General features: G+C 39.6%; 1 protein-coding gene, 1 long non-coding RNA gene, 1 other non-coding gene and 1 pseudogene across 6 annotated transcripts; 3 read left to right on the top strand and 1 right to left on the bottom strand.

The window, feature by feature from the left end:
• Positions 1-10,815: 10,815 nt before the first annotated feature.
• On the top strand, positions 10,816-11,320 carry LOC118897951 (annotated as a pseudogene).
• A 14,219-nt stretch (positions 11,321-25,539) lies between these two features.
• Positions 25,540-64,180, top strand: LOC118898191. Of its 3 annotated transcripts, XR_005020634.1 has the most exons (5): positions 25,540-26,078; positions 29,993-30,104; positions 30,191-30,306; positions 63,012-63,090; positions 64,104-64,180. It is a non-coding gene; the product is annotated as an uncharacterized LOC118898191 (long non-coding RNA). The 3 variants fall into 3 exon arrangements; XR_005020633.1 differs by lacking the exons at positions 63,012-63,090; positions 64,104-64,180 and adding an exon at positions 57,528-57,608; XR_005020635.1 differs by lacking the exons at positions 63,012-63,090; positions 64,104-64,180 and adding an exon at positions 36,284-36,406.
• A 4,298-nt stretch (positions 64,181-68,478) lies between these two features.
• Positions 68,479-130,180, top strand: SP3 (Sp3 transcription factor). 2 transcript variants are annotated; one of them, XM_036856955.1, is made up of 7 exons: positions 68,479-68,613; positions 69,237-69,367; positions 69,863-69,985; positions 78,317-79,676; positions 120,215-120,407; positions 125,789-125,985; positions 128,413-130,180. In XM_036856955.1, exons 1-7 carry the CDS (start codon positions 68,607-68,609, stop codon positions 128,727-128,729), a joined length of 2,328 nt encoding a protein of 775 aa, XP_036712850.1. In that variant the 5' UTR covers positions 68,479-68,606; the 3' UTR covers positions 128,730-130,180. The 2 variants fall into 2 exon arrangements, with proteins under 2 accessions (XP_036712850.1, XP_036712851.1); XM_036856956.1 differs by having other exon boundaries at positions 68,496-68,613; positions 69,248-69,367.
• Positions 119,298-119,404, bottom strand: LOC118898632. The gene has a single exon (XR_005020775.1). It is a non-coding gene; the product is annotated as a U6 spliceosomal RNA (small nuclear RNA).
• Positions 130,181-144,179: the final 13,999 nt, after the last annotated feature.

The raw sequence follows: 144,179 nt of genomic DNA, 5'->3' as shown, positions 1-144,179 counted from the left end.
TTGGGGAACTCTCCTCCTGCAAGTGTTTTTTAAACTAATATAATACAGCTGAGCTCTGCTGGTTCTGTTTTCTGAACCAAACATCTAGGCCCCCTGTGGTCAGTGATAATAAAAGATCTTCGGAAACGCATCCTTTAGGGGCACCCCATCATCCTAGACCAGGGCCCACACGGCTCACAAGGCCCCACCACCCATTTCCTGACCTGGCCCTGCCCACTCTGCCCAACTCTCTTGACCCTTTGCCCCTGAGAGCCCTCTGTGCAGGTCACTCTCCTTCCCCATCATCCATGCAGGCCACCAAGCTCACCGTTCCAGAGTGCACCGCCTCTGTGAAGTCTTCTGGGGCGGCCCCTCACCACCCCCTACATACCCACGTGCTCCTGTCACAGCCAGCACTGACCTTTTAGTATTTATGTGCCCCCATCCGCATTTGATCATGAGTTCCCTAACGTAACTGGAGTCATATTTGTATCCCTTGCTCATTACAGGGCATGGCGATAAATGGTTACGGAAGGCATGAATGAATGAATGAATGATTTGACAGGTTGGGAGGTGTGACTAGGAAGTATTATTTATTGAGTACTCCTGCAGGGTAGGCATGATCTCTCTTTTTACAAATAAGAAAACTGAGGGTCAGAAATGTTTAGTAACTTGCCCCAAGTTACACAGCCAGGAAGGGACAGAGCAAGGATTAGAGCAAGTCTGTCTGACTCCTCAATCCACATTTTCACCCACATGATGGAGTGAGGATTCACTCACAGAACCCCCAACGCATACACGGGGCACCACCAAGAGACCTTTGTAGTGCTTATTGGTTCCTTGGAATCTTCATAACAGCCTAGCAAATACCAAGGGTCTTCTTCATGGAGATTTGCACTGAGTTCCTTGTAACCACTCCTCTCCCCCAGCCTGTCTCCCACCCCCATAACCTTTTATTTGGAAAACTTTAAACCTGGAGAAAAGTTGAAAGAGTAGGACAATGAACATGAGTATACCCTTCATACTAGCAAATATATATATATACACTCATATATGTATTTACACATTAGGGGTTTAGGGTTTTTTGTGTGTTTTGCTTTTTTTGCTAAACTATTTGAAAATAATTTGCAGACTCCTAAAGATTTTGGCATGCTTCTGTTAAGGAGAAAGATTCTCTTCCATAGTCACAACACCATTATCACACCCAATCAATTAACATATACTTAACGGTTAATATATAGTCTATACTCAAATTCTCTAATTGGTTCAGGAATGTCCTTTTATAGCTATTTTTGTTTTTTGATCCAGGATCTAATTGAGTTATCTTTTCTCTTTGCTCTTCTGTAACCTAAAACAGTTTGACTTTTTTTTTCTTTTTCATGATACTGACATTTTGGAGTTCAGAAAATTTTCTTGTAGAGTGTCCCACATTCTGGATCTCTCTGTTTTTCCCTTGTATTTTTTCCCCAAGAGTAGTACATAGGTGTCATTGTGTATCTCCTGCTGTATTGTATCAAGAGGCATAGAATGTCAGTTTGTCCCATTATTGGTGATATTATTATGTTTGATTACTTGTTGTGATGGGCAGCCTCTAAGATGGTTCCCAATGGTTCCTACCTCTTGGTATTCACATCCTGTGTGTCCCCCTCACCTTGACTGTGATCTGGATTTAGTGGCTCACTTCTAAAGATGAGACTATGGCAGGAGATATAGAATGTCCCTTCTGAAATTAGGTTATAGAAAGACTGTGGTTTTCATTTTGGGAGCTCTCTCTGTTTGCATCACTTGCTCTGGGGGAAGTTAGCTGCCGTGTGTGTGTGTGTGTGTGTGTGTGTGTGTGTGTGTGTGTTTTGAGGTGGCCATATGGAGAGGCCCACAGGAGTGATCTTGGAAGTGAATCTTCAGAGACCTGCCACCTGAGTGTTATAATCGACTATCATAATTTCTTTCTGATAGCCAAACTGTCCCAAATTAGTAGAAGTTCCTTCAAGCTGAGGTCTGTATCCTTTTGACGGTTTCCATCAGTCTTTGAGCACTTTCTTACTTTCTGGCTCACTTTTTATTTTCCCTGCCCCAGACCTGGAATCAGCCATCTCTCCAAGGTTTCTTTTAGTGGAGAATGGCATTCAGAAACCGGGCTCTGGTCCCTAGGTTTGCTCATTGTTACTAGGATATCATTGCTTATAGACCTTTTAGTGGACAGAGGTAGGAAATACATTTTTTCTAAAATAAATGTCCACCAATTCAAATCCAACTCTGCAGGGTTCTTCCTCACCTTCCCATTCCAAATTTGTGTCTCTTTTCCTCCACAGTGAGGACCCTGATTCAACAGCAGTGTATTTAATCATTTGCTCTGTCCTACAACATACTCAAAATAGTTTCAGAATTACTATCCCAATACCATTTCTAACAAGAAGACTTCTAAGAAAAATTCAAGACTTTGCAGTTCTATTTGTTCTTAGAATGTCTCCCACTAAAGGTATACAGAGGACAGTAGTCACAAATCATTGAAATTGATGCTGTGTATGGGTGGGGTTCCATACTGATCTGATAGGCAGTTAGGTTTCTTTGTTTCTATTTGCATTTAGTTTCAGGATTTGCTTCTTCAAATCTTTTAAAATTTTATATTTTTTATAAAAGTTTATAAAACTTTTACATGGTTCAAAAGTCAAAACTCACTATAAGTATACTCAGAAGTCTTCCTTCCATTTTTATTCCTTCCACTCCATTCCTATCCATCCACTGTAAGCAACCATTTTTATTAGTTTCTGATTTATTCTTCCTGTGTTTCTTTTTCTTATACAAAAAGTAACCTACTAAATCCACGCTCTAGCACCTTGATATTTTTACTTAATATATCTTAGAAGTCACCACATGTTAATTCATCGAAATATTTCTTTTTCAGCTTTATATTACTCCACTGGGTGAATTCATCATAGTTTATTCAGTTAGTATTTACCTAACGGATAAGCATTTAAGTTGTTTCTAGTATTTTGTTATTATAAATAATGTCTCCGTGAATTTATAAATATATTGTTTTATATTTGGGGAAGTGTATTTTCAGGGTGAATTTCTGGAATTAGGATTGCTGGGTCAAAGGGTGAACGCATATGTAGTCTTCTAGATATTCCAGATTACCTCCATAGGGGCTGTACCATTTTGCAGTCCCACCAACCATTATGAGAATCCCCTTTTTCTTACAGCCTCAACAACAGAGTGTATTACCAAACTTTTGAATTTTTGACAATTTGATAAAAACTAGTATCTTATTGTAGTTCAGATATGCATCTGTATCATTACGAGTGAAACTGAACATCTTTTCATATTTTAAGGTCCATTTACATATTTTGTATGTGTGTAAACTGTCTATCCACATTTTTGCCCAATTTTCTATCAAGTCTTAGCCTTTATTTCCCAATATTTTTTTTTCTTTCCTCCTTAATATCTCTTTAATTGTATATAATGACTGAAATATCCTGAGTCATTTTGCAAATTTTTTTCCCAATATTTAAATGTTCCTTATATTCCTAATATTACAGACTAGCCTGTATCTATGATAAATGTTACAAAGCTTTTCTCTCAGTTTGCTTTTTTTTTTTTTTTGCCATGCAACAGGGTTTTTTAAAATGTTGAATTTATTAATATTTTCTTTTTTGTATCTGGATATTTTACTTTTCATTAGAAAACGTTTATTTGGGAGTTGGGCTGGGCTTGGACTGGGTTTCCGTGCATGTCAGTGTTGTGTCTCCCTTTTGTGAGTCACCATGGTGAGACCTCTTTCCCCTTTTGCTGAGAAGATGGGGTCTGTGAGCCTAGACAGTCTGATTAGTTTTTCATCTGTTTCTCTCTCAGGAGTTCCACATCCCTCCTTTACCCAAGGAACCTGGGTTGGGGATAGTCGCTTAGTTGTCATTGGGAGGGGTGGATGCTACGTGGGAGAGAAAGCTGCCTCACATTTTCTCTCTCAACTGGAGGAGCAGGTACCCATAGCTGCCCTTGGATTGCATGGGGTCTGAGTCAGAGAAAGACTTTTCCCACACCCAGGGTATAAATAAGTCCACCGTATTTTCTTCTAATACTTGTGTGGTTTCATCTTTTACATTTAGATTTCTGGTCCATTTGGCGTTTATCCTGGTGGATGGTAAGAGGTATGTGTACAGTTTTCTGATAGACAAGGTGCCCCTGGAGAGCTGCGGGAGGGGTGGCGGTGGTGGTGTGGGGAATAAGCGGCCATCCTTATGGTCTCGGCCACTAGGTGGCGCTCCTCTAGACTCATTTCTGCGGGACTGCAGGAGGAAAGGCTGTAAGTCTTCAGAAGAAACAAGAAATGACTGGTTAGGTTTCATTGGCCAAGAGGAAGCCTCTAGTGGGAAGTTCCCCTCCACCCACACAACCGTGACTTCTATAGGCAGCTCCGTGCTTCTTTCCTCATGTTAGAAATGATCATTTCCTCCCAAGTCTCTGTTTCCCAGCAGGAAGGCTATGTGGGCCAAGAGTGTGTGTGCATAAAGATTGCCTTCTCGGTATCTTCAGGCCCTGGGGTGAGGCAGTGGGCAGAGAGGTCAAGATGGCCCTTGCCCTGACCTGTACTCCTCTGGGAGCCTGGGCCTGGGAGTGACAAGACCTTGGTTCCTGCCCAAAGCCACTGCCAACTGGCACTATTATCACAAGCATGCTGCTTAGCCTCCTTTTCCTCAGTGTCCTCATCTGTAAAGTGGGACAACAATGCCTTCCCTACCTGTGTGCCAAGGATGTCAGTGGGATAAAATGATATAAGTGGAAATGGGTGTGCAAAGTAAAAAGCACTGTACAAATGCATTTTTACTATCATCATGGTTATATCTTATCATATATGGATTTATCCCTCTGGAAGATATTATGGTCAAAAGAATTTGTAGTGATAGGCTACTTTGCTATATAAGGTGATTTTTCCACGTATCCTCTCATGGAAGTGACACCGCCTTAATGAGAAAATGGACAAGGTTAGCTTAAAAAGAACTGCTGAAGTAGAAACCCTAGAAGAGGTCCACGATGAGCTTTCCTAAGGGTCCCTAAACCCCCTGAAATTGTGTACAGAATTACATACCTGTGTATTTTTCACAGCTTGTATCAGATTGATAAAGGAGTTCTTAGTTCAAAAATGATTAAGAACCACCTGAAAAATAGGAGCCACACTGGCCCCAGGGCCCTCTCCCCATTTGGCTCTGGAAGGGCTGAACTGGTTCTAGCTCCTTCCTCAGCCCCAGATTGGATCTTATAGCTACTGGTCTCACTTCCTAGTGGAGCTAGTCTGAGAGAAGGAGAAAAGAGATGTGGGAAGGGTCTAGAAGATGTCTGAAGTGTCTAGAAAGCAAAGATGAAACCCTAAGGCAGTGTGGGTCCAGGGACAGCTCAGCAAATACATCAGAAAACAATTTTGTCTTGCAAAACTTGTCGTGCCACAACGGTCTTCCCTCTGTTCCTGAAATGAGCCAAGGTCATGCCCATCTTGGGGCCTTTTGCAGAGGCATTTTTGATTATCTAGAATGTTCTTGCCCTGGGTCTTCTCCTGACTGGCTGCTTCATATCATCCAGGTCTCAGCTGGAATATCACTTCCTCAGAAAAGTCCTACCCAATCACACAATTCCCCCAGCCCAAATTATCTTCCAAGAGCAACCATCACCATGTGGAGTCATCTTTTTTATTTGCTTGCTTGTTTGTGGTCTGCACTGCCGGCCCTCCACCCAGCAGAGTGAAAATGTGATTTGGGCAGAAACATGTAATTCCCAGAGTCTGCAACAGTATCTGACATAGGGAAGCGCTCAACACACACTTGATACGTGAGTGGATAAGTGTATATGTGCTGTATAAAAGAACTGTGTTCTCATTAGAAAGGGCTGCATCAGCATCTTTGGCTCTTCCTCTTTCCTTGGTGCCAATGTCAAAGTCATCAGGTCCTGCCTGTGTGTTCTACTTCTGAGAAATGCCTCACAGCTGTCTCTCTGTCCCCTCCTACTCCCCAACCCCCCATAGCCACTGCTTGCTTACCCTGTCTCTCTCTCCCTGCGGCCAGACTTTCCTGAAACACAGGTGTCCCTGTCCCAGCTCTGCATCCTCCTTCCTTACTACTATTCACCCCCCAACTCCTGCGATGGCCAACCTCCTCATGTATCCTCCTTGACATTTTGGGGGCTGTACTGAAGTGTCTTTCCCCCAGTAACTCCAGGCCCTGCTTTTCCAGCCAACAGATCTTGCCTTTCTCATTAATGGAGCCCAAGCATGGTGGTGTAGGCAGCACCTTGGTAATCCCTGGAGAAGACATAAGTGTCTGCCTCTGAGGTGCACAGGGCTTCTGAAGGTAGCAGGATGGGTGGGTGTGTAAGAAGGGGCGGGAGCTGGGGCAATAGCCAGAGAGAGATTTCTGAGGATGTCTCAGAAGCAGACAGAAAAGGGCCCCCCACAGGGCAGGCCTAGGGCCCCTAGACAGCTCTTGGGGAGCCTGTGGGCAGAGATGCTGGAGCTGGCCTTCCACAAATCAAGCCCTTGGAAGGCCTGGAATGGAGCTGCACCCAGGTGACGAGATGGCCTTGTCCCTGCCTGTTTTGCAGCTATGGAGAGCCATCCAAGGGTGGGCAGGCGGTTGTGTAATACTTAAGAGGGGAGAAAGCAAACCCAGTGAGACAGGAGATCTTGGCTTTGGTGACGGAACAAACACTGACCACAGTTGATGATGTGGCCCTTCTCTCCATCTACAGCTATTGCTTGCCCCTCAGAAGAGCCCACACCGGAACTGAGGTGGGAAAACTTTACATAAGGTGACAATGTTTAGAGACCTTTCTTATGAAAGACACTCTATTTCCTGTGAGTTACTGCCATGAAGAATATTTATTTTTAATATCAAGTGTCTAAATTCATCTACCCTCTAGAGATCATTTCATCTTGTACTGTGTGCTATCTCAGCAGAAAAAATGCTATCCCCAAATGTGTCAGTTCTATTTTTAAAAAGGTTCAGTGACCTATTTCTGTTATTCTCACAGACACCGAAAGAACAGCAGAGCCTATTTAGGCTCAGCTCTGTCACCGAAAAGTTACCCCTGCCAGGTGTTGCCTACAGAGGCACCATCTTGCTTTGCAGTAAAGAAGCATAAATAAATAAGAGGAGTATTGTCAGAGTGAGATCATGGGAGCATAAACACACACACATACACACACTTCATTTTTGAACAATGTAATGATGACTACAGTCCAACCTTAGCCAAACTCACATTAGGAGATTGCTTAAGAGTCAACCATTTCCTGGACAAAGAACTTGAAAAGACAATTTACAAAAGAGGAACTACAGTTCATCAACTACAGTTCATCAAAGAACTTGAAAAGACAAGTTACAAAAGAGGAACTACAGTTCATCAACTAACACATGGAAAAATGTGTTAACTCCTCTAGTCATCAAGGAAATGAAAATTCTTAATAATGCCACTTTCCAACACTAACCTACAGTGTGAGTAGTCAGGATAGCAATTACCCTTGTGTGGGGTAGAGGAGGGTGAACAGGGCACAGCAGGGGCTTCTGGGCTTCTGGTAACGTTCAGTTTCGTGATCAGGGTGCTGGTTACTTAGGGGGTGTTCACTCTGTGAACATTCACTCATGATTTGTATACTTCTCTGAATGTATGATAAACCACATTATAAAGTTTACATAAGAAATAAGCTCACGCGCTTCCCTGGTGGCGCAGTGGTTGAGAATCTGCCTGCCAATGCAGGGGACACGGGTTCGAGCCCTGGTCTGGGAAGATCCCACATGCCGCGGAGCAGCTGGGCACGTGAGCCACAATTACTGAGCTTGCGCATCTGGAGCCTGTGCTCCGCAGCAAGAGAGGCCGCGATAGTGAGAGGCCCGCGCACCGCGATGAAGAGTGGCCCCCGCTTGCCGCAACTAGAGAAAGCCCTCGCACAGAAACAAAGACCCAACACAGCCATAAATAAATAAATAAATAAATAAAAATTAAAAAAAAAATAGAAATGACAAAATTTAATTATAAAAAAAAAAGAAATAAGCTCACTTTCTACCTATTAAGTTAGCAGAAGAAAAGAAATTAGTGATAATAGCCATGCAGTTGAAGCCATCAGGTAGCTGGAATTTTCATGTATTGCTAGAGGCAGTGTACATTAATACAGTCCTCTCTGGGGAACAGTTCAGCAATATGGATTTGAACTCTTAGAAATATTCATATTTGTTAACTCAATAATTCCACTTCTGAGATCTATCTTGAGAAACAATCCTAAGTGTCAAAAAAGGTTTAAATTGCAATGCCACTGAAAATAACAAAAAAACATGTATAATAGCAAAACATTGAAAGCAATTTAAATGTTTGACTATAGGGCAATGGTTAAGAAAACTTTGATAAATCCCATGATAACATTTTATGGACTCCTTACAGTAAACTGAAGTGAGTAATGACAGAAGGAGACACAGTACAGTAAGTAGGAAAAGCAGGATATGAAATAGTAGGCACAATTACCACTACATTAAAAAAAAAAAAAAAAAAGGAACAACTCTTTGCAGAGAAGATCACCAGAAGATAAAAAAGTGAGCAATACTTGTGTTTGGCTAACAGGTCCAGGTGGTATAAAATTTCTTTAATATACTTTCCCATGTTATCCAAATTTTATTTAATGAGGCTATATTACTTTGGTAAAGGAGGGAATGCTTTAAAAATGAGCCTTGTGCCTTCCACTCAGTTTCAGAAGGTGCTGCCCTCTGTTTCCCCCGGGTCCCCTACACCCCTGCCAGTCTGTGTTTAGGTGCCTAATGTCACCATTCTGGATGGAATGGAACCAGCACTGAAAACTGTCACCTCTGGGGAGAGCATAAAGCCAACTGTCCTTTCTGTCCTGGCTGATGTGGGCTTGTCTTTGATGACCCATGTATTCCCTAAGTTTATCACCAGGGCTACAAATGTGCCAAGGTCTTACTAAAACCCTTGAAGTCTGGAGGAGCGGGGGTGGGGAAAGCATGGACTCAAAAAGATAAGAAGAAAAGTGCAAAATTAAAATTTACAGATTTTTATTGCACTGGCTACTCTCCCTGAGAGTAGGGACCACTTTGGAAAGACCTTTCTTAACCTTGTGAATGCTCCAGAGCATTGAGGATTAAATGTAAATTATGTCAGCTCCTTTCATCGTTACCTTTGATTTCATAAAAATGTCATTAAATTTGAGATCAATTTGTAGGTTAAATTTCTCTCATATCCAAGAGTTTCTGACTATTCATGACCTTTGAGAGAAATTCGTAGGTAATAAATGTTAAATTCTTTTTTTGGTAGCTATATAATTTTTAAAAGCAAAATGATAAGAGATCTCTCAGAAACAGCAATATACTTGTTTCCTGTGGGATAGACATGATTTAAATGCCTGTTCTAGGACTTCTCTGGCGGTCCAGTGCTTAGGACTCTGCACTTCCACTGCAGGGGGCGTGGGTTTGATCCCTGGTTGGGGAACTAAGATCTGGCATGCCATGGGGCACGACCAAAAATAATAATAATAATAAATGCCTGTTCCGAAGTAGGACAGAGTCTCCTCAGGCGAGAGTGACTATGGCCTGGAGGTATCCTTATTTCTTCCCTCAAGTAATAAGCAATAGATTAAGAGGCCTTCCCTCACACCCTTGCCCTGCTCCTAGATGAAAATTTATTCAAGTCTGTTCCTGCTGAACATGCCCTCTTAAGAGACGTCAGCCCTGACCCCAGAGACTAGATAGGCCCCCTCCTGCCCTTTCTCCTAAGTCCTGTGCTTCCTTCTGTCAAACCTCTTTCTTCTTTGCATTGTAATTATCTGCCCCTGACCTGGGAGATCCCTGAGAGTAGGGACCACTTTGTAAACATCTTTCTTAACCTTGTGAATGCTCCAGAGCGTTGAGGATTAAATGAATGAATGACAGGATGGGAGAGAGGGAGTGGAAAAGACAGGGATTGGAGAAGGTGTGGGGTTGGTGGTGTGGAGTTGGAGGCGAGGGCAGTCTGAAACAGGTTTGGATTGAGCAGACTGAGAGACAGGTGCTTGGTCCACAGGAATACTCCAGTCTGGAGGGCAGGCGAGGGGCTGGGATAGAGAAATCAGGTGGTGGCCACCAACATATATGGGGAGGGAGGGAATGGAAGCCACTGCTATGGTTGCAAAGAGGCCACGTAGGAAGTTTGGGCAGAGAGAGCCTGGGAAACCTCAGCACTCATGGGGTGGGCAGGAACGTGATAAAGAGAGCAGGGGCTGTGAAGTCTGAGTGGCTCCAGCAGAAAGAGGAAGAAAGCTGTTAACAGGAGGCATGAAGCCCAGGCGGGAGGCCAGTTACAGCGCTGAGCACTCGTGTGGGTTGACTGTGTGCCAGGCCCCAGCCCTGTGCTTTGTGTGGATTATCTCAAGTGAGCTGCAGGACAATGCTAGGATAAACCCCTTTTTATAGATGTGTGAACTGAGGCACAGACAGGCTGAGTTGCCCAAAGACGCAGAGGAAGGAAGTGAAGACTCAGGGACTCGGCTCCAGACTCCATCACAACGCCGGATTACCTCCAAGTGCAAGTGGGGCTGGAAGAGTGTCCCTAGGAGATGGTATTAGAAAGGCTCAGAGCAGTGTCCGTGATGAGGGCCCCGGCCAAACTGCAGGGGAACTGGTGAGTCAGCGATGGATCAAGGAGACAGCAAGTGACTGTATAATGAAGGGTTGCTTGCAATTTCACGAATGTATTTGTTATCAAGAAGCAATTGCCAGTTAATACGTTTATAATTTTAATGTCTTTTAAAAATTATCTTAGCTGGTTTTGGGTGGTGTGTAGGGTTTGAGAGCTGCTTCTGCTGCCAAAAACATGGAGACGTTGTCCTGAGTCCCATGCTTAGTACTCCGATGTCCCAACTTGAGCTAAAGAAGCCGCCCTGGGTGCCTGGCCACGGCGGCCTACGCTCTGGTATTTTACGTCTCATCACCAGAGGATTAATTGATGACATCACTGTGGAACCTCCCAGTGTTGGCTCTGTGACTGATGAACATGGGCCTCGGAGGCCTGCAGCTTCCTTGGCCTACAGAGCAAATGGACAATATACTATGAAGGACCACAGCCAGCTTCCTGTTTACAATGGGAGGTTTAGGTTTCATAATCCTGGGCCGATCCAATGCAGCAAACATTCCAAAACTCAATAGATTTCTTGTTCTATTCGTTGGATTTGTGTCCTATTGAGTTTTTCATGGCTAGAGTATTCACGAGAATGAAACTGCCGGGCTATCTGAATGTTAGCCTGCCTTTTGAGAAGAAATCAGTGGATAATGGATTTGCTCCTGTTAATAAGGTTTTAAAGGCTGTATCAATCCTCTAACATGAAATGTGGGAAAGAATGAGAAGCAGCAGAAAAAGAAGCATCTGTGAAAAGATAGGAAGCGTTAAAGCTTGGACTAGAATGCTTTCCGCGTATGGAAGAGATAAGCTTATCACAGTATTCTTGTCCTGCTGACCTATGGTGACGTACTGACGATGTTAACTGGCATGTTCTTCTTAGTTTTTTGTTTCTTAAAGAAAATATGCTCCATTTCTACAACCATGCTACTATATACAATGATCTTTCTTACGACGCCCTTAACGTTTTTTGGAGGTGCCATTTCTGATTTTCAGAAATGAAGGTAAAATCAGGAAGCAAGATCCCGTATGCTGAGAACCCTGGGTGGCTGATCAACTTTACCTGTAGTGCTCTGCCTTTAAACAGTGTGTGATAGTCCATGACTTCAGACGTGTATCTAAGACTGTTTCCTCAACAGTAAGAAAGGAACAGAAATAATTTTTTTCGAATTAAAAAAAAAATTACCTTTGAACATGTCAATGAAAACTGAAGCACCTCTCCATCGCTTTGCTGTCTCCTTCCTTAATGCAGAATTGGCCACAACAAACACTGCGGGCCTTTCTGTTCAATATTTGACATTATGGATTTTCCTACATTTCCTTTGTCTACAGACACTCTTCCAGAGCCATATGGCCTGCAGAACCACCTAGAAAGTGAAGAGGAAGCAGGGGCCCTCCATCCCTCCTGGAGACTGGGTGGCCCTCCCTGGGGGCCTTCGCCCTAGATGTGCCCATTGCCTAGAACCCTCCCTTGTGGTGTCTCCCTAGCTAACTTCTCTCCTCCCTCGAGTCTTCCACCATCGCAGTGAGACCTACTGTGACCATCCTGTAATACTGCAGCTGGCCCCCTGCCCCCGAACTGCAGGGGCTCCTATCTCCCTTTCCCTGCTCTATTTTGTTGTTTTCTTCCATAGCAACTGTCAGCCACTAAGCAAGTAATACTACTTATGCATTATCTTTAGTGTTTGCTGCACATGTCCCCCCTGACTACTATAGGGCAAGCTGCTTGAAGGCAGGCATCTTTATTTTGTTCTCTGACTTATTCCAGGTGCCTAGAGCAATTGTGGGCATCTAGCAGGCCCTCCATTCATATTTTTGGAATAAAAACAACGGAGTTCTCCCAGGTGGCTGTGACTCCTTCATAAAACAGGAAGGGCTTTTGCCAAGCCTTGGAAGATGGGCAGGCTTTCCACAGGAGAAACAGGGAAGACGACCAGGTAGGGGAGCAACATGAGCAAAAATGCTGGACCATAGGAGCAAGGAAATCATTTGGGAAGCAGTGAGTAGACCGATTTGGTGGTACCCAGGGTGTGTGACATCAAATACCAGGATAAGAGGTGTGGATTTTCTTTCATAGACAATGGGAGGGAAGCGAAGGACTATGGAACGGGTTCTGAGCAGGGAAGGTACTTGATGCCAGTAATATTTTAGGAAGATGAATCTGGAGGTGGAGTGCCTTTGGGTGGGAGTGGCCCCTTCCGGGAGATTTTCCTAGATCCCCGCCCCCTGTCTCCCCGACCTCATGAGCACTCTCCATCAGTCTGAGGATTTTCTGTGCCTCCATTTTCTTTGTGTTCTCACTGCTCCATACTAAGCAGAATCAGACTCTGAAGGTGTGTTGCACAATCTTAGATTTGGAGGGAGGCAGCTTTAGCTCTGCCTACTCTCCTTTTTCTAGGTGAAACTGGGGGAGCCATTACCCATGGCATCTGGTTAGAAATGGCATGCAGCACTTGGAATCCTTCCTCCTGCTTCTCCATCTTCAAATTCATGCCATGGTCCCCAAGAGGGATGAGTGAAGGCTTTGAGATTTCCCTAAGCAACACTGAAATTCCAAAGGAGGAAAGGCACGGAAGACCTTTGCCCGGTACATCAAGAACGTGGACAAATTTAGAGCTGGAGCCTTGTGTTACAATTGCAAGTCAAACTCCAAGAGGGGTAACCAGCCTATTAGTGCAGGCACCTGGAAACTGACTTTTCTGCCATCTCTCCAAACACACACACACACATGCATGCACGCACACACATGTGTGCACGCTCTCACATACACACATTTACTGGGCCATAGAAAGATCAAGGCCAACTGCAAAGCACCCATTCCCCAAGACTCCTCATTTATATTGGGAACTAGCTATAAAGCTCCTCCTGGCCCCCAACCTTCCCTTGCAATGATAAAGAGCATGTCACATCACACTAAATGTGACACTTAATCAAAACCCATCTTCTTTAACAAATCCTTAACCTCCAGCACAGGAGAGTCACCAAGGCCAAGGGACGAGACAGGGAGCCGACTCAGGTGGCACACGCTTTGATCAAGATGATACAGATTTCCTTTTATTTCACTTTCATCAGAGTTGTAAAATTCCAGATCTGTCCCCTTTTTGATTTGACAACAGCACATTTCAGTAGAGGTTGACACCAAAAAAAGACCAGGACTTGTTCTCTCTTCAACTGGGAGTAGGCGATAATTTCTCTGAATCCTCTTCAGTAATGATCACCAGAGCTTCTGATCTTCCCATAAGCAAGTTTTGCAGGGAATGTGGTTAAACTGAAGCACAAACCTGGCTGGCATCTGGTTCCTTTCTTAAGTGGTATCTAAATACCCTTAATCTATCGGCCCTGGAAAAGACCTCCCCTTCTCTGCTTCCTTCCCTTGGTCTTTTTTTCTGAGACTTAAATCCTCGAGTGAATTCTTTCGCCAGATTTCTGGGGCAGGAAATTTACTTCCCTGCCACAGAGTATGTTAGAAACTTCTGGGGCTCCAGCAACTGTTCATTTCTATAGCATGGCCCATGGCTTTTCTCATGACCTATGTGGGATTTTGCTTTTAAATTATTTAATCACTAGCTAGTTCCCAATAGAACATATTTCTATCTGTTCAATAGACAGTTATTGAATCCTAATTATGGATGATGTAGGTGTTATGAAACAGAAAGATTTACTTCTGCTTCTGAGAAACTTTCCATCTTGAATTATGATGACATAATAGTAATAGTAATGGTAGCATGTGACAGGTGGCTACAAGAATTCCAAAGCACAGATCGTTCATGCATCCAGTAAGTATTAAGCATCTACCATGTGGCAGACCCTGTTCTAGACACTGGGATACTGCTCTGTACAAAATGGACAACATTCCTGCCTGCAAGGTGCTTACATTCTAGTTGGGGCTGGGCTGAAAATGGGGGAACATTTTCAACTTTTGTATATTTGGCTTTGAATGGCTTACAACTTTATCCACTGACCTTCCCAATCACCTTTTGTAGACTGAATTTGGACTTTCATGTACCCACCAACAAGTGAAGTGTCTGAGCTATTGCGTGATGTCACACCAGCCCCGTTTCTGTAGTGTCAGTACCTTTATTATTCACTAAAAATGAGCAGAAATTTGAAAAATGAAAGTGTGTAAGTTCTCATGAACTTATTATAATTGAGACAAAGATGGAAACCACTAGAAAGGAAAAAAGGAAACTGAGAGAACCTATTTAAAATGTTGTAGGAATATCACATAGTGAGTCTCACAAAGTAGAATTAGGATTTTTCAAATGTATTTTTTGTTTCTGTGAGAGTAGTCTTCTTTATAACATGTGTTGGCAACAGCTTGGGCAGGTTCTCGGCAACAGCACTCTCTAGGCACCACCTCTACACGGGCAGGCCTTTTTCCACTCAGGAGGGCTGGGTCTGGGGCGGGGACCAAGAAAGGACCAGGCGTGACCCGGCACCAGGAAAATGCACTTACCTTTTACTCAGGACTTAAAGGAAAATAGAATATCCAGCATATTTCAGAGCAGGAGGAAAAAGATGGTTTTCTAGAAAGGACTGCATTTCAGCCAGAAAGAGGAGATCAGAAACTAGCAAAGAATCATCTCCTTCCCAAGACCAGGTTAAGGCTAAAGATTGTAGACTAACATGGAATGGGAAGGTAGAATCTGGGAAGGCGGCAAGGGCCAGAGCTAGGAAGAGAATAAGTATCACGCCTGCTTTGACTCTTCTAAGTAGAGGCCTCACCCCCCTTGCCCCTGGAGGAGAGGAGACGGGCAGAAGATAATTCCTGAATACAAGTCTGTGAGGGAGTCAACGCAGGATGACAGTCAGGACACTGATGGGACAGTGTGGAATGTTGGGAGTGAGGGCAGCAAGAGCCATCTGAAGCTGGAACAACCAGAACTTTACTTTGTGGTTCCAGTGGCATGTGATCTGTGTCCTACTTTCCCTCCTGCAGGCCCCAAACTGCTCATGCAGCAATGCAGCACACATGGAAGGAAACCACAGCCCTAAAAGCCAGCAGGAGCTGGAGCGAAGGAGGCTGCATTTGTCCTGGGAGACAAGCTCCCTCCACTTCTGATCAGGCAGACGAGCTGGGAGGTATGCTACAACCCCTGGTCAAAGTTTATAAGGGTCATCTTCCACTGGCCCCTCTCTGTCATCTCCCCATTATACCTGAGACCTGACTCATGTTGACCATCAGATTAAGAAACTTAGTGCAGAATTCAGCCACCATCAAGGTTGGTAAACAGATGTTTGGTTCTGTGAGTTGTTGCAATAAAATAGTCTCTATTTTAAACTTTTTATTATAAGAAAATTTTCAACATTCATAAAAGTACAAAGAATCTCAAGTTGTACACCTTAAACTTATACAATGTAATATTTCAATTACATCTCAATTCTAAAAATTAATTTAGAAAAATACAATTTAAAAAAACTCCTCTTCCACCATATGGTAGACTGCTATGCAACCATTAAAAACTTAAAAATCATTTTACTAAAAAAAAAAAAAAAAAGAAAAGAAAAGACTCCCATATACCTATCATCTAAATTTAAACATTAACACCTTGCTATATGCTATAGACTGAATGTTTCTGTTCCATCCCAAGTCATGTGTTGAAACCTAATCCCCACTGTGATGATATTAGGAGGTGGGGCCTTTGGGAGGTGATTAGGTCATGAGGGTGGAGCCCTCATGAATGGGATTAGTGCCCTTATAAAAGAGAACCCAGAGAGCTCCCTCACCTCTTCCACAATGTGAGGTTAAGTGAGAGGACAGTCATTTATAAACCAGGAAGAGGGCTCTCATCAGACACCAAATCTGCCAGCACCTTGATCTTAGACTTTCAGCCTCCAGAACTATGAGATAAAAACATTTATATGAGATATAAATGTTTATAATCCACCCCATCTATGGTATTTGCTATAGCAGTACAAACGGACTAAAACGCCAATTTGCTTCATCAGTTTTTTCTTTCCTTAAGTATTTTAAAATAAATCCCAGACATTGTATTTCACCCCTGAACATGCAGTATATGCTTTTGAAGAGATGAGGACATTTTCTTATAGAATAACCATAGCACCATTATCACACATATCAAAATTAACAATAAATTCTTAAATATTTTCTAATACCCAGTCCAAATTCAAGATCAGGCACATTCAAGGTGGTATGGCTGTAGATGTACCCAAACCAAATGCAAATCTTCCTGATTATCCCCAAATGTCTTCTTATAATTGGTTCGTTTGAATCGGGATCCAAACCAGGTGCACACTTGCATTTGGTTGTTACGTCTCTTCTGTTGCTTTAATCTAGAGGATCATTCTGCGGCACTAACCAGTGGGTTGTTCTTACCACCCATCCCTCTGTCCTAGGCTTCTGTGACTCTTTCCAAGTATACTCTGAGGCCCCTCTGGAGCAGTTCAGGTGACCAGACCAGAGTGACCACGATTTGAAGGTATCAGCCCTGTCATGGAACCAGAATCGCAGATTTTCAAAATTCCAGGTATGAGACCATGAGATTTGGGGAAATGTATGATGCAGTTTCTGTCCCTGGCTCCAGACAAGATACAGCTTCCACTTAGAGGAGGAAGAGGAGGAAGCTGGAGGAGAGAGAGAGAAGAGGGACCCCAGGATAGAAGCAGAACTGAGGGGGGAGCGCTCCACACACTGAGGGTCCAGGCAGAGGGGCTCGCTCTGCGGCTTGTGCCGAGCGGCTAGGCAGCCGCCCTCCTCGGGGTCCTCTGGTGAGCACTGCCCCTGACTCTCCTTTTGTGTGTTCAGTGGAAGGGACGCCCATCGCTGCCGGGAGAACTTTGCAGTCAAAGGCCCACAACACAGGGAAGCTCCTTCACGGGGTTCGGGGCCCTGGCTACCTAGAGGGTTAGTGGTGCTTGGAAGGAAGCCCCCCACCCACCCCAAAAGTGGCCAGCACCGAGTTGAGGTCATCCATGCAGCTGGGCCGGGTCACACAGGCCCTCTCCTACATCTTCGTACTGCTGCCTTGTCACTGGCATACTCTAGTGCTCCCTCTGAGAGTTCAGCCTTATGCTAGGCTGATTTCCCCTAGATGTGAAACTTTGATCCAAAGAATAGCATTTCTTACACGAGAGCAGGAAGTGCCTGGAGCCTGAGCTTTGTCCTCTAGTGTGGTATTTCAGCGTTAAGTGTGCCTCTGGACCTCTTGGACCAGAGCTAGACATGCTGGTGAACAGAGTGGAGAAGTGTGAGCCAACACCCAGATGACAGCTGTGCCCCGGGCCTAGGCCATTCCAGAGCACTGGCCTGCCTTTCTGCTTGTGCCTGCGTGGAAATGTTCCTGCCGAGCGTATTTGGGGGACATTCATATCTTCTTTGATGACCCACTTAGCGCTCTTTGGGCTCTTGTCTCCCCTTTATTGGCTTTGGTGACCACAGCGCTGGGAACACTCTGCTCTCAGACAGGCTCCCCAGGGGACCCCAGACATTCTGACTGTACCAGGACGGTGGGAACTTTGGGGGGATGCTGCTCTGCCGGCCCCCACATGTAGCACAGAGATCCTGGCAGCTGGAATCTGGTCTGCATCTGATCCATTTTATCTGCGAAGTATTCAGAAAATTTCTCCCCCAAAGAACATGCTGACTCTCTGAAGGAGGGAGTGCAGGGTGGGTCGCTTGTTTGAAGACATTCTCGGTTTTGATGAGGCTTGTGCAGAGACCCAAGATAAGCCTCAGAACGTGAGCCAAGCGGGTGGGGAAAAGGCTCTCTAGTGACACTCAGCATCTTCCCCTGCCTTCCATTTTACATGTTTACCAATTGTGAAAGCAAATCCAGCTGTTGGGAGGAATTGCTTCCAGATGACATTATGGGAAAGGAAAACACACTTTATAAAATAGCTGCAGAATAAAAAGCAGAACATGTACGCTCTGTGGGCCAGGATTTCATATGGACTATTTCCTGATATTGTGCAATAAGCCAGCTCCTGGGTAATAATCAGAACAGTGCAAATGTTCCCTGTACGAGAGTAAGGAGACCAGAATTGGGATCAAACTTGGCAGAACTCGGGGAAAATCACTTGACCTTGCTGGGCCACCATATTTGTCTCCTTTTGGAGAACTGCTTCCCACCTTCACCGGGGATCTTGTGAAAACCTCAGAAAATATTTTCTGTATGCTGAATAATGTAAGAGAAACTATGGTAAAGCAAGGACATTTTGCTTTTGAAAACGGGATGGGTTTCTCAGCCCCCCAGCACAGAAATTTGCTGTGTTGGCTTTCTCAAAGATTTTAGAAGCTCTCTAATGAGCTGGAATTAAAGTGTCCCTTTACTAATTTGGTTTTACAGGTCACTGGATAAAACCTACTTAGAGTGGTTTGGAAGAGGATTAGGACATTTGCATCTCTTCCAAGTTGACTTTCCAGGCAGGGTCAGTCAGCAGCTGGAGACTCCCTTGGCTAGGGGCCAGAGCTCTTTTGTAAGCTGCAAGTTTGCAAGGGCTTGTTGAGCACACTATAACTCTATTATCCAAGGAAAAGAAAGTTTGCAAGGAAATAAAAATGTAAATGTATAAAAGCAAGACCTACGTTCCCAAGTTTGCCAGCCTAGAGAGAACGCCAGAAAGCCCAGCGCTGCAGTTACCCAGGGCAAAGGAAACAGCCAAGGCCCTTGAGTTACTCTTGTTCAACCCCTATTGGGGCAGAGTGGACCTCAGTAGTTAGAGAATTGCCTTGAGCTCAGGAAGTATCCTTAGACCAGCACTGTAGCCACTAGCCATGTGTGGCTGTTAGAATTAAATAAAATTTAAAATTGTTTTTCAGTCACACCAGCCGCATTTCAAGGGCTCCGTAGCCACATGCAGCTTAGTAATTACAGTAAGGATAAAATGAACACTCACTCATTCACTCAACAAATATTTTCGTCACAGCAGTGAAGGAAGCATACAAAATCTCTGCCCTCGTGGAGTTTCTGTTCTAAAGGGCAGGATAAACAATAGACAATAAACATATCAGTTGTGGTCTCAGCAGGAAACAGATGATGCATTCAATTGTGTAACTGAGAAGAGTTCTATAAAGGGAGGATTTACCAAGATGTGGGCTGACTTCAAGGAAACCAGCAAGGAATGGTGCAGGACCCCAGAATTACCCACTGTGGGGAAGCACACCCACACCTAGGCTGGACGGGCCGAGAGGAGAGGCGATCACCAGAACCCAGTGAGAGCTGTGGGGAGGGGCTGTGACCCGGCCCGGAGAGGCCACAGGCGGGGAGTCCCCTGGGGCACAGAGCAGGGCGGAAAAGGGTGGAGAGGGAATCTGAAGGGGCAAACGGAGTATCTAGTAAAGGCAACAGGTGCAAGAGGAAGAGGAGCAGGTAAGAGGGATGAATTATGGGTCAGGGCAGCCACGTAAAACAGATCGCCTGAAGCACAGGGTGTCCTTCATTTACTCTCCCACCAGCCCTCCTTCTCCTGTTTTCTTATGACTAATCGTGTCCCCTCCTCCACGTCCATCTATCGTCTCTGTGGTTTTTCTAACACTTGTCCCATCCTCTCTGTGATGGGACACCACACGTCACACCTGTGGCACCGTCACAAGTCCTTGGAGCCAAACCAGGGCAGCTCTGCTGACCCTTAGGTGAATCTTCATGCTCTGTTTACCTTAGGAGCACAGGCAGGGCGATTTTTAAGTTTTCATTTTAAATAGGCTCTATTTTTTTAGAATAGTTTAAATTTTCCAGAAAAATTGAGAAAATAGCACAGAGAGTTCCCATATTATCCTCACCTCCCCCCAACAACTACCCCTATTATTACTCTCTTCTGTTAGCATGGCACGTTTGTTACAATTAATGAACCAATAATGATATATTATTAATTAAAGTCCATACTGTATTCTGATTTTCTTAGTTTTTGCCATCAACCCAAGCTGTCTCCATGCCCACTCTGTACTCCCTAATCTGGCTACCTGTTTCCACACATCTTCCTCCAAGCTTTCAAAAGCTAATAGAGAAAATCCTGAAACTGGGTGAGTTGTTCCAGTCTGAGGAGAGAACATCTGGAAGCACTAACAGTCACAAAGCAACCTACAGGTGCAAGGGATTATCGACAGCCTCGACCCACTCCTCAACCTCTGGGCACTCCCCTCCCTGAAGCCATCACATAGGGATCGCTTCAGCCCTTCATCCAACTTCCCCTACTGTTAATACCTTACATATCATGATACACTTATCAAAACTGAGAAACTAGCATTGACAGGGGACTATTAACTAGACTTTGTTCAGATTTCATCAGTTTTCCTGCTAATATCCGACTTTTTCTGTTCTAGAATCCAATCCAAGATACCACGTAGGATTTACTTGTCCTGTCTCCTTAGTTTTCTCCAATCTCTGACAGCTTCTCAGGCTTCCCTTGTCTTTCACAACCTTGACACTTGAAGAGCACTGGTCAGCAGTTTTGTAGAATGTCTTTCAGTTTGGGCTTGGGTTTGATGTTTTCTCATGACTAGACTGGGGTTATGAATATTTGGGAAGAAGACCCCAAAGGGGAAGTGCCTTTCTCATGACATCGTATCAGGGGGCTCATGATATGAGCATGACATATTACAGACGATATGAACCTTGGTCACTTGGTTAAGGTGGTATCTGCCAGATTTTGCCACAATAAAGTTACTAATTTTCTTTTCCGTAACCTTGTTACCAGTATGTCACTAAATCCAGCCCACACTCAAGAGGAAAGAAATTAAGCTCCTTCTCTGGAGGAAGGAGTATCAAACCTTTGTGGGTATATGTTAAACACACCACAGTAATTAATTAATATCTTTGGGTGGATGCGTTGAGGCTCTACAAAGATCCTGTTTCTCCTTAAAGTTTCACCCACTACTTTTCACATTCCTCAGTGGATCCTGCCTACAGCAATTACTACTATGGGGCTTTAAAGGTAATTTCTGATTTCCCTCATTCCTTCCACATTTATAATTTGGAATCCTTCTGTAAGGACGGTTCATCTCTTCTACTCATTTATTAATGAATTCAATCATTTATTTATACCACTATGGACTCATGGATCTTTATTTTCTCTTTGAGTTATAATCTAATACTATTATTATTAATTTAGTTGCTCAAATTGTTCCACTTTTGGACATCAGGAGCTCTTTCAGATTTGCTCCTGCGTCCTTTCGGCATGCCCTCATCCTTTTTTGTGTTTTGCTTTGTTTTAAGTGGTACTTTACTTTCTGTGCCCCACGGTCTCTTTGTATTTTCAGCCCCAGCTACTCCAGCCATAGAATCTGCCATTTTTCCAGAGGGTGTTCCAGGGCATTTTAAATTTCCCTGCTGATATGCTAGTGGCTTTCTTTAGGGCCTGCTGCTTTGCCAGGATCAGAATCCTTTCCTTACAGGCAACTCTCACAATGGTAAAGAGTCTGACAGAATCATTGTCCCTGCCCTGGCACATAGTTGGGCACACAACTATGTAATCCTTGGTGCTCTCTTCCATAAAATGGGGCATAATCGCACTTCCTTATGGGGTTCGTGTGAGAATTAAACGAGAGAATGCATGTGAAGCTGTTCACTTGCCCGTCGTAAGTATTCAATAAATATTTTTTTATGATAATGAAGATGCTGCTGCTTCTGGTAGGGGCCATCGGTTTTAAGGGCATGGACTCATGGCAGATGCCCAGCTATGTAACCTTAATAAAACTCTCTGCGCCTCAGTTTCTCATCTGTAAAATGGGGATAACAATAACCATCTCATAGAGTTTTTGTTGGATTCAATGAGTTAATACACACAAAGCACTCAGAACTGGGCCTAGCCTATAGTAAGTACTTGTTAACTGTTAGCTATTATTGTTTCTGTAATTATTATTATTATAGAGTAAATCACTGGTTCCTTTGGTGTTATCTTACCCATAGTTGGTAGGCCAAGAAAACTATGTACAAACTATGAAATGTAAAGGTAATAGGTGGTTAACATCATGCAGTTATAATCCTTAGAAGGAGTATAGCTGAATTCGAATTCATAACTCTTTCAATCACAGTCATGTGCTGCTGACATTTTCTCCTCTGAGGTGTTCACAAATGGCTGAGACGGAATTACTCAATTCACACTCATCTCGCGATGAGGCATTTGGCCCACATGGCCAGCGGCTTTGGGGAAACTCATTGTGAATCCATCAGAGCTGAACATTAAAAAATGATAACTATGATCAGCCAACGCTGAGGGACCCATTTTGTGGAAAAAAGAAATGGAACAACACAGTTAGTGACACAATAATTAGGACATACGGGAGACTGCTGACAATTTGGAGGTATTTTCTTGGAGAAAATATCAAATGACTTTTTTTTTGGGGGGGGAAGGTCTTTATTGATAAATAGGTTGCAGTGAAATAGAGTGATAGTTTTTAGGGGACATTAGTAGATAATTAATTTGGCAATTTATTGCTGCAGAGTGACAGTTGTGGCCCTCTCCTCTGAGCACATGAAGTCAAATATCCAAAGGTAATGCCTGCTCTGTCTGTGCGATACAGTGTCATGAAACTCCTGCCCTCTTGCTGAAAACCCCAGTGAGTTTTCTTGTCAAGAACTGTTAGGATTTTCTCACTATTAGTGTTAAAGTGCAGCTGAAGCTCCACTCAAGGAAGAGTGTGGAGGTGTGATGCTGTGAGGGAAGGCCCACTGGCTCAGGCTGGACACACAGGATTCCCTCCCCTTTCTCTCCCCCGTCTCAGTCCCCCACTCCCACGCCCAGGCTCCCTCATACCTTCGGGGCACTCCTTGATGCCAGGTGAGTTATTCACTGGATGAACGTTCCCTCAACTACAGCCATTTGTGAACAACCCTCATGATTTTGCTTTATCCACAAACCATATGGATTATCATTTATTTAATATTTTTCTTTTAGTAAAACATAATGCCCAAGTTAGCCTCATCCTGACCAACAATATCTACGGAGCCACAAGTCTCTCATGACAGTGAGGTCAGTGACCTCAGCCAATGGCTAGGTGGGGTCTCCCCTCTCAATGAGGAAAAATCCACCGTGGCCTGGCTGGGAACAGGAGCGGAATGGACAAGGGCCTAGAGGAGAAAGAGGGCTCTCTTCATGGAGGTAGTTTTCTCTAAATAAGAAGACACTGGCAGCAAACCCTTCTAACATGAAGGGTCACATGTCCGCTCACCATTGACAAACATTAGGGTTCCTGAGGTCCAAGAGGGTGAAAGGCGAGGTGACTGAGAAGAGTGAGGGTGAAGGTTGTTGAATGCGTCAGGGGTCTGCAGGGTGGAGGCAGACACGTCGGGCCTATAAAGCCATCTCAGGGGCACTGTGGTAGGGGCTCACTATACGAGGTGGTGGCCCCTAGAGTCTGTTCCCGTGATTCTGCACTGCGCTGCTCTCTGCTTTGGTTATTGCCCACTGTCAGGAAGATGGGGGACTTTCTGGTTAAAGGCTTAAGGCTGGCAAAGATGCCAAGCTGCAGACACTTGGATCCCATCAACATTAGCACAACTATTAGTAATAGTGTTTTTTTGTTTTTTTTTTCTGGAGCATAATATACCAAAGGCTCTGAGGAATTCTGTAGTAAAACAACAAAGAAACAACAGGGTTTATTTGGCTTAACTGAATGTTTCCTAATCCTCAACTATATTTTCACTATCTTGACACCCAGTCTTTGATTCATAACATTCCCTCTTCTCAGATGGTAAGCTTTTAAAAAAATGATGGTGAAATACAAGTATCCCAGTTCAAGACAATTTTGTAAGAATTTTGTGACAGTCCCACAGGTCCCTGGAGTCTCCTCCAGGGTATTGCTAAAACAGTGTTGGGAAATATGGCTTTCACTGTGGTCTTGCTGGAAGTTGGGGTTAAGCTATCCTGTTTTCTTTTCTCCTTAGATTAGGCCATAAATCTCAGAATATATAATAGCTTACATTTGTATGGAATTTTATAGTTTACATTATCACACGCATTACCTCAGTTTCTCCTCGCAACAACCCTGAGGGTAGGGATTATTCCATTTTATAGATGAAGAAATGGTCTCAAAAAGCTTCAGTGACTCATTCAAGGCCTAAAACTAGCCTGAGGCAATGCCAGGGCTTAAGTCAATCTTTTTACTTCAGATCTGGCGAACTTCCTGTATTTCTAATTTTTTTTTTTTTTTCCCCTTGAGCACATCACTTTGTTTTTTGGTCGAATCAGACTGTTGGCTCTAAATTCCTAGGATTTGGGGTTGTAATTCCCTCCCCCAATCTGAAATACTGTTTTCTAGTGAAGCCTTGAGGATCACCAGGGGAAGGCACTGACGATGGTTCTTGCACCTTGAGGGCCTGGAGGGCACCTGCAGGGACGTCAAGGGGCTCAAATCCCCTTGACGAGGCCCAGGACAGAGGCGAGCTGGGCCTGACCTGGGCCTTTTGCTCCTTCACCTAAAATCTTTCCCACTCTCCACCACGCCTCAGGGCCGAGAGCGTCCAAACATTTTCTCTAAGGAGTTGCAATGTTGCCTCTTACTTCCCTGACCCTAAGGGAGGAGCCATTCGTGTGAAAACTTGATTTACCGAAAAGAGCCTCCTCGAAACCCCTTTGCTCGCCTTTAACCCATTTGGCGGGTGTCACTGGCTCAGTGTTTGCCGATTCCGGGTCCAGAAGCGCCGAGACACAGGCGGCCAGTGCGGCCAGGGCCTCAAGTGTCACGGCTTCCAGCTCCCTGGGGAGGGAAGTCGTCTTCACCTCCGCCGGGTGCCCCCTTCCCTGCGGGGCGCGGGGGAGGGAAGAAGGAAGGAGGGAAGAGAAGGAGGGGGAGGGGACGTGGCAAAGAGAGAGGGAGGGGAGGGTAAGAAGGGAGAGGGAGGGAGTAAGAGTGGGAAGAGAGTGGGGGCTGGGAAAGAGGGAGAGCCGGAAGGGGAGGGGAGAGGTGGAGGCGGAGCGGAGGTGGGGGGAGGGAACGCGAGCCACGGGGGGGCGGGGCTCGGGGCGGGGGTTCCTGGCCGCGCCCTCCCGCCTGCGCCCCCGGAATTCTGGCCGGGCCCGCGGAAGTCGTACGAGGAGGCTGGTGATCGCTTGCGTACGTCGAGGGGAGCGCCAACTCCTATTTCCCGCACGTCCCCGGGCGGCCTGGGGGACAGCTGGGGCGTCGCGGCCCGGGGAAGGGAGCGGAAGTCAGCGTTGAAGCCGCGGAAGGAGGGGCGGCTGGCGGAGGCCCCGCAGCCCTTGAGGCCGGTTTAGCTGCACTAGTGCCCGAACGCGGGTGTGAGGCTGGAGTGTGGCCGCGCCGTGCTTTCTGTAGAAGGCACTGGCCAAGAGCGCACCTAGCTTCTGGTGCTCAAGTCTGAATGGCGGGAGCCTGATGGCCCGGGGTTCAGTGTGACTCCTCCGATTCCCCAACCAACCTCTGCAAGGGGCTCCCATATCTGAGAGTGAGGTCTGCATTTCTGTGGTCCTCAAGTGGGAAACTGGCAGAAGAAGTGCGGGGGAAACTTCCAGGTTAAGGTGTGTGAATGCGAGCATGTACCGAGGTATGTGAGCCGGAGTGTGCATCCATGAAGAAGAATGTCTTTGTTCCAGGAACCCCTCTCCCCAAACTTATACCGAGTGGTGGGGTGAAAGCGAGGCATTGTGTCCGAAATCAAAAAGCCAGGAGGTCCCCTGGGAAGCCCTGTCTTCCAGTAGGACCGAAGTGCTAAGCATCTTTGAAGAATGGTCCAGACACCTTGCCTTCCTTCCTGTCCTGCCCGTGGTGATCTCCTGGGAAGCCTATCATTGAATAGTCATGTTTATTGCATTTGTTTTCCTTTCTTGCCTATTACTCTCTCTTCCCAACCCCAGGTAACAAGCTCATACTTTCGTTTCTGCTAACACTTGATTGGATGTCTCCCCTTATTCTTTGACTCACCTGGGCTTTTGGACACCTCATAGAAGGCAGTGCTGAGTCCAGCTCTGGAGAAAGACTTTGATTGAATCTCAGCTCCACCTACCAACTAGCTCTATGCTTTGAGGCAAATTACTTAATCTCCCTACACTGCAGTTTCCACCACTGTGAAATGGAGATAATAATAATACTCACCTTACAAGGTTGACTGGAGGATACAATGAAAGGATTCATGTAGAGTTTATCTAGTCTTATCTGTCAGAGCCATGAGCCCCCTTTCTCCTAAGCTACCCTGGGTATCCCCTCTTATGCACCCCATTATTTTGCCACCTAATCCATTAAGCAGGCGGTTGCTTGACATGTTTTCTTTGTGTACATATAGGTGGATTGTTTCCTCAACCTGCTTTTTAAGTTCTTTAAACATACTGTCGTTTCTATGTATACTCTGACACCAGTTTGATACATTTCACATAGCTTGTGTTCAATAAATGTGGATTGAATAATTAATAAAATTTATCTGATACCTAGAGAGAGATTTTTCTAGAAAATTTGAAGTTATGAAAAAGGAAAACTCTTCATGGGGCAGGGTGAATAGAAAAAACTTAATAGATAAAGTTATCTTGTTAGGACCATAAAAAGGTATCATTATAGTAATTTCAATTATATAAAGAAAACTGTAAAAAAGACAATTGGAAGTGAACATGACAAAGTATAGAGTTGATGCTCTGCTGGAGTAGAATTATGAGTGGTTTTTTTTCTCCTGCTTTATACTTTTTAGTCCTTTCCATACTTTTCAGAGTATGTATTACTGTGTTACTTAGGAAAAGTACTTTATATGATTTAGGTTATACAAATGATCATATTTTGGATACTTAGAGATGGAAGGAAAAAAATCCTGAGAATAAAGCAATAGTTTTCTTCTTTTTCAGACCAGTGAATCTTTTCTGATTTGTGCTAGAAAATCAACTTATTAGTTTGAAGTATAAAGACATCTCCTTTTCAGTGACCAGAATACTTGTCTTGCCTATTTAGGCACTTCCTTTGAAGGATCAAGATCCAAGGCAGGGAATGAAAATCATAGAAGGGTTCATATTAAATCCAGAGTCAAGGCAAAATGGTCTTAATGGTTATTTCAACCAAGCTGTAGCAGCTAGTGAATTTTTACCTTTCCAGTGATTTTCTTTTTTGGCTTAGAGATGCACCAGTGCCGTTCTGCTTGTATTACTGTAACACTTTTTTTTTTTTTTTGATTAAAAATGCTTTATTGCTAAAAAATGCTAACCATCATCTGAGCCTTCAGTGAGTCATAGTCTTTTGCAGTAGTAACATCAAAAATCACTGATCACAGATCACCATGACAAATATAATAAAAATGGAAAACTTTGAAATATTGCGAGAACTACCAAAATGTGACCCAGAGACATGAAGTGAGTGAGCAAATGTTGTTGGAAAACACTTTTTTTTTAAATTTCAAACTTGCGATTTACTTCAAACAGAATTACCTTCTGCTTTTATTGAAAATGAGGACAACAGCTTGATTTATTTGCACAGTTATTCTTTCATTCCACAAAAATTTACTAAGCACCTACCAAATGCCACACCCTGTGCTGATGCTGGGAATACCAATCAAGACCTTGTCCTTATCTTCCAGGAGGTTAGGGTCTCATTGATGGACATGCATATATAAATAATGATGTTATAGGGAATTATCACAGGAGCTTTGATACATCCATGAGTAGGCAAACTTACAGCAGCCAGTGGGACACGAAGGAGTAGCCAGTTGTAGTGGGGCAAGAGCACAGTGAGAAGGAGGAGACAGGAAAAGTTTCATAGAAAACTAGTTATCTGGGCTGATTACAAATCCTTAGCTTATAAGTGGGTAGTCCTTCCTGATGTGAAACTATTATTTTTTCCATACTTTGCCCTAATTATGTTATCTTATTATATTCTCTGATACATTAAGGGTATGCTTTGTGATTCCTTACTTGATAGGGGCAGTGAGTTTATAATTGTCAAGTCCTATTCCACCATATTCCAAGGACTGGCCAAAATTTAAAAATATATAAGTCCTTTTATTAGATATGATTGAGGCTTAGAAAACACCTTAAACCTTAAACTTTTTATTTTTACTTAAAGTGTATACATTCATTCCCCAGTCTTGAGGTGTTGGGCTCACTGTGGGTCCTCTGATTAAACTTACTCATAGTTTTTTCTTGCGTTAGTCCCACTTTTTAAAAAAAAATTTTATTTATTTATTTTTGGCTGCATTGGGTCCTTGCTGCTGTGCGTGGGCTTTCTCTAGTTGCGGTGAGTGGGGGCTAATCTTCATTGCGGTGCGCGGGCTTTTCGTTGCAGTGGCTTCTCTTGTTGCGGAACATGGGCTCTAGGCGCACGGGCTTCAGTAGTTGTGGCTTACAGGCTCTGGAGCACAGGCTGAGTAGTTGTGGCTCATGGACTCTAGAGCGCAGGCTCAGTAGTTGTGGCTCACGGGCTCTAGAGTGCAGGCTCAGTAATTGTGGCCATGGGCTTAGTTGCTCTGCAGCATGTGGGATCTTCCGCGGCCAGGGCTTGAACCCATGTCCCCTGAATTGGCAGGCAGATTCTTAACCACTGCGCCACCAGGGAAGCACTAGTCCCACTGTTGATTCATTGCGTTTAGGATTTCCAGCCTCTCTTTTTCTGTAGTGGAGAGAGAACATAAAGACACTTGTAAAACAATTATAAGTGGGGAGTTTTTTAGGCTTTACAATTTTTTTCTTCATCTTTTACCGTTTTCTAGCTCACACTAATTTGACATCAATTTTTATTATTTATTTTTTAGTGACCTGCCTTTATAGAGTCTTTTCAGAAATCATTCAACTTCATTTTTATATCATTTTTCATGTCATTTATTTATTTGTTTTGAGTTTTTTTCTTTTGCACTCATTTCATTATTTTATGTAATAGACATCAACACATTTTAGAATAAATAACTGATTCTAAGGGTGCAATTCAACTGTTCTGTAATGTTTCATTTAAAAAATGTTAGTCATGACCCAGTGAATTTATTTCAACCCAGTAAATTGATATGAAGACCTACAGTTTGAAAAATACTGTTTTAAAGAGTAGTCACCTAGCATTCAGTGCACCTGGCATCAGTGGGGGTTAGAGAGGGATAGAGAGTGAAGGTTAATCCAGTTAGTTAGTTAAGCAGTGTTTCGTTAAGAGGGCTTCTACTATATTAAAATTTTGTTGGATTAAATTTCTGGGTCAACCACCAGGGTTTGGAAATCTCCTTGCACTCAAGTTTTGGATGTGTGGCTTGAGTTTTAAAGAAACCTGGCCTGTATCTAAAACTCTCAAGCTTAGAGTTAGTGCTAATGGCCCACAGAGTTCATGTTATATAGTTAACCAACCATAACTGAGCCATTTAAAGGCCATTTTTATTATATCCTTTTCTACGGATAGAACAAGGAAGTTAATTGATAAAATGTCTAAGCTAATATAAGAAAACAGTTTTCCTAGTTTGTGACAATATCTGGGCTTCTAAGAACCTCCATTTAAGTCCTGTATTCTTTCCAGGGACACAGCTCTTGAAAGATATTTGATGGTACCAGAAAAGGATATGGCAAGGAAGAATATTTAAGTTGAAGTCAAGACCTTCCTTCTTGGTGGAGCTTCCCAGATAAAAAAGGTATTGGGGGCTATCCTGCCAGAGAGCATAGTAAAGGCAGGTGGGTATTTTCCTGGGTTGATAAATGTATTTACCCTGATCTGCAGGACTAGCTCTCAGAAGTGTACCCCTTTTCAAAATGCCTGTTGTTCACGGAAGATGTGGCCAGGGAAGGATGGACCATCTTTGGCAAAATATCTGGGAATACCTGCCTGCAACTCAGGTACCTCTATCCCCTTTTAAATGAGGGCACACAGTGTGATGTTCTTCGTTTTTGAGGGTGTTAGGCCTGGAACCTTAGGTTTGGTGTGGAGATTGCTTGGAAATAGGGCTTGTAAGGGATATGCACTAGGCGTATCTCCTGGCTTCAAGAGCTGTTTTTCTAAACGCTGAGATGGAGCTCCCTCTTGTAGATATAGAGAGAACACAATAATATCAGAGAGAGAAGCCAACCAGTTCTGCAAACAGGCCTAATGAGATAATCACAGTTGTGTAGTCCCCAAAACTCACATTGTCAGTGCAACTAGAGTGATGAGGTTCTCAGGGACTGATTCATGCTAGCCAGACTCACGGAAGTCTCTTGAACAGAATGCCAGTTCACAATGGGGAAATTCATCACCAGTGATCAGGAGACTCCTGTTTGTTCTCCAGGACCCTCACTGCTAAATCCTGTGTACCTGGGGAACCATGCTAGTAACCAGAAAGTTGTTTGGTGATCTCAGAATCACATGAGAGAAGTGGATGGTCTTATGGGTTGAATTGTGTCCCCTCCAAATCCATATGTTGAAGTTCTAGCTCCTTGTACCTTGGAATGTGATCTTATTTGGAAATAGAGTCATTCATTGCAGATGTAATTGATTAAGATTAAGAGTAGGGTGGCCCATAATCCACTATAACTGGCATTCTTATAAATAGGGATGACAGAAAACTTAAGTTGTTATCAACGTAAAATATACTGTTATAGATGTAAGATGTTATATGTAAGCCTCATGGTAACCACAAAGCAAAAACCTATAGTAAATACAGAAAAGAGAAAGAGAACGGAATATAAGCACACCACTAAAGCAAGTCATCAAACAACAAAGGAAGAGAGCAAGAGAAGAAAGGAACAGACAGGGACTACAAAAACAGCCAGAAAACAATGAACAAAATGGCAATAAGCACATACCTATCAGTAATTACTTTAAATATCTATATAACTGGACTATATTCTCCAATCAAAAGACATAGAGTGGCTGAATGGATAAAAAAAAAAGACTGACCTATATGCTGTCTACAAAAGACTCACTTTAGATGTAAGGACACACAGACTGAAAGTGAAGGGATGGAATAGTCCGTGCAAATGGAAACCAAAAGAAAGCTGGAGTCGCTATACTTATATCAGACAAAATAGACTTTAAAACAAAGACTAAAAGACAAAGAAGGGCATTACATAATGATAAAGGAGTAAATCCAACAAGAATTTATAACACTTGTAAATATTTATACACCAGCATAGGAGAACCTAAATATATATAGCAAATGCTAACAAATCTAAAAGGAGAAATAGATAGCAATACAATAATAGTAGGAGACTTTAATAACCCACTTAAATCAATGGATAGATCATCCAGACAAAAAATCAATAAGGCAACATTGGTCTTAAATGACATGTTAGACCAAATGGACTTAACAGATATTTACAGAACATTCCATCCAAAAGCAACAGAATATATTCTTCTCATGTGCATGTACATTCTTCTCTATCTATTTTTCAAGATAGATAATATGTTAGGTCACAGAATAAGTCAATAAATTTAAGAGGATTGAAATCATATCAAGCATCTTTTCTGACCACAATGGTATAAAACTAGAAATTGATTTTATGAAGAAAACTGGATAATTCACAAATATGTGGAGATTAAGCAACATGCTACTGAACAACAAATGGATCAAAGAAGAAATCTAAAGAAAAATTTTAAAATCCCTGAGACAGATGAAAATTAGGAGTGTAACATATCAAAATTTATAGGATGCAGCAAAAATAGTTCTAAGAGGGAAGTTCATAGCAATAAATGCCTACCTCAAGAAACAATAAAAGTCTCAAATAAACAACCTAATTTTACACCTCAAGGAACTAGAATAAAAAGAACAAATGAAGCCCAAAGCTAGTAGTAGGAAGAAAAGAAGATTAGAGTGAAAATAAATAGAGACTAAAAAAAAAAAAAAAAAAAAAAAGGAAAAGAAAAAAGTAGAAAAGATCAATGAAACTAAGACCTGGTTCTTTGAAAAGATAAACAATGTTGACAAACCTTTAGCTAGACTCACCAAGAAAAAAAGAGAGAGGACTCAAATAAATAAAATCATAAATGAAAGAGGAGATGTTAAACTGGTGCCACAGAAATGCAAAGGATCATAAGAGACTACTATGAACAATTATACACTAACAAATTGGACAGCCTAAAAGAAATGGGTAAATTCCCAGAAACATACAACCTACTAAGACTGAACCTTGATGAAATAAAAAGTCTGAACAGACCAATTACTGGTAAGGAGTAATCAGAATTCTCCCAACAAACAAAAGTCCAAGACCAGACAGCTTCATTGGTGAATTCTACCAAGCATTCAAAGAATTAATACCAATCCTTCTCAAATTCTTTCAAAAATAGAAGAGGAGGAACTCTTCCAAGCTCATTTTACGAGGCCAGCATTACCCTGATACCAAAACCAGGATTAAGGGTGCCACAAGAAAGGAAAATTACCGGCCAATATACTTGATGAACATAGATGCAAAAATCCTCAACAAAATATTAGCAAACTGAATTCAATAATACATTAAAAGGATCATACGCCATGATAAAGGGGGATTTATTCCAGGGATCCACAAATCAGTCAATGTGATACACCACATTAACACAATGAAGGATAGAAATCATATGATCATCCCATTGAAGGAAAGCATTTGACAAATTTCAACATCCGTTTATGATAAAAACTCTCAACAAAGTGGGTATAGAGGGAATGTACCTCAACGTAGTAAAGGCCATATATGACAGGCCCACAGCTAACATCATACTTAATGGTGAAAAGCTGAAAGCTTCTCCTCTAAGATCAGGAACAAGACAAGTGTGTCCACTCTTGCCACTTTTTAGTCAACATAGTACTGGAAGTCCTAGCCAAACAATTAGGCAAACAAAACAAAACCCAAATTGGAAAGGAAGAAATAAAAATGTCACTATTTGCAGATGACCTGATATTACATCTTCCTTCTTCTGTTTATGTGTTCTTTTTTCTGATAGGGCAGTGCCATGTATCATATCTCAGTTTTCTTTGCCATACTCCAGTTATGTCTTCCAGTACACCTGGGTTGCTCCTGCCAGGCATTTACACGTGCTATCCAGACTATTCTGTTTTAGTTAATGGGAGAATCAGCTGCAGGCTGCTGATTAAAAGAGACAAGTGAACACACCAATAAAAAGCAGATTTGTGACCCCTGCCTCTCGAAATTTTGATTTGTAAGTTTATGGTGGGACCCAAGGATAATCATGTTAAATAAGCATCATAGGTGCTGTTAACCTCACTGATTATCTGTTGATTTGTGCTAGATTCTTTCTTAGAGCATAATCTAAATTCCAGGTTCTGGAGACACCCAGCTTGGTCCAACCTTGGTAGGTTGTACTCTTAGCCTTAAGGACTTAGGCATTCCCCACCTAAGAGTTCAGAAGAACAGTGGGTATCCAAGCCAGTCCAATTTGTTCATTCATTAATTCAACAAATTTTTGAGCATCTGCTATGAACTAAATACTGTTCTAGGGTCTGTAGGTACATCAATAATACAAATAGACACAAATCCCTTACATTCAAGCTGGGAGTTAACAGTCAACAAATCAATAAATACACTAGGTGAGCAGTGCTATAGACAAATACAAGCAGTGTAGAAGGATTGTGAATGCAGAGAGTCTGCGGGCATTACAGTTTTCAAAGGGGTGTCCTGGGTAGGCCTCACTGACAACATGACTTAGGTGGGCCATGTGGTTCTCCAGAAGAAGACTGTCCCAAGCAGAGGGGACAGCCAGTATAAAGTCCCCGGTCAGAAGCTGAGCACACCTGGCCTGTTAACAGAAACAGGAGGCCAGTGTGGCTGGAGTAGAGTATGAAAGGGAGGGAGGTGGCAGAGGCTGAGGTCAGAGGTTACAGGGGAGTCAGATCATGTCCTTACAGGGCATTGCAAGGTCATCGGCTTTTACTCCAGTGAGATGGGAATCAGTTGGAAGATTCTGAGCAGTGACATGATCTGACTTATATTTTTAAAGTATCGTTCAGGCTGCGGTAGGAGGGACAGGAGCAGAAGCAGGGAGGACCAGATAGGAGATGCCTCCAGTAATGCAGATGAAACGTTGATGATTGGCAATAGGGTAGTAGCAGCAGAGATGGTGAGAGGTGTTAGATGTTGGATAAAATTTGAAGGTAGAACCATTTTCTGACAGATTGGATGTGAATGTTGGAGAAGACAGATGTCAAGGAGGACTCTAATCAGGGTGAACCTTACAATTCTTGCTTGGAATGCTGAACATCTCCAAATGAGGAAGCACGTGGCAGGCATCCTATGCCCATGAGGAGAGTCAAACTGTGGGTGGCAAGGCAGAGTGGCAGAAAGAAATGGTCCTGAGGGCAGTGCTGAACCTGAAGCCTGATCCACCTCTGCACTCCAGTTACAAGAGCCAACGAGTCCTCTGTTACTTTGTTACTTGCCTCCAAAATAGGCTTACTGCTACTCCCACCCAGACTCTTAAGATGTCTCTGAGATGTGCTATTTGCCTAAAGACACTTATCACAGTTCCACCAGAGCTAGTCTTCAGACCTCAGGGATGACTCCCAAAATATTCCTTCTCATGCCTCCCTAACTCATTGGTCTCTTGGCAAATTATAAGCCCCTTAGTGCACTGTGTCAGGAGCAGGGTCAGACCCGGCACGGCAGAAAGTGTGAAATTATTAGCACAAGATCCCTGTTGTTGGTAGTGGTGGTGCTAGTATCACCTGTATTTTACAAAATTGAGAGCAGAGATTAAGGGATTTACCCAGGATCAGAGAGTCTTCTGTTTCAAATCTAAGATGGGTTTGTCTGATGAACCAATTACAATCCATCTATCACATAGAAGAGAGTAGAGCTTTTCAGGAGGAGGTCATCTGGCTGGTTGCTTCACTGACAGGCAGTATACTGGTACAGATACCACGGATCTGATCCTCAGCTTTACACATCAAGTAACTCCCGGGCCCCTTCACTCAGGGTGATTAGGCTGGAAAGGATTAATTCATATAGCCAAACTTATAAGAAACTGACGTATAGACCAGCTTGTCAGATTATCTAAAATAGGAAATATTTCTCAAACTTGAGAACTTGTAGACTCTTGAATATATCCCACTTTGAGAAACATTGTATTCGTACTTACATCATGAGACTTTATGTGATCACTTGATCAAAACAGTCAGAAATGCAAATCTAGTCTGAACATTGGCATTGCTCTATGAAAAGGTGGCGATCCAGGTGATGCTTGTGTTAAAATTTTTGTATTATCTTTAAAATGAAAACACAAAATTTTAAAATTATTCTAAAGAATTCCTGGACCTCTAAGAATATGATTGAAGACTCCAATATGAAAAATAATGCAATAGAAGAAAGGCTTTGTTTGAAAACGGGAGCTAGTTATGTATACAGGATGCTCCAAAGCAAGTCCACTCAGGAAACCAGATTGCAGATAAGAAGGCAGATTGGTGGGTGTAGAATAAGAACAGAGGGAGTTGGCTGTTCTCAGGGAACACAGTTGTCAGTCAGACAAGGGTAGCTGGTTATCCTAACCTGCATTTGCTCTACAAATATTTTTGTTTAAGACTCTACCAGTCATGGAGAACAGAGCTCCATCTTTCTTGCCTTATGATAGAGAAGGCAAGAACAAATTATCGTTCACTAACTTTCCTTTTCCTAGACTTCATCATGAATCCATGAACACTCCCTGCCAATGCATCATTTCTAGGTAAATAGGAATTGTGCTCTTCTCCTGACAAGGAAGGGACTTGGACCAGATTAGGGAACTCCAGACACCACGCTCTTTCCAATTAGCATGTAGCTAGTTCTTGTCATTCAACTAAAATTATGAGGGTCGCTTATATTCTATAGGAGACGGTAAAAACGACTTTTAACTCTCTTCCAATTTTGTCTACAGCGGACTCTGAGAAATCCATCATTCTTCTCAAATGACTTCTCCCCGTGTTGTCTGCCTACTCCTATTTTAAATCTGCCTTTGACCAACCCTCCCCTTTCCCACCTCCAGCCTCAGCTGAGTCAGTGCTAGGAACCAGGGAGCACCCACCGCCCATTGCCACGTACTCTCTCCTGGCTCCCGCACTGGATTGGACTGGAGCCAGGTGCAGCGCTGGGCTGCCTCCAAGCAGGCTGAGAGAATGCATCCTGTTCCTGGGCAGCGATTCCAGGGGCAACATTGAATCCTCGGAGCCAGGCAAGGGCATGTAATCCCTTAGGCCACTTGGCAAATGCCTATTTGTTCTCTAGTATGGTCAGAACGGGGAGGGGGCGTGGAGGGAGCGCCTGGCCAGTTTGGAAATGAGAGGGCCCTTAGGGAGCAGGCGCTGAACCCCAGGGAGCCTTGATCCGAGCATGTGGTCCTTGCTGAGCCCCCTTACCTGGTCTGCCACACCACTCGGAGCAGATGCCTACACAGGCACCACCAGTGCCCTCCAGCACCTTTCAGTCCAGCCACTGCCGCCTTTCTCTACCCTACCATTTCTCAGGAATGTGTGCCGTTCATCTTCTTCCCGAAGTCTGGAATGTTCATCCCTTTTAGCTCCTCCTCGCCAAATCCTCCCCACCATTCATTCGTTCATTCATTCATTTCTTTTCCCTTCCAGTTTTATTGAGATGTAATTGACATACAGTGTAAGGTTAAGGTATACAGCACAATGATGTGACTTACATACATCATGAAATGATCACCACAATAAGTTGAGTGACCATCCATCATCTCATATAGATACAAAATAAAGCAAAACTTTTTTTCCTTGTGATGAGAACTCAGGATTTACTCTCTTGCCAACTTTCATATATGTTAATTATATTTATCATGTTGTACGTTATATCCCTAGTACTTATAACTGGAAGTTTGTACCTTTTGACCACCTTCATCCAGTTCTCCCTCACTCTACCCCCTGCCTCTGGTAACCACAAATCTGATCTCTTTTTCTGTGAGTTTGTTTGTTTGTTTGTTTGTTTTTGAAGTATAATTGACCTACAGTGTTAATTCCTGGTGCACAACATAGTGATTTAATATTTCTATATATTACAAAAATGATCATCACTCCTCCCCACCCTTGAAAAGCCACAGCTGAAATGAGCCCTCCAGAAAGCCTTCTATGATCTACAACCAGAAAGGATCTCTTCTTTTTTTGTCAACAGCCATACCCATTTTCCTAGACCTATCCTAAAACATAGACAAAGTTCTGGTTTCTACTGTAGCTACTGAGATACATTTCTTATCTATTCTACCAGGAAATAAGGTAGGACATAGGGGGATGTCTGACTGCCTTTGCTTTTCTCATAAGGTTCCTCACATTGTAGTTGCTTAATATTTGTTGAATGAATAATAAATCGGAAACATTGTGCACATGGTGCACAAATTACAGAAGACGGGATCCTTTACAAGTTTCCCTTCAGAAGCTGCCCCTAAGCAAGTCTTTCCTGGAGTCCCTCTAATCTCCCCCCACACCTGCAGCTACAGGGGCCTATTGCAGGGGGAGGGTAGCCTCCAGGTCCTTGATCCAGCAGTAAGCCAGCATCCCTTCTGACTGGTCAATGCCTAGGCCATACCAGTTGTAAAATATTTTGAATATCAGCGCTGCATCTAAGACAGGCAGCACTCAACCAAATGACATAGAATAGAGAGTGTATACAAGTGCATGTTATAGCAGTAAGATATTCCCATTGTGTGTGAGTCACAGGCTAGGTGTGTTGAGGGAGGTATTAGCGGGTAGGGGAGTTGGGTGTTGCTAGAAGCTGGAAAACAGGGAATAATTGTACTTTTCATTAATTACTTGTGTAACCTTGGGCAGTAGAGCACCTTTGCAGTCTGGAGACCCGAGTTGTAGTTCTGGTGCTGACACCTGCGCTTGGACCTTGGGCAGATCACTTCATCTTGTCACAGTCAATTCATCTACACAATAGGGGGATGGTTGAGGTTATAGTGAGATACAGGGTTGCTCGATGCATGTAGAAAGTCATGAATGGAACCTCAGGAATGGATAGGTCAAGGAGATAGTGCTTGAGCTTTCCTGTTGAGCCCTCCTGTGGAAGAATCTATTTCCTGCCTGTGCTTTAACGGGAAGTATTTATTGGTTCTAGACCAAGTCTTGGAATTGAGCATCTGGCAAAAGATGGAGAAAATAAACAGGGGTATTCAAACATCAGTCTGATAATGTGCCTAATAGTCTGAAGTTTTTTTGCTTGAAGCAGGAAGTGTTTCTCATCAGGTCAAATCGCAATTAAACCATGCTTTCTTTTCTCTGTAAAGTTCTTTTAAGTTCTTTGTTATTTCTCCTCTGAAAGGGCTCACAACACATTGCCAGATGTGACCAGTGAGCATGGAGTATGTTATGTAAATGTCTGGCATAGTTTAGTTTATTATCATTGTTTTTATTACTTGGTAAAAAAAAAAGTCACTTGCTGGTTATATTTTCCTGTGCAAATAGAATTGCTTAATAGAAGAAAAGGAAATAGAGCAACTGTTACTAAATGACCCAAAAGCAGAAGTTGAGTTCCTTTCACATGAGTATTCAAAAATGTTTCAGCCATGCACTCTGGTCTTGGCAGCACAGAATCAGGGAAGACCTGAGCTGTGTTGAGCAAGGTCAGAGTGAAGATTTATACACCAGCAGAGGAATGCAGGCAGGAGGCAGACATGTGGAGGTACTGGGGGTGAATCTTTGAGCAGAACCACTTAGTAGCCGTGAACACCACTCAGAAACCCAGTTATAATCATGTAACAGAAACACATGTTGTGAATTTGCTAATTTCTCAGACACACATTATGTTTCAGAATTCTTGAAAGTACCCCAGGGGAGCTCTCTCTAAACTGGTTTCATTCAAGGTCAACGCCTTGGCTAGCTGACCAGTAAGATAATTTTCTAGATTTGGGAGCCATTTGAAATCTGAAAGTCTTCAAAAGAAGCATATTACAATAGCTTAGAATCTGGAAGAGAGATTACAAATTTAACAATATGCACTTAAACGTGAATTGTTATCATTGGTTAGACAGATATCAAATTTATTCAACCCATAAATCTCAACCTCTTTTTTCCCCCATAAAAGCCATAAATATAGTACCAAGTGGGAAATAAAGGCTGCTTGCTGGGTGATCGGTAAGACAGCTGATCGTTTCTCTAGCAAAGGGAATTTTTGTAATTTGTTCATATGCCGCTGCATTAATGCTAAAACTTGCTGTTGGCTACTAACTATTCCCTACAAAAATTTGGTTTCTGTTTTTAATCTTGGTAAGAGAGCAGTTGTTATTGTAGTCTTCAGAGGAAGACCGGTACCTGAGAGAGAGCGGCACTGACAGGCGGGGCCCATGTTTTAACGAGGGGAGTTTTGTTACACAGAAAGATTTTGGAGATGGTATTTTAACACAGTTTCCCTTGGAAGATTAAGCTTTCTAATTGCTTTTGTTGTTAAAATACAAGTGTATAAAATATGTGTCTGATTAGTTTCATAATAAGAAGGCCAGTCCCCAATTCTCCTTATACCAGATATAAGCTAATGTTTTATTTTTACCTTAAGTTTGAAGAAAGACTTCAAATTTAAGTATTATAACTAACAGACAACACGGACAATTATCACTTTCAGGTCGCTTATCAATATCACCATCTCAGTGAAGCTGATTTTGACCACCTTATTTAAAATTATGATACCACCCACAACCATGATACTCTTTCTTTTCTCCATGGTACTTATCACTTTCCAATCTACTAATTCACTTTTTTATTATATTTATTGCTTATCATTTTTCTCCTTCTACTAGAAGGTAACCTTCATGAAGGCAGGATTACCCATGTTGTTTACTGATATATTTTTAGTGCCATAAACAGTGCCTGGCATATGTGTGTGTGTGTGTGTGTGTGTATATATATATATATATATATATATATATATATATACATATATATATATATAGCAGGCACACAGCAAATGTTTGTTGAATGATTGATGGACATCTATGTATCTGCACTTTCAAAACGTCTTCTGTTCAGAGAATACTACTAATATCCAAGAACCCTAAGGTGCATTTCTTAAAGGCACAACCCCTGTGGGTGCATGTGATCAAGGTGTAGTCAGAGAACTGATGTTGGACACAAGTGTTTGATGCCCCAGTTGCTCTTTGAGCATTTACCAGAAGCAGCTGAGTGCCAAGTCTGTATAGGCCATAAGGACAAATCTCTCTCAGTGACTAGAAAGTCAAGACAGTATGTATTTGTGAAGTGTTCATTTCTATGTACCCAGTGCTGAATCCACTGTGAGGTTCTCCCGAAAGGAGAAGGCCCCATCCTTGTTCTCAACAAGCTGGCCATCTGGCTGGGGAATTTTCTGTAGAAGTGGCCACCTATGGTTCATAACTCTTATTAGCAAGAGGATCCACCTAATTTAAACCAAAGAACTGCTTCAATTTGAGGACTTAGTCAATGAAGTCAATGAAGATCATTAGAAGTACATGTAACCATTTGCTTAGACCAGTAGCCAATTCCTTTGACCTGGTATCCAAAGATTTTTAAAGGTAATTGTTTGTACAGTGAGGCTTAGCTGAATATTTTCAAAGTATCTCCATATCAGAGTGCCCTGGAGATGAAGAGAGATTGTGTGTTTCCCTGCTGTCCTCTGCTTGCTGTAAACACCTCCGTCTCTTGTCTAACTAAGACACAAGTCTGTGCTTGCCTCTTACCCTAGCTCACCAATCAGAGCCCCCAGGTCCTCCTTAGTGAGTGCCCCAGTGTTCATCGTCTGCTGGTCTCACTGTCTCTGGTCCCTCCACCTCCAGCCCCTCCTGCTCACTGGAGCCAGATGAATCCTTCTAAATCATGGCTTTCACCTTATCGGGTCCCTCTTTAGGAATTAATTTTACGACATGCATAGGACTAAATCCAAACTCCTCACACTACAGTTTTCTCCCATCATATAGTTCCACCTGGCTTAGATGACCTCAGCTCCTTGCTACAGTGAATACTGTGCTCCAGTCTGGTCTCTTTGCTCTTCTTTCCCCTTCCACTTTCTCATTTTCCCTTTCCCAGCCCTTGCTCTCCATCCTTGGGCCCATCTCCTTGTCTTTATTTGTACTGTTTCTCATTCATTCATTCTTTAAATAGATATTGAGCATATACCATATATAAAGCAGTGTTTTGTGTCCTGGGGATACAAACTCAGCGATTTGGATTTGGATTATGCCGTCTTCCCTTCTTCCTTAATCCAAGGCAATCCAAACCATACACTGCCCTCAAGCGCCAATTCAAGCCTCACCTTCCTAAAGGTTTCCTGATTCACCCCTCTGGACAATGGTAGGCAGCTGAGTATAATGGTAAAGGGAAAGGGCTTGGGAATCAGATAAATCTGGATTGGAATTTTTTGTCTGCCACCCAATATCTATTGACTATTAGGCAAGTTACTCAACCTTTCTAAGCCTCCTATTACCTCATCTATAAAATGGGAATCATAGTACCTCATGGGTTTGTTGTGAGAATAAAGAGAGATAGTAGTCAATGGTGATGTTGCTGTTATCTTTGTCTTCTCTGAAACTTTATAGCAGATAAATGATGCTTGGTCACTTAAGAATGAGTGAATATTACTTGTAGTGTTTTTGTGTTTCATGAAACTCCTTCCTCATTCAGCAGCACTTAACAAGTGCACAGTGAATGTAGGTACAGTAAGAGGACACTTGGCTGTCTCATTGTCTCTCCTATTACGTCCCCAATTCCTCAGGGACACTGGCTTCTGGCTGTCCTTCCTATACCACCTCCTTGTCAAGATGAACCCTTTGTGTGGACTGAAAGCCATCAAGATAGAAATGGAGATGCCTCTATTTGATATGGGGCTAATGGGAGAGGGAAACTTTTACAAACTGAAGGGTGCCTGAATTTCCAACTAGTGTTAAGTGACCATAGCAAAGTATAACCCATGGCTGCAATTTGCTCTGTCAAAGATGGAATTAAAGGTAAATTTGAAGTTTCACAACATAGTTCTCTCTATTATGGGTGCTGCTGTGCATTAAAATTGTCTGTGTGAGGCTCATTGGGATGGGCAGAGATTCAATCACTGCTAATGCCTTAAGGAAATGGGCTGGTGAGAATTAGGGTCATTCATCCCAATTGGGGCAAGAAAGAGTACCAGGAAATGTGTTTTTCAATCTTGACATCTTGCCAGCCGGAGCTAGAGGGAAATGTTTTTTTGAACTCATTGAGCAGCCAACTCACAAATCACAGAGATAGCTGTGCTCAACGAGAATAGAGAGAATTTTTATGTGGTCTAGTTAAAGATGTGCACCACCCATTCAGAGGTGTGCAGAGCACCCCTTAAGGACCCTTGAAACCAGACCACATCACTGGTAGAAGCCCACTTTAGCAAATGCCATGATAACTGGTTTTACGCAATGAGGCTATTTACATATCCTCAGTAACAGTTTGGACTAGTATAAGAAAAATACAATATAGCAGATGTGCCCACCAAATTCTGCATATTTAGCCATCAACTGATAACTAAGATACTATCTACTAGGTATAATATTTAGGTGTGGTTAAGTAGTCTTAAAAAGAATAAATATTCTAAACAGGTTACAAATCAACTTTGTAGTTTTCAAAATAACTTGCATATGATCTCAACTGGTTCTTATGACAACTTTGGGACAAGGGCAGCGTAGATAATTATAACCATTTTACAGGTGAAGAAAGAGAGAGGTTAAATGATTGTCCAAGGTTACAAAGCCTCTAAGTAGCAGAACTAGGATAAGACTCCTCATAGCCATTATTATTTTTGTTATTATTATCATGCTGGTTATTATATTGATTCCCTGATATACTTCTCTGTCTTTTCTGCTCTCTTTCCTATACACAGAGATTTCTGGAATGCACGTGCCCCTGAGCCGCTCTGTCTCCTCTGGGCTGGGGAGTAGGGTGTCCCTGACTGGGTCCTTGGCTTTTACAGGGGCAGATGGGGCTGGAAGCCTGGCCTGGCCCGGCTGGCTCGGTTTCTCATTTTGCCTGGGGCTAGGCCTGAGTGGGATGGTTAGAACTGGAGCCCTTTTTACATTTCATGTTTTTCTGGTTTCTAAAAACAAAACAGGGTAAGAAACCCCTCCAGCAGGAGTGCTTGTTCCAGGCAGGGCGTTCCTGCCAGTCTCCTCCTGTAGGAGGACCTGCCTTTGGGCATTCCTATTCCCTTTCCTTGGTATGTGATCACTCTGATAAGTTTTAAAGATACATCACATTCAGTGTCCAGGTCTGACTGTTAGATTAGAATGCAAATACAGTAGGTTACGTGGTTTCATTTCATTAAAAAAACGCTGTTCTTTAAGTTGGGAGGTACACATGTTTACTAATATCATGCTGAAGCTCTAAGAAGGGACCATCCCCCAGCCCCAGAGGAGTCAGCTGGATGGCTTGAGTCTGGAAGGAGTCGTGGTGACCAGCACAGGCTGACACATGCTGGTTTGGTGGGGCACAGCTCAGCCTGGCCTCTGGAGGTTCATTATCTGAAACAGAGATCATTCACTCTCATTTGGTCATTGCTTGAACTTCTTTTGGAGGAAAAAAAAAAAAGAAACACACCCAGAATTTGAAGTAATGGAACTTCATTAAGTTGGAAGCACCAAGGTCGTGTGAATGGGGAGGGTTTTAATTGAACAAGAAAATGTAAACCCCTGCTCCTTCCTAGCTGGAACCCATCCGTGTTGCACATCTGCATTAGTCCTGCAGCCCGTGCTTTTCACGATTGTTCCTGAGGGCAAGGACCTGAGTTTTGGATGCTCACTAATCAGAACCGTGCCAGGGGAAACCCAGAAACATTTAGCAACTCTACCCAGAGAATGCAAATAGTCACCCGCTCCGGTTCAGTCCCCTTCACACAGCCTGGACAAAGTTGACTCCAGAGGCTGCGGGGGAAGGCATGGCCTTGAAAGTCTCTTTCATAGGCGGTAAGCTCATGCTTTCCCACATAAACCCTGAGACAGCTGGGGAGAGAGAGATTGGAAGAAAGACGGGGAGAGGCAGGGAGACCTTGTCTGTATAGAAGAAGCCAAGAGCACAACAGCAGCCGTCAACGTGCCAGAGGGAGGCTGGCAGAGAGCCAAGAATCTCTGAGCGAGAGCTGAGCAGCAGGGCAAGCCCGTCTCCCAGCACTGGTCCGGCCTAGAAGAATCAGACGGTGCCCACCAGTTGCCTCAGCAACCGGGGGGGGGGGGTTGGAAGCCCCGGGGGTTTGTTAGAACTCTGGGCTCCAAGGAGGGGCCTCCTTATTCTTTCCAAACTGTGTGGTGAGCAGCTGGAGGGTCTGAAGTGGCCGTCATGTTTGGGGGCTTCTGGAGCCACTTTCCCCAGGCCAGCTGAGTCCTGTGACCAGGAGTGGGCTGAGTCACGGCAGCAGCTGTGTGTCTCTCCAGCTACGATCTGCATGTAAAATCATACTCGTTATTGTATCCTAACCTTTTCAGCATAGATGTGACTTAATTTTTAAATTGCCCTCTTGCTGGCTGGGGATTGTATTCTTTTCCCAAGTCTCTGCATCACAGTTCCTGAGTCTCCAGTGTCCTCCATAACTTAGTTTTCCCCCTCTCCTACCCAGGCAGGAAAGAAACAGAATTATGACTCCTAAAGTATCTCATCCTCCAAGTCCTGAGAGAATCAGACGCTGGGGAGAGGAGGTGGCCTCATGTACACCAGCTGTGTGCCATCACATCCAGGGGGTCCCGGAGGACCACCAAGGCCAGCCTCCCCCATGCCCTGGCACCTCCTCTCTTTTCAACCCCTTTCCCTTCGAAAACTAAACTGCATTCCCTAGGCTGTGGTACTCTATTTCCTGGCTCCCAGAAATCTTTGGTGTGAGAACAGGCAGAGGAATCTCCTGGGGTGTATTTGGAAGGAAGGGAGTAAGCTCAGGGTTGGATAGCTTCCACGAACTAAATCTTAACCCTGCTGCACAATGGAATCATCTGGGAGCTGTTAAAAAATTGAGACTCTCAGGCCCAGGCCCAGATTCAGTGCATCAGACTTGCACAAAGTTTTTGTTTGTTTGTTTTCTGTTTTGTTTTTTGTTTGACAAAGGTACTTTTTGTAACCATTCCCAGGTGGCTCTGAGATGCAACCAGGGTTGAGAACCACTGATGTAAAGGTGAATAGCCTGGACACAAACACAGTCAGGGTTCCTGTGTGCTATATAATGGGTCCAAACCTTATTTGTCTGCAGGAAGTCCCTCAGTTTGGGCCAGTCAGGCAGCTGTACTTGCTGGTGAAGACCTCTTTCTTTCTCTCTTTATCTACCAGATACCTCCTCTAACTTGTTCTAAGCTTGAGGGAGGTGATCCTGGGTAAAAAGAACCCAGTTCCGTGGTACCATTATAGTAAGAGAGCTTTTGGAAAGTTAGCAGAGGAGGAATACAACTTCAGAGCACTGGGGGGAGAGGGAGTGGTTTGCTGGTTTTTTCTTTACATCTAAAATAAAACCCAGAGGAGGGGTGGGGCAAAGACAGAAGGAGGGAAGAAGCAGAAGTGAAACAGCAGATAGAGTCATGAACGAAAATGAGAGAATCCAGGAAGATTACCACCCCTACCCCTCATCCCCCCCCATACCTGTTCTTAGAGAATCTGAGAAGGTGGGGCTTTTGACTCTAATAATTAAAATTGCAAATGGCCTTCCTTGAAATCTGTCCTAAAATTCTGAATAGCTGTAGCTCTGGCAGCTGCTTTGGGACAGTTATTTCAGTGTCCCAGAGGAAAGATATTTTGGGGTTTAGTCCTTGCCAGAAATAAGAAGCCAAGGGAAAAGGAGAAACATTACAGAATTTCCAAAAATATTTTGATAGCAATGCAAAACTTTGTGGAGGCTTAAAGAAAAGTTAGAGTACACTCATTTCAAGAATGCCTACTGGCTTTGTATTTTGGCTGGTAGATTAATTATGTTATCCTATGTTGTCATCTGGGGAAGGGCAAGTTCACAGATACACATGTGGGAGTGCGTGTGTAAACGTGTGTATGCCATATGCCTGTGTACACTTATTTATACATTTTTACTGTTATGATTTGTGTATATGAAATAAATAAGTTCTATTTAAGTTTTAAAATAACATATAAAAGAACTTTTCCTATTTGGAAAAGTGAGGGAGATGACATCAGGTTCTAAGTCTGGCAGGAAAATGAAATAGGGAAGGCTTCAGCTAGTGATGTAAATTTGGACTACACATCTCAAGAAACCAAATATGACCTACCTACCTATGGTCCTCAGGGCAGATGTGGGCCAGTGCTGCCTGGGCCATATGTGGGGACCTTTGGTGGGCCTGCTGGGAAGTAATGTGCTCCAAATAAAGCTTGATGTTTTCCTCCTCCAGCCCTCTTCCCTCTACCTACTCCTGCTTCTCCTGCATTGCCTAAGCAAAGTCACTCCTTTCCAGTGCATCCCAGTCTTAGTGGTTAAAGGATTTTGTTCCTTCCCAGTGGCCCAGCAGTAAGTCTATTTTGTGCGTTCTTATTTTTTTTTTTTTTTTTTTTAAAGAAATTCACGTTCTTTTATTTATTTATTTATTTATTTATGACTGTGTTGGGTCTTCGTTTCTCTGCGAGGGCTTTCTCTAATTGTGGCAAGTGGGGACCACTCTTCATCGCGGTGCGCGGGCCTCTCATTATCGCGGCCTCTCTTGTTGCGGAGCACAGGCTCCAGACGCGCAGGCTCAGTAGTTGTGGCTCACGGGCCTAGTTGCTCCGCGGCATGTGGGATCTTCCCAGACCAGGGCTCGAACCCGTGTCCCCTGCATTGGCAGGCAGATTCTCAACCCCTGCGCCACCAGGGAAGCCCCCAGGGTTCTTATTTTTAATGGGTTTAAACTATTAGTTGTTCTGTAGTATTTTATTTGTTATAATGTGCTCATTTTCTCTACAAGTACCCAAGGGCTGTGTTGCACAGGGTGCAATTTTAAAAATAAAATAATTATGCCCTGGAGGTTGGCAGATGTGGGCTTAAGAATTATTGCATTGTAAGGGCATCCCTCAGTTATGTGCAGACTCATAAATATCTGCCCATCAGTCGGCTTGTCTGGGCAGCCAGATCTGTAGAATCTGTTTGCCATCAAAAGTACTAAAAATGGCAAAGCTTTGTTTATCTCAGCAAAGAAGGTCTTCATGCAATTTGGGACCAAGTAACAAACGTTTCTATGGTGTAAAATGAAAGCAGAGGATCTGATGAGACAAGATTTTCCTGCAGTCAAAAGTGTGAGCCCTTTTGTTTTTGTTTTTTAAAATATTTATTTATTTATTTGGTTGCATGGGGTGTTAGTTGCAGCAGGCGGGCTCCTTAGTTGCGGCTTGCTGGCTCCTTAGTTGCGGCATGTGGGCTCCTTAGTTGCGGCAGGTGGGCTACTTAGTTACAGCTCCAGGGCTCCTTAGTTGTGGCTCGCTGGCTCCTTAGTTGCAAGCACATGGGCCCCTTAGTTGCGGCAGGCGGGCTCCTTAGTTGCAGCATGCAAACTCTTAGTTGCGGCATGAATGTGGGATCTAGTTCCCCGACCAGGGATTGAACCTGGGCCCGCTGTGTTGGGAACACAGAGTCTTATCTGCTGCGCCACCAGGGAAGTCCCGTGTGAGCCCTTTTGAAGGATGGGCAGCTAATACTGATTCTCACTCTGCTCCAGCACTCAGCAATTGAGTAAATAATATCTTATCTGCTCCATGAAGTGTATATTAGAAAATTCACCCCACTGGCTCTTTTTTTAAAAAACTTTTCCTTGACAAGGGAAAGAAATTGTATTTTTCATTTAAAAAAGAAAGAAAAGTTATTTTTATTCGTATGATTATACCTGTAGGAATTTGTTTTGTTTCTTTGAATTTTAAAATTTTGAGGGCTTCCCTGGTGGCGCAGTGGTTAAGAATCTGCCTGCCAATGCAGGGGACACGGGTTCGAGCCCTGGTCCAGGAAGATCCCACATGCTGCGGAGCAACTAAGCCCGTGCGCCACAACTACTGAGCCTGCGCTCTAGAGCCCCCAAGCCACAACTACTGAGCCCATGTGCCACAACTACTGAAGCCCACACGCCTAGAGCCCGTGCTCCGCAACAAGAGAAGCCACCGCAATAAGAAGCCCGGGCACTGCAACCAAGAGTAGCCCCCGCTCACCACAACTAGAAAAAGCCCACGTGCAGCAACGAAGACCCAACGCAGCCAAAAATTTAAAAAAAAAAAAAAAAAATTTTATGTTGGTAACATGCAACCATCGCCCCTGCCCCCACCCCCAAACAGAGTTGCAAGTTCATATTGTTGCTAAATTTAAGATTGAGTTTAATTAGGAAAATTTTCAAGTTGAACGTTAATTGACAATGATAATTAAAATCTTATAGTTCTTTACAGTTTATAAAAAGCATTCATATGCTTGCTCATTTAATTTTTGCAACATAGAGAGGAAGTTGAGGCAGGTTTTACTCTCTCTACTTTATGGCTGGAGAGGTCAAGTCTCAGGAAAGTTAAGGATCTTGTCCCAAGTCATAAAGCTGGCACATGAGGAATGTAAGTCTTCTGATCCCAACCCCATGCTCTTCTTTAACTGCTAACTGATTAGTCTGGTAAGGACTGTTAAAAACTAATGAATTAAAAAAAAAAAAAAACTGGGCTTCCCTGGTGGCGCAGTGGTTGAGAATGTGCCTGCCAATGCAGGGGACACGGGTTCGAGCCCTGGTCTGGGAGGATCCCACATGCCGCGGAGCAACTGGGCCCGTGAGCCACAATTGCTGAGCCTGCGCGTCTGGAGCCTGTGCTCCGCAACAAGAGAGGCCGCGATGGTGAGAGGCCCGTGCACCGCGATGAAGAGTGGTCCCCACTTGCCGCAACTAGAGAAAGCCCTCGCACAGAAACGAAGACTCAACACAGTCATAAATAAATAAATAAATAAATAAATAAAAAGAACGTGAATTTCTTTAAAAAAAAAAAAAACTAATGAATTATGTATATGTGCCTTGAATTATATGGTTTCTTATTAAAGTTTTAAATTTTGTGAGGGTTCTTTAAAAGAAAATCTCAGCGGGTAGGCAAGCTCAAGCTTCCTATGGCTTCAGCTCCCTCTGTCCCATATTTGTCAGGTTTGTTGGCTCAAGCAACTGTTTTTCCTCATCCCAATATTGAATGAGATCTAGAAATATTCTCTTTCCTCTTAGTGGAGTCCAGCCCAGCTGTGACAACATTGGACCCTTTCAAAACTGGCTCACCCTAGTAAACTGAGAAAACAGTTGTAAAAACACATACATGGATTAGTTTATGGAACACAGATTTTTAAATTCTAACTTAACTACAGTCTGGCCAATAGGTGCATTAGCTTTCAGGACAGACACCCAACTCCAGTTCCTAGGCCTTGCTTTCATCCTGTCTGGGGTGCTGGAGAGGATGTGATGCCAAGGTACTCAAACACATAAGCTAGGGTGGATTTCAGGTCTGACAAATTAGTCAGTCCTCTCTAGTATTATTCTTCAAGTGTGAGCTGTGTCTGAGTCTGTCCTGCTCCACCTCTGTTCTATAGTCACTTTTGGCTCTTTTGGCCCATTTGATTCCAAGAATTATGTTATTTATCATATGATAGAAAAGCACTAGGGGCTTCCCTGGTGGCGCAGTGGTTGAGAGTCTGCCTGCCAATGCAGGGGACACGGGTTCGAGCCCTGGTCTGGGAAGATCCCACATGCCGCGGAGCAACTAGGCCCGTGAGCCACAACTACTGAGTCTGCGCGTCTGGAGCTTGTGCTCCGCCACAAGAGAGGCCACGACAGTGAGAGGCCCGCGCACCGCGATGAAGAGTGGCCCCCGCTCGCCGCAACTAGAGGAAGCCCTCACATAGAAAACGAAGACCCAACACGGCCAAAAATAAAAATAAATAAAATAAATAAATAAATAAATAAATAAATAAATTAATTAATTAATTAAAAAAAAAAAGAAAAGAAAAGCACTAGACTGGGAGGAAGGGGCCAAGGGATAAGACGAGGTCCCCATGTGTGACACTGGCAAGTCACTTTGCCTTTCTGGGTCTCAGTTTCCACATCTGAGAAGTATGTGGGTTAAACTGGATATCTGTCGTATTTTCCCCAACCTTTGTCCTGGAAGTCTCTCTCAGTAATCACAGATTTCCAATGGTCAGGCTGAGGTGGTGAGGAAAACGACATGTTTAAATGTGCATATGGGAGAGGGTCAAGTTGCACCTGGGACCCAGAAATGTAGAGACCCTGCTTCTCTAAAGACTTAGGGAGCTGAATACAAACTCACTTGGGGTCCAGAGATGCAAATAACAGAGACAAGCAAGATAATGACCCCTAAGAGTTTAGACCTAGAGAAGATGCAAAACTACCGCAAGGATTGACAGATGATGCCCAGATAGGACTCTTTGCTGCTGGGATGTAAACTTCACAAGGGCAGGGGTTTTCGTTCTGTTTAATGATGGATCTCATACCTAGGCACTCAATATATGCTATTGAATGACAAATGAATACTTTAAACTTGTGATAAGCTAAATAAGCAATGTGAGAATATCTAATTTATCTAACCGCATTCACCCCAAAATGCCCCCTGTGCCCTAGGGCCGATCTCTGGATAATTCTGAATCACTAGCTAAGCTACTATTCATGTAGCCACTAATTGGCTTGGCCTTTCCTCCTTCTACTTGCACTTTCTCTGGTGTGACCCTTGCCTGTGGAATGGTTGGTCTGACATTTATGGCTCTGCCCATCATCAGTTAATAAATTTCCCCAGAATAATCATACTGTATCAATTCAGTCATTAAGCTGAAATGGTTAGCAAGATCACACAATCCTCCAGACTTTGATTGTGGAGAACTAAGGGTATGGTAACGTGTGGGTGGATATGTAAGTAAGTAAATATTAAACTGAGACCAAGAGGAGAAAAAGAGGAGAGAGCTGCCCTGTCTTTGCGCATGCCTCTCTCTGATAATCATGGGTGTGCTCAGAGCAGTTGAAAAATTCTCTGCTTGGCTTGTGTTCCACTCTGAAAACAGATTTAACTTTTTGTAAAACAATTTCATTAACATCATTGCGCATAGAATAATGGCAGTCAGGGTTTTTTGAACACAAGAAAAGCCTGACACAAATAGGGAACAATCCAAATAGGGTAACAGGGCGAGGAAAAACCTGGCAGCTCTTGCAAAACCTGCATGGAGCCAGGGCCAAAGCTCTGAACTGCTGTCCAACCACACCTCCTCTGAGGCAGGGCTGTTTCTGGTTCACACTCTTCTTCCTCAGGCAGGTTCAGGCTGTTCTCTTTGGTTTATCTCCTCTCTATAATTCAGTTCCACAACCTGATGATTTTGCTCTTCTGCTTAGTTCCTGTTAATAGTTGCTTTTTTCTTTTCTACCAACCTCTGTTCCATCTGAGTCTGCATCTTCTTATGAAAGATTTCCTCTTGGGTGTGTTGGCCAAGGCACTGAACTCATTGGTTAGCCCCGTGTGTTCCTCCCAAGAGGCACGTGGGCTTACCTAGTTTGGGTTATACGTGATCCTTGCCCTCTAAGCAATTTACAACTAAGTAAACAGATAAAGCAGGTGAATATTGGATAAGGTGTAAAGAAGTAAATCAATTAACTACGACAATATAAATTACAAGGAATACATTCAAAATGCATAATTTACAAGAAAATAGGGTTAGTTGCTTTTAATAGAGAGAGTAAAAAAGTCTGGCAGATAGGATGGATTTGTGATCTGTTCATTCCCTCATCCAGTAATAACTAAGTAAATATGCTATGTTGGACACGGTAACAGAAAGAAGATGGGTAAGACATGATTCCTACTCTCAAAGGTTATAATTTGTAGAAGAGACATGATGTGTGCATATGCCTATCTAAAATACACGGGGGAAAGTATTCAGTGTTTCGAGAGGTACACCAACAAGGCTTAGGCAAGGGAGCAATACTTTTTGGCTGGGTAGGAAGTGCGGGTATTTGAGGTGGGCTTGAAGCATAGGTGGGATTTCATATTTTCAATGTTTCACCAGGTCACTGATGCCTCAAGGTAAAAATAAGTCACGGTAACTGAAAAAAACAGTATTTTTCTGGCTTTGGTCCAAATCTACTATAGTGGCGTGCTAAACCTTACCCAATCTGCCTGCCCCAGTATTCTTTTGACACTTGCCAGTTCTTAACCATTTGAGAATCATATCCTCTTTTCAGCATCTGAGAAACTTATAGAACCTATTTCCAGAGAAATAAACATATATACCCAGTTAGTTGCATGCAGTTTTCAAGAGTTCATGGACCCTTGCAGCCTCTTCTTGGACTCCCAGGAGTCCATGGTCTCCAGTTTAAGAATTCCTGATGCAGACAGTCCCTGAAGTGTGGAAGCCATTGGCGTTCAGAGCTACACAGCAGGGTCCTGCTGGCAATGCGTCGGGAGCTGTCACATACGGAAGCCACGCTGTATTCTCTGGGGTCCTCAGTGCTCCTGGTGCAGGCTGACCTGTGTAACTCCGAGGGCCAATTTTGGTTCCAAAGCAGTGCTCCTTGCTAGTGTGCACACATGTGTACACACACACGCACGCACACACACACACACACCCACACTATCAGAATGGGGAATGCATTTGTGCAGGGTGTACATATTTTTAGAAGTTTCCCTGGTGATTCTGATACCTGTGATGTGTCCCTCCACGCTCACTGCCTTAGGATGCTATTATCTGTGAGCCTCCTCCATCCCTTGTGCTGAGAAACTCCTGCCTGGCAAGTGCATCAGACATGCCTAGACAAATCTGAATCCTGGCTCTGAGCCCAGCTTAGGCTCAAGCTGGGGCATCCCTCCACTCCCCTTCCATGCTGAATTAATATTGCAGCTGGATGGCAAAATAAGGTCACCAACAAGGAAACTCTAGAAAGCAGGCAGTTTACAGTGTTAAAATATTTCTCTATCACAACTTCCTTGAGCAGGAGCTGGGCTGGAACCTTTTAGAATCAGGGATGTGACCTGGGGTTGTTGGCTGAATGTTGAGTTGTTCTGATCTGCAGCTTCAGAATTAGACTGGCTTCTGGGAGTAGTGAGTAGGCTGGGGTGAAAACCACATCCCCTTTCCTATTTTTAATACCATTGAACATCAGTGTGGTATCTCCCTCAGGACCAAGGCTGGATTACCCGATGGGCAGAGTAAGCATGTGCTTCAGGCACCAGCAGCGCCCTCTCCCAGTTCCTACTCCCACTTTAATCAAAGCTACATGGGCTCTTGTCCCCATCAGGATCCCCTTCTCAACTGGAAAGGGCAAATCAAGCAGAACTCCACTCTGGGGGTATAACGGTACCTCTTCATTCTGGAGGGCAGTCTGTATCTCTGAAGACTTGAGGACAAACACCTAGTTCATATACCCCAGTACTTCCCAGGAATTTCTACGTTTCTAACAGTGACTCACAAACACCCACTCTATCTGGGTATTGGGTCAGGCACTTCAGAAAGGAACCATTTATGGTGAGTTTGTGGTAGGGAGATATCCTGGGGAATGTGTGAGGAGGAGGCCTTCCTGAGACCCCTTGATTCACAACACAAAAGCAACTATGTCTACTGTCTTGTGAACCAGGCCTTCTTCTTGCCTTATGTTTTTCTTTTCTATTTGTTTTTTCTTGGCTGAAATTTAATGTAAAACTTTTGCTGTCTTAAATGTTTTCATTAAAAAAAAAAAGGAGAGGGGGAGAAGAAGGCTTTTAAATCTTTCTGGTTCTTTCTAATAATTTTCAGTTCTGACATTTGCCTTGAAATTGCCATGACTTTAGGCAAGAGGAAGGGGAAGCAGGAAGAGAACTCCTGGCCTCCCTGAGCCTGACTTCGGAGCCCAGGCTCTCCTCCCTGTGCAGAAGGAGCCAGGAGCCCCAGGGAAGGACTTGAAGGCAGGGGTGCTCACAAACAGTGGGCTGGGGAGCCTTACTCTGCACAACACTAAAGCTACTAAAACAGATGATTTTGAGGTTTGGGAGCTGATTTGTCTTAAGAGGTGGGCTTTTTTTTTTTTTTCTTTAAATTTTAACTGAGAGTTACTACTATCTTTGGAATTTATTTCCTTGGAGGTTGGTGGCAGCCTGAATTTGGCAATGTTCAGGGCAGTGTGCTTTTTTTTAAAAAATATTTATTTATTTATTTATTTTTGGCTGTGTTGGGTCTTCATTTCTGTGCGAGGGCTTTCTCTAGTTGCGGCAAGCGGGGGCCACTCTTCATTGCGGTGTGTGGGCCTCTCACTATCGCAGCCTTTCTTGCCGCGGAGCACAGGCTCCAGACGCGCAGGCTCAGTAGTTGTGGCTCACGGGCCTAGTTGCTCCGCGGCATGTGGGATCTTCCCAGACCAGGGCTCGAACCCGTGTCCCCTGCATTGGCAGGCAGATTCTCAACCACTGCGCCACCAGGGAAGCCCCAGGGCAGTGTGCTTTTGAATTTGCTTTCATTTCTTTTTTGTTTCTTTTTTTCCTCTCCTAAAGCTTGGGGTTGTGAGGACTCAGGGCATTGCTTCATTAGGAAAGGGAACATGTCAACCTGTGCTGAAACTGCTGTGCTACAGGATGCCTAGACTTGCATGATGTGCCCTGAATAGGGACAGGCAGGATTCAGGACTGAGCTCAATATTAAAAACAAACCAAAACCAAACCCAAAACCAAAAACAGCTATCAAAGGCAGAAAACAAATGAGAACATTTCACACCTCTGAATTTCAAAATTAAAAGACAAGTTTAATGTCATTTGAAAGTGCACCTTCAGGACTTCCCTGGTGGTCCAGTGGTTAGGACTCTGCGCCTCCACTGCAGGGGGCACGGGTTCGATCCCTGGTCGGGGAGCTAAGATCCTGCATGCTGCATGGTGTGGCCCCCACCCCCCAAAAAGTGCACTTTAAAATCAAGAAGAAAATGGCAAATACCTCGATAAAGGGTATAATAATATAATAATGCACAGTATAAGAAATATAAATGGTACTAACTGTATAAAAATGCTCACCCTTCCTAGTAATCAAAGAATTTCAACTTAAACAAAAAGCCATGTTTTTGATTATCAAATTGGCAAAGATTAAAAATAAAAATAGAAACTGAGTTGGTGAGTATGTAAGAAATGGGTACTTACTTTTATAAGTAGCTAGTGAGTGTATAAATTGGAGGGCAATTTGGCAGTGCATATCAGAAACCTTAAAATTGTGGGTACCCTTTGATACAGCAAGTCCAATTAAAGGAATTTAACTTTAGGGAACTCCCTGGCAGTCCAGTGATTAGGACTCCGTGCTTCTACGAGTTAGATCCCTGGTCGGGGAACTAAGATCCCACAAGCTGCATGGTGCAGCCAAAAAAGAAAAGGAATTTAACTTTAAGGAATTATCATGGATCTGTGTAACTATTTAGATAAAGGACGTTAAATAATATACCTATACTATGAAATACGCAGGTATTAAAATTGATGTCATAGGTATTTAATTATATAAAAGGATATTCATAATACGTCAAATTTTAAAAGTTAATTAAAATTAGCGTATAACGGGACTTCCCTGATGGCGCAGTGGTTAAGAATCCGCCTGCCAATGCAGGGGACACGGGTTCGAGCCCTGGTCCGGGAGGATCCCACATGCCGCGGAGCAACTAGGCCCGTGAGCCACAATTACTGAGCCTGCGCGTCTGGAGCCTGTGCTCCGCAACAAGAGAGGCCGCGACGGTGAGAGGCCCGCGCACCGCGACGAAGAGTGGCCCCCGCTTGCCACAACTAGAGAAAGCCCTCGCACAGAAACGAAGACCCAGCACAGCCATAAATAAATAATTTTTAAAAATTAGCATATAACAGTATAATCCAATTTTTACACAAGAAAATCTGATGGATAGAGAAGAAGACTAAAAGGATATAAAAGAAAGTTAACAGTTATAACCAGTGGTTTTTCTAGGGTAGTGGAATTGCAGTTAATTTTTCTTCGTTTTCATCATCTCTGTTTTATAAATTTTCTACAGAGAATATATTTTCTTTTCATAAATAGAAAAATAAACCTTCATAGCATTATTTATTTAGCCAAATGGTGGTATATTTTTATCCCCTGAGGATGGTGCCAGTGGAAGAAGCCTTATGGCTTCAAAGGTAACTTGGGCAATGAGCTCTATCATTTTCAAATTTTATATAAGAATTTTTTGAATTTGAAGCAATTTGATTTTGCTCTTTGTGGAATAGTAATGTGAGAACTCTCTCTAGAATTAAAAATTCACTCTGACTCTTAGACAAGTGATTTAATCCCCTTTTAAAATTAAAATGATGTTCTGAGGAAATTAAAGTCCACAAGGACTAATGTAACCATGAAAATAAGCACTGACATTTGCAGAGTTTAAAAATAAATTAGGGCCCCAAAGCCCATTACACCAGTCTAAACATGAGAAAAACATCAGACAAACCCAAATTGAGAGCGGCATTCTACAAAATACAAATACTCCTCAAAAGAGTCAAGGTCATGAGAAGCAAGGAAAGACTGAGAAACTGTCACAGGTCAGAGGACACGAAGACAGGACAACTAAACACAATGTGGTATCCTGAGTTAGATCCAAGAACAGAAGAACATAAGTGGAAAAACAGGTGAAATCCAAATAAAGTCTGGAGTTTAGTTGGTAGTAACTCACCAATGCTGGTTTCTTAGTTTTGACGAGTGTACCAGGGTAATATAAGGTGTTAACATTGTAGGGTGACTAACCATCCTGGTTTGCCTGGGAGAGGGACTTCCTACATATGAAATATACACTACTCATCTTTTTATTATCTTGCTGTTTGTGTTTTCAGAGATATTTGTTTGCAAGTGGCCTTTTAATGTATTCACTTTTAATATACATTAAATAAACTTTAAAAAGTTTGTACTTCTTTCATTCCATTGCTTTATCCATGGATTTTACTTACTTTTGAAATATTCATTTCTAAGCCTTTGTTCATATGCTCTCATCTCCTCTCAAAAACGTTTCCATGATTGGTTGAACCCCTTTATGCACAGGTCCCTATACTGTTCTTATAGAGTCTTTCACTCCAGTATTCTACTAGATTTTTAAAAGTGAAGATTCTATTTACTTCTTTTCTTCGCATTTAAAAAAATCAAGGTAAAATTTACATACAGTAAAACATCATTTTCAGGCACAATTCTATGGATTTTGGACTATACTAGATTTTTTACAATTGTAATTCAAATATTCTCTTCTTGATTCTTAATAGATGTTTGAATTCATCAATCAAGATAAAGGTGACTTGAAATGCTTACGGACTATGTCTGTACCAGTTATAATAAATAAAAACTTCATTAAATTATTGTTCATTTCCTAAATATTCCTTTTCTCCTGAGTACAAGATTCAGAATTATTAAGTTTAAATTTCATGGAGGACAAGACATTGGTAAATTCTGTAGGAAATCAATGACTGAAAGTATCAGAAAGTTATGATTTAATTTAAAAAGTCAGCATGAATTCACATCTTATCTGCCTCAGTGATGTGAAATAACCTCTGGGTCTAACAACAGATATCAGCTGAGGGAAGCCATGAACCAATTACTTGGGATAAAGCACCATGAAAAGAATACTATACAAACAACTAATCTGGAAGTTAGAGAAGTAAGGTGTAAGAATGAACTACTTAAGTAGATTAAACATTGACTTTGATATCAAAGTGTGGAATAGTTTGGAATGGATGGATTACAAAGCTCTAGGGATCAATATTAGGACCAATTTTATTCATTTTATATGTCAGTGACTTAGAAGAAGGAACATGCAGTAAGCTTGTTATACAAAACGAGAGGGAGGGACAGTCAATACAAAGAAGGAATGAAAAGACTTGAGTAGACTAGGAACAGAAGCAGATAAGTGGCTTATTCAATTCAAGGTGGAGGAAATATGAAGTAGAAAGATTATCTCACAGTAATATGAAATCACAATGTTCAAAATAGAGTAAAAGAATGAAAACTCATTAGGTGAGTAAATAAGCATGCTAGAAATAAAATAATTCAAATGCTATGAGTAAGAAAGGAATATTGACTATAGAATTTAAATATTAATATTCTAAGTAAAAACATTACGTGTATTTTTAATGTAGTAGACTAAAAAAATAACTCACTGGAATATATATAATTAGAGAAAATAATTATGCTTTGGGAATTCCCTGGCGGTCCAGTGGTTAGGACTCTGAGCTTTCACTGCCAAGGACCCAGGTTCAGTCCCAGGTTGGGAAACTAAGATCCCACAAGACACGTGGTGCGGCCCAAAAAAAGAAAATAGTGACATTTGCTGTCAGGGATGAGAGAACACTTGTATTCTGGGTAGTCTATCAGTAAGAGAAATATCTTATTAGGTGGTAGAGTCACCTAATTTATTATTTATTATGCTTTATAATTTACATATATATTGCACATATTTTATATATATCAAATGGTATATAATAAAAACATTTAAAGATTTCCTTACAAGTTTGTGATGATTTGTTCAGCTGGTGAATGCTAGTTTTGTGGCCCCTTTACAATCAGCAGGTCATATTACTAGCAGTTTCTCCATGAAAATAAGATGTCTGAGACTTTCATCGTAACAGAATCCAAATTCGTGGTGTATTGAAACCAATGAACCATTTAATAGATGTTTGTTGATTATCTTCTCTTTGCTCAACAAATAGAATTGTTTCCTGAACTGATATCAAACATGTCTCTTTTGATAAAGCATAAAAATCTAACATTTTCTTTTAATATTTGAAATTCAAATAACAATGTCATAGCTTTTTAAAAAAAAGTCCCAGTGGGACAAATGAAGAGTTATTTTCTTTTCAAATCATACTCCTCTCCTTCCTTGAGAATCACTGCTTACAAGTCACAGAAGAAGGGTGAGACATCATGCTGGGGCACAAAATATGTAGGATTGAAACAGTGGTGACAACGTGGTCATGAATTAAGCATAATAGTAAGGGTACATACTCTATGTGTCTTGGAAAATTAAAAGCAAGGGAATTACTAATTGCTGGAAGCAATGGCTTTATGGAAGAGGTTAAGACTTGAACTGAGACTTAAAAGCTTGTTAGAATTTGCAAGAGCACGGGGGAGAGGACAGGACAAACCTGGTGGTAGAGTGAGTAAACGTTCAGGGGTAGGAGTGACTACACACATAGGGCAGTGAGGGGTTTGTATGCGTTAGATCATGAGAATCACTAACATTTTTGAGGCAATGGAAGGTTAATTTGGTGGCAGATGCAGAAAAGAAGGACGCAGGAAAGTCTGGAGTACCATCTAGAGCTACAGAAGTCCAGACAGGGCAAAGCACCCTTTGATCTCTTTCAGAAGGAGCTGTCTAACCCTCAGTGATTTCTGAATTTGGAAGATACTCCTTTAGCAATGTATGTAGTGGACTTTAGACTTTGTTATTTCTCTTCTGTTTTATCTGGATTTGTGTATGTTTATCTTTTGTCTCTTAAATGGATTATCTACTTCTTGGCAGTAGAGACCAAGCAGTATCTTATGGAATAGCGTTCAATAAATTTTGTGGTTTCAGAGGGTAGCTGAGAGAGATTCTGCAGGAAAACTTGTTAGCACCTCGTAACTGGCTGCCAGTGAGAGAAGAAAGAGAGAAATGTGTCAAAGGCAATTTCATGTATGGGCATCTGAGAAAACAAGAACCTTGCTGTCAGAGATAGGAATGTCACAAGGGAGAGGGGGAGCTGGTTCTGTAGAAGGTTATAGGTTTAGCTTTGAACATTCTGAGTTTGAGGTGGAAGTGAGACATTCCAGAGGACTTTACAGTGCTTGAGGTTATGGAACTGGAACTCAGGTGACAGGAGACAACTACAGAGATTTGGGATTGAATTTAGAGATGGCTGAAGTTGCAGGAATGGTCGAGCTTCCAGGGGATGAGCTTGTAAAGAAAAGCTCAGGGAATCAAAACCCGAGTCTGGAGTAATGTTTATCATTTAGGAGCTGGAAGGAGGGAAAGAAACCCTAAACTTGCACTGTCCAGTGTGGTAGTCACTAGCCACATGTGGCCATCTAAATTTAAATTAATTAAAATTAAATACAATTAAAAACTCAGTTCATGGATCACAATAGCCACATTTCAAATGCTCACTAGCCACGTGTGATTAGTGGCTACTGTAGTGGACAGTGCAAACAAAATGTTTCCCTCATCATAGTTTTATTGGACAGCATTGCAAAGATATAGAGAAATACTCATTTGAGAGAAAACCAGAAAGCCGATGACCTTTCAAGGGAGAAGAAAGTTTAAGGATGAAATGTTTACAGTGTCAAATGCTGAAAAAGAATGAAAATCGGGGTAGGGACAATCCATGGATTTGGCAATAAGGAAGTCATTGGAGACCTTTAAGAGCAATTTCAGGTAGCATGGTAGGGACAGAAACTGACGTAGCATTGCATTAGGAAGGCAGTAGGTAGAGAGCAAGTTATTGAGACCTTGGACAAGGAAAGGAAAGGAAGAAGACAATAATTAGAGAAAACCACAGAGTCACATGGAGGGGTTTTAAAGATGGGAGACTTGTTCATGTTTGGAGAATGGACAGAGGCCTATGAAGATGTTAAGGGTTTTGTCTGGGAAAAACTCCTTGTTTCTCTTTTTACTGTCACAGTCATAATCCTCAGAACACTTCAGTTCTAGTCACCAAATGTGTGTGTTTTTTAAAAAAAATATTTATTTATTTATTTATTTATTGGCTGTGTTGGGTCTTAGCTGCAGCACGCAGGATCTTCATTGAGGCATGCGGGATCTTTCGTTGCAGTGCATGGGCTCTTCGTTGCAGCACTTGGGCTTCTCTCTAGTTGTGGCCTGTGGGTTTTTCTCTTCTCTAGTTATGGTGCACGGGCTCCAGGGCACGTGGGCTCTGTAGTTGTGGCGTGTGGGTTCCAGAGCACGTGGGCTCTGTACTTTGCGGCACACAGCCTCTCTAGCTGAGGTGCCCAAGCTCAGTAGTTGTGGCGCTCGGGCTTAGTTGTCCCGCGGCATGTGGGATCTTGGTTCCCTGACCAGGGATCGAACCCACATCCCCTGCATTGGAAGGCGGATTCTTTACCACTGGACCACCAGGGAAGTCCCCAGATGTGTGTTTTTAATCCCGCACCAACCAGTTCTCCAACATCAGCTGGATGTCCTACAATTCAGTTCTGACACTGTCTGGAATTAGGGTCAGGTCTCACAGGTTAATGGCTCAGCCTCACAAGCCTGTCCCCACTTCAGACACCAGTTGCAAGTCTTAGATTGTTTCCAGTACTTCTGACCGACCAGCTATAAGTTGGGGTCCCTACAACATCATCCTTGGGTTTCATGATTTGCTTGAATGTCCCACAGAATTCAGGAGGACACATTTACCGTAAGGGATATAGATGAGCAGCCAGATGAAAGATACGTATGGTGAGGTCTGGGGAAGGGGTTAGGAGCTTCCATGCCCTCTCCTGGCATGCCACCTTCCTAGCATCTGGCAATCTGGAAGATCTCTGAACTCCATACTTTAGGGATTTTTATGGAGGCGTCATCACATAGGCACGACCGATTATTAACTCATTTTCCAGCCCCTCTCCAGAGGATAGCGGGTGGGGCTGAAAGTTCCAAGTTTCTAATCATGGCTTGGTCTTTACAGTGATTGGCCCCCATCCAGGAGCCCACTCAAAGTCAGCTCATTAGAACAAAAGATACTCCTATCATCCAGGAAATTCCAAGGGATTTAGGAGCTCTGTGTCAAGATCCAGGGTCAAAGACCAAATATTTGAACAAAAGATTCTCCTAGCGCACCTATCACTTAGGAAATCATAAGAGTGATAGGAGCTCTGTGCCAGGAACGGGGCTGGGGGCGTGGGGAGGGGGCAGAGAGCAATACATATATTTTCTGTTATTTCACAGGCACCCAAATCCCTGCCCTGCATTTGCTTCTCTTTTTAGCTATGAGTTCAAGTTTACAATAGTCTGTAAACTTGGATATCTCATGAATATCCTGCTAGCACCTCCAACTCAACACATCTAAAATCAAACTCATGATTGTCCGTCCCATACCCATTCCATTTTTTATATTCTTTATTCCCGGCTCATCTTTCCAGTTACTAAAGCTGGAAAACTTAGTCATATGTGAATCATTCTCTCCCGTCCATCCACTCCTTCAGTCAGTCAGCTGCCTGGGCATGCTTATTTTAATACCTATGCCATAGACTCCTGTATTAATTTATTCTTTTTGTTTGTTTGTTTAGAATAATGATTATGAAATATTTCAGGCAAAAAGGGTAGTAATAGAGAACAATATCATAATGCTAGTGTACTCAGCCTAGCTTAAGAAAAACTTGAAATATGAAATCCATTCAGATCCCATCCTTCTCTCCATACCAAGGGTAATCAACATTTAAAATTTAGTATTTATCATTCCCATGCAAGATTTATAGTTTTACTCCACATGTATCCATATATAGTATAGAATATAAGTCGGTATGTTTTTAAACTTTACATAAATGGTGGTATACTGTTTATCCTACTATAACTTTTTTTCACTATTATTTTTGAGATTTATCCGTGATGAATCATCTTTCATTTATTTTAAATGTTATTTAATGAAAATACCATAATTTATTAACCACTGTGCATTTTACTGTATATAATGTGTACACATATATACACACACATTTGTATATATAATAAATACATGTGTGTGTATAATTGCTTTTATTTTTTTACTTGACTCTAGAGTTGAAATGGAGTGATGACATGGTGCAGCATTTCAGCCATTTTTTGGGTAATTGGAAGAATTCTATTCCTCAAGGCAGGTAAAAACTGTTTTCAATATTTTCTACAGTTCTATCCAGTGTGCTCTCTGCCACTTCATTCTTTATTTTTTCCTCTTTCTCTTACCTCCTCTAACTAGGCCTTGGGCATTGTTGGCTCTTTTTGAGAATAGTTGGTAGATCTGCCTGGCTTATAGGATTAAAGGATAGAAAAATGGAATTCCCTGGCAGTCCAGTGGTTAGGACTCGGTGCCTCGGCCATGGCCCGGGGTTTGATCCCTGGTCAGGGAACTAAGATCCCACAAGCCACACCGTGCGGCCAAAAACAAACAAACAAACAAAAAATTCCATTATAAGATAGAGATTTAATCATGAAATAAATTATGAATACACTTCATGTTGAAGGTTATTGTTCATCATTGAGGGACACCACAATTTAATGGCATCAGGTTTATTTTTAAGTATTATTAAAGTATATATATACTTTTTTATAATAATCTTTTTTAAAAAAATAAATAAATTTATTTATTTGTATATTTTTGGCTGCGTTCGGTCTTCGTTGCTGTGCGTGGGCTTTCTCTGGTTGTGGCAAGCAGGGGCTACTCTTCGTTGTGTTGCGCGGGCTTTTCATTGCGGTGGCTTCTCTTGTCGTAGAGCGTGGGCTCTAGGTATGCGGGCTTCAGTAGTTGCCGCACGTGGGCTCAGTAGCTGTGATTCGCGGGCTCTAGAGCACAGGCTCAGTAGTTGTGGCACACGGGCTTAGTTGCTCTGCAGCATGTGGGATCTTCCCAGACCAGGGATCAAACCCGTGTCTCTTGCATTGGCAGGCGGATTCTTAACCACTGCACCACCAGGGAAGTCCCTAAAGTATATTTTTAAGTGTTAATATTTTTAAGTAAAGCTACCTCATAAGTTTGCTAACTTACAACCAAGAGAATTTCTAGCATTTTTATATTATTCTAAGAAAGATAATTCACAAGATACTTTCTAGCACTTTATATTCTTCTAAGACAGATTATTAACAAGGTAGAAATGCATAATCCATCTTTTCTTAGAAAATTGCAACAACTCAGAAATATGGCAGTGGACTAAGCTTCCTGGACTGACATGAAGATGACTTCAGAAGTGTTACGGATACTTAGAAAATTTAGAATACCCAGGGAAGTCAACAGCCTGAATGAAAAGAATGGGATTTCTTGAATTGTAAAAATATCAGTCCTTTTGTACCATGGTGGTATCATTGGTGTGGAGCTTGAATGAAAATGAGGGTCTAACTCACTTGGGAAAGTTGATCTTGAAAGAGGTGAACTATTATAAGGTCAAAGAAATTTTATCATACAGTATGTATTGGTTAATTGTAATTCTTTAATTCATCATTCATTTTCCCACAAGATTAATTGTCTTGACAGTCTTTCTGCTTAGTATTAATTAAACATCCACAACGTGTTCAGTATTGGTTAGAGCATTCAATATATATGACCCCTAACACAAGGAGTTCACATTCTAAGACTTGCTTTAAAAATGATCTTCCTTATAAATATGTATGTTTGATCTACTTTATTGTGTTTCCTTTATCTTTTCTCTTTTCTTTATTTTTTACATAACGGGTAAGTGAGTCTTTTCAGTTGATCATTTAAGAAGACTTGATATGCTGATTGGTGAGACTGACGCATGGGTTTGAAGCCTGACTCTGCCATTTAATTGAAAATGACACTGAGCAAGTCTCAAAACCTTGCTAGCCTCAGTTTCCTTATCTATACAATGATGAACCTATGATACTTACCTTTTAGGGCTGTGAGGATTAAAGATGCAAAGGAGTTGGCACATAGCAAAAGCTCAAAAAGCTCTCCTTTTTGGTAGACTAAGTAAAAATAAGACAGGAGACATAGCTTTTGAGGTATATTTTTGAGAAAGTAGGGAAGATATGAAATATGAAGGGGGTTAAGTACACCTAGTCAATGTCAACTAGAATGCTTCTGAAATATGATAGTGATTACATAAGTAGAACAAACTTGAAGGTTTTTTTTTTTAATTAATTAATTAATTAACTTATTTATTTATTTATTTATGGCTGTGTTGGGTCTTCGTTTCTGTGCGAGGGCTTTCTCTAGTTGTGGCAAGCGGGGGCCACTCTTCATCGCGGTGCGCGGGCCTCTCACTATCGCGGCCTCTCTTGTTGCGGAGCACAGGCTCCAGACGCGCAGGCTCAGTAATTGTGGCTCAGGGGCCCAGCTGCTCTGCGGCATGTGGGATCTTCCCAGACCAGGGCTCGAACTCGTGTCCCCTGCATTAGCAGGCAGATTCTCAACCACTGCGCCACCAGGGAAGCCCAAAGTTGAAGATTTTTGAAATCCAGTGTACACAAGCTAAAGAGATTCAGAGGTGGGTAAAAGGAGGGTCACAATCATAGCAACAAATTTTATGTTAAATAGACATTGACTTAGGTGGAACTATACAAAATTGCCACCTTTTTAGACAAAAAATGGGTGAATATTGGCAATTTAATATTGTTCACTTAATAGATGTTCAGAAGGGAAGAAAGGCAGTAGGGGCTGTGAAGGAAAGGGCAGAGCCCTTTAGCTGTGGTGCAGTTAACCAGGGCTGTTGCTGTTTTTAATACAGAATGGTTAGGCTCCTGCAGATGTGAATCAAGTATTATTTAGTGCCCTCTTCTCTTTGTAGAGAAAAAGGGGATTGAAGATGCGTGAAGATGTCATGCCAGTGGGTTTATAGAAGTCTTTGAGGCCCTTTGACATTCATCACGGTTTCCAAAGGCTTTAACTTACAAAAACACAAATAAGATTTAAAAAAATAAGTGAGGAAATTGAGAAAAAAGGGAAAATAAAGTGACATTCAGATCTCCTGCTGTGATGTAAACAGTGACCAGCATAGAGCTTCCTCAAATCATCTTTGGAAAGGAGAAAGTATAAATAATATCCAGCACAGCACTTCCCTTCTTGATAAGCAACTGCAATTTCTGAGTTCCTATGTAACGTAGCAGTAAGTGCCATTGAGAGGCCGTCTTCTACCGAAAAACAAATATCTTTTAATTAACACAAATTGTATTTCAAGATTTGACTACAGTACTGGAATAGCTAAGAAAAGATGTTCTTTACAGAGACTACCTTCATTTCCAGTCTTCTTAAGATATTCCATGACAATAACTCTTTTCAGTGTGGTCTGAGCAGGTCCTCTGAATCTGATTATGTAGTAGTGATACTTTTGGTGTATGTGTCTCTTAAAAGCATTGCATTAAAAGCAGAATAGTTAGCTCTGGTAGGTTATTATTTCTTCAGTTAGATTAGATGAAGTGTTTTTGCATCTTGTCAGAATGGTCTATGGACCAAAAATGTTTGAAAATGATTTTTTCATTTCCACTTGTCAACTGGTATCAGTGAGGAAATGAACTGAATTTCTGTGGCCAAGTACTTTGCTTTCTATGGGTAGCTAGACTAAGACTTTGTGAAAGGGGCATGGAGGTAGTATGCTTAGACTCATAAAACACATCCCCACTCCTAGAAAAACACCTGAAAATGTCTGAAGTATCTCTTCTAGGGAAAGAGCTATTCTCTATCCACTATATCCATGTAAGTAGAAAGAGTGACAATACTGTGACTTCCCTCCCTCTCTCCCACTCCACTTGTTTTCACTTGTCCTCCCCTGAAGCCTCCCATCCCTATTTTTCTTCTTCAAAAACCAGCTTATCCTATAACACTTTAATTTTCCTTTAGAATTTAAGTGTAAAATGGTACAGGGTTTATACAATTTACTTTAAAAAGTGATTCTTCTACTTATGAGACAAAAGTTCTCACTGTTAGAAGACATCAACTTCATCCTTAGATTTAGAATTTCAAGTCTTGTTTTTGCATGTTTGTGGTTTTTAGGTCATTTCCCTGGAAATTCCATCTTTTGTACAATTAAGTGCCCATTAACCATGCAATGTTTCTGATCCTATGAGAAGATGAAAATATAAAAACTGAGATGCAAGCTCTGTCTCTCATAATTCTTAAATTCTTTTCAGTTAGCGCACACAAAATCTAGTTCAAGTGCTTGGGCTTTACAACTCCAGCCCCCAGCACAACTTTATTTACGAAACAAATATAATAATCACAGTTGGAACACTAATTCTTGGAGTCAGATTTCTAACAAAAAGCGTATGGTGGACAGCATTTCTACCTCTTGAGCTTAACCTCTCTCTTGGCAATTAGATCTAAAGGTAATAGGCAGAGATGTCTCTTAGTTGGCAAAACACACACGCACACATAAAACTTGAGTATTTCTCCCACCCAGGATGACATCAGGATGTCAAGGATGCCAAAGAGCTAAGGAGTGTTAACCTAATCCAGTAAGCGAAACGGGATTTTGAATTAAAGTATAACTAAAATGTTCCAAGAAAAAAAAATACTTCGCTGAGATTCACTATTTTTAAAATGCTGGCAATTATTGATGGGCTTTTTCAGATATTTCACTTGTTACCAAGTCGATTAAGAAGCAGGGAATAATTTATGTTTGTGCAACAAAATGCGTATGTGGCTGGAAAAAAAAATTTTTTTTTAAAGGATCCTGTCCTTTTGAATATACGCACTACGTATTAAATGAAATACATTTGTCTGCTTTGGTGCCACTGGCCAGAATAAAAGCTCTCCTATCTGTGAGGTGAATTGAGATTTCTTTTCTGTTTAAAATGCCTGCTTCCAGTATATGTAAAAGTGGGAGACTGGCTGGGAAACCAGGGGCTAAGGGGGATGGGAACGAGATGGCTCAGACTGAATCTAAGAGCTGAACGTGTGTGAGAGAAAATCCTCCTCCAGCCTCGGAGGGGGTGTCTCCCCCAATACCAGCTCCCTCCTCCCGGGCTCGCGGGGCGGGCCCGGTTTGCTCAGTAGCAGCAGCGGTCGCAGCAGCAGCCCCGGGGCTGAGCGGCGGCGGCCTCCTGGCAGCGCAGGGAAGCAGAGGCTCCGAGAGCGCCCTGGGGAGATCCGGCTGCCGCCGGGATGGAGGAAGCGTCGAGTGGAGCCGGATCCTCCGGGGACGGATTTCCTCCCCAGCTCAGCCCCCCTACAGCTTGCTGGGGTCTGCTCCGAGCGCCTGTAAGGTGGAAGAGGCCCTCGCCTCGGCCTGGCAGCGGCAGCCGGCGAACTAGGCGGCCACAGCGGGGTAACAGGCGAGCCGTGGCCGCTCTCGGGAACCTTCGCCGCCACGACCGCTCATTGTCTCTCCCCTTCCACCCGGGGGGCAAACAGGAAGCGCGCCGCCTGGCCGAGTGACGAACGGGCATCCGGGCCAATGAGCACTGCCTACGAAGAGCGTGGTGGCGAATGAGCGCGGAGAAGAGGGGCGGAACTTCCGGGCGGGCTGTCACCCTCTTCCCCCCTTTTGGGCTGGAGGCTCCACCTTTTGTGTTTCCCGCACAGTCAATCAAAATAGGAAAAAAAATCCCCGGACCGCTCCGGCCGTGTCCGCCGCCGCTTCCCGCATCCTCTCCCGCCGCCGCCGCCTTCGCTCCTCACCATGTGTAAGGCGGCGGGGAGCCCCGCCTGAGGTGCCCTAAACACACTATGACCGGTACGTAAAGCCGAGAGAGAGCAACCCTTGCTGCTGCCGCCGCCGCCGCTACCGCCGACCACAGCCAGCCGGGGGCCCCCGCCGCCGGCTCCCGGCCCCCTGTGTGCGACCGAGTGTCTGTGAGAGGCAGAAAGCCGCACTCCCCTCCGCCTCCCTCCCCTCCCCGCCAGCTACCGTCCACCCCTCAAGCCCCAGCAACGCAGTGTCCCCGCCGGGCCCGGGGCTGGCGGCCCGGGCCGCCGGGATCGCATCCCCCTGTGTGCGGGCGCGGGCGGCGGGCGGGCGTGTGAGTGACTGACGGTGCGAGAGGAGCGAGCGCGAGTGAGAGCGAGCGGCGCGAAGGGAAAGGGGAGGAGAGGAGAGGAGAGGGGGCAGGGGCAGCGCGGGGAGGAGGAGGAGGAGGGAAAGAGGAGGAGGAGGGTTACAGGCAGCGGCGGGCGGGGGCAGCAGCAGGAGGGGAGGAGGGAGCAGCCGCCGCCGCCGCCGCCGCCGGGGGGCGGGTGGGGGAGGGGAAGGGGACTCGGTCCGGGCTTTCGGAGTAATTTCGCCTCGGCCCGCGGGCCCCCTCCCTCTCCTCCACCCGCCTTCCTCCCCACCCCCACCCCCCCGCGCTGTGCCTGCAGCTCCCGAAAAGCCCGTGAAACAAGAGGAAATGGCTGCCTTGGACGTGGACAGCGGCGGCGGCGGCGGCCACGGCGAGTATCTGCAGCAGCAGCAGCACGGAAACGGCGCGGTGGCGGCGGCGGCGGCCCAGGTGAGGAGCGGCTTAGCCCCGGCCCGGCTCCCCCCTCGCGCCGCTTTCTCCTCCCCTCGCCTCTCCCCTCCCTCCGCGCTTCTCTCCTCCCCTCCCCCCGCCCCGGGAGCTGCCCGCCCGAGGCGCCAACGCTCCGACCCCGCCCGCGCTCCCCCGCCCGCCGTCTTTTTGTGTGTGAGTGTGTGTGTGTGTGTGTGAGTGAGAGAGAGTGTGAGTGTGTGTGAGCGTGCGCCCTCCCGGGGGTGGGTTCCGGGCGGAAGGTGGAGGCCCGGCGCGCGGCCCGCCGCCCGCCTTCCCGGGGACGGTGGAGCCCGTGTGCGTGCGAGCCGGAGGGCGCGAGCCGGAGGCGAGGAGGAGGAGGAGGAGAGCGCGGGCTGGCGCTCGCCCGGGTGCAGCCTGCGAGGCCCGAGTCGCACTTCCTGTGCGAGCGCGGCCCGGCCCTAACCGCCGCCCCCTCCCCCTGTCTCCCTCTCTGAACCCGCCCATCGGGGGTAGGACACTCAGCCGTCACCGCTCGCTCTGCTGGCCGCTACCTGCAGCAAGATAGGGCCACCGTCGCCGGGCGACGACGAGGAGGAGGCGGCCGCCGCAGCCGGGGCCCCCGCCGCCGCCGGAGTGGTAAGTCTCGCGCGCGGCCCGCCCCCGCCGAGGCCCTGCGCCCGCCATCCCGGGCCCGCGGCGCGCCCGCCATCCCGCCCGAAAGGCCTCCTCGGGGCCCGCGCCTTCCCGGAGAGGGACGCTCGCGCGGCCGGGGCGTCCTTTCCTGCTCTTTCGCATGCTTGTGCGGATTAGAAGCCAGACCAGGCTTTCTCTACATTGTCACTGCGGCACCTCCATCCAGATTCACTACAAAATGAAGTCTGAGAGGGTGGGGGTAGAGGACTCCAAAATGGATGTTAGAGCAATTCATATCAGTGCTGAAAACTCCTTCGCCGAGCACTACGGAAATTTCAGGCACAGCCTATCGGCCATAGATAGTACCAGCTACGGAGGCAGTGTCTTCAGTTTCTAGCATTTTTTGGACTCGGGGCTTTTCCTGCTGGAAGTTACTAGATCTTACTGATTTAAGTGTTAAATCGTTTTTTTAAAAAAAGGAACGAAGGTTTACCCTTTGAATTACTCTTTTGTGTACAAGAATGAACACTTGAATACTTTTTGAGTGCTTTTTTGGTGGCCATTCTAAATTGTCGAATTTTAGTTTTTGCAGACTACTTAAATTTACAGTAATTTTTCGTAAATGGAGTTTAAGTGACCGTTGAAATCGGCGAAGTTACTTAGTACTTTGGGTTTTGAAATTGAATAGGTATACCAGTGTTAGAAACAGAAGTACGTGTATGGAATTGTATCAATATTTACATGAATGCTAATGCATACCATACTTAGTTGAATTTGGTTGGCAAAGCTATATTTTCATTTTATTGTGATTGCCAGTCTGATAAGATGTGGTGGGATTCTCTTTATAGGGTTTTTAGTTTGTCGGGGGCAGGGGGAGGAGCTGGTCAGTGTTACAGGAGGGCTTCATACCAATTAGCTAGAAACTGTTTATAAGACTATTGTGAATTTTATATTCGTTTGAATCTTTGTTGTTGCATTAGTTTAGCATGTAGATGTGTTCACTTATTAAAATAATTGAAACTTCTCCCATCATTTTTGCGTGTTTTTTTTTTTTTAATGTGGATTATGGGAATCTGTTTGTGTCATGATATTTTGAATTGTCACTGTGGACAAAAAAGTTTGATATTTGGTATAGTCTGCAGGAAATTCTTAGTATTCCAAGGCATTAAAAGTGAAGCTAATGTTAAGCTATATTGTTAAATATTGTATTTGTAATTTTAGTGTTTGAAATTATACTGTAGAGGGATGTGAGTAGATTTAATGACTTAAAAGTATGACTTTAGGTTTTGTCCTTTTGTAAGCAGATTAAAATGTAAAGGCTTAAAATCATGTATGTGAGAGGCATTGTTACTTTTAAACAAATTTATGGACTGGTAAACCTCTTTAATGAACTATATCCCGTTAGGCCCACAGTGCCACAAAAAAAAAAAAAGTTTATCTTAAAAAAACCATTGCATGAGTAAAATTGCAAAGCAGATTGCTTCTACTTATCTTTTTTAATCTTTCAAATAGAACAAAAAACTTTTTGTAACTGCAACTTACCAGGTTTAGATATCAGCTCAGTGATTGCGGGAGGAGAGAAGTGAAGGAGGAAGTTACAGGTAAAAAATATGTATATGTACATGAGTCTAACCCAAAGAATAGAATACTGTCTCCAACCTTACCCTTCTGTGGCCATATACTTGTAGGGAAGTTGTTTCCATGCCTCTTTAGCTCCTCTGAACTGCCAAATCTCTACTGACATCACATTTCCCGCCAGATGAACATGAACCAGAATCAGCCTGAGCATTTTTTCTTTGTATGTTTGGTACCTGTGCATAACATTTTTCACTGAGTAAAAATTAGTAAGACTGCTTGAGTATGTTTGCCTTAGCGAATGGGAAAATTATTTTTCCAGTTCAAAGATGAATTTTAGACATGGACATCTCAGAAAATGAAAGAATTTAAATGATTTCATAGTAGTTTTCCCCACTTAAAAATGTGTTTGGATAATGTTACTTTATTCAAATTGCTGGGAATTATGAGAGGTTTAGGGAGAGATTTTTTGGAGCTGTGCTTTTTAAAAATTTTATTTTGGGTTTATTTCATATTTACACAAAAGTTGCAAAGAACTGAGAGGTACCTTTTACCTTTCACCCAGCTTCCTCAAATGTTAATATAACCATGGTACATTTGTCAAAACTAGGAGATTAATAATGATACAGTGTTATTAGCTAAACTATAGACTTTATTCTGATATCACCATTTTTTCACTAATGCCCATTTTCTGTTCCAGGATCCAGTTCAGGATACCACATTGCATATAGTATTGTTGTGTTTAAAACCAAGGGGAAATATACACATAAAATGCAACTTTATACTAGTTTAGTTTGGCATTTTAAGATTAAAAGGGCATTGAAAAGCCAATAGCTGTACTGCAGATTTGCTTTACATATTTTCAATTTAGAATTTGTTAGAGTATAATATGTGTTCATCCTGGATCCTGGCCAAGAGTGTTTGGTTACCCTCAGTACAGAGCTGAATAGGTCTAATCACAAAGCAGTCTCACCTGTAATGTCCCACAGCGTGGACTCTCAAAATTGGTTTGATGGCAAGACTCTTTTATACTTTTTTTTTTTTTTTTAATTAATTTATGGCTGTGTTGGGTCTTCGCTTCTGTGCAAGGGCCCTCTCGAGTTGTGGCAAGCGGGGGCCACTCCTCATCGCGGTGCACGGGTCTCTCACTGTAGCGGCCTCTCTTGTTGCGGAGCACAGGCTCCAGATGCGCAGGCTCAGCAATTGTGGCTCACGGGCCCAGCTGTTCCGCGGCATGTGGGATCCTCCCAGACCAGGGCCCGAACCCGTGTCCCCTGCACTGGCAGGCAGACTCTCAACCACTGCGCCACCAGGGAAGCCCTATACTTATTTTTAAAAGTTGTGTAGTTTTAGTAATAGATCAAGGTATAGAAAAAGTAGACCTTTATGAGATATTAACTTGTCCAATCTACATTTGTGTGAACCTGTGAATTACTAATTTGCTTATTTCGTTTAATAAATTGAACAAGTAAATATTATGAAAGGCATTGCCTGAATTTCAGTTTAACTTGTAAATTTAGTGTTCATTTATTACATAAATGTTGAACTATAAAGTGAATAATAGCTTATTTCAAAAAAAGGTTATTTTGGCTGCTATTCCAAATATGACTTACACTGTCATTGTAAGGAATACATTAGGTAATTGTTTTTGTATCTGCAGTCTATGTTCTTTACTGTTCCTTTGAAGATTTTAAGAAACTTTAGTACTTGCCTAAGAGTGGTTCTTAAGTTTGTTTTCACCTTAGCTTCACACTTGTTTCCAGTTATATTCTTTCCTTGCCCATTTCTGGCTTTCATAAAGCCATTAACTGAGAGGTTAATAATCCTTTCTAAATGTGATGTAATAAGTTGGTATGAAGTTTATTTTTTTCCTTTACACAGGTGTTATGGAGAAGATATCCTTGGGTGTTGTGTGTGTGTGTGTGTGTGTGTCTCCCCATTTTATGCCTGGTTGTAGTGAATTTGCTATAGCAGTGTCCCAAGGCTACTCTTGGATGTGGTCTTTTTTACCTTGTGATTATGTGTTTGTATACAGAGGGAAGCTTGGATTACCTTCAATTACGACCTTTTACAGTAATGCCAGTGTCCATGTTAATTGGTTTTTTGTTTGTCAATAAGAATATTAGAATTACTGAGAGAAACACCGGTGGGTTTTTCTTTTAATGTCTAGGCTTAATGAAGAGGGTTATCTTGAATCCAAACCAAATACTAATTCTTGCCTGGGTTATGTGTTTTTATGTCTCCCTCCCTTTGTAGTGTTTCCAGTAGCCTAACATCACACATTTTTTAAAAATTAATTAATTTATGGCTGCGTTGGGTGTTCGTTGCTGTGTGCGGGCTTTTCTCGAGTTGCGGTGAGCAGGGGCTACTGTTCGTTGTGGTGCGTGGGCTTCTCATTGCGGTGGCTTCTGTTGTTTTGGAGCAAGGGCTCTAAGCACGTGGGCTTCAGTAGTTGTGGCTCATGGGCTCTAGAGCGCAGGCTCAGTAGTTGTGGCGCACGAGCTTAGTTGCTCCATGTCATGTGGGATCTTCCCGGACCAGGGCTTGAACCTGTGTCCCCTGCATTGGCAGGCGGATTCTTAACCACTGCACCACTGGGGAAGCCCCATCACACATTCTTTTTTTTTTTTTTTTTAATTTTATTTATTTATTTATTTATGGCTGTGTTGGGTCTTCGTTTCTGTGCGAGGGCTTTCTCTAGTTGCGGCAAGCGGGGGCCACTCTTCATCGCGGTGCGCGGGCCTCTCACTATAGCGGCCTCTCTTGTTGCCGAGCACAGGCTCCAGACGCGCAGGCTCAGCAATTGTGGATCACGGGCCTAGTTGCTCCGCGGCATGTGGGATCTTCCCAGACCAGGGCTCGAACCCGTGTCCCCTGCATTGGCAGGCAGATTCTCAACCACTGCGCCACCAGGGAAGTCCCCATCACACATTCTTAAAACATTTTTTTGGTCTCAGATTCTAATTTATCTATTTTTTTGGTATGCTGCTGATGAAATTTCTCTTACAAATGAATGGTTTTAGTAGGCTTTGTAGTGTTGAAATATTTGGGGCTTATTCATTGTGGAATTGGTTTAAAATTGGTGTAGAGTTTTTCATTGAAGACTGTAATATCTCAAGGTCGGTTTTATTGATTCATTTTTCCTATCATTTCCTTTGCAATAAGTTTAAAGTAAAATACTTTTATTCATTCAATAAGTATTTATTGATCATTATTCTAGGCGCAATTGGATGTTTTTCAAATCTGTCTTCATAATCTTAGTTATCATAAGGATACTTTAGGATTATATAGTGCTTTACAGTTTATGAAGCTTAACACTTTCTTTAGGATCTTATGACCCTGCAAGGTAATATTTTTCCCATAAGGTCCTGGTCTAAATCACACATAATTCCACGGTTCTAGCTAGGCTAGAACCCAGTTACGAATTTTTTCCTTTCTAGTGCAATGTACTCCCTTCCTCTAAGCATTTATAGTCTTAGCTTATATCATGAAAGTCTAGTATTCTTGTTTCAGTGTTCATAAATGTTTTTTATATATGCTTTTAACCTTAGGTCTACTCAAAAAAGTTCAAGTACATCATTTTGTCCTAGGTTTGGGGATTTCCCTTTAATTAATGGCCTGCATTGTTGGGAAAAGTGGTACTGTAGTTTATTTTTATTTAGCTTCTGGAGAAGGGGGTTCTTGGGTACTGTTTATTCAGACTTGTCATTTGAGTAGTTGTATTTATTTTCAAGGAATTTCTTGAATTAGAAAGCTGTTCACTTATGGTTGAATATCTGCTCTTATTAAGATTTTGTTTAAAAAAAATACTCAGATGCCATAAATTTGACTTTTTATTTTAAGGATGATGAAGAGACAAAATGCCAGTACAGTTGTCTCTTTATATCTGTGGGTTCTGCATCCTTGGAAGTCTGCGTGTAGTATACATTTTATGTAAGGGAATTGAGCATGGGGGATTTTGGTATCTGCAGGGTCCTGGAACCAATCCCCTGGGGATACCTACGGATGACTGCATTGTAAAATTAATTTGTATGTAAGATACTATATTCTTTGATATAAGTTGAAAAATTGTATATTTAATGCTGGTTAGAAAAAATTCAAGGTTGATTCTCCAAAGGTGAACAATAACCTTAAGAAGATAAGAATGGGATTTGAAGCACTACACTTTAGTTTAGATTTCAGTATAAAGGATAGATTTAAATATCTTTAGTTTATTTAAAATGCCAAGAGACTGAAGTGAAACATGAATTGTCATGTTCCCTCTAATATAGGGAAAGATGACTTAAGCTTGTAATTTTTATACCAGGTAGAATTTGAAGAATGTAGGCTACTTTTAAAGTCTGGTGCTTCATTTTAACAATTTAAGTTTGATAAGTTTAAATGTTTGTGTTTAAAAGATAGATAACTATTTTAGTTCAGTCCTGGACATTTGTACGGGGTCCTACGGTTTCTCTGCCTTTATTGTTTTCAGCCTTTCAGTCTCCTTCACTAGGTCTTAGTTTATCTTTATAAAGCCACAGATCTGATTGCGCCACTCACTTGCCTCAAAACCTTTTATAGCTTTCTTCACTATCTGTAGGATAAAGTCCAAACTCCTTAGTAGGACCTGTGAAACCATTTACTGCAGGCCCTGATAAAAATGTCTAGTTCTGTTCCCCATTACTCTTTTCTATGAGTATGAATGTTTTTTGGATCCTCTCTTGAACTCCAAACTACACATTATTTTTTTAGAGTCTCTTAAAAGTCTGTGACTTTATTTCTATACCTTGTTAATGACTGTATTTCTGCTTCCTAACCACCCACAGTGAAATCTTAAATTTTATCCACAATTACTTAAAAAACTCTTATGTGAAATCTTTTTTTTTTCTTCATTTTTCTATGTTCCCCCGAAGTGTTTTGATCATATGCCTAGTGTACACCACTATTCACATAGTAGTAGCTTGTGTGTGTATGTCTGCTTGGATAGATTGTGAACCACTTGAAGATGAGCTTGTATATCTCATGGGCTTACTCATCCTTATTTCATCTTGTCAGATAGGCTCAGGTGTCTTGAATGAAGTCATTACACTGTGGTTCATTTATTGAAATATATACTCTTCAACTGTGTGTGTACATGAAAATTAGGTAGTGAGTCTCCTTAAGAAATTTTTAGGTTCATCTGGTTTTACAATATTTGTATTAAATTTTGTGGGATGATTTACGTTGAGAGAACAGTATTTGTCTTAACCTTTTTTTTTATGGTCACAGACCCCCTTTGAGAATATGAAGAAACTCTAGATACCATTGCCCACCGCCCCCCCCACACACACCTAGGCCCTCTATCAAAAAGTTGGTATGCTATTTTAGAGGATCTAAAGATCCCTTGAATCCCAGGCATGGATCCTAGGTTGAGAATTCTGGGCTAGATATGCTCATGTTGTCATTGTCTAGTGGTGTGTGGAGTTACAGGAAATCATATACAGATCTAGAAGGAAATGGGTTAGGGATGGCATTATTTTGATAGTGATTAATTCTTATAGGGTCTCATTCCCCATGTCTTTACCTCTGGTCTTAGTGGGAGACAAGCATGGTATAGTATTGAAGAGCCTGGCTTCTGGAGTTAGACTGGCTTAGTTTTAAATCCTGTTTTGGCCATTTGATAGCTGTGTGATTTTGTCTCTCAATTTTGTCATCTGTGATATGGGGATAGTCATAATAATACCTCATAGGATAGTTGTAAGCAACAGGTGATATAATCTTATAAATCCCTATCATGGTTCTTGGCATATAAAAGTGGTTCTTGGCATATAGAAGAACGGTTCAAATGTTACATGTTACTGTTATTATTCCTTAAAAAATTTACCCTTTGACATTGATTTGTTGGGTTTTATTGCTTTCTACTTTCCTCCATTGGTATTTTTCTAGTCTTGTCTAATCCATAAAATATAGAGATGATACCTGAGATTCTAGCAGGTCACAGAATACAAAATGTATATGTCTAGCATTCTACTGCAAACTTAGGTAGAAATGGTAAAGCAACAGTCTATATCCTCCAACTTTTAGATTCTAGAAAAACCTTTCAGGTGGGCTGACTTTGCAGTGGTGGTCACAGGGCAATAACTTTTCCTCATTAAAATTTTTTAAGGTCTCATATTTTTTTTAGTAGTTATGGGAAAAGTAAAGAATTTGATGGCTCACTAAAGGAACCGCCCTCACCCTGAGTTTACTCTGGAGTACCTTAATACATGCCATGAAAGAGTAGCTTTAATTGTTTGATTTAAGGTTGATAGCTAACTTTTTCTAACTCAGGGGACTGATGACACTGCTCTGATATTTCTTTTTTGTACGCAAATGTAATGCACCTGATTTAGTGGTATGTTTTTAGTGAGTTTTATACCTTTTGAACTCTGTTCAGTGAGGTATGTTTGGTTTGAGCTGTCCATAATCTTTTCTCTAGCTACTTCTACTTTTATTTATTTTTAACTGTAGATCATAGGTGAGGGATTAGAAAATCAGTTGGTCGTCATAAAACAAAGAATATTCTGATTGAACTTTTTTCCTGCTCAAATAGCATGGGTTATCTTTGCAATAGCTAACAAAATTGGAAATGATGATTATTGTAGTTTATATAGTGCTTCTGTATTTGAGCTGTGTTGTGTTACTAAGAGAACTTTTATTTTCAGGTGGTAGGGTTTATATCAGTTTTTAGAGTTTTTTGAGGATTGGATTAAACGTACCACAAATACATATCACATAACATTTTTTGTTTTCTTTATCCAGACAGGTGATTTGGCTTCTGCACAGTTAGGAGGAGCACCAAACCGATGGGAGGTTTTGTCAGCCACACCTACAACTATAAAAGATGAAGCTGGTAATCTAGTACAGATTCCAAGTGCTGCTACTTCCAGTGGGCAGTATGTCCTTCCCCTTCAGAATTTGCAGAATCAGCAAATATTTTCAGTTGCACCAGGATCAGATTCATCAAATGGTACAGTGTCCAATGTTCAGTATCAAGTAATACCACAGATTCAGTCATCAGATGGTCAGCAGGTTCAGATTGGTTTCACAGGTTCTTCAGATAATGGGGGTATAAATCAAGAAAGTGGTCAAATTCAGATCATTCCTGGCTCTAATCAAACCTTGCTTGCCTCTGGAACACCTCCTGCTAATATCCAGAATCTCATACCACAGACTGGTCAAGTCCAGGTTCAGGGAGTTGCAATTGGTGGTTCATCTTTTCCTGGCCAAACCCAAGTAGTTGCTAATGTGCCTCTTGGTCTTCCAGGAAATATTACCTTTGTACCAATCAATAGTGTCGATCTAGATTCTTTGGGACTCTCGGGCAGTTCTCAGACAATGACCGCAGGCATTAATGCTGATGGACATTTGATAAACACAGGACAAGCTATGGATAGTTCAGACAATTCAGAAAGGACTGGTGAGCGGGTTTCTCCTGATATTAATGAAACTAATACTGATACAGATTTATTTGTGCCAACATCCTCTTCATCACAGTTGCCTGTTACTATAGACAGTACAGGTATATTACAACAAAATACAAATAGCTTGACTACTACTAGTGGGCAAGTCCATTCTTCAGATCTTCAGGGAAATTATATCCAGTCGCCTGTTTCTGAAGAGACACAGGCTCAGAATATTCAGGTTTCTACAGCACAGCCTGTTGTACAACATCTACAACTTCAAGAGTCTCAGCAGCCAACCAGTCAAGCCCAAATTGTGCAAGGTATTACACCACAGACAATCCATGGTGTGCAAGCCAGTGGTCAGAATATATCACAGCAGGCTTTGCAAAATCTTCAGTTGCAGCTGAATCCTGGAACCTTTTTAATTCAGGCACAGACAGTGACCCCTTCTGGACAGATAACTTGGCAAACATTTCAAGTACAAGGGGTTCAGAACTTGCAGAATTTGCAAATACAGAATACTGCTGCCCAACAAATAACTTTGACGCCTGTGCAGACACTCACGCTTGGTCAAGTTGCAGCAGGTGGAGCCTTGACTTCAACTCCAGTTAGTCTAAGCACTGGTCAGTTGCCAAATCTACAGACAGTTACAGTAAACTCTATAGATTCTACTGGTATACAACTACACCCCGGAGAGAATGCTGACAGTCCTGCAGGTGAGTTTTTCAAGTCATGTCATGCTGTAGATAAGTTCAGTGAGGTGTTTATCAGCATCTGGCTATCTTTAAAGGTGATGATACATTTCCCTGTGTCTGTGTGAAAAGTCAACACCAAAATGTGTTCCAAATTGTTCTTCATTGAAAGATTGTAGTTTTTGAAGTCAAGGATTCATTTCTCTGTTACGCCAATTACATTTGTTGTTTTTTGTCACTTAGTTTTGTACATTTTTTCATGTCTGGTTGGTACTCTAAAGCATCACAAAATTTTTATTTCGCATGTAAGGTGTCTTGGCTCTTCTTGGTGTGATGTAAATTAAATGTTTTATGCATTTTATTTGGTTGGGCAATCAGGTTGGTATAGTGAAAACATGGTACTGGGAGTAGGTACTGTTTATGCTGTCTCACCCATTAGCTAGCTGTGTGGTTTTGGCTAAGTTACTTTTTCTCTTGCAAACTCAGTTTTCTCAGCATGTAAAATGCGGCTGTTGGACTAGGTAACTATATCTAGGGTACCTTCTAGACCTGAAATTCTTCAGTTCTGTGATAGTTTATTCTTACAAGTGTGAAGTAATCCTTAAACCTAGCTGTGTTAGATATGTTATTATTGATAGTATGGGTAGAAATTTTGGAAGTCTACTCTTTGTTGTGTAAGAATTAAGTAATACATAATTACTTAATAATAAAAATATATAAATCTCTTTTAAAAGATAGTATCATCATTACCTTAGTGATGTTATTTATTTAGATAGTGTTTTATTGAATGTTTTGTTGTACACTAAATTCTTACTTTTACTCTTTTACTTCATTATTTGGGTTTTTGTGGAGATTGTGCTGTTATATAACCTTCCACTGAGTCAGTGATTCTGAACTCTTAAATTGGGACACTTGGATTTAATTTTTTGAAGTAATGGTATTATCTTTTTTCTTTTGAGAAATTTGTGATATATACTTAGGAAATAGGAATTGTCTGTACTTAGAAAGCCTTTAATTGTATTTGAGCCTTCTGAAGCTATGGTTTAGAGCAGCATTCTCAAAGTGTGGTCTGTGGATCTCTGAGGATCCCTGAGACCCCCTCAGAGGTCCTTGATATCAAACTACTTTTCATAATAATAGTACAATTTATTTGCCTTTGTTCTTGTATAGACATTTTCACCGATGGTGGCTAAAACTGCTGTGTCTTAGCACAAATCAAAGCTGTGATGCTAAACTGTGCTGGAAGTTGTATTCTTTATGACCATCCACTTGCAGTTAAAGAAAAATGCTAGCCAACTTCACTGAACAATGACCTTGATGAACAAGTCAAAAGAGTTATTTTTACTAAACCTTGACCCTTGAATGCTGCATGTCCTTTTTAAAATAATAGCTTTATTGGAATATAATTCACATACTATAAAACGCACCCTTTAAAGTATACAATTTAGTGGTCTTTAATATAGGCAGACTGGTGCACCCATCATCTCTCTAATTTTAGAGCATTTTCAGCACCTCCCCCAAACCCCATACCCATTAGCAGTCACTCCACGTTCCCTGCCCCGTCCCCTGAGCCCCCAGCAACCACTAATTCTACTTTCTGTCTCTTTAGATTTGCCTATTATATCTTGAGCCCCCAGCAACCAGTAATCTACTTTCTGTCTCTTTAGATTTGCCTATTATATCTTATCAGTAGAATCATACAGTATGTGGCTCTCTGTGCCTGACTTTTCATTTACCATAATATTTTTAGGGTTCATCTGTCTTGTAGCCTTTAACCATACTTTGTTCTTTTTTGTGGTTGAATAATATTCCATTGTATGGATATACCACATTTTATTCATTTATGCATTGATGGACAACATTTCCGTTTTTTAGCTATTAAGAATAATGCTGCTATGAACATTCGTGTACAGTTTTTTGGTGTGGACATGTTTTTGTTTCTTTTGGGTATATACTTAGCAGTGGAATTGCTGGGTTGTATGTTTAACATTTTGAGGAACTGCCGAACTGTTTTTCCAAAGTGACTGTACCATTTTACATTCTCACCAGCAAAGGGGTTCCGGTTTTTCTACATCCCCACCAACATTTATCATTGTCCTCCTTTTTGATTTTAGATATACTAAGAATGGGTGTGAAGTGGTATCTCATTGTGTTTCTGATTTGTAGTTCCTGCTGCATGTCTTTGTAATATTCTTTGTGACAAAATGGTAAATATACTTTAATAAAGTACTTCTGCTACATACCAAAATAAGATGATTATCTTTGAAAAAATATATATTGTTTTCAGTTGAGCAATTGTGTGAGTTGCAAGCTGAACTAGATGCTATTTTTCGGAAACATGTTTTACTTGAAAGACTGACAAACTATGGTTATTGAGAAACTCATGTACTTAAGTGACAGATACTTTCTCAAAAATATAATGAATTAAGTGAGCCTGTCCCTTAAAGGAAAAAAACTTGTCTGTTTGCTACCAATGATAAAATTTGGGCTTTCCAGTGAAAATTAGAATTTTGGAAAACTTGAATCTACTACTATGAACTTGGTAACTTGTTAATAATTACATATGTTTCTGATGAAATGGACAGTGATATTAATATTAATAAATAGGATTTTTTGGGATACTGTATTATAATGAAATATGCCATCATTTGGAAGATCTTTATGATAACTCAGTGAACCAGTAGTTTTCAGATGATGAACTCATGTTACAAAATCCTGCATGGGTAAAAGATCCATCCATTCAGAGTTCAAGATAGACCAACAATAAGCATGTGGAAAGTTTACCAATATAGTTTCAGATTCTGCATTACAACTGACCTTTAAGAAATTTAGCACTTGTCAGATTTGGTATAGTATCCAAGAAGAATAACCACAATTGGCTGAAAGACTATCAGATTACTTCTTTTTCCAGCCACATATCTTTGTGAAACTAGATATTCTTCATATGCTTCAGCCCAAACCACGTATTGCACAACACACTGCAAAAGCAAATATGAAACTCCAGTTGTCTTCTTTTAACCTAGATATTAAAGAGATTTGCAAAAATGTGAAACATGACCTCTCTCCTCATTAAACTTTTATGTATGTTTTTGGAAAATAGTTGTTTTTCATAAAATTTTAATTTGTGTTAACATTTAATGGATTTATTGTTTTCAAATGAATTAAAACATTAAAAATTTCTCTTCTAATTCCTAATACAGTAAATATCAAAATAAATACACTACATTAACAAAAACTTTTTGGGGACCTCAGTAATATTTAAGAGTTTAGAAGGAGTCCTGAGACCGAAAAGTTTGAGAATACTGGTAGAATGACAGACTTCTGAAGACATAGAAGATAGTTTTTAGAAACCAGTTTTTAGAGCTTCCACACAGTTAAAGTTATGGAGATCTATACATGTTAGAAAAACATCTCTAGAGAATTTATTTGTGATTTTGTGGATTTATATTGGTCATGAAATTAGATTGATATAAAGCACTAAGTGCTCAGTACAATAATTTATTTCCAAAATACTATCAAAATAGCAACAGTGTTTGAATTAAATACAAAATCGAATTTTTAGAATGATAATTTAGTTTATTGTGTGTTGGCAAGGAAGGGTAAAATAAGTACTCCAGAAGGCCACTAAATTTGAATTTTTTTCCCAATTTTAGAGGAATGGGGAAAGAACTTGAGAAAATAAAAGTTAAAGAGAATCAGAATAAAAATGCTGCATAGTACATAGCATATTTAGAAATAAAAACCAGGAAGTTGTAATTGGGGTAATTTGGTAATAGGAAAACTATCCCTTGGTGTACTGTCTTTTTAATTGGCAAGAAGGAAGAAATTATTTTAGGATGTGTTTTCTTACATGAAAAATCAGTAAAAAAAACTTTATCAGTGTTAGAGCATAGTATGCACAGATGAACTGCTTAAAATTTTGACACCATTGGTTTGCATTTTGCTTTTTGGTGAGTATGGAAACAATGTAACACATTTCCCAAATAAATGAGACCACACCGTTTTTTTTTACCAAGACTCTGCAATTTCTTTGACCTTTTTTCTAAGCTCCCCTTTCACAAAAATGACCTCTATTCCAGCCTGTTTTAAGAAGTGAATCTGATTCAGGGCCTCTCCTCGTGAGGGGTATGTTTAGTGCCTCTTATCCCTTAGAAACCAAACCCCCATCTTCCTTGGAACATAGAGCTCATTGGGCCCCAAGCTGCAACCCCACTCACTCCCTTTATTTCTTTTCCTTGCCCACTGAGAAATGCATGCTGTTTTTGAAATTTAATTTTTACTCTATCTACTGTTTGCTGTGTATTTGAAGCTAGGCGATCTTTCTAACATCTTTTCGAGTCAGAAAATTTCTCCCAAATTCAAGCCAAGACTTACCCAGTTTCTCAAATTTTAGTTCTCTATCCGATTTTGGCTTATCCTTTAAGATTGGGTATATTTAAAACTTGGTGTCATACACATTTTAAAATATTGTCATAACTATACTGCTTGTACAGTTTTTTTATCCTGCTTAATTTTTAGTTACTTTTTTTGGTAGGGTGACCATACCTGTTAAGTATTTAGGTCAGGAATTATATTCTATTTAATTATCTATTAATATAGTTAAAAAGACGCCACATGAGAAAGAGCTGAGAGTCAAATTCACTGCCTAAAACCAGGGCCTGGAGCTTAAAAAAAAAAAAGTTCGTTGCTGTCTGTTACTCTAAGGTACAGCTTAAATGAGGCTGTACACTTACAGAAATGAGAAGAGGACATGGGGAAATAGGAGGAGGACATCAACAGTCTTGTGATCAGATTCTGAACCAGTCTGAACCATTGAGCTGTTAACTTGGTGTCTAGATTTATGACATCTCCAGTATTACCTCTGAAGCCAATAAAAGACCTAGGTCTGCACTAGGGCCAGAGAGACTTGGTGGAAACACTTGGAAAAATGCCAGGCATGGAGGTATAATGCAGAGAGAAAAATTATACTCAATATAAGCCTGAAAACCAAAATTCCAAAATACATGATGAAGGGAAAATCTACGAAAGATAGCCAGTAAAATCAACAATCAAGAGATGAATTCATGTCTGATTAAAGAAAGATAATTTAAAAATCTGTGAAAGACTTTAAAATCAGTATATTTATACCTGTCAATGAGATAAAAGGAAGCTGTAGCACCTTTAGAAGAGAAGTTGTGAAACAAAAAAGGTAGATGTGTAAGAGAAACAACCAGAAATCCTAGAAAGGAGAAGCATATTTCATTGATTCTAAGACACGCATTGTTTAACATTTTAACATTTCTGAGATCTGAGTATATCTTACCGACCGTGGCATGTCAGTGTTTAATTTACAGTGCTTTTTCTTTTTTACTGGTAGTGGTATGTCTTGATAGCATTGTCTAGATGAAATAGAAAAATTTGGCGGGACAAACAGGAGAACCTTTAGGCTGGACATAGAAAAAAAATGAGTGAATAGTAATATACTTAGAAATTTACTCAGAATATAGTTTAGAGATAATGAACAAGTAGAGACTTGAAAGATTGAGTCACCAACCTAAGATTTTCAGAAAAAGAGAATAGAGTGAATGGCAAGAGAAGCAGTATTGGATGAGATAATGGCTGAGAATTTTCTTGTGTTGGAGATATATAGTTTACAAATGAAAATTTTGCTTCAAGTATTAAGAAAGATAAACAAAAATAAGTCCACCCCTGTCTTAAACTAAAATTTTGGAGAAAGATAATCTTAAATTTTAACAGAAAAGTCGATTGCTAACAAAGAAATTACAGACCTACAAACTTCTCATCAGCCACACACACATACCAGAAGATCATGTAGTAGTATCTTTATAGCACTGAGAGAAAATAACCAGCAGGCAAGAATTCTGTATGCAGTTAAAAATCCTACTTAAGAGTTAGACTATAATGAAGATATTTAAAATAATCAAGGACTGAAAGTTTATTATTCAAAGACCCTTATGAAACTAACTACTGAAGTGTTAAGTAGAAAAATGGATCCAGAGGAAATGAGGACATAGTAGTGATTACAGTGGGTAAAAAATTAATAATTTAACTGACCATGAAACACTAGGAACTTTAAGTTACAGAAAATTTCAGAGATACACCAAAGCAGAGAAATGTATGATGAACCTTAAGGTAACCACCTCGCAGCTTCACCAGTTACCAACATTCTGCCGTTCTTCTTTCCTCTATTCCCACTGTTTAAAATTTTACTCTTGCTGGAGTATTTTAAAGTAAATTCCAGAGAGTGTATAACTTTACCCAATAATACTAATGGAGTGATTTGCACGGTGTGGTCTAGGAGTCCCAGACCCTTTTCATAGGGGTCTGTGAGGTCCAAGTTATTTTCATAATAATACCAAGATGCTATTTGCTTATTTCATTTTTGCCTCACAAGTGGTGTACAGTGGAGTTTTTCAGAGGCTATATGATATGTGATAACAGCAGATTGAACACAGAAGCTGATATAAAGATCTAGCTGTTTTTTGGGGTTTTTTTTAATTGAAGTATTATTGATTTACAATGTTGTGTTAGTTTCAGGTGTACAGCAAAGCAGTAAAGGTATATATGTATATATTTATTTCAGATTTTTTTCCATTATAGGTTATTATAAGATATTGAATATAGTTCCCTGTGCTATACAGTAGGTCCTTGTTATCTGTTTTATATAGAGTAGTGTGTATCTGTTAATCCCGAACTCCTAATTTATTCCTTCCCTCTCCTTTCCCATTTTGTAACCATAAGTTTGTCTTCTGTGTCTGTGAGTATATTTCTGTTTTGTAAATAAGTTAATTTGTATCAGTGATAGCATATATTTGTCTTTGTGTGGCTTATTTTACCTAGTATGATCTAGCTATTTTCTAAGAAGCCAGATATTAAAGATATCTGCAAAAGTGTCAAACTATAAATACATATTTTTCATAAGATGTTACTTATGTTAACATTTATGAGTTTGTTACTTTAAAATTAATAAATCAACTTCTAAAATGTTCCCAGTTTTGATTCCTAGTATGGAAAATATTGATATACTTATATAAGCAGAGGCCCATTGAAATCTTCAAATTTTTTAAAAATGGATTTTTTCCCATTTTTTTTAACAACATAATTTACATACAGTAAAATTCCTTCTAAAATTTTAGTGCACAATTCTGCACTTTCAGTAACTGAACATAGTTGTATAATCACCACCATAATTAAGATATAGTATCATTTTACCACTTCTCTCCATTCCCATATGCCACTTCATAGTCAGCCATTCTCCTTTACCCTTGTTCTCTGGCAAATAGGTGTTACTCACGTAAACAAAAACTCTTTGAAGTCCTCAGTAATTTTTAAAACAGTGATTCTGATATCAAAAAGTTTGAAAACTGCTGCGCTAATGAATAAGAATTTTAAGAAACATAACCATAGTACCATTATTTACAATACCCTAAATTTATAGTTATCCTTTAATATTATTTAATAACCTTGTAATGTTTAGTTTTCCCCAAATGATTAAAAAATATCTTTTTAGAATTGATCAAGTTAGGATTCAAACAAGCACTGTATCTTTTATTGGTTCATGTGCCTCCAAGTCTCAGCTTTTCAAATAATGGTTTTAGCAGCTTTTCATTGTTGTCACTTGGATTCATTATTTCATTAAGATTTGCAAAATGGTGATTTTTCTAATTTTCTCAGTCCTTTTGTGTTAAGCTGTGATTTTTTTCTGAAAAGATCCCTCCCTTGTTAGCTATTTGGTTACCCCCGAAGCACAGTTTGTACAAGAAAGGCAGGATAAGCTATTAAATCCATTCCTTTTATTTATCTGTTTTCAGAATGAGTTGGTGTCTTAGCTGTCATCAGAGGTTCTCTCTCTCTTTTTTTTTTTTCCTTTGGTGTATCATTGTGAACTCATTTTTTTATCAGTTGTATTTTAATACATGGTATTCATTATTCTTAGAAATTAATATTTATATTGTTAAGAAATGGAATACTAAGCCTAAAAAAGAAATAGCGGTGTGGGACTCGTGGGGATTGGTTCCTGGGTAGAGGTTCTTGTCATTTTTAGGAGGATCAGCTTTATAGAAAATAGTTTTAGCCATTTTATATCAATTTATAATTTGGATAAAAGTAATTAAGGGAACAGAAGTGCGATTTTATATATATATATATTTAAATTAAGACTGTTTTTTTTAGAGCAGTTTTAGGTTCACACCAACATTGAAGAGAAGGTACAGAGATTTTTCCATCTACCTTCTGCCCCTAAACATGCATAGCCTCCCCCACCATGACATCTTTCACCATAGTGATACATTTGTTAAAACTGATGAACCTACATTAATACATCATAATTACACAAAGTCCATAGTTTACATAATGGTTCGCTCTTGGTGTTGTACATTCTTTGAGTTTGGGCAAATGTATAATAACATATGCATCATTATGGTATTGTAAGAGTATTTTTACTGCCCTGGAGACCCTCTGTGTTCTGTCTATTCCAAAAATGCAATTTTTAACTTCTAAACTGGGGCAGGAGGTAGAAAATTATCAATCCAACAAAATAGGAAAGGAGAAGAAGTATAGCAAAGAAAAAGACTAATATCAGATGTAGAAATTCAGGACAGTCCTGAAAAGAAAAAAAAATTAGTAATCCTACAACCAATAAAGTTGGTAAATTGCCTGTATAATCTTCTGGTCTTTTTTCTGTGCATATTGCATACTGTGTCTTTACACTTCGGGGTCACTTTAAAATTGGGGTCATATACACAACTTTATAACTTTTTTTTTTCCAAATAATATATTGTGTGCATTTCCCAGATCATTAGTTTTCCACACAACATGATTATTTAGTTTCATTACTAAGTATTTTGGTGCGGATATTTCATGATTTAACTAATCCTCTCTTGTTAGGTGTTTAGGTTATTTTTCATTTTTTTCCTGTTAAATAGAAATCTTTGCTCACACTTCTGATTATTTCCTTATGCAGAAAAATTTAAGGCTTTTATATATACTGCAGAAATGCTCTTTCACCCCCATTGTATGCGAGGATACGGTTTTTTGTACTGGGATGGGATATCATTTTGTCAAATGGCAGAGTTTTGGGGTGGTAAAAATAGAATCTAATACATTCATTTATTATTGGGGAACTTGAACATTTTTGCATGTTTATTGTCTATTTGTGTTTGGTCATTACCCTTTCATGTTTTTTGCCTGTTTTTCCCTCACTACTGATTTGTAAGACATTTTTAAAAGACATCTTTATGTTAAGGGCATTAGTCTTTTGTCACACACCACAGATATTTTCTCCATTTGTTTGCCATTAAGTTTGTTTAGTGGTGAGTTTTAGTACATGTAAGTTCTTACTAGACTCTTTTTTGAGTAAAATAATTTAGAAACTTTGAACCATAGTTTTTGAACTCAGTTTGTATTGATTTACACGTCATCTGATGCAATTCAACAATTTGTGCAAGAAGTTGGGAATTTCAAATTATAATTCCTATGCCTAGAAAATATCTAGAGTACACTATGTGCCTTTTAAAATAAATCATTTTAATGTATGTTGTTGGTCACACTTGTTATTTTCTTAGTATCCTGTGGAAAATTAGTGTTCACAGATCCATGAGTAATCCCTTGACAATGATACTTCTAGAGGTCTCAGATATTTTAGGTATAATATTCAATAGTAGTATCATTATTATATGGTATATATAGTAACATTGGAATTTATAATAACAGTATTATGTATCTCTGTTATTTAAACCATGGAATCTTAGAGAGGTCAACTAGTTTAACTCATCAGATGCATCTTCAACAAATGGCTGCTTGGTGTCTGTTTTTAAATACATTTCTCTTTATTTTCTGAAATAGTATATTTAATTTATGATTAACCAAATTTACCTCATAATGTAATAGTAATAATGCAAATTAGAATTCTTGATGGACACAACAGAATGGAAATCACATAATTAATGTGTGGTTTTCATTAGTATGCCTTCTTTGATACATTGTTCTATAGTTCCATATTATTTTTAATTAGAATAACTTTATTAAAGCTGGTCTTTACACTACTTTGTCATCTTAGTGGTTCTTGGGGACAGACTTTGTATCCAACTTTATTTTATGTGAGGGTACTTGACATGTGACACTTCATAAATCTCATAAATTCTCCTCTGATGAACAGTACCATCATCTTGCTGGCAACTTAGATTAGGGAAGTCAGTCATCATTCATGCAGTCCACAAATATTTGAGTCTATACTACAGTTTTCCAGGTAATGTTTTTTAGGTTCTTTGCAACAGTAAAAGAGAAAAAGTCCCCACTCTCATAAATTTTGTGTTTTAGTGGACGAAGACAAATAAGCAAACAGTAATTTTACATGACTAGTGTTTGAAGAAAATAAAGTTAGGGTTATGGAATAGTAGGGAATATGGAAAACCATGGAGGTTGGTTGTTATTTTAGGTAGGGTGGTTAGGAAATAACCTCCTTATAACGAGGTGAAAAAGAAGTTCAGATCTGAACATTGAGGAGCCTGTCTTATTGACATCTGGAGGACAAGTAATGAGCAAAGGTGGCTGGGATTTAGTGAATGGGTGGAGTCAGAATATGAGATTGGAAGTAGGCAGGGATAATAAAAGCCATGGTTAGGAACTTGGATTTTTTTTTTTTAATATGAAAACATTGGAGGTTTTTATGTTTTAAGAAGATCACTCTGGCAGATCCCTGTGGCAGGTGGTGATGGGGGTTGGGGGTTGGAATGACAAGAGTAAGGATAAGGCTAGTGCACTAATACAGGCAAAAGGAGATAGTGAGTCTGGCTACGCCTGGTAGTAAGGAAAGCCAGCAGAAAGGAGGGGTGAAGGGAGAAGTAAGACTTCTGTTGTGGCTTTGTTAAATTTGAAATGTCTATTAGATAGCCAAGTGGATGGTTCAAGTAAACAGTTGTATAGCAGAATCTGGAGCTCAGGTCAAGCAAGAGATAAAATTTTGGGAGGCTTTAATGTAGATAGAAGTGACCAGATGAAAAAATTTGGGTCATAGCTTTTTTGGCTGCATGGTAGAATCTCACAGGGAACTATTATGTTTGTTTGTTTTGATTTAATTTTTGAATTTTATTCAATTTTTTATATAGAAAGTTCTTAATTAGTTATCTGTTTTATACGTATTAGTATATATATGTCAATCCCAATCTCCCAATTCATCCCACCACCACCACCAGCCCCCCCCCGCCACTTTGCCCCCTTGCTGTCCATACGTTTGTTCTCTATATCAGTATCTCTATTTGCCTTGCAAACCAGTTCATCTGTACCATTTTTCTAGGTTCCACATATATGTATTAATATATGATATTCGTTTTTCTGATTTATTTCACTCTGTATGACAGTCTCTAGATCCATCCTCATCTCTACAAATGTCCCAATTTCGTTCCTTTTTATGGCTGAGTAATATTCCATTGTATATATGTACCACATCTTCTTTATCCATTCATCTGTCGATGGGCATTTAGGTTGCTTCCATGACCTGGCTGTTGTAAATAGTGCTGCAGTGAACATTGGGGGTGCATGTGTCTTTTTGAATTATGGTTTTCTCAGGGTATATGCCCAGTAGTGGGATTGCTGTCTCATATGGTAATTCTATTTTTAATTTCTTAAGGAACCTCCATACTGTTCTCCATAGTGGCTGTATCAATTTACATTCCCACCAACAGTGCAAGAGGGTTCCCTTTTCTCCACACCCTCTCCAGCATTTGTTGTTTGTAGATTTTCTGATGATGCCCATTCTAACTGGTATGAGGTGATACCTCATTGTAGTTTTGATTTGCATTTCTCTAATAATTAGTGATGTTGAGCAGCTTTTCATGTGCTTCTTGGCCATCTGTATGTCTTTGGAGAAATGTCTATTTAGGTCTTCTGCCCATTTTTGGATTGGGTTGTTTGTTTTTTTAATATTGAGCTGCATGAGCTGTTTATATATTTTGGAGATTAATCCTTTGTCCATTGATTCGTTTGCAAATACTTTCTCCCATTCTGAGGGTTGTCTTCTCGTCTTGTTTATGGTTTCCTTTGCGTGCAAAAGCTTTTAAGTTTCATTAGGTCCCATTTGTTTATTTTTGTTTTTATTTTCCTTACTTTAGGAGGTAGGTGAAAAAGGATCTTGCTGTGATTTATGTCATAGAGTGATGCCTATGTTTTCCTCTAAGAGTTTTATAGTGTCCGGTCTTACATTTAGGTCTCGAATCCATTTTGAGTTTATTTTTGTGTATGGTGTTAGGGAGTGTTCTAATTTCATTCTTTTACATGTAGTTGTCCAGTTTTCCCAGCACCGCTTATTGAAGAGACTGTCTTTTCTCCATTGTATATCCTTGCCTTCTTTGTCATAGATTAGTTGACCATAGGTGTGTGGGTTTATCTCTGGGCTTTCTGTCTTGTTCCATTGATCTATATTTCTGTTTATGTGCCAGTACCATATTGTCTTGATTACTATAGCTTTGTAGTACAGTCTGAAGTCAGGGAGTCTGATTCCTCCAGCTCCGTTTTTTCCCCTCAAGACTGCTTTGGCTATTCGGGGTCTTTCATGTCTCCATACAAATTTTCAGATTTTCTGTTCTAGTTCCATAAACATGCCATTGGTAATTTGATAGGGATTGCATTGACTCTGTAGATTGCTTTGGGTAGTATAGTCATTTTCACAATATTGATTCTTCCAATCCAAGAACATGGTATATCTCTCCACCTGTTGGTATCATCTTTAATTTCTTTCATCAGTGTCTTATAGTTTTCTGCATACAGGTCTTTTGTCTCCCTAGGTAGGTTTATTCCTAGGTATTTTATTCTTTTCGTTGCAGTGGTAAATGGGAGTGTTTCCTTAATTTCTCTTTCAGATTTTTCATCCGTGTATAGGAATGCAAGAGATTTCTGTGCATTAATTTTGTATCCTGCAACTTTACCAAATTCATTGACTAGCTCTAGTAGTTTTCTGGTGGTATCTTTAGGATTCTCTGTGTATAGTATCATGTCATCTGCAAACAGTGACAGTTTTACTTCTTCTTTTCCAATTTGTATTCCTTTTCTTTTTCTTCTCCGATTGCTGTGGCTAGGACTTCAAAAACTGTGTTGAATAATAGTGGTGAGAGTGGACATCCTTGTATTGTTCCTGATGTTGGAGGAAATGCTTTTGGTTTTTCACCATTGAGAATGATGTTTGCTGTGGGTTTGTCATATATGGCCTTTATTATGTTGAGGAAGGTTCCCTCTATGCCCACTTTCTGGAGAGTTTTTATCATAAATGGGTGTTGAATTTTGTCAGAAGCTTTTTCTGCATGTATTGAGATGATCATATGGTTTTTCTTCTTCAGTTTGTTAATATGGTGTATCACATTGATTTGCGTATATTGAAGAATCCTTGCATCCCTGGGATAAATCCCACTTGATCATGGTGTATGATCCTTTTACTGTGTTGTTGGATTCTGTTTGCTAGTATTTTGTTGAGGATTTTTGCATCTATATTCATCAGTGATATTAGTCTGTAATTTTCTTTCTTTGTAGTATCTTTCTCTGGTTTTGGTATCAGGGTGATTTGATGGTGGCCTCATAGAATGAGTTTGGGAGTGTTCCTTCCTCTGCAATTTTTGGAAGAGTTTGAGAAGGATGGGTGTTAGCTCTTCTCTAAATGTTTGATAGAATTCACCTGTGAAGCCATCTGGTCCTGGACTTGTGTTTGTTGGAAGATTTTTAATCACTGTTTCAATTTCATTACTTGTGACTGGTCTGTTTGTATTTTCTATTTCTTCCTGGTTCAGTCTTGGAAGGTTATACCTTTCTAAAAATTTGTCCTTTCTGCCAGGTTGTCCATTTTATTGGCATAGAGTTGCTTGTGGTAGTCTCTTAGGATGCTTTGTATTTCTGCTGTGTCTGTTGTAACTTCTCGTTTTTCACTTCTAATTTTATTGACCTGAGTCCTCTCCCTCTTTTTCTGGATGAGTCTGGCTAATGGTTTATCAATTTTGTTTATCTTCTCAAAGAACCAGATTTTAGTTTTAGTGATCTTTCCTATTTTCTTTGTTTCGAATTCATTTATTTCTGCTCTGATCTTTATGATTTCTTTCCTTCTGCTAACTTTGGGGTTTTTTGTTCTTCTTTCTCTAGTTCCTTTAGGTGTAAGGTTAGATTGTTTATTTGAGATTTTTCTTGTTTCTTTTTTTTTTTTTTTTTATAAATTTATTTATTTATTTATATTTATTTTTGGCTGTGTTGGGTCTTCGTTTCTGTTCAAGGGCTTTCTCCAGTTGCGGCGAGTGGGGGCCACTCTTCATTGCGGTGCGCGGGCCTCTCACTATCGCGGCTTCTCTTGTTGCGGAGCACAGGCTCCAGACGCGCAGGCTCAGCGGTTGTGGCTCACGGGCCCAGTTGTTCCGCGACATGTGGGATCTTCCCAGACCAGGGCTCGAACCCGTGTCCCCTGCGTTGGCAGGCAGATTCTCAACCACTGCGCCACCAGGGAAGCCCTTTTCTTGTTTCTTGAGGTAGACTTGTATAGCTATAAACTTCCCTCTTAGAACTGATTTTGCTGCATTGCATAGGTTTTGGATCGTCATGTTTTCATTGTTATTTGTCTCTAGGTATTTTCTGATTTCCTCTTTGATTTCCTCAGTGATCTCTTGGTTATTTAATAACGTATTGTTTAGCCTCCATGTGTTTGTGGTTTTTACGTTTTTTTCCCTGTAATTCATTTCTAACCTCACAGAGTTGTGGTCAGAAAAGATGCTTGATATGATTTCAATTTTCTTAAATTTATTGAGGCTTGATTTGTGACCCAAGATGTGATCTATCCTGGAGAATGTTCTGTGTGCACTTCAGAAGAAATTGTAATCTGCTGTTTTTGGATGGAATGTCCTATAAATATCAATTAAATCTATCTGGTCTATTGTGTCATTTAAAGTTTCTGTTTTCTTATTTATTTTCATTTTGGATGATCTGTTTATTGGTATAAGTGAGGTGTTCAAGTCCCCCACTATTCTTGTGTTACTGTTTATTTCCTCTTTTATAGCTGTTAGCAGTTGCCTGATGTATTGAGGTGCTCCTATGTTGGGTGCATATATAATTGTTATATCTTTTTCTTGGATTGATCCCTTGATCATTATGTAGTGTCCATCCTTGTCTCTTGTAACATTCTTTATTTTAAAGTCTATTTTATCTAATATATGAGTATTGCTACTCCAGCTTTCTTTTGATTTCCATTTGCATGGAATATCTTTTTCCATCCCCTCAGTTTCAGTCTGTATGTGTCCCTAAGTCTGAAGTGGGTCTCTTGTAGACAGCATATATATGGGTCTTGTTTTTGTATTCATTCAGCGAGCCTGTGTCTTTTGGTTGGAGCATTTAATCCATTCACGTTTAAGGTAATTATCAATATGTATGTTCCTATGACCATTTTCTTAATTGTTTTGGGTTTGTTTTTGTAGGTCCTTTTCTTCTCTTGTGTTTCCCACTTAGAGAAGTTCCTTTAGCATTTGTTGTAGAGCTGGTTTGGTGGTGCTGAATTCTCTTAGCTTTTGCTTGTCTGTAAAAGTTTTGATTTCTCCATCGAATCTGAATGAGATCCTTGCCGGGTAGAGTAATTTTGGTTGTAGTTTCTTCCCTTTCATCACTTCAAATATGTCATGCCATTCCCTTCTGGCTTGTAGAGTTTTTGTTGAGAAATCAGCTGTTAACCTTATGGGAGTTCCCTTGTATGTTATTTGTCATTTTTCCCTTGCTGCTTTCAACATTATTCTTTGTCTTTAATTTTTGTCGATTTGATTACTGTGTGTCTTGGCTTGTTTCTCCTTGGGTTTATCCTGCCTTGGACTCTCTGTGCTTCCTGGACTTGGGTGGGTTTTTCCTTTCCCATGTTAGGGAAGTTTTCGACTATAATCTGTTCAAATATTTTCTCGGGTCCTTTCTCTCTCTCTTCTTCTGGGACCCCTGTAATGCGAATGTTGTTGCATTTAATGTTGTCCCAGAGGTCTCTCAGGCTGTCTTAATTTCTTTTCATCCTTTTTCCTTTATTCTGTTCCATGGCAGCGAATTCCACCATTCTGTCTTCCAGGTCACTTATCTGTTCTTCTGCCTCAGTTATTCTGCTGTTGATTCCTTCTAGTGTATTTTTCATTTCAGTTATTGTATTGTTCATTGCTGTTTGTTTGTTCTTTAATTATTCTAGGTGTTTTTTCTTTAATTCTTCTAGGTCTTTGTTAAACATTTCTTGCATCTTCTCAAGTCTTTGCCTCCATTTTTCCGAGGTCCTGGATCATCTTCACTATCATTATTCTAAATTCTCTTTCTGGAAGATTGCTTATCTCCATTTAGTTTTTCTGGGGTTTTATGTGTTGTTCCTTCATCTGGTACATAGTCCTCTGCCTTTTCATTTTGTCTGTGTTTCTGTGAATGTGGTTTTCCTTCCACAGGCCGCAGAATTGTAGTTCTTGCTTCTGCTGTCTGCTCTCTCTCACAGGGCAGGGAACTTTTTAAAAATGCCAACAGTTTGTGTTGAGCGTCCTCCCAATTCTAATTTAATTGCTGCATTAGGCCTAGGAAAGATGTATTTTAAAAGCCCCCAAGAGATTTTGAAGTGCAACTGGTTTAAAAATTAGTAACTTAATACAGAAAGAATATAGATAAAGAAGAGATTGGAAAATAGTATCATCTTGAGCCTCATATTATTTCCCTTGATTTTTCAAATGCAGTGTCTAGTACAGAATCAGAGGTAGTTGGGCATATGAGGAGATGACATGCCATGAGTGAGAACCAGCAGAAACATCAGACAATAGAAATAAGACTTACTGGGACTTTATATACCAAATATAGATTAAAACAATTGTTTTACTATGGTCTGGAAGGAAAAAGCCAAGCTTGAAAATTTTTAACAGAGAGTTTGGGATTGTGATGAAAATGACATGGCAGATTTGTAAAAGAACCAAATACAAATTCAGGAACTGAAACTTAAAATGACCAAAATTGAAGGAAATCCTTAGCTGAATCTGAGGACATTTTAAACATTTAGGGAGCAAGAAGCAGAGGAGCAACCAGTAAGGGCAATGGAAGGAAGGTGCTTCCAGCAGAGAGCAATATCCTGGAAGCCAAGTGAATGAACCACTTAAAGGAAGAGTTCTTAACTTTTCAGATATTGTGGAGGGTACATAAGATGGTAAAGAATGGGTATCCGATTGTTGTGGTTTCAGTGGAGTGTTGGGGAGAAAAGCCTGAATAGAGTGATTTAAAAGGAGATGAAGGGAAGAGGGAGTAGCAACAGTAATTACAGACAAATGTTTTAAGGGTATTTTTCTGTTAAGAAGAGGAATGTTGAAATAAGACATGGTAGTTGGAGGTAAGCTTGAGGTCAGGGTGGGTTTTTCTGGGAATGTCTCAAAAAAAAGTAAGAAATTGATGATGCAGGAAGAAGGTATAATAGGGAAAGTTATTAAGGCAAGCAAGGTGAAATAAAGGACACAGGTATAGAGGTTGGCCACAGAGAAGAGTGGGAATAATCATGTTTTAATGGGAAGGGCATGGGATAGGGCTTTGCAGATACAGCTATGTTGGTAGGAAGGTAAGGTCATTCTTGTCAGATTGCTTCTAATTTCCTTTTGTTATAAGAAGCTGAGATGGGTGAGGAGGACAGGTTTTAGAAATTTAAGAAGGAAAAAGGCATGAAATGGTCATCTGAGACAATTGCAAAGTGAAATTATTGGTGAGACAGAATTGCAGGTGTTACTGGTTGCTCAGTTGAATAATTAGTACAATTGTGTTTTTTCTCCAGTTACCTTTAGTTGCTTGCATGCAGGTGCAGGGTTAACTCTTTTCTGTTTCCTGGTAGAAAGTTCCAAGTCCTTTTGGTATTATCTCTGCCATGTTTTTGTGATCTGTTCTTCCTGTCCATTCTCATTTTATTAGTCTGGCTTTTACTGTTCTCCTAGGCTGTTATAATAGTTAATTTGTTTTCCATGCCTCTAATCTTTCCTCTTTATAGTGCATTTAAAATTCTTTTTAGAAAAATTTTTTCTTGAATAATAAGTAATAACTGCACAAGGCATACATTCAGAAACTATATTAAAGGGTAATCATTAAAGAGTTAGTCTCTTTCCCTCCTTATCTTAACCGCCCAGTTTCTCTCCCTAGAGATAGCCATTGTTACCAGTTTTTTGGGTTTTTTTTAACTGTATGGAATATCTCTGGTGGAAGGGTACATTTACAAACACTACCATACCTGTGTATTCTCTACCATTCCCTGAAATTGTACCATTCTTCTGCATAAAAGATTTTTATGTTGGACCTCTTAATATTACAAGTAGAGAGCTATCTCATTCTTAACAATGACAGTAACAGTATTCTATTGAACAAGTATCTTGTCATTTAATAAGATCCTTATTGGTGGGTATTTATTTTCTATCTTACTTCAAATTATACTGCAGTGAATACCCTTATACACATATTTTTTTCACCTACGGAATGTATGTGTATCTGAAGAATAGATATATATCTAGAGATTATATACATCTTTAATTTTGGAAGATACTGGAAGTTGTTCCAGTATATCCTTTACATCAGTAAACACAGGTCATGTTGTTGCCTTCTTTAAAATCTTCACTGGCTCTTCCATTGACTTTATTTCTTTTTTATTTTATTTGTATTGAGGTATAATTGACATGTAAAGTTGTATTCCATTGCCTTTAAATTGAGGTTTATTTACCACTATGTATAGAATTCCTGCTATGTCCAGTGCTGGGCATACAAAGGTGAATAAGATACTTCTTGCACCAAAATTGTTCATAATCTAAAGATTAGACTGGGTATTCTCAGTCTCCACGTTATTGATATTTTTGACCTGATAATTCTTTGTTGTGGGGGCTGTCCTTTCCATTGTGGGATGTTTAGCAGCATCCCTCACTAGATGCCAGTTGCACCCCCTAACACTTCATTCGTGACAATAAAAAATGGCTTTAGACATTGCCAAATGTCCACTGGAGGGCAAAATTTCCCCCCTTTTCTTTGAGAACCATTGGGTTAGGCAGTCAGGTAGAAGATTCTAATGTAATGTGGTAAATGGTACACTAACATTGAACCACAGTTGGGAACAGGGAGGAGTACAGGAGTAACCTTTGAGTTGACATCTTCCAAGGCTTAGCTCAGATACTACCTCATCCCATAGCCTTTCCTGACTCCTGCCTCCTTTATTTTAATAGCATGTTTGTGTATTACAGTTAACATGTTTGTCTTCTTTTGGAATTCAGCAATTATTTCTTATTCATCTTTTGATCTCTGTGCTTTTTTTGAGAGTGAACGAATGAAATATCAGTAATAGATACAGGATAAAAATAGGTTTGTGTGGTAACATATGATGTAAATTTTACCTGCTTGCTTCTGAAATGATTAACTTTGTTCAGTTGTGTGAGATGCCTGATACTTGTTTATTTTATACTGCTTCCAATTGTGTAATTGTGTTAAATGTGTAGCTTTTTAAAGACTCTTGGCATTGAGAATTATGTTTCAGAAACCAATCTATAAATCTGTGGGGGGAAAAAACAAGAGAAGCACCAGGAATTTAGATTTAGTCTTGTCTGCATATGAGGAAATTTAGAAGAATTAAAGTTCAGAGAAGTCTTAGATCAAAGAGGGTTCCAGCTGTCAGGGAAGATTTTATGGAAAAGAGAGAACTTCAGTAGAGGAATATAGATTTGTATAGGTAGAAAGATGAGGGGAAGATATGTTCTAACAAGACAAAAAGCCATATAAGTGAGAATAGAGACAGTCTATCCAGAAGATAGTTTAATAGCCCAGCATTTCCCAAAAAATGGCTTGTAAGATATTAATGGGTATTATTAAATAGGTTATGAAAAATTCTCATTAGCTTATTAAAGTCTGAGAAATCCTGTGGAAAATAAACCTGACTGTTTAAGGAAAGGAAGCCGCATCCTTTTTCTTTTTTAGATTATACATCTCTGGAGATAAGTATTTCATTGGGTTAATTGTGAGAAACGCTTTGGGAAATGCGGTAACAGCATAAATAGAAGGCTTTGATGTTGTCTGGGGACCAGAGACTGATAGGACATGTTTGGGTAAGAGTAGACAGCGCTAAGTACTATTGGTGAGGATTTTAATATTTTTAACGTAGGCCCTTGAAGGTTTTTGAACAAATGAATAACATGAATAAGTCAACTCTTGGAAGATGTACTTCAGGAATATATTGGAATGGGAAGAAACTGGCACTATAGATGATAGGAAGCTGTTTCAGTTATACAGGGATAAAGTAAGGAAGTAAAAATGCTCGACATTTCAAAAGTTGAATCTACAGGATTTAGTGATAAGCTATCTGGAATAAAAGATGAGTCCTTTATTTTAAAAAGATCATACCATGGGCAGAGTTGGGAAGGGAAGCTGATCTGGGGGAAGCAAAGGGATACCAGTTTTAATGGATTGAATTTGTGGTGCTAGGTTGCAATGACTATTGGTAGTAGAGATAGAGGACTGAGCTCAGGACAGAGGACTGGAATTCTGTAGAAGAGAGGTGATAACATGAAGTCATGAGTAGGTAAACTGAATGAGAAAGTTATAAAAAAGAAGATTTGGGGGAGATTTTCGGGGATGGGGACTGTAAATTAATTAGATACTCTGTTAGCATTAATAAAAATGCACGAAAATGTGTATATTTGGTACCATTTCTAAGATATTCTTTTAGGATTATAAAGTTTTAGTGGGTAGTAGATTTCTTTGGGTAGCAGGAAAACAGGTATTTCTCTTCTGATGTCTGGCATCAGAAAGTTTAGTTTGGATTCAGTATAGTTTTGGTTTTGTTTGTTTGTTTGGGGTTTGGCTTTGTCTTATTATTTTCTCTCAGGAAGTCGTCTATGTTGATTGCTTATCAGTTCGAGATATTATCACTTATTCTTTATTTAAGAGTTTATTTTACCCTGATTCATAATTAAGTTAGAATACCCGGCTTCAAAACAAGGATTTTGTAGGGAGGTATTAATGGTTATATGAAACCAATCCCCGTATATACCAGCACACATGTATTCCCTAAGCAAAATTTGCTGTTTTATTTACATTAGTCCCTCCTTGTGATGCTCTTTTTTTTTTTTTTCTTTTAAATTAATTTTGGCTGCGTTGGGTCTTCGTTGCTGTGCGCAGGCTTTCTCTAGTTGTGGCGAGCCGGGGCTTCTCTTGTTGCGGAGCATGGGCTCTAGGCACGTGGGCTTCAGTAGTTGTGGCCCGTGGGCTCTAGAGCGCAGGCTCAGTAGTTGTGGCGCACGGGCTTAGTTGCTCCGTGGCACGTGGGATCTTCCGGACCAGGGCTCGAACCCATGTCCCCTGCATTGGCAGGCGGACTCTTAACCACTGTGACATCAGGAAAGTCCATGATGCTCTTTTACTGCCTACCACTTATACCTCACTGGGATACCCTTTAATTCCTAAAACTTCATGTAATCCAGCCAGTATCTTGGGTCCTCTAATAGGCTAAAATTCTTTCTTTTGATGCTTAAGTGAAGGTGGAATAGAGTGTAAGAGTTTATTCTTAGAAGAAAGGGGTTTCAGCCTTAGACCTGTGAAAGTAAAACTTTAGACTTTGAAGTAATACCTTTATTTTGGATGAATAAATGGGCAATTGATTTTTTTTTTAATTATTTTATTTTTGGCTGCATTGGTTCTTCGTTGCTGCGTGCAGGCTTTCTCTAGTTGCAGTGCCTGGGCTTCTCATTGCGGTGGCTTCTCTTGTTGCAGAACACGGGCTCTAAGCACGCGGGCTCTACAGCGCAGGCTCAGTAGTTGTGGCTCACAGTCTCTAGAGTGCAGGCTCAGTAGTTGTGGTGCACGGGCTTAGTTGCTCCGCGACATGTGGGATCTTCCGGGAGCAGGGCTCAAACCCGTGTCCCCTGCACTGGCAGGCGGACTCTTAACCACTGCTAGGCAATTGATTTTTATGTTACAGTGTTAAATGGCAGAACGTTAACTTCTAAAGGAGATAAGGAAATCTTTTCGAAAAAAGTAGAAGTATCTTTAGTTTTGATTAATGTTATTTTCCTCTCTTTTGTCCACTTTTTAAAATTTATTTATTTATTTATTTATTTATTTATGGCTGTGTTGGGTCTTCGTTTCTGTGCGAGGGCTTTCTCTAGTTGCGGCAAGTGGGGGCCACTCTTCATCGCGGTGCGCGGGCCTCGCACAGGCTCCAGACGCGCAGGCTCAGTAATTGTGGCTCACGGGCCTAGTCGCTCCGCGGCATGTGGGATCTTCCCAGACCAGGGCTGGAACCCGTGTCCCCTGCATTGGCAGGCAGATTGGCGCCACCAGGGAAGCCCCTTTTGTCCACTTTTGAGGAATAAATGTGGCTTTTCCTCTGCCATTTAATTTTTTTTCAGCCTTGTTTCAGTGGCAGTAGTCCCTTAGAAACGCTTGGTAAGAGAAGTTAAAGAGGATTTGAAGTACTTGTTTGCCAAAATGAAGTGAAAGGAATAGTATTTGAGCTCTAGTCAACTACCGAGTTTGTACCGAGTTTCTGAAGAGTTTACCGACTCTTCAGAAACTTTATTGAACAAATTATGTTTCATAGCAAGGAAACTGCATTTGTCCTAGAGTTCTAACTAGCTAGTAGTAGCTTACTACTTCATTGCTTTATTTGCTTTTTGAAGTAGGTGTCTATTGGGAAAAAAGGAAAATTTAAAACATACAGTTCTTTGAAGACATAATTTGGAAGTTTTTAATTGCATTTTAAAAATTGGATGTGATAGTCATTAGAGCTATCTACCTAATATTTCCGGATTTCTTTCTGGGCACAACCAAGTTGGATGCAGCTATGTAGCTTGCTTTGGCCAATGAACTATGTATGCTTTACTGACTGTTCTACCAGCCTGATCTGTAAGTGAGGAAAGCATGCAGAACATTCTTGGCTACAGTGGACATGAATAAAAAATAAGCCTTTGTTTTAAGCCACTGAGATTTCAGGGGCTGTTAGCTACTGCAATTTTATTTTGCCCTGCATGGTCTAATATGGTAGCCACTAGCTCCATGATGCTGTTAATAAGCACTTGAAATGTGGCTAGACTGAATTGAGATGTGATTAAGTGTAAAAATATAAACCGGATTTTAAAGATTTGGTATGAAAAAAATGTAAAATAGCTCAATAATTTCTACATTGCTTGCAGGTTGAAATGTAATTATTTTGGGTATATTGGGTTAAATGAAATATATTAAAATTAATTTCACTGTTTCTTTTTACGTTTTAAATGTGGCTACTAGAAATTTTACAATTGCGTATGTGACTTGAATTATATTTCTATTGGACAGCATTTATGTAACCTATCCTGACTAAAATCAAAGTTGGTACAAGCGGTAGGGTGCTCTAACAAAACTCCTCAAGTGTTGCATTGGTCAAGGGTCAGGCAGCAAGGAAACTGATACTAGAGGCTGGGAAGATAGAATGAGGAGAAGCATTTGGTAAAACTTGCCTGCAATAACTTGGAAGGCCAGTAATGTACCTAATGCATTTATAGCTTTAGGGGACGAGGCTGGAAAACAAATTGTATTTTAGCTGCTGTTGGCTCCATTTGACAAGATGGAAGAAAAAAATGAGCTAGAACATGATTGGCTAGTTTGCAAGTGGGAATGAAGAGCAATAAAGAGAGTCCAGAAATTTGGGGAATTGTAGGATTGGAAGAAGCAATTGTTTCTCACTGTCAATCAGTAAGAGATGAAACTAAGAAGCCTTTTGAGCAGATAATTAAAACTTTTCTGGCAATCAGGGTTATGACCATCAATGGATTAAGGTAATTCAGAGTAAAGGTCTACTTAAGCGGGTGGTGCCTTTCCGTTGGGTTAGGGAAAAGAGACTTTTTTAAAAGGTATGGATTCCCTACTAAAGCCAGGTAGTTCCAAGGCACCCACAGTTAAGTCGAGAGAAATAGATAGTACACAGTCTCATGGGGCAAGAAAGCAAAGAAATGTAGAAAGTCTAAAAGACATATCTAGAAAAAAAAGCTATGGTTCTAAACATTGGCACTTGGAAATGGCTAGAACAGATAAGAAGCCTCTAAGTTTTTCAGGGAGTTATACACCCCAAGAAACCAGCATGGAAAGTGTGAAGAAAGTGTAATTGCATGAGTTGGTCACCACCCCCTAACCTTCTACCAGCAGGCTGAAAATTCCTCTTAGCTAAGGATGCACACTCCCTGTATCCACTTCACTTGTGGTGGAGGAGGATAGCAGGCAAGAAAAAAAAATCTCCTGGAAGGTAGAGCCAAAAGGCTCAGAGAATACTAGACTGAGAAACTCCTCCCAGTGATCAGTCAGAGCATTCTCTCCCCCAGAGCAGAGAGCACTTACACTATCTGTTCAGCGGGGTATGTGAATTGCTATGAACTATTGACTGTTTTATCTCCTGTTCCTCCTCTTTTGAACAGGAGTGTTTTTTATGGTTATACTTAGCTTTTTCTGTCATTGTGTATTGTGTCTGTGAAGGGAGGTAGATAACTTGATTTAGTAAACAGGTCTTTGTGAACAAGGGCCACGTCTGGACCTGAGAGCTTTGAGCTTGGTGCTATAACTAGGTGGGATTTTTGGGTTATCTTCTGCATGAAGGGGACAGGTGTATCCAAATGTGGGAGGAAAAGTAAATTGAATATTTGATCAGCACAGGGACTTGGGAATCATGCTTCTTCATAAATAGACCGCTTCTCTTCTAAGCACGTGATAGGATTGCCCTTTCATGTCATTATTGAAATCAGGCATGGCTATCTGACTTACTGTGGCCAATAAAATGTGAATGAAAGTTTAAGAGCAGGATGTGATTTACCACATTACCTTTTACCTTCCTTGGCAAGACAATCTTGGAAGCATGTGTCAAGTGGAGGGACTGTGATAAGCAGAGCTCTCCTGCCAACCAGAGTTGGACATGTAAAATTAATGAGAAACAAACTTTTGTTATGTCAAGCCACTGAGATTTGGGGATTGTTTGTTACTGTACCACCACCTCACTAGTTCCAATTGATGTGTTAGGTTATAATTTTAGTCAGTGTAGGTGCTCAATAAATGTTTGAATTGAATACATTGAAATTTGAGGGCAGAAGAAAATATACAAATTCTGAAACTGCCAAGATACAGCTTTTTGGCTTATATTCCTTATAATAGCCAAGCCCACACATGGACTAAGTGCCCTCTTTTATGTATAGGTAATATGGCAGAGAGATTGTAGAAGACTCAGGAAAAATTAGAGAACAATGAAACTTGTAACATTTTAACTAGAAATAATTGTTCAAAGCTATACGTAGCATCATTATGGTTTACTGGATCATTTAAAGCATTGTTTCCTATTTCTGGTGGTAGAAACTCAAATTAAGATTGTTGAATCCATAGAAAGTGTAGTGAATAATCCTTAGAAAAAGTAATATGCATTTTAAACACAGGATTGAGGAAATCAAGGGACTCTTTTGTTTAAAGGGAATATTTTTTTAAATGAGGTGGGTAGGGGAAAAACCCCAAACCATTATTTTTTTCTAACCCTAGTGTCAGTGGCAGCAACATCAGTTTTAGTTCAGTGCTAGAGTAGAACCTAACCTCAAATGAAGCCTTAGGTAGAACTCCAGTGTATAACACTGATCTTATGGGGTTGCTCTGATTTATATGAGGGCCTGAGACTTTATACATAGTCATCTTTTCTGCTGACACCTGTAGTGTCTTTTAAGGAACTATAGTTTGAAAATCCCTGTGCTGGAGCAGGTATAGCCACTGTGGCCATCTTCATTTTTTTTTTTTTTTTTTAACATTTAAAAAAAATTTATTTGTTTGTTTGGGCTGCGTTGGGTCTTTGTTGCTGCACGGGCTTTCTCTAGTTGCGGTGAGTGGGTGCTACTCTTCATTGTGGTGCACGGGCTTCTCATTGCGGTGACTTCTCTTGGTGCAGAGCACGGGCTCTAGGTGCATGGGCTTCAGTAGTTGTGGCTCGCGGGCTCTAGAGCGCTGGCTCAGTAGTTGTGGCGCACAGGCTTAGTTGCTCTGTGGCATGTGGGATCTTTCCGGACCAGGGGTCAAACCCATGTCCCCTGCATTGGCAGGCAGATTCTTAACCACTGTGCCACCAGGGAGGTCCCCATCTTCATTTTTTTCAGTTTGGGTTTCTTAGGAAAAGCTTTAGGTTCTTTCTGTAGACCTAATTTATCCAATATTTATACACAGTTTTAACAATCCTGGCTGATTTCCAAGTTTAAAACTGGCTTGGAAGATAAACATTAGAATGGACAATGGATGTGTAGCCTGAGAGATGGAGGATGGAAGAGTTGGGAAGAAGGCAAAAAAAACCCCCCAAAAAACCCACAAGTAGATACAAGAAATAAAAAGCCAGAATTCTGTATATGTTTTTAGTACAATGTTCTAGGGCTTGTTTACTACCATAAATTATTTTTAATAATGAATTTGAGTCATTAGACTGAGCTTCCCACTAAAGAAAGTAGGTAAATGTATAATTAATTCTGGAGAGATTTCCATTCAAAATATGGTAACCTGTAGTTATCTGGTAAACTATCATCCTAAACAACTCATTCCCTGAAGGTTTAAAATTTTAGACGTTTTCTATGTATTTTTAAAGTGATATACAAATAATTAAACATTGAAGTAGTAGATCATACTCCCAACGTTTAATTTTTTAAAGAGGTTTGTTTGTTTGTTTGTTTGTTTTTGGCTGCGTTGGGTCTTCCTTGCTGTGCATGGGCTTTCTCTAGTTGCAGCGAGTGGGGTCTTCTCTTGTTGCGGAGCACGGGCTCTAGGCGCACGGGCTTCAGTAGTTGTGGCTCGCAGGCTCTAGGGCACAGGCTCAGTAGTTGTGGAACACGGGCTTTGTTGCTCCGCGGCATGTGGGATCTTCCCGGACCAGGGCTCGAACCCGTGTCCCCTGCATTAGCAGGTTGATTCTCAACCACTGCGCCACCAGGGAAGTCCTTTTAAAGAGTTTTTAATAATTAAAACTTACAAAAGAAATCCAGGTTATATAAATTTGAGAAGATGAGCATATAGTATACTATATGCTATATGCTATTGCCATTGTATTTCAACAAATTATGATAATATATAGTATTCAAACAACTATCTGTTCTTCCATAGCTATTTTTTAAAAGAGTGTTTTAACAGATGACTGCAAACCAGTTTTTTTTTTTGACTGCGCTGCGAGGCTTGCAGGATCTTAGTTCCCCAACCAGGGATTGAACTTGGGCCCCTGGCAGTGAAAGCGCCGAGTCCTAACCACTGACTCTCCATGGAATTTCTGACGGCAAACCAGTTTGAAAGAGAATTTTCTTGCAACATGAAATTAGAATGGATTAGTAGTAGAATTAATGTAGAGCTATATTTTGCACCCTTGGTGAGTAACATAAACATAGATTTGTGAACATGGGAGAAGATATGTTTATCTGCTGGATGAATGATATGAAAACTGAGAATAGGATTGTGAGAGGTGAGGTTAAAAAAAAAAAATCATGTATAACTTACTACGTTTTTGTATATTTTCCCTCTTGGCCTTCCTAAGAAGACTTTAAAAAAAAAATTGGTCCTGAATTGCTTAGGCTAAGGAGGTGTTTTGCTTATTCCAATGATGATTCGGTGCTAGGGAGGTAAGCTACTGTAGGGATCCAATTTATATTGTGGTCACGGTTTGTTTTGAATGAAGAGCAAAATTATATCTTCCAGTTTAAATACTAGTATTATTCATAACATGTGACTTCTGGTCATCATCTTGTCTCTAAAAATTGAATCTACTCTTAGGATGAATGTTTGGTACTGTTAGGATTTGAATAGTGAGAGTTGTGAGAGCTGCTGGTAACAGATCACTTTCTTATTGTTTCTTAGAGGGCAATCAGGGCTTTTTGAGAACTATCTTTTTGTTATTATTTTAACCTGGGGGAGTGTTGGAGGAAAACAGCTTTTACTTTTTAAAAAACTTTGGAATAGTTTTAAAGTAGTCTTTATAAATCTGAAATTAGAGAGGAAAACTAGTCTCTGCAGCTAATGGAGGAAGGGATGGATCTTAGCAAAGAGTACTGTCTGCAGTAATATCTTATATTGATGTGTATCCTTCATAGTTAATTTGAACTTATCTGTGACACTGAAGATTTTATCTGTAAGATTCCTAACATAAGTCATCTGTGGGAGTGGGAAGTAACAGGGGAGATTTTCCCAGATTTTTAAAAATTATAGTAAAAAACACATAACATTAAATTTACCATTTTAACCATTTTAAGTGTATAGTTCAGTAGTGTTAAATATATTCACACTGTTGTGCAACAGGCTGTAGAACTTTACATGTTGAAAAACTGAAAATCTGTATCCATTCCCCTTCTTTACTCTTCCTAGCCCTTGGCAACCACCATTCTATGTTCTGTCTATGATTTTGTCTACTTTAGATACTTCATATTAGTAGACTCATACAGCATTTGTCCTTTTGTGATTGGCTTATTTCACTTAGTGTAATGTTCTCAAGGTTCATCCATGTTGTAGCACATGACAAGATTTCCTTTTTAAGGCTGCACAATATTTCATTGTATGTATATACATTTTCTTTATCTTCCCCAGATTTTTTAAGTCGCACTGATTTGAACAAACTACAGTTAAAACCACATATTCATATGTAAGGAGGCTAGACTGCTATTCCTGAGAACTAGCCCTGGGAGGGAACTGATTTTTTTGGTTTGGTTTTTTTATTGAAGTATAGTTGATTCACAGTGTTGTGTTAATTTCTGCTGTACAGCAAAGTGATTCAGTTATATATACATTCTTTTAAAAATTATTTTCCATTATGGTGTATTACAGGATATTGAATACAGTTCCCTGTGCTATACAGTAGGACCTTGTTTATCCATTCTGTATATAATGGTTTGCATCTGCTAACCCCAGACTCCCAATCCATCCCTCCCCCATACCCCCTCCCTCTTGGCAATCACAAGTCTGTTCTCTAAGGACATGGATTCTTTGAATAAGATATTGTCAGGCCCTTGACATTTGCCCTACATTGTGCTCTACCCTACATTGTGCTCTACCTCAGAGGTCTCAGACTTTGCAAAGTTACACACAGGTAATGTTTCCCATCCCAGTTTTCCCCAAATTATTATTATGACCACCGTAGGGTTGCCAGAATTTGGATGGAGGGACGGTGCTAGGTATGGACATTTTCAAAAGCGAGGGAACTGATTTTTAACAATACTTATAATATGGTTTTGCATAATTCTTTGTCTTATGTCCTGGCTTCAGCACTTTTCACATTTGACTTCAGGCAAATGACTTAACCTCTTTGTTTTCTCATATAGAAGGTAGGGAGAAAAGTATGACTAAAACCTTAGGGTAGTTGGGAGTATGAAGTAAGTCACTGTATGTTAAGTGCTTGTAATAGTGTCCAACAAGTAGTAAATCTTACATGTTATTGTCATGATAGAGTAGAACACTGTTCCTTTTTTTTTTTTTTTACATCTTTATTGGAGTATAAAAATGCTTTACAATGCTGTGTTAGTTGCTGCTGTACAACAAAGTGAATCAGCTATATGTATACATATATCCCCATATCCCCTCCCTCTTAAGCCTCCCTATCCCATCCCTCTAGGTTGTCACAAAGCATCAAGTTGATCTCCTTGTGCTGTGAAGCATCTTCCCACTAGCCATCCATTTTACATTTGGTAGTGTATATATGTCAGTGCTACTCTCTCACTTCATCCCAGCTTCCCCCCGCCCAACCCGTGCCCTCAAGTCCGTTCTCTACGTCTGCGTCTTTATTCCTGCCTTGCCACTAGGTTCACGAGTACAGCTTTTTAAAATTCCGTATATATGCATTAGCATACGGTATTGAACACTGTTCCTTTAACAGTAACTTATTTAGTACTTCAGATTAAATAAAGTGAAGTTAGTATTTCACTGTTCACAGTGGTATATTAATTGCAGGTCATAGTCTTTCTCATATATTTGTGGTATGTCTGTAAAATGAGGTCTTCTGTAAGGCATATTAGAAAATCAGTCATTTCCAGTTACGTTTATATCTATGTGTGTGTATCTTACAAAAGCTTGTATTGTTTAGATTTACTAGGAAGAATACTCCTATTAATGTATAATCTCCAGTTGGGTAGAAACGGTTTGAAAATAATTTGGGAAACTGCTGTAAAAAAAAAAAAATAGAAAGGGGTTGGATTTGAAAAAGATGAGTAGAGATGAAATTAAAGATTAAATTTAAGTGGGGGAGGGGGGAGGGAGCAATCATAGAAGAGTAATGATCCAAATCTAAGGAGATAGGGTTTACGGGAAAGAGATTGCTTCATGTTAAAGCAGAGATTTTATATATATAAAGTTTATATTTGTTAAAGAAATAAAATTTGGTTTTAAAACCTTCCCCTAAAGTGTTAACCTCTTTTGATCAAATTAGTGAACTTATATTTTTAGGAATCCATGTCTGTAGTTTAGAACTATCCCCTTGAAAGAAAAACTAGAAAAAAAAGACTTGGTAGCTCTGAAATGTCCATAGGAATCTAAATAGTTATGAACGTGAAAATCTAATTAAATAATGTACGAAATCTTGTAGGATTATCCTGTAATTCTGTTTAGGTGGTTTTTATAGCAGGTGAAACTGATTAAAGAAAAAATGTAAGTAAAATAAACTTTCAGAATCAAATGAAGTAATTTCATCAGTACTTTAAAAATTGAAGTCAGAGAACATGAAAGCCTTTGATAAGAACAACAAAATCCTAATGATACGCTATTGATAAAGGAGAATGTCTCATTTTATCAATAGTACTGTAATTCATATTTATCTAGTGTTATTTAAATTAAATATGCATGTTTCAGACTTGATAAACCAGTAAAGAATTTATCTTAAATATTCAATTAGCTCTGTTGACAAATAAGTAGCAAATAGTCTCAGGAGGAAGCGTTTAACATTTTCTTCTGGTAATATTTTTAATAGAAATCTAAACATGCCGTGAGTTATTAATGCTTAACTAATATTGATTATGCAGATTGCCATTGGTGCCTTCACTAATTCCATGTCATTTGTGTTTGTGTTACATATGATAAGCCTGCTCACTTGCCCACTTTTTGTTGCTTTTAGCATGCTGCTGCATATTGCTGTTTATGTGTACTTGGATATGCTTGGATTAAATGGAATTGTATTTTTTGGTTTTAACTGAATATCCTTCAGAGTGGACAAGTGGCTTTAATATTCATGTAAAGAAACCATGGATTGAATAGAAAAGAAATGCAAGTATCCCTGAAAATGGTAGAGTTTCCATCTGCTATTGATAACACTGAAGCTTACCTAAATATTGTTGTGACATTATCTAATATTGAGCTATCACAGTTAACAATACATTTGTTTATCTTATATAACTATTTGTGTTTTATAATGTTTAATAATCAGTTAGAATAGTATTACTTGTATATACTTAATAAACACATTTACGGGGTGCATGTTCACAACTTTACTAATAGTGTCGACCAATCAAGAAGATTTGGAGACCACTGGCTTCATCCTCTTCCTAATCCACAAAAACAGCCAAACTCTTTGAAGTCATCAGTGCTATATAGTGGTGTCTATGGGAAGTTGGATCCATCTACACCCTCACCACCACACTTCCGTACGCCAGTCTCTACTTTTTTGGTATTCCTCTACTTAAAGTGTATTAATGACATGTTAAAATAATACCTTTCTATTATTTTGTGTTTGTCCATTGGCTATACGAGAAAATTAGTCTTATCTTTGTAACCATACTGTGTGTGTGTGTGTGTGTGTATTTTTTCATCATTTAAAGTCTCTGTTTCTCTCTCTTTTCCTTTAGCTCTTACCGAGGTGTGCAGGAAATTGGAAAAAAAATTTGTTCATTTATATATCCCTTTCACAAACTTGTTTTATTGGGGTAGGCCTTGAAAACAACTATAACTATCGCACAGAGATACTGTCAGTCATATACCAGGCCAGATGAAGCGGACATTTAAGCATTTTGAGGTAGAGAATAGATGTAATCAAAACCAGTGCTGTTAGTATATAAAGTTCTTAAATGTATACTCAAATGTCCTTGAGAATTTGTTTCCATTGCTTACGTTTTTTTCTTGCGTTTAAAACTTGTTATTCCTTAAGTACCAAAAGTCAAGTTTAAATAAGCATATTCATTTTTATATTACTAGTGTATATCATACAGGTAGTGCTACTGAAAATAAAGGTTAGTTTACACTATTTCAGGTAGTGTTATGTGTTAAATCTACCCTTGTGGGCTAGTTTAGGACCTTCAGTGCCCTTTTTATAATGCTTGCTTTCCCCGCAGAACTCTTGGAAAGACTTGTATATACTTGTTTCTAGTTCATCTCCTTCCATTTTCTTGAATGTACTCTGGGCAGGGTTGTATTCTCACTTCTCTATTGGAACAGCTCTTGTCAAGATATTACCACATTGTTACATCCAAAAGTCATTTCTTAATCCTCATTTTACTTGACTGACAAGCATTTGACATCTTTGATTATTTTCTTCTTGAAATGATTTCTTCACTTGGCTTTTGGATACCAGCTTCCTCCTGTCTCACTGGCTTTTTTTCTTTTTTTTTTTTTTTAAATCTCCTCTGCTTGTCAGCTTTGAAGTGCCTAGGGTTTCTTCCTATATATATATATATATATATATATATATATATATATATATACTCCATTCCAGGTGACTCTCAGTAACCAACTATAAATGTTGACGATGCCCAAATTTATATCTGTGGGCCATACTTCTGTTTGAACTCTAGATCCGTCAGCTGCCTAATCAACATGATCATTTGGATACTTCATAGGTACTTCAAAACTTTCATATCCAAAAATGGACCCCTGAATGGCACCCCTCTCCCATAATTTTTTCTACCTCCACTCTACTCTGTTTCAGTTAATGGCAACTCCATCTTTTTAGTTGCTTGGGACTAAAACCTTGGAGTTATATTTAACTCCTTGTTCTCACACCTCACATAAAACCCTGCTATCAAATCTGTTAGCAAATGTCTTTGACTCTACCTACAAAATATTTCCTGATTCTGACCATTCCTTACCACTTCCTCATTAACTAGTTTTACGCCACTGTATCACCTCACTACTCTCAGTGGCTTCACTCACTGAATAAAATGTAAACTTTTAGTGGCCTACAAGGTAGTACACAATGTATAACATCATATATAATCTTATCCCACCTTTACATTTTTATCCCTGCTATCTTATCACTTACTACTCTTCTTTCACATTCATTTTTTTCTAGCCGCACAGGCCTCCTTGCATTTCTCTGAACACACCAAGCATACATCCACCTTGCTCTTCCTTCTACCTGGAATACTTCCCCCACCTTCTTGCTCCTTTGCCTCCTTCAGGGTCAGATGTCACCGTATTAGCAAAGCTTTTTCTGGCCACTTATTTAAAACAGCAAGTACTTCTCTCCTTTCACTTTCTGTCTATCCTTACCTCACTTTATTCCCATAACAGTTCACCACCACACAAAATGCTGTGTACAGTTGACCCTTGAACATGGGTTTGAACTGCTCAAATCCATTTACACGCAGAGTTTTTTCAATAGTAAGTACAACAGTATTACACTACACGATCTGCAGTTGGTTGAATTGGCAGATGTATACGGAGGGAGAACCATAAGTTACACAACGGCACTCCCAACTCTGCATTGTTCAGGGGTCAGCCATATTTACTCGATTATTTGTTCTGTCTTTTCCCACTAAAAAGGAAACTTGATAAAGACATGAGCTTAACTGTTGTTAACTTTTATCCTTAGAACCTAGAACAGTGACTGGCATATTGTAATCACTCACATATTTGTAGAGAATAACACTATGTCCTAAACTTCAAATTTACTTAATTTTTGGAGCACAGTCATCTTTTTTTTTTCTTTTGATTATGACTTTATTCTTGTACGATAAAATCCCATAGACATTTTTTTTTCCTTTTCTCTTTTTTCCCTTTAATTCTTTGTCCCATAGCACAGTGCCTGATATCCAGTAGATTCTTAATAATTACTGAATATGGAAGTGTATTGTCATGAGTTTAAGACACTGGAAATTCAAATGAGAAATAAAATGTGATTTATTTCCTGGTCTTGCTACTGCGTTATCTTAATGAGGGGTTTATTAATTTTGTATGGACTAGTGCTTAAGAGTGCAGGCTCCGGAATCCAAATGCCTGGGTTCAGATCCAGTGCAATGCTTTGCTGGGAGCCCAGTCATCTTAAGGTTTTGTTTGTTTGTTTGTTTATGTTTTTGTTTTTAATTCCAGTGGTGGGAGAAGGGGCTAGTTGGTTATATTGGAACTAGAGATGAAACCACAACAAACACTGATTGACTGTCTTTAACAAATTCCCTAAGTAGTCTCCTATAGATTACTTTAAAATTTTTTATTTAGAATGATCTTTCAAAGTATAATATACACTTAGAAAAATGTGCAAATCATATGTGTGTAACTTGATGAATTTTTATAAAACAAACACATAGGAAAAATTACCACCTGGATCAAGAAATAAGATATTGCCAGCAGTTCCTCAATCTCCCTGTACCCAGTCATTACGCCTCGTAAAGGTAGGCAGTCACTGTATAGTAGTGTTTCCTGTTGCTTTGAGCTTTATTTAAATGGTATATCTGTCTCTCTATAGATATAAGTATTATATGTAAGAGAGAGTGTGTGTGTGCCTTCTTTTGTTTAAAATTATGTCTGTGATGTTCCTGTTGCATGTAAGTTGTTAATTTTCATTGTTTTAACATATTCCACAGTATGAATGAATATATTATGATTTTTCTATTCCAACACTAGTGGATATATGAGTTACTTCCAGTTTAGGATGAATTTCTGTACTTTTGGTGTCATGTGTATATGCCTTTCCGTTGGAGTGAAATTGCTTCCGTTATAGGGTATACATAGGTTCATCTTTAAAAGATACAGTCAAAAGATTTCCAAAGTTGTTATACTGATTTACACACCCACCAGCAGTGTGGGAGAGTTTCAGTTGCTCTATTACTTTGCTAACAGGTGGCCTGTTAAATAGTTTTAGCCATCTTGGTGGATGTGTAGGATATTTCACTATGATTTTAATTTTAATTTTCCTGGTATCTAATAATATTGAGTACCTTTTCATACTTCTGTGGGCCATTTTGGTGGGTATTACTTCCCCTTCTCCTGAGCTTTATAAACAGTAGATTTCTAAGAATAACTAGGTACCATGTAGGACACTAATGCAGCATGGTAAAAAAATATTTTGCTATTATCTACGCTAAGATATAGAGGAAGATACAAACTTGACTGCCTAGTACTGAAGACCTGTTTTTAAGGTGTCTGTATTAAATTGATAATGCAAGTTGGCAAAGAGGAATTATTTAAGATTTACTAGATGGGTGAAATTTATGATTAAGATTCTAAAATACCCCAGATGTGTATGAGCAAGAAAAATGATTGAAAATTGGGTATAACACTTGTTGGGCAAATAATTTATTGTCTTTAATGAGCACTTTGTGGTCCTGTCCATATGAACTGACTTTCTTTTGTTTTCAGTAAGTGATGCTAGAAAATTAAGTATCCATTTGAGATAAAATTAAATTTTTAAAATCTTCTCTATATGTATTATCTGCAGATAGAAGGAGCATAGGGAAGTAGAGGGCAGAGTTTTCCAGGTAGATTATTACCTAGACTGGAAGTTCCTCCTTAAGGAAGGGTTTGTTCATTTAGTCAGATTGTATTTTCTGAGCACTTTTGAGTGAAGCATTTATTATCTAAAGGGATGTATGAGCCAGTAAGTAGAATTAATTCTACCATAAGCATGTATAAGGGAGATGACATTTGAACTAACCTTGAAGGATAAGTAGAGGTTAGTTACGTGAAAAAGGAAAAGAGCTAGAAAACAGTCCAGGCAAGAGAGGCACATACTTACGGGTGTGACATTGAGAAAGGACATGGGTTCTGACAATGATGAGAATTTCAGTATTTTAATACTGAAGTTGGAAGAGCAGTTGCGGCCAGATTGAGAAGGTTCTTGAGTACCAAGTTAACAAGTTAGTACTTAATACTGTAGAAAATAGAGAGTTAGTGCAGGTAATGAATCAGACAAGTGATGCCATTAGATTTTGTATTTAGGAGAAGATTCTGGAAGCTCTGTAGAAGTTGGATTGGCAGAAGAGAGAGATGAGAGGCTGGGAATGAACTGACAGGACTCACCTGAAATTGATGGTTTGAGCAATTAGGTGGCTTGTAATTATCAATAAAGGGGGATGCAGGAGAAGGTTTGGTGAGTGGACAAGATGTGTTCAATTTGGACATGTTATGTTCTATGTGCCTTTGTTTTATTGGAATTCAGTAAGAAAGAGAACTAAGTTATAAGTATCCATGGCCATGACACACTCTTTAAAGGTATTTTGTAGGTTCCAGTAAGAGAATTAGCAATAGGAGTAGGAATGACCTGTAATATCAGTATCCCCTCAGTCAGGTTGTGTTTCATTCTTGCCCTCTCCCATCAGTTGCTTTATTTGTTCTCTACGATTTCTTTAAATCTTCTCTCTCTCTAGACTCCTTTATCTGCTCTTAACATTATTCTGTCGTCCTTTTTCCTTGCTGTCTTGTCACAAATGTAAGATGAGTAGCTTTAAAAACATCTGACAAAATTCCTCATTTTATGGACTTAAAAATTTATCCATCTCTGGATATGTGATATCCATATGCTGTGTCTTTTATTTAACTTGTAAAAAAGCTAATACTATGCAGTATTTGTGCATATATTTAAATGTCTTGTCGTAATGATGCAGGTGGACACCTGATTATAAAGGAACAGAGGTCAGTACTCATTTATGTTGTGTTGTTTGGATGAATTTTATACATATCTAATTCTTCATCCTTTCACTGAGGAAATAGAAACCATTTCCCTTTAATTTCTAGGCATCAAATTCTCTCTGCCTCTGGGGTCTAGCACAGTTCATGGCACATAGTAGCTAATCACTTATTGAATGAATGAATGTGCCTGTATCTTTTCTTCCCTCATGTAACAGAGGCAGAGGTGGCTGTGCTCCAGCAGTTAAGCCTGTAAGTGGTATGGATCATCATCCCCTCCTGACTTCTTAGGGACTTTATTCTTGTGTTTTCAGTCTCTCCCTCTGTAGTGGGTCTTTCTCATGAACACTTACACATGTTCAAGTCTTCCCTGTCTTCAAACATAGAACAAAACTCTTCCTCCCCCAGACTCTCTTTTTCGGTCCCCTTTAGCCTGTAGTGTCATGTTTCTGTCTCCCTCTCAAGCCAGACATTTTAAAAAAACGTATCTGTACTTGTTATTAAACACTTTTTCACTTCTTGCCCATTTTCTTAGTTTCTTTCTTGATTTTTCTGCAGTATTTGATGTTGACCACTTTTCCTTTCTTTAATGTAGCACATTTTTCTGGGTATGCCTTTCCTTCACAGGTTCATCCTCTTCTGCCTGTTCCTTAAATGTCTGCATTCCTCATAGGCTACTTTCTCTTCTCATTCTACTCATAGTCCTTGAATGATCTAACTTACTGCTTTGGATGCACTCCATCTGTGTAGATCCAGCTTTTTTACTGTTTTGTCTCACAAGCTGTTCAGACTCCATGACCAACAACCTTGAATTCATTAACTGTCCTTCTTTACCTCCACCTAAACCTTCTCCAGTGTTTCCTATTGCAGTGAATGGCACCACCATCTACCCTGTTGCCCAGGCCAGAGTGCCCTCTCTTCTCATTTCCCCCCTTGATTCTTAGTTGTAGTTTTTCTGATAAAATAAATTAATTTTAAACTGTTTGAGGCATTTTTCTTGGTTATACATTCTAGTTTTCATTAGTATAAATTCAGGAGCTATTAGGGCACATTTGATTTTTTTAGGCTATTTTTGGCTCCAATTATTAGTGACTGGTATAAATCTAAAATAAATTTCCATTAAGGTTTTTAGTTTACATAAATCAAAATAAAAATGTGTAGGAATTTATGTTTTATCAAAGATGATTATATTCAGTGTTTGTTGTAAATCATGTATTGTGGGGTTTTTTGTTTTCATTTTTATTTTTGTTTTTTTTTGATGGGGGATAGTTGCTTTACAATGTTGTGTTAGTTTCTGCTGTACAATGAAGTGAATCAGCTATATGTATACATATATCCCCTCCCTCTTAGACCTCCCCCCCCCCCCAATCCTGCCCATCTAGGTCACCACAGAGCACCGAGCTGAGCTCCCTGCGCTATACAGCGGTTCCCACTAGCTATCTGTTTTACACACGGTAGTGTGTATGTATATGTCAGTCCCGATCTCCCAGTTCATCCCACCGTCCCTTACCACTCACTCACCGTGTCCACACGTTCGTTCTCTACGTCTGCATCTCTATTCCTGCCCTGCAAATAGGTCATCAGTACCATTTTTCTAGATTCCACATGTATGTGTTAATATACAGTATTTGTGTTTCTCTTTCTGACTTACTTCACTCTGTATGTCAGACTCTAGGTCCATCCACGCCTCTACAAATGACCCAATTTTGTTCCTTTTTATGGCTGAGTAATATTCCATTGTATATATGTGCCGCATCTTCTTTATCCATTCGTCTGTCGATGGGCATTTAGGTTGCTTCCATGCCGTGACTATTGTAAATAGTGCTGCAGTGAACATTGGGGTGCATGTGACTTTTTGAATTATGGTTTTCTCTGGGTATATGCCCAGTAGTGGGATTGCTGGGTCATATGGTAGTTCTATTTTTAGTTTTTTAAGGAACCTCCATACTGTTCTCCATAGTGCTGTATCAGTTTACATTCCCACCAAACAGTGCAAGAGAGTTCCCTTTTCTCCACACCCTCTCCAGCATTTATTGTTTGTAGATTTTTTGATGATGGCCATTCTGACCAGTTTTGATCTGCATTTCTCTAATAATTAGTATGTTGAGCATCTTTTCTTGTGCCTCTTGGCCATCTGTATGTCTTTGGAGAAATGTCTATTTAGGTTTTCTGCCCATTTTTTGATTGGGTTGTTTGTTTTTTTGATATTGAGCTGTATGAGCTGTTTGTATATTGTGGAGACTAATCCCTTGTCAGTTGCTTCATTTGCAAAACATTTTCTCCCATTCTGAGGGGTGTCTTTTCCTCTCGTTTATGGTTTTCTTTGCTGTGCAAAAGCTTTTAAGTTTCATTAGGTGCCATTTGTTTATTTCTGTTTTTATTTTCAGTACTCTAGGAGATGGACCAAAGAAGATCTTGCTGTGATTTATGTCAGAGAGTGTTTTTCCTGTGTTTTCCTCTAAGAGTTTTATAGTGTCTGGTCTTATATTTAGGTCTTTAATCCATTTTGAGTCTATTTTTGTGTATGGTGTTAGGGCGTGTTCTAATTTCATTCTTTTACGTGTAGCTGTCCTGTTTTCCCAGTGCCACTTATTGAAGAGACTGTCTTTTCTCCATTGTATATTCTTGCCTTCTTTGTCATAGATGAGTTGACCATAGGTGTGTGGGTTTATCTCTGGGCTTTCTGTCTTGTTCCATTGATCTATATTTCTGTTTTTGTGCCAGTACCATACTGTCTTGATTACTGTACCTTTGTAGTATAGTCTGAAGTCAGGAAGCCTGATTCCTCCAGCTCCGTTTTTCTTTCTCAAGATTGTTTTGGCTATTCGGGGTCCTCTGTGTTGCCATACAAATTGTAAAAATATGGAATGCTTCATGAATTTGTGTGTCATCCTTGCACAGGGGCTATGCTAATTTTCTCTCTATTCTTCCAATTTTAGTATATGTGCTGCCAAAGCTAGCACTCATGTATTGTTTTCTTTTTTTTTTTTTTTTAAATTAGTTTTCTGAGTTGAAAGAACCTCTTAGTTTCACATAGGAAATGATGTTATATCATTATCGATATAAAGAAAGATGTTTGGCTATGCTGACAGAGTGATGTAACTTCCTGCCATATCCACTCTTCCTCACCATTGCATGCTCATTTTGTTTCCCAGTCTGGTTTATAATAAAACTCATTGAAAATAGAAACTCTCTCATAACTTATGCACCTCCTTCCACAATGATTGTGGTTGTGGCCATTATAGATTTTTAGTAAGGATTGACTTTAAAACTTAAGTTTATGAGTAATAATTTCATTGTACCTACAGATAGGCATAATTTCATTCCCATAGGACCTACATTTTGCATTCCCATAGTACCTACAAATATGCGTAATTGATAACAGGCTGTAAAAAAGACGTTTAAGGCATTAGAATTTGTTCTATTCTGAGTTGACCATTGATTTATTGACTATTTGAACAATTATAACTGAAGTTTCAGATTGTTTTATGACTCAGCTTGCTCAAAAGAAATGGGCTTTCTTAATCAATTTTAAAAAGCAAGCTCTCATGGTGGCTTTATTCTCTCTTTGGCTTAATCTCTGATATTTAGAATAAAATAGATTGTTTTAAAAGAATAATCCACAACAAGGAGCAATGATTATGTTCCACAAACAGATGATTTTTTACTTTTACATAGTATTTATTCATTTTACCTTAGAGAGAGGCTCAGATATCATGCTATCTTTTTGGGCCAGTGGGCTGCTTCTCATCTGTATTTGTTTTCTTCTTTAGACATTAGGATCAAGGAAGAAGAACCTGATCCTGAAGAGTGGCAGCTCAGTGGTGATTCTACATTGAATACCAATGATCTAACACACTTAAGAGTACAGGTGGTAGATGAAGAAGGGGACCAACAACATCAAGAAGGAAAAAGACTTCGAAGGGTAGCTTGCACCTGTCCCAACTGTAAAGAAGGTGGTGGGAGGTATGCACACATGAAACATACTTTTCTTTTTAGACTGTTAATATCATCACCCTAATTTTTGAAATGCTGCATGCCATGTCACTTAACTAAGGGAAATTATTCATTACATGATCATCTTGTGTGTTTGTCTGTATGAGTGTGGCAGAAAAAGTTAGAGAACAAAATATGTGAAATCAAATTTTCAGTTCTAAATGCCTTTTTAAAAAAAACTAACATTACTTAGTTTACTTTAAAAAAAAAGTATAGTAAGATGCCATTTAACAGGCCCATATTGGATATTAGTCTGTTTGCAAACCAGCAGTGGATTTGCCTAAATACTGATTTAAAAGTTGATTCTTCTGTACAGTAGAAACTAACACAACATTGTAAAGCAACTATACTCCAATAAAAATAAATTTTAAAAAAAAGTTGATTCTTAGCCTGAGAATAGCAGTTATGTAATATAAAATAAGTTCAGAATTTGTTAATAAAGCATAAGTATTTTCCATTTTCAACAGAAATGAATAATAAGCCTTAATGAATTTTTTAAAAAGTGGAACTGTAATATTTCCATTCAGTGTTTTTAAAAATAAACATTAAGAAATAATAACATGACAGGAATAAACTCAAAACAGATCAGTAATTATATTAAATGTGATGGATTAAGCTTAATAATTGAGAGATTGACTCTCAGATCATATTTAAAAGACATAAAGTCCAGCCTTATATTGATTATAAGGAACATCTCAAATTGGTGCAGGAATGTTGAAAATAAAGGTATAGAAAAGATTTATTAGGCAAATGTTAACAAAAAGGAAACTTGGACATGGTAAAATTAAGGTGAAAATATCAAATGGATAGATAGGGATATATTTCTTAATGATATGAAGTTTTCACCAAGAAGATTTAATAGCCGTGGTACCTTTTCCCCACAACTTTGAAATATATAGAGCAAAAACTGATAGAACTCTAAAGACATTATAACCATATCCTCTAGTCATAGTGAAAGACCTTAATATACCTCTCTCAGAAATGAACTATATAAATAGACCAGAAAAAAAAAAACAACAACCCTGGTAATACAGTTAATAAACTTGATCTAATAGAGCCTCTCTGCCTCTGAGTTGAATTGTACATTAGCCAGCCCATTCACAATGATAGTAATGACTAGTAACTCTTAATACTGAGAGCCTACTGTGTTCTAGATAGTCTTATAAGTGAGGCATGGAGAGGTTGAATGATTCTTTACAGCATACACAGCTGGGATTTGGACCCAGTTTCTCACCAAGGCCTTAACCACTGCACTGTACTGCCTCCCAGGTGAATTTGCTTCTTCTGCATCTGATCCTTAGGCATTTGTATTTCCTACTGGTGATTATTCACTTGTTTGAAGTTTTACTTATTCTTTGAAATGTTTTGGTCAATTTAAATAAGTTAGTGTGGAATTCTGATTAGACAACTTTTCTGAAATGTACTCTCATTTTTACGGGAACTTTCAAGATAAATTGTTCATGAAAGTCAAATCTAACTGAGGGTCAAGGCCTTGCCTGTGTTTTGCTTATTCTTTTCTTTAAATTGAAAATCTTTTAAAATTATTTTTATTAAATTAATACATGCTCATAAAAATTCAGAAATATAGAGGAGTTTTAAAAGAATACCAAACTTCTACCCTACTTCAAGATGACTATTGTAACATTTTTGTATATATCCTTCCAGACTTTACTCTCACTGTTTTACGTGTCTGTTTTTCTTTTGAAAATTTTTGTGATCATATTTCCAAGTGTACATAGAGTTTGTATCAATTTTTAATGACTATAGTATTCTATTGTATGGATGTGTAAGAATTTAACAACTTTTTTGGGAGTTTATTGTTGAAATTCTAATTCTTACACATATATCTTTGCACATCTGATTATTTCATCAGTATAAGTTGGCAGTGGTGGAATTGTTTTATCAAAGGGAATTGTCTGCTAGAAAGATTGTATCAATTTATACTCCATCAGTGGTGTATGAGAGAGTATCTGTTTTCCCACACCCTTGCCAACAATGGATTTTATAATTTTTAAAAACCTTTTAAAGTCTGAGAGATGAAAAGTAATACCTCACTATTGTTTTATTCAGTATATTTTTGTTACTTTATTAGATTGAACATTTTTTGTTGTGTTATTTTACCATTTCAGAATTTCTTTTGTGAATTATTTCTTTGTCTTTTGTGAATCTGTTAATTTGTCTATCATATGTGCACATATTTTTTTCCAGTTTTACATTGTCTTTCAACTTTGTCAGTGGTTTGCAAAATGCATTTATTTACACAAGTAAAGAAAGTTCTCACTTAAAGTTTGCAAACTTTTTTTTAAGCAGAAAATTTTTAGTTGAGATCCATTATTGTCATGCTATTAAAAGTCTTCCTTAAACTGAGGATTATAAAAATACTCATATTTTTCCAGAACTTTTGTGAGTTCATTTTTAATAACTTATTCTAACAATTAAAATTGAAGTTCTTAAGAAAAAAAACTATTGTTTCTTAGAGCTCATTTGAACAAAATTCAACTAACATGTTCATGATAGGCACAATTGTATCATTGACAGTTGCTGCATCTAATTAATAGAAGCATAACATATAGTAAATCCTGTTCTGCAAAGGTGAGGTAGGTGGCACTTTAAACATTTTAGAATATTAGCCTTTCTTTCCGCAACAGTATTCTTTTAAAAAAATAATAGTATGTATAAAGTGGCATCTTTAGAGAACTAAATTTTATTCTTTTACCTTTTTGAGCAAGGTGTAACATATAATTAAATATTTAAAAACTGTATTCATTTGGGCATTTAGCCAATATTTATTAAGCAGAACCAGACTTCAGAAACTTTATACTCTAGTGGAAGAGACAATTTTATAAAGTAAAATAAATTCTAAAGACGTTATTGTTATATAGGTTTTGTGTGGTTTAGACAACCTCAATCCATTTTTTAAAAAATTAAGTTAATTTGTAAAATCTGTTTTCTTCCCTGTTAGCCTTTCAGTTTGTGTTCCGTTTCTCCTGTCCCAAGCAAAAGACTCGATTTACTTAACTTTTCTTAATTCCTCTACTCAGAATTTAGCTTTATTTATTGTGTCACTCTGTCTTTGCATTATTAAAATTTTGGGAGCAAGTTTAAGCAGTCAAGAAAATGAACTTAAAATTGTTAGTTTTTTAAGATCATGCAATAGGTATTAGGGGTGTAACTATATAAATCAAGAGGAAAACTTACGGTAATCTTTTACTACTTGAAGTTTGTTGATAAATTCACTTCAGTTCTCTTCCTTCACACCACATGCCATAAATCCATATCTGGCATATCTAGATCTTATCTTGAGTACAAATTTTTTTTTTTAAATAAAAACTTGGACCTTGGTATTGGACTTTTTCCCTTATATTGTATATTTTTGTGTGCCCTGTCTCCATTTTTTTTTCTTAGTTGCCTGTCCCATTTTCAGACAACGAGTATGTCTTGTTTCCTTATAATTCAATTGATGAAAACATCTTTCCCTGGATTTTTGGTTCTTTGGGAACTCATATTTGTTGCTGTAATTTGTTATAGTCTTGTGCTTTGTTCGTGCTCTCAAAGCTAAATTTTGCTAAGTTAGTAAAATAGCACTTTTGAATTTATAAGAGCACATTGATTCACCTGAGTGGTAGGATTAGAAGAGAGGCAAGTTATGAGTGTAGAGTGAACTGAATTGGGTTCTCTGTGAAATTGCTATGGTGAACACAATATGTAAAATCGGTTTGTACACCAATAGCCACAGACATTGCTCTTTTTCTTAGGGCCATTTAAGAATAAAACAAATTTAAAAAGCTAAATTAAATGGAAATATTATTGGCTTTGGTTAAGACTTTGGCATTGCAGGTGAGCCAGCAAAACCTGTTTCACTCAACTCAGCTCTTTGAAGAGAGTTGTAGAAATTGGGGGTGGACTGGAGCAGAAACTAGAATTGTGTTAGATTATGACATCCTTGCCCTTGAGACAACAGCATGACTCCTCCTTGTCTTTACTTATGCTATTCCTCTGCCTGGAATGCCTTCCCTCCTTTCTATCTAAATCCTACCCACCTCCTCCACGAAGCCTTCTCTAACTACTGGAGCCCACATTGATGTCTCCCTGTTCAGAACACCTATGGCATCTAACAGCCAGCACTGCACCGTTTAGCACTGTTTGTCCTATGGCAATTTCACATGCTACTGAGTGTGAGTACATTAAAATATAAATGTGGGGAAATATGCATTTTTCCAGTAAAATTTGAAAAACAATAGGTATATTATATACAGGAGGATTTGCAGGCTTATGGAAGGTTTAACAGGCTATACCTAGACTGTGAGATTGTGGGAGGAGGGGAAGTTGGGGGGGTCTTAAATGTACCTTTTTGTAATCTCAGAGAAACTGCAAAGTTTATATAATATGATTTTGACAGTTGATGAGTCTAAAGTGTCATGTTTTTTTATAAACTCATTTGTTTTTATTCAGTAACTAGCCTTTTTTTTTTTTTGAGGTTGAGTAAACATTTTCTATAGTGTTTAATATGATTTGAATATCAGTTCTGGAATCAAGAAAGTTTTCTTCTTGCTTAGGCTAAGATACCTGTGTTCACCCATCTAATAAGCACATATCTTCTAAACCCTGTTCTTGGTATCAAATACTGAAATGTAACAGATGTCAAATTTTGCAATGTGGAGAAACTGCATTTTATTATCTCTCTGATTTATAATTTTGGGTATCTTTGCATGGTTAGTAAGGGAATTTTAACTGTGAAGATAATTTTAATTTATTTCATGTAGTTCTAGGGATCTAAGACAACAGCTTTGTCTAGATTTTTTTCTCTGATTTTCTCCAAGTCAGTGTGTATTCAGGATGCGGCCATACAAATATGGGAATAAATAATGCTTATATCATCTTAATTTGAAGTCTTCTTAAGGTGCCTTAATTGTACCTATGATTAGTTATGCATTTATTGTTGGTTTATTACTTTTTAAATTAGCTGACATCATGACTCTGAATAGACCATTTAGTTTCCGGTACAACTAATTTAATTGGATTGGGCCTATGCATAGAATTTGGGAATGGTTCTGACCGAATAATAAATAACTTTACTGTATATTCCTTATGTATAAAATGTTCTTTTAAATTATATATTTCTTGAGCATATTTACATTTGGACAACACTCAAACATTAGTTGTGGAGTAAAATGAATATGTAAAACTTACTAATTTTTCTTTAAATTAATTTTAAATGGTCTTGGTTTCTGATTGACCTCACGGTGATAATGTCTTCTATTTGAAATTCAACATGGGGAGTATGATATGAGTGATAATGTCCATTTGAATATTTTCATATAAGTATATATTATTCTGTGTGTGTTTTTTAGAGGTACCAATCTTGGGAAAAAGAAGCAACACATTTGTCATATACCAGGATGTGGTAAAGTCTATGGGAAGACCTCACATCTGAGAGCTCATCTGCGTTGGCATTCTGGGGAGCGCCCTTTTATTTGTAACTGGATGTTCTGTGGTAAAAGATTTACTCGAAGTGATGAATTACAGAGGCACAGAAGAACACATACAGGTTACTAATATTTACTTTTAACAGACAAAAGTTAATTGTAAGGCTACATACTACCTTGAATTTTTTTTTTTTTAAGCATACCTTACTGAACTGAATCTTTTAAAATAAGACCAATTACATCCAATTTCTATCTTCAGTAACACCAATGTCAAAACACTAATTCCAAACAAGCCAGTATGGCTTATCTTACAAAATAATGTTTTATTTTATGCAAACTTTGGTTAGCTTTTGTTTTCATATTATTCAGTGTCTTAAGCCACATTTATCTTATCATTGTTAATAACGTTAATGTTTTAAATTAGTTGTGTGCTTTTACTCTTGATCATTATCTTCTTCCTCCTCCTTAACACTGTAATAAAGAATAATTCCTTTTCCTCTGATAAATTCAGGCATTTCACCCTTTCTCTTGTTTTAATATGTGTGAGGTAAGCAAAAGATATTTCACTGAGGAATAACCAAGGCAGTGTTGATGTGAAGTCTCTTTCATTTAATTGTTTTAACACATGGTGTCATGTGGTTGTTACATGAAATGGACCTAGGAATGACCCAAATTGAATTCTAACTTAATATAACATATACAGATAGTTTTCTTCTACTGCCATGTAATGATCAAGGTGTTCATCAGTCTATGCTCAGTACTGAAGAATTGAAAAATATATAATGCATTTACAAAGTTTAGAGAGCTTAGAAGAAAGAACTATGGTGAAATGGTGGACAATATGGATTTTGAAGTCTCTTAGATCTAAATATATAAAATAACCCATGAAGTATGTAGTATTATGTTACATGCTCTACTTGTTTTAATTTTTGTCTCATCAGGTAGGTAGACAGATGAGCTTATTAACCTGTTTGAAACTGCAACAGACAATATAAGAAAGTAGATAAAGTGTGCTTGGAGGCAGAGATCATTATTGCCGGGATAGTAAGATATTTTTGAGCATTGGGCTGGGGTAGACCTTAAGATGGCCCTATAATAGAATTTTCCTCAGTGGAATTTGATCAGCAGGATATAAAAAGAAATAATGTAAAAGGGAAAAAAGGTCTATGATCAAATAAGTGTAGGAAACACTGTGTTAAAGAGGGTTACTATACAAGTCCCTTCAAGGAATGCCTCTTAGGACCTTTAATAGAATGTTAATGAGCACTGTACTTCTCCAAGTCAGGGGAGGTAGTGGCAACCTCTCATTGTGCCATTTTGCCATGGAGTATGTCTCAGGACTAATGTTCCAAGAGAAGCTTTGGGAAATACCTTCCCAGAAGAATAGAATATTATATGAATAGAAGAAGTGAGAGATCATTTGTCACGAGTGAAGATGAGATTTTATTTAACACATTTCTGTTACGTAGGATTGAACCACATTATAGAAGTCATTGGAAGTTAGGTAATGGAGAGTCTAAACTGTTTAGTTATCTGCAGGTTACTCTTGCATTCCCATACCACTTAGTACAGTGGTGAAGTTTTGTACTGTAATAAAATTTGGTATTTAAGGAAGATTTGTCTGGCATTGATTTGTTGGATTGAAAAGGGAGAGACTAGCGTGCCATTGTAACATAGTTCAGGCATGAGGTCTGATGAGGACCTACTGAGAGGAGAGGTGCTGGAACAAGAAATTAGGTAAGAAAGACATTTTGAAGAAAATAAATTAAGAAAATATTGGATTTGTTGATTGATTGAGTTCTCCCTAGATTCCTTGTAGGTTGGCCTTTTGCCTTATCTTCTACTAATTGTCCTACATAGTAGGTCTTCAAAATAATAGAAGTTCTGTCTGTCTTTTGTGTTTAAAAAAAGTATTTTATTTATGCCGGGAAATAAATTTAGGCATCATGGAGTCTTACTAACTTTTAACGTCATGATGTATTAGGCTTGCTCTTGATTATTCCAGCTGAAATCAGGTCAGCTGGCCATCTCCATTATTCTTGGGACTACTCAGTCTTTATTAGACTTCAAGCTTGTGTCTTGGCTTTAATCTAGAAGTACTCTGTGTAGTTACTTGAATTCACATTTAAGAGTTGAAGGTTGAGTATCAGGGATCTGACATGTTAATAATACTTTAAATATAGCTTAAAACAGTGTATTTTTCTTTAGAGAAGTATGCTACAGATAGTCATTTTTAAGCTGGTGTCTTGTAACAGATGTTTCAAAACTGTTAGCATAGTTGAGGTATTAAATTCTTATCTGAATATCAGTGTATAATTTAATAAGTTTGAAGATTGCTTTTCATCCAGAAATAAAGGTGACAGATTTATTTTGAGGGAAAATATTCTATGAGAGAAATCTTGCAGGGACAGCTCATGAAACTAATATAGTTCTAATTGAACTCTGCTCCCTGTCCCTAACTGTCAGTGTTGGCTTATTTTCTTTCTCAGGGAATGATGAGTCTATTAATGTTAAATTTAAAAGACTAAGTAACTTAATTTCTTCAACAGGTGAGAAGAAATTTGTTTGTCCAGAATGTTCAAAACGCTTTATGAGAAGTGATCACCTTGCCAAACATATTAAAACACATCAGAATAAAAAAGGTATTCATTCTAGCAGTACAGTGCTGGCATCTGTGGAAGCTGCACGAGATGATACTTTGATTACTGCAGGAGGAACAACACTTATCCTTGCAAATATTCAACAAGGTTCTGTTTCAGGGATAGGAACTGTTAATACTTCCACCACCAGCAATCAAGATATCCTTACCAACACTGAAATACCTTTACAGCTTGTCACAGTTTCTGGAAATGAGACAATGGAGTAAATATTACACAAATACTTATTCATTGTGGTTATTTTTATACAGTAGTGAGAAGAACATTGTTCCTAAGTTCTTAGATATCTTTTTATTGATGTGCAAAAATTTTTGGATTGACAGTAACTTGGTTATACATGACACTGAAATGCCTTACTTTGTATGATATTCCATAGTATATTAAAAATGGTAAAATTGCATGGGTTTTGTAGGTACTTTTGGAATCTAGAAGAAATGAAATTTTACCAAGTTATATAAAGAGAAAATTGAATTTAACAATGCGAATGGTAGTCTAACCAAATGCATCAATCCTGTGTGGTTTAGTGTAAAAATGAGAACATGTTGGTATTTATCTATTGTAAGATAAAAAAAAAAGTTGGTGGGTGAAAGAAATCATGTTATGATAAAAAAAATTTTTGTAATTTTCTTGATGACTGGAATTTTTATTATGCATAACTGACAAATCAAGTTTCCAAGCAAATGTTACATAGTGTAGGCTTTACTTAGCTTATCAATTTGTCATTTTGAAGCTAATTATTTTAATTAGGTTAACTATGTACAATATTTTAAGCATTACTCTTGTAAGATTTTGAAAACTACATTTTAACATGGAACTCTAGGGATAGTCACCTTTTAAATCCTGTTGAAAAGCCATGTTTAAGATTTAATTTGCCAAAATAATGTCTTGTTAATATTCTTTCAATAACGAAGTTGGGCAATATAACCAATGTTTAAAAAAGTTTAAAATGTATAGGTTGAGGCATTTGGGTGGTAAGAAAATGTTATAGTGAATTATCCCTTTTCTTGAGTATTGGAGGACCAAAAAAATAAGGTGTTATTGCGTCTTAGCAGTGATTTTTTTTTTTTTTTTTGAATCCAATTTTGTTTCCAAAAACCACATGTCTGCCAGGGCCTTAAAAGCCATCATGTAAATTACCAGTAAAGTATAACATATGCAAACATAACAAAATCACTTCCATAGTGACGATACTCCAACCATATGGATATTAGTCATAGAGAACTAGAGGTTTTATGATATTTTTTTAAGTGTTTTTTTTTTGTTTGTTTTATTTTTGGTCTAGGTAGTCAGTCTGCACTTAAATATCAACCATTTTCCTTTTTTGCTTTTTCCCTTAAAATTTATATGTATCCAGTACATTTAATTGAGAAATGTATGTTTTTTATTATGCTGTATTTTCTTTTTATTTTTTAATTATTGTTTATATTTTCAATTATTAAAAAATGTACAAAATAAAGTTTCATTGCTGGTCTTGTAAGAGCTATACAATTTTCCAAAATGTATACCTATAACTGCAGCAGTTCACTTATTTCAAAAATTTGGGATTCTGTTCATTTGTTATTCTTAAGACCACCTCAAATTTAAAGGCTACCTTATTGTACGTTTAAAGTGTATTATAACAGTGTGGTAGTTAATAAAACACTATTTTTTTTTCTTTTGAGTTTGTTGTATTCCTATGCATTTAAAATAATTGCAGTGGTATGGGGTAAGAAAATCAGTGTGGTTTATTTTTCTTAGCATTTTATTTGCAGATTCTTGATTTCAGATGCTGAGATTATTGTAAACAGGTATATTTACTTAAAAAGGGAAGAGTAGAGGCTCTAGCAGATTACTGTTTTTTTGGCCTAAAAATGAACTTATTAAATAGAACTTTTGAAAAAAATCTTTTAGCCCACATTGATTCATTAGAATTTTATCAATCCATTTTGCAAACCTTGTTTTTCCTTTGTTTGTTTCCTGTTAAAGCAATGCAGGATATTTTGATTTATCAAAAACTTGAGTTTACATGAAAATTCTTGAAAATGATAGCATAAGACAAGCTTTGGTAACCATGGCAAGAGTTATTTGAAAGGGTTATGTTTTTGAATTTATGTATGTCTAATTGTAAAGGCAGGTTAAGAGGGAAGGAAAAACTAACAGGATATTAATATGACTATTTTAGATACTTTAAAATAAAAAATCCAGTTACTTTCTACGTGTATACAGTGGGGTTAAAGATTTCCATTGTCTGTTTTCCAGGCCCAATCTGATACTGTCAGTAATATCTTTGAACGCATAGGACAACGCTAGATACACATATAAACACAAAGTTTTTCTCATGTGAGACTTAAGCTTGTGACGTGAAATAGGAAGTATTACTTGGAATCATAGAAATTAATGTACATTTATTTTGAAGTTACATGGTTAGAATTTGAATCTTCAAACTCCTATAAATAATTTCTAGAATTTAAAAAATTATTTAGGTTGTGTGAAGAGGATTATGTGAGGAGGTTGCTCGCTTGAGCAAAAACACCTATTAAGTCAGGAGATTAGAAAACTTTTTAGAGTGCGATAGTAGAGCTGTTTTTAATATTGAAAATTTATAGTAAGCTTATAGAGTGTTTTTGATCCATGAGTTTCCAAGCAAATTTTATCAGTTCTTAGAACATGAATGCAATGAAGAAAGTAAGTAGTCTTAAATATTATTTAAATAAGTTTTTAGATTTTTTTGAGTGCCCACCTGGAATATACCTATGAATTTTGGATCTTTACCTAACAAAGAAATGAAAGTTAGTGTTCAACCTCAACCAAGGTGATTTTAAATACTTCTTGATTTTTATTGAAAAAATGTTGAATATACTCTGGAAACTTAATATTTGAAGAATTACCCTGAAGTAATTTTTTTCTAGTTATAAAATCTATTAGTGTTGTGTATGGGTATAATATTTCTTAGTGTAAGTATATTCTTCAATAAGGTGTTTTTGGCAATTGCTTTATTTTTGTAAAGGCTAGAGTTAGTGCATATTCAGTATATTTACATACAAATAATTCCTGTTTATCAGAACATGCTCTTCTAGTGGACTAGGTGTCTATATACCTCAATTTAAAGAAAATAATCCTTAAGAAAATTTTATTTTCTGTTGATTGAGACTTAATGCCTTTGAAAAATAATTAAATTACTTTATTAAATTAAAAGTAATTATTAAATTACTTTAATAAAGTTTTAAAGACATACACCTATTGCAAAAGGTCAGGTGCCCTGTAAGTAACTTTGGGCAAAATAATGAAGATGCTTAAGTTATTTCAGAATAGTGAAAATGCTTAAATAGTAAAAATACATGTACATGTAAATTGAAGGCATGTCAAACATATTTCATAGAAAATAGTTCTTAGCCAGTATTGTTCATCAGAAAATGCTGGGGCCATTTAAAAATGTCCACAGGCCTAGCTTCGTTCTTGACCTAAGTCTACATTTCTGGAGATGGAGAGTACACACACGTGACCCGTGAACGGCGGTGGGTTTGAACTGTGGGGTGTCTGCTTAAACGCGGCTGTTTTTCAGGGGTAAATACTGCAGTGCTGTACAGTCTGGTTGGTTGAGTTCACAGATGTGGCTGAATCAGGCATGGTGAGGGCCATAAGTTATATGTGGATTAACCCCCATGTTGTTCAGAGGTCAATTGTATGTATTTTTAACAGCTCCTCAAGTGGCTCTGATAAACACTCCTGGGTTAGAATCATTCTCAATAGAGCAAGCATTCCTTTAGTATCTTAATTGTAGTAAGGATCCTATTACTGACTTACTCATGATTCCAAAGTTTTTGTTCTATTAAAATTTATATTGTAGTCAATATTGTTTGAAATGTGGGGTTATTACTAGTAACATTTGGTTTTTAAATATTGTTGGTCATGCTCCCCTACTAGTAGACAATTTGGTTTTCAGTTTTAATTATGTTAAGTAGACAAGAATAGTTTTCAGTGTAAGAACAATTTGTTTTACTAAATAGTATTTTTAAAACTTTTTGCCATGAGTGAGCAGTAAGTCTTTTGTAGTCTGATAATCAGCACAGAACAAAATTGGTCGATACCTTGGGAACAAGATTTGATACTTTAGTGAAATCATGTTTTTTATTTAGTGTTGGAGACACAAAGATAATACTGACTTGGCCCCTTGTTCAGGCAGATTTGTATTATAATCAAATACATTGTAAATACATGCTAGTGGCAGATAAAAAGCGCTCTAGAAACTTAAAAGAGGGAGAATTCTGCATGGAGAAGTTGGGAAATTCAGGCAGAAGAAATGGCTCTAGCAAAGGAACAGTACGATTTTGCTATGGATGATAGGGGAAATTGTGAGAGATGGAGTGGGGACGTTTTGGAGGAGGGGCTGTCAAATTGAAAAGGAGATCAGATTTTAATCTTTACCAGTGGTTCCTAATCTTTTTGGGATTATAGGTCTTAGAAAATGCACATTTAATTCATTGTAGTCTAATGTTAAAACTGTTCAAACACTACATGGGGATTCATTTGAGCAAAGGCCTGAACCTTGGAAAATAGCCACATTAAAGGAACTGGTGGAGAAAGAGGAGTCCTCAAGGAGGCTGACATAGAAACTGAGTGTCAAGATGGTGATGAACATCAAATGCAGTAGAGAGATCAAGTTAGATGAAAAGAGAAAAGATTTTGGCAATAAGGAGTTGCCAGCTGATCTTCGTTAGCAGTCGATGGGTCAAAAACTGAGGACACAGGGAAGAGGCTATGGAGACAGGAAGCATAGGATATTCTAAATTAAGTGGTGAAGAGAAGAAAGATGGGCAGATGTGTGGCTCAGTCAGGATTAAGAAAATTGTTGGAAAAATTTCTGATTATATAAGTGATACTTATATTGAGAAAATAAGAGTATGAAGGAATTTAACCTCTGAGCTACTCAGAGATAACTATTATTTCCTTCGAAAATGCATATCAAAGTTGGAGTTGAAATTTAGAAAAAGCTGCATGATTTGCTGTCATGTGACGATTTATATCGGTTTTTAAAATTATATATTTAAGATACATGATGTGCTGAAAAAGGAGTCTATTGCCTTTAGCCTTCCTCTCCCCACCCCCCAGCTTTTTAACAGCCTTGCTTCTCTCCTAAGTCCATATTAAGCTACATACTATATGGTGTGATATTGGGTAGGTTTCTTATCTTCTTAAAACCTAATTTTCATCATCCATAAAAAGGGAATAACTAACAATAGTATCCCTCATAGGATTGTTGTGAGGATTAAAATGTAAGCATTTAGCATAGTTCCTGGCTTACAGTAGGGACTCAGTAAATGATATCTTCCCCTATCCCCCACACGATTATTAACTCTGGAGATTTCACTTTTCCGTAGTGAAGGGACCAGTGTTTTAGGGTGTCGACTGTTTAAATACGGCTCATGCATTGATTTTCAACTTCAGAATGAGGGGGAGTTTTCAAAGCAGAAATCTGAAAAGAGAGCTATAGAATCTAAATTGGTAGTGGACAATGTGTCTGAAGTGACTGCCTCATCAGAAAGGATGGAATAAGAAGAAAAGAAGGAAAAACAGAAATTACACCCTGATAGAAAATTCTAGTTTAACATTTCTAGGAACCAGCCAAAGAATCTTTAGGTTCATTTTGATTGAAAGGTAACATTTACAGTTTAGTGGCCCCAACCTTAAAATTGGAAGAGGTCATCAAAGAAATGGCAGCTTATTTCTCCAAAAAAAGTCTAAGCCTCCAATTAATAGGCAACAGTGAAATAACAAGAAATGTTAAGGTAGATAACTTTTAGGATACCTGCCCAACTTATGTCCCATTTTCTGAATATTACTTCCTGCCACCTTCAGGGGCGAGCTGTTTAGATGATTGGACAAGGAGCGGACATCTGGTCAAATTTGAGCCAATTAGATGATTTCTCCCAGGAGTTCGGAGTCGGCAAATGATGTCTTGGGAAGTTGCATTTGGAACCTGCGTGTGAAGCAGAAAGAATAAATCAAAGATGAGAGACCATACAATCCCAGAAGAAAAAGATGAAGAGAACGGCAGCCTTGATTCCTGATAACTTTGGTTGTTGTTCCAATGTTTTGTGCCTGTGCATTTCCTGTTCCTGGATTCCGTGAGATACCCTCAAAACCTTCCAGAGACTCCCCCACTTCTATCTTCAGGTTTTTCTTAAGTTTGAGAGGCTGTTACTTGCTACCAAATAGTTTCAACTAAAACATCTTGAGATACAGTTCCTTCTTGAATAAAATACACTGGTTGAAACGGTTGATGACTTGGTGCTGTAGAAAATACCAACGAAAAGTCATGGTTAGTGCCAGATCAGTTAGGTTTAGATGAGGGAAAACTCAGCGTAGAGCCTGAATGAGTCAGAAAGGGTGAGCGTTGAAGGGCCAATAAGATGTGCCCAGGAGAACTGATTAAAAGGCCTAGAAGTCCATCTACAGTCTGAGGATACTTATCAGAGGGCTGTGCCTATGTTTGTGTCTGTGTTTGTGGTCTTACGGAGCACTGACTTTTTGCCAGCATTAGCTTTATGGTTAGTATCTCCCACCACATGGTCTTTATATTTTCATGATGTCTTCAGACTCAGGTGCAATTTGGTTCACTTTTAATTGTGTGTACCCAATTACTTAGCTTCCTCCCATCCAGATCCTTTAAAAATTCTTAGTTAATTGCATCTTTCCCATTTTTACTGTTGGTAACTTTGTGTGGCTTTTTCATCTTGAATCATTTAGTAAAGGTGAAAACTTTCACAGTATAACATAGTGCATAGATTTTGGACTTGGGCACACGTGGGTTTATGTCCTGGCTCTGCTGCTTACTAGCTGTGTGACCATGGATTCTACCTTTCCACCCTGGGCCTCAGTTTTTAAAAATGTAAAATGGGGGTAATAGTAGCATCATCTTCATAAGGGTGATGGAGGAGATGAAATAAGTTAGTGCATGTAAACCACTTCCCACAGTGCCTGGCACATAGTTAAGTATTAGTAAATGTTAGCCTTAGAGAAATCAATAATCTTCCTACACTTGGAAATAATTATTCCCATCTTGTATTAATGTGTTCATTCACTTAGATCCACCTAGTTTTCTGTCAGCAGACATTAACAAAATTGCTAGTATTTGTATTGTGCCTTTTTGATGAAGTATTTCAAGTATATAGAAAAAATATAGAAAACAATATAACAAATACCTGTGTATCCACCATCCAGCTTTTACAGTATTAATCATTTTACACATATTTGCTTGTTTCTTTTAAAGAACACGATTATAGCTATAGTTGAAATCTGTATAGTCCTGTCTCATTCCATTTCTCTCCTTTCACCCACAGGGGTAACTGCTGGTCTGGATTTGATGTTTATCAGAATGATACCATGAATGGTTTTAAATGCTTACTATATGTGTGCATATATAGGGTTGTTTTCATGTTTTTGAAACTATATAAATGGTATCATACTGTACATAATCTTTGGGCACTTGTTTTTGCACTCATGTTTTTGAGATGTATCCATGTTAACACATGTTCCTCTAAACTTCATTTTAAATGCTGTAGTTCTTTGAGTATATCACAGTTTATCCATTTTCTTGTTGATGCACATTTCAGTTATTTCCAATTTTTGTCTATTATAAACAATGCTGCAATGAAATACTTGACATGTTTCCTTGTGCATGTGTGTGAGTGTTTCTCTGAGGTATGTATCTAGAACTTCAGTCACTGGTCAAGAAGATATTTTTATCTTCAAATTTACCAGATACTGCCAAATTGATCTCCACGGTGTATGTGCCAAATTCCACTCCTAGTAACAGTACATAGGAGTTCACATTTTCCCACACTCTCCCCAAATCCTTGGACTTGGCAGATATTTCTTTCCAATGAAAAAAACAATGCAATTTTATTTTGGAGTCTGACAAAGTGCTTTAAAATCCATCTGGGAGAAAAACAAGCAGGTGTAAAAAGTTAAAAAGGAATCAGAAAAACAAAGCCATGTATATCTAAAGATATTGATACCAGTAGGCATAACCAAACACAATGTTAACTATAGCAGAAACAATGCATGTTTTTCTTACTGGTTCCACCATTTAACTCTCATTCAAGAGTTATATAAGAAAATATACTGTTTCTTCACACAGTATACAACCCTCTTGGATTGAATATTGGAAAGAAGGCTCAGGCCTAGCTAGCTGTTTTCCATGATGTTCACTTCTCCCAGGGGCTGGGAGTATAGTCTCCTCCGCTGTGGCCTCTTGCCCTGTTTTCTCCAATTCTTCCCCCTCCATCTCCACCCATATTCCAACTCAAGTAGTCATAGATCAGCCCATCAGCTGCAGAAGCCCACTTCAAACTGGGGAAATCCTTTCTTGCAGAGACCCCAGTGTTGCCACTTAAATATATATTATATATATATATATATATAAAATATTTTATATATATAAAATATATTTTATATATACAAAATATATTTTATATATACATTATATATATATATATATCTCCATCCCTACATGAATGATATGAAATAATTCATGATTTTGATTCTGATTTCTCTGTATTCTGGTGAGGTCGAGCATATTTTTGTTACGTTTGTAACCCATGTTTCCTCTGAAAGGAATTATCTATTTGAATTCTTTGCCCATTTGCTTTTATGGTTATTTTTATTTTGCATTGATTTTTAAGCATTCTTAATAATAATAATATTCCAGATACATATTATTTTAGATATATATATGGGCAGATAATATCTTTTCCTAGTCTGGCTTATCTTTAACTTTGTTTATGGTGTTTTGTATGTGTGGTAGTATTCTACAAAAGTTTTATTGAATCTATGTGTTGTAGCTTTTCTGTCTCAAATTCTCTGCTGTCATAAAAGTATTTTTCTCTAAAAATTTTCTTATTTTGTCTTTCAGTTTGGCTTATTAATCCACTTTGAAATGATTTTTGTTTATGGTGTGAAGTTCCTAATACTTTCCATGTGGATTACCAGTTGTCTCAGCACAGCTTATTGAATGGCCCAACTTTTCCCCACTAATTGTAATGCTACCTCTCATTTATCAAGTTTCCATTTACATCTGGGTCTATTCCTTGATTTCTTTCTGCCTTTCCTGCGCTGAGACCATACAATCAATACCATGGGTTTCACTTTTTTTTTTTTTAATTGGAGTATAATTGCTTTACAATGTTGTGTTTCTGCTGTAGAACAAAGTGAATCAGCTATATGTATACATATATCCCCCCACCTTGAGCTTCCCTCCCACCCCACACCCCGCCCAATCCCAGCCCTCTAGGTCATCACAGAGCACAGAGCTGAGCTCCCTGTGCTATACAGCAGCTTCCCACTAGCTATCTATTTTACACATAGTAGTGTATATATGTCGGTGCTACTCTCAACTCGTCCCACCCTCCCCTTCCCCCTGTGTCCACAGCATGGCTTTCACATCTTGATGTCTGGTAGGGCAGGTCTCCTCCGCACCCCCCTTACCTGCCCTTCAAAATAGTTCTGACTGTTCCTATCCACGGACCTTCTTTATCTTCACTTATTCAAGTCTACTTTAATGTCCTTTTTATAAGTTATTGTTATCTCTTTGAAAGGTCTTAACACATCTTATTTTTACATTTATTCCTATGTAATTTTTTTTTTCTGGGGAATAGGCTTTTTTTAAGTTAATGTGTAAATTGATCAGTGTTGGTCTTTATAAGTGCAATTGATTTTTATAAATCGATTTTGTCTATTCTACATAATTCTTTTGCTAGTTCTAATAGTTTGCCTATAGATTCTATAAGATTTTCTACGTAGACAGTCAAATGGGCCTCAAATAAGAAGAGGTTTGTCTCTTCATTTCCAATTCTGATACCTTTATTTTTTAAAAAAGTATCTTACTGCATTGGCAGCTTAATATTAACTAGAAGTGGTGGTAACAGTCTGTCCTGTTTCTGACTACCATTTACCTTTCTTTCCCACACGTAACCCTGTTTGATTCTTCTGATACATACTCAGCACTTGGGATAAAAAAAGGATCAATTCATAGTTCCCGTCCTGAAGGATATAGAGAGGATGATGACATTCTGACTACAATTACCTTTCTGACTTAAATAAAAAAATTCTACCTGGTTTCTCTAGTTTCATGTAATCTTTCCATTATAGCAACATATTCCTTCTATTTCAAAGTTAGGGGAAGATTAGCTTTTTTTTTTTTTTTTTTATACACATGAGCCTCTAAGAGCTACAGCATAAACCTGCTAACTGTCCACAGATGTGACATCTGGAACATCATACACCAAGCATGCAAGAGCCTGATGTGGGCCCTCTGCTTGGCACGGGGTTATATACGTGAGGGCACCTAATAAAGCTTCTATGACATTCAAAGAAAGAACATAGCGGCTGACTTGCGGCTCACTTGCTCAGGCTCTACTGTTGAGCTCAAGGCTTACTTGATAGGCCAAATTTCAGGGTAGGAAAAAAACAAAGTAAGAAAAGTTGCTCATGGGGTCTGTCTTTCTGGCCAAAGTCTTTTCAAATCTATTCTACTACTGGAGACAGTCAGCCCTGAATTGGAAACTGGAGACTACAAGGCAGCAACATATGCACACAACCAACTTTCTCATCACAGTGGGTGAAGAAGGAAAAAAATAATAATCCCGCCCTGTAAAATCATTGCTCTGATGACAAGGTGGAAGGGGCAGTAGGTGTAAACACCACCCAAAAATCCCAGGGGCTTGTCGTATCTGGCTCCTCTCTGCTGGCCTGCTTCCTTCTTCAACTGGTAAAAACATAAAGGGACAGCTTTTGAGATATTTTTTGTGTCCCAGAATTTAAGATTGGGACACAGGGAGGAGAGGCTTGGAGAAAGGAAGTGAGCAGCTAAGAGCCGATGATGTGGAGGAATGTGCAGGAGAATCATGGGGCAGGGCTCAGCCTTCAGCCTTGGTGCTGGGCATGCTCTTAACCACCTAGACGGAAAGAACCTCTGAATTTATTCACAGGAGCCAACTTCTTGCTGCTGGTACAGAGTTTTAACATTATTTGAAGATGGCTCTTGGGATTCTGCCCTAGAGTCTTTGTTCCTGAGGCTCTCCCTCACAACTTGAAAGCTGCTGGGAAGCAAGCTGCAAACTTTCATTCCTCTGGTTTTGCTTTGCAAGGGCCGAGAAAACTGTCCCTTTGCAAACAGTCATAAAACTATCAGGATCCCAGGGTGGCTACTATCAAGTTGCCAGACAGGCCTCCAGCTGCAGAAGGGCCTTATTCATGCTTATCACGGATCTCTAAGAATTAGCAGCACCAGGTTGCTAGCTCCTTTGTTTTTGGCCAAGTTTCTTCTGCCTTCATTTCTCTCTTGCCAGATGGACAGGCAGCGAGGGTGAGTGAAGTCAGCTTCTTGAAAGAGTGGTCCACACTCTCTACCTACCTTCCTTTCACTCTTCTCAGTTTCCTCTCAGTTTCTTCTGCCCCGTCACTCCACTGACAATGCTCTTGAAAAGTCTTTGATGACCTCCATGTCACTAAACCCTGTGACACAAACATACACATCCTGCTTGACCTCAAGAGTGTTCGGGTCAGTTGGCTATTCTCCCCTTCTTGATACAGTCGCTTTCCTTGACATCCACGGTCCTCCTGGGTTTCCTTCTACTTCTCTCCACGTCTCCTCTTCTTTGCTGGCTTTTCTTCTTTTTCTACCTGACACTTAAATGTTGGGTTTTCTCCAGGCCTGATCCTGAGCTGATTTCTCTTCTCACATTACACTCTTACTGGATGACCTCATTCATTCTGGGGATTTCCTTTTACTTCAGACATGGACAACTCCCAAGGGTTCTGTCTCTACTCCTCCTCACTTGAGTTGCAGCTAAGATATTGAACTATCTGTTAGGCTCCTCTGTTGGCAGTTTTGAAGGTACCTCAAACTTTACGTGTTCATAAAAAACTCAGTTTCTGCATGTCTTCCCCTAAACTTGGACCTTCAGGATTTATCTGAATGACTAGCATCATCATATGCATCTAGATGCTCATGCCAGAAGAGTGAAAGTTAACCTGGACAGCCCCCTCCTCATCCCCCATATCAGTCCTGTTGATATTCCAGGTGTCTCAAAGGCGTGGATCGCTCTCCATCTCCTCCGCCAGTATCCTGGCCAACAGCCATCATTTTTGCCTGGATTATGGAAATATCCCCTAGTTTGGGCTCCCCATACCCACGCTTCTTGAACCCCTACTAATCTACTCTCCAAGTAGCAGCCCAGAATGATTTTTTAAAAAATATATCAGTCTCATTAAAAGTCTTTATTGGCACTTCAGATAGCATCCTGAGTCTTTGCCGTGGCCTGGTTGGTCCTCCTCAGATGGGTCTGTACCTCACTTGCTGTGCTCCAGCCACAATCCATCTCTCACTTCCTCGGATACCTCATGTTCCTTCCGGCTTGCCTCTGGGATCGTGTATTCTGTCAGGGATGCATTATGACCTCTGTGGGCTCTAGGCACTTTTGCCTTTAAGGGCTCCTTCATAAATAATAATAATAAACCATGTATTTTATGACTACATTGGTACCAAGATGAATATAATCCAGGTTGGATTTTTTTTCTTTTTCTTTTTTCTATCAAGATTAAAATCACATAACGTAACCATTTAAAAATGTCCAATTCAGTGGCATTTAATATAGTCACAATGTTGTGCAACCACCCCCTCTGTCTAGTTCCAAAACATTACTGCAAAGAGAAACTCTGTACCCATTAAGCAGTTACTCTCCTCCTGGTCTCTGAGAACCACTATTCTGCTTTCTGTCTCCATGGATTTACTTATTCTGGATATTTCATATAAGTGGAATCATACAATACACGGCCTCTTGTATCTGGCTTCTTTCACTTGGCATAATGTCTTGGAGGTTCATCTATGTTGTAGCATGTATCAGTACTTGATTCTTTTTCACAGCTGAATAATATTCCATTGTATGGATTTACCACATTTTGTTTATCCTTTCATCCACTGATGGGCATTTGGGTTGTTAACCTTTTTGCTATTGTGAATAGTGCTGCTGTGAACATTTGTGTGCAAGTATTTATTTGAATGCCTGTTTCAACTTTTGGGGGGTGGTATATACCTAAGAGCATAATTGCTGGGTTCATTATTCTCCTGATTTTAAAAGAAATTGAAAACATTTTCGTGGACCCCTAAACATATTGTGAGCCTAGGCACTACTGTGCCTACTGTGTCTGACATTAATTGCACCCTGAATTCTTTTCCTTCTGTCTGAGATGCTTCTATTGCATCTTTGCTGCACCAGGAGAGGGGCAGCCCCAGCTTGTGAAATGCCTTGTAGAGCAGATGGGGCTCACTGAGTAGGATAGAGAGTGGATTTATTCTCAGCTTCCATTCCAGGGAGAAATGTGAATTGATGGCAATGGTCAGTCTGAGCTCAAAGCAGAGAACTGCTCTGCATGTCTGTATCATCAGCTCACCTTCTGGCTCCCTCAGCTGGAGCCTATCCAGGTCCCCAGCTCCTGGCACCAGGGTCCTCTTGGTTCTCATGCTTTCACCCTATTTCATTACTTCCCCTTGGGGAACCTGACCTTAACAAAAGAAAAATGACCAATCTCTCTAGTCCTGAGGATGGCACTGATGGTGTTAGATAGTAAAATATAACCATGTTATGCTGCCCTAAATATTTTTTTCAAGACCTTGTGCTTTTTGGAAAGTCTCAGGTAAAATTGGAACTTTATGAAGAAAGAAATTCCAAGTATCAATAGAATAATGTATAACAGAGAGTGTGGTGATTTCCCTAGCATTATATCATATATCTCCTCTGGCATTTGTGCAGCAACCTGCTGGCAGCAGAAGGGGGTGGGCAGGGATAGCCCTGTTTTGTTGAAATACGTCTTTCTCTTTTTATGTTAACCTCCAGGTTCTTTGTTTTCCTTCTCTTGACTTCTTTTTCTTACATGTTAGTTCAGCAAAAGACTGAAAGGGGGCTGGTACAGGGTTTTTATCGGAGGGGATGAAGTATCTGAATTTACCAGCTTTACCATTTAGAGTTATCTCTGTCTTTCTCACTATTTGTCTGCGTACCAGGTGGTTAAGAGGAAGAGCCTGGACAGATCTACCATCGTTTCATGTTCTTTGCATCCATACTTCCTTATGCTGACATTTGTAACAAGAGACAATTATAGTCAGGAAAAGTCCCTACCCACTTTTTTTAAGTCAAACCCACAATATTTTCCATTCCCCCTTTTAATTACATTTGCTCTGTGGTTTGGGAAAGCAGACCACATTGCTTGCTGCCTAAATTATTTTCTAACTACCAAATTGCTCCGTCCCTGAACACATGCCCAAATCACCTCCTACATGTTTTCAGGCAAGCTGTCTTTTAGGACATTGAATTATATATATCCTTTATTATGATATATAATTACAGCCTCAGTGTCTGTACACCTTTGGTACAAATATATGTTAATGACTTTTTTCCTGTTTCAGAAATCTTAAAGCAGTTCTTAGGCATTAAAAGGTAATGTCAACGGAGTAAATATTGAACAGAAGATTGTGGGCAGGGGGACTCCAGAGAAATCAAAGTTTCTGTAGATTAACCTAATAACTTGACTCTTGCCATGATACCTCTTAATATATTTTGACAGTTAGCAATTGGTGCATTTCCCTTCCTCCCTTTGAATTATTTTTGTGAAATCAAATGGGTCATCATGGGGCTTCCCTGGTGGCGCAGTGGTTGAGAATCCGCCTGCCAATGCAGGGGACACGGGTTCGAGCCCTGGTCTGGGAAGATCCCACATGCCGCGGAGCAACTAAGCCCGTGAGCCACAACTACTGAGCCTGCGCGTCTGGAGCCTGTGCTCCGCAGCAAGAGAGGCCGCGATAGTGAGAGGCCCGCGCACCGCGATGAAGAGTGGCCCCCACTTGCCGCAACTAGAGAAAGCCCTCGCACAGAAACAAAGACCCAACACAGCCAAAAATAAATAAATAAATAAAAATTTAAAAAAAAAAGGGTCATAATGAATAATAAGATTATTACGACTAAAGATTACTCCGTAATCTTATTTTATTTTATCACGTCAAAATTAGCTCCTCTTGGAGATGTTTAAATAGTATTTGTCAGTACTTAGCAAATGTTTCACCATGATGGAAAATTACCTCTGCTTTTGTCAAGAGCTCAAGATGATGATAAACACTACGGTAATACAGAATGGCTAGTGGGTCTGGGAAACCTAAGAACATAGGCCAAGGCTATTATGGATTAAAAAGAAAAATGCAAAGAGGAGAAAGAGTAAAAAAGGGCTTTCTGAATCCAAGATACTATGAATTTCCCCAAGACTCCATATTTTATGTGAGAAACTAGATGTAAAAGGACTTTTCTTAGCCTGTTTGGTAATTTTCCTCCCCTCTACTTTACTTTCACATCCTGTGCTGTGATTTATAGGTCTGGTTTTAATTTCAATTTTTGAACATGGGACCTGGGCCCTTAACAGTCTTAATTCTCAATTACAGGATCTATTCTATCTGGTGACCCAGGAATGTGCAGGAAGACATACGAAGGTACATTGTGAAGCTCACAAATAAAATCTGGACTATTAAGTCCGGTGGCAGAAAGAGCTCTAGTCCTTTTGCCCATCAGTACTGGAACCCCGGGTGATGGAGGCATGTGTCGATGGTGCAGTGTTCATGATGCACCTAATGAAGA

The sequence above is a fragment of the Balaenoptera musculus genome, chromosome 7, assembly GCF_009873245.2.
Source record: "Balaenoptera musculus isolate JJ_BM4_2016_0621 chromosome 7, mBalMus1.pri.v3, whole genome shotgun sequence".
In the NCBI taxonomy this organism is placed as follows: Eukaryota; Metazoa; Chordata; class Mammalia; order Artiodactyla; family Balaenopteridae; genus Balaenoptera; species Balaenoptera musculus.
The sequence above is the reverse complement of the archived record's forward strand: the minus strand, read 5'-3'. Positions and strand labels throughout refer to the sequence as shown.

Bases quoted from the DNA above. Each gene is read 5' to 3' on its own strand.
- SP3 (XM_036856955.1), top strand. The intron at 69,368-69,862 runs GTGAGGAGCGGC...CATCGGGGGTAG, and splicing joins TGGCGGCGGCGGCGGCCCAG to GACACTCAGCCGTCACCGCT. The intron at 69,986-78,316 runs GTAAGTCTCGCG...TTCTTTATCCAG, and splicing joins CCCCCGCCGCCGCCGGAGTG to ACAGGTGATTTGGCTTCTGC.